The 144,179-nt window shown below is 32.2% G+C and overlaps 1 protein-coding gene across 1 annotated transcript; it reads left to right on the top strand.

The window, feature by feature from the left end:
• Positions 1-39,876: 39,876 nt before the first annotated feature.
• On the top strand, positions 39,877-134,129 carry LOC143640279 (cadherin-10-like). Its single transcript, XM_077108130.1, is given in 12 exon segments — positions 39,877-40,032; positions 44,561-44,855; positions 47,137-47,256; positions 47,645-47,812; positions 65,988-66,175; positions 68,024-68,277; positions 71,920-72,056; positions 83,925-84,046; positions 88,952-89,060; positions 91,869-92,120; positions 132,118-132,230; positions 133,935-134,129. Coding segments are annotated over 12 exon segments (2,109 nt in total).
• Positions 134,130-144,179: the final 10,050 nt, after the last annotated feature.

The raw sequence follows: 144,179 nt of genomic DNA, 5'->3' as shown, positions 1-144,179 counted from the left end.
GAATTTCTCAACCTTCATTTTCCCATGTTTTGCTTCTGTTTGAAATTTCCTTCTTAACAGATACATCTTATTTTTTTGTGCACTCTCCTTTAGTTGTCTAGAGCTGGTAAAATTAAGCATCTACAAATATGCTGTTAAAGAGTTTTTTAAACATATGAATTATACATTTTATTTTTGTTACTAAGGCATGTTTTTACTCTGTAAGTTAGAATGTACAACTAGCATAAAAAGAAATCTGTCTTTATTGGCCCAAAATTTGTTACCCTAAGCTATAAATCCTATTTATGAAGCTTACTTTATAAGGCCATTGTTACTTCTTTTCAACTTTTAGAAATCATAAGGGCCTGAAATATAGTTTGACATGTGTCTATTAAGGGCTGATGTGTATTAAACTGGATAAGAATACGTACATAATAAACATTTTAAAAATATAAACTTTTGGGCTGGGGATGTGCCTTAGCAGTAGCGCGTTCACCTCAGCACCACATACAAATAAAATAAAGATGTTGTGTCCACTGAAAACTAAAAAATAAATATTAAAAGATTTTCTCTCTCTCTCTTTAAAAAAGTATGTAAACTTTTAAAAATGTCAAGCCACAGGTGAATTTGTTCATTGATTTTTGTATTGAAATCACTGCAAAATAATAAATAGTGGCTTATTTTGAGCATCTCCACTCAATTTTTCTCTCACCCTTTGTGTACTGCATCAAAAACCTAATTATTCATTATGTATCAGAGACCACTATATCATCTAGAAGAAATGTTTAGTTGTGAATCAACTTACCAAGAAGCTAATTTTCAATACTTATTATCTTAATATATGAATAGAACTCAGAACACACACATTAAAGAGAACTATGCAAAATTTGTGCTAACAAATATGTTTTCATATTTGCTTTAAGTAAAATCATAATCAATAATCCTCATTATTTATATAATACTATTATTTACTTAATCTAATCATGCTTGTAATCTGTATACAGCCTACTCTCTCCATTATAATTTAAATACATATGCAAAAATGACAATAATTCATTGCTGAATGAGAGATACATTAGATCATATTGCTTTTCACTCTTTTTTTCTCTAGTAGCTATAAAAATGGCTAGAGTAGCTAAATGCCATGTTTCTTAACATGCAATTGGCCATGTCTCATATAATATTATTGTTCCTGGTGGACACTTTAAACTTAATTAAAATCTGCACTTTTTCTGCAACTTAGAAAATAAAACTGACATGCTGTAATTCAAATGTAAGCACCCTCCTGGTGGTTGTCAATAATTGGAGAAGCAGATTTTTTTTCTTTTTCTTTTTTCAATTGTACTGCTAAAGGATTGTTTTATGGTTAAAATCCATGCTTCACTAAATTTAGCTGCTATATCGTTTTATCTTCAATGGACAAGTACTTAAAACTGATACTCGAATATCTGAACATATACCAATGTATCTGGTTATTGTCCTGGGGTGAATTAAACTTATAACCACTTTTTTTTTTGAACACTATTCAATTTACCATATCAGGACTTGAATGATTTAAAAATTAATCGACTGACTTAATAGGTACATGACAGGGCAAGTTACCTAATTTTTAACACCTCATTTGCTAATCTGTAAGAGGGAATGATAGTAAGACCTTTTCCTTACAGTGTTGTGAATGTTAAAAGATGGATTTGTGAAAAAAGGCATATTTAACAATTTTTTTTGTATACATTGATAATATTGAATTCAATTCACTGTGTTTATTTACATCAAGTAGTGAGTAGAAGACAGTGTCATCTGGTATTGATTATAACAGATAAAGGTTTTAATAAGTTTGTCTAGCAATGAACAGTCAGAGACCTTGAATCTCAGAACCCAATTAAGAACTTTTAAGACTGCAGTTAACATAGGGAAAACTCTGACAGACAGACCTGTTATTGCTTTCCTGTGGATTAATTTATTGTTGGATTCTTGAGGGTGCTGTCCTTCTGGGACTTCATAGACTAAGGGGCTAAGTGAGATTGTCAAACAGTGAACCTCTGATTCTGGGAGAAAGATCAGAGAGTCCTGAGAGCAAAGGATGTTCTGTCCAGATTTTGGACTATGGTAGCAGGAAAGAGCAGAAACTGAAATAGAATGTAAGTGAACAGAAAAGGAGAAATAGTAATTGAGTTTTGGAATAGGAAGTTTGACCATAGTTTGCTGCTAATTTTGTTGAGTAAATCACACATTTTTTTCTTGAAAACCAGTAAGAAATCACTTGCATGTATAGGTGTGCATCATGAATATGGCCATGGGTGTATGGTAATTTGATTACCATAAAAAATGTGGTCACATTCCCTTGATGTCAGAGAGAGTGCAAGCAGCTCATTTAAACTCCCAGTGGTGGCACTCCTCAAAGCGCTGTTGCCAAAATAATCAGGAAGGACGCCTGGCAGGCAAGACAGATGTCATTCCGTAGTCTACACTCCAGCATATGTTAGCAACCATTCCTTTTACCTATTATCAGTGAGTTAGTGCCTCATTCTTCTAGAGACCAGCCCCTCCAACTGTAGGCTTAATCTCTTCTCCTCCTACCTTTATCAAGCCCTCTCCAGGAAAGAGTAGGTAGCTGTTTCAAAAGCTGCTGAGACTTTAAGAAAATATGTGATAAGAAGAAATAATGTCTCATTCTATGAAATCACCCCTCCCTGGTTTTCATTCAGATTTGCATTCATATTCTTTGGTCCTTTCTCTTCCTTAAATCTTTCTATCTCTTCCTTACAAGCTTGCAGGTCTTTCCTGTTCAATTCTGAGTCCCTTACTACACATCTTCAACCCCTAAACTTCAAACATTGCACATCTGATCTCCCTTTGAGTGCCAAGTCCTTGTACCTTGCAACCTTCTAAATATTTATATATTATTTTCTTGTATTCTAAAATGAAAGTCTCAATAATAGGGAGAAATAACAGTGATTAATCTTCAACTTCCCCTGCTGCAAGCTGCCTTTCCTTCTTTTTTCTCAATTACCATAATTGGCAAAAAAAAAGAACAGGTGCCTTCTCCAGCTAGAAAGTCAAAAGTCATCTTCATGATTTTCTCTCTTCCAGAACTAACCCAGCTGGGATTCCATCAGAAATTATCTCCTAATTTCACCCACTTCTCTCTGACAATACTGCTAGTAAATAGTAAAAGCAGCCATCATCTCAGATATGGGTAAATTGTGCAGTCCTGAGGAGGCTTCCCAACCTTCACTGTGGCTCCCATTAAATTCATACTGCAACTAGAAGTAGCAGTGAACATACAATTTTCCTGTTCAAAGTCCCTAGATGGATTCTAATATTTTGGGAAAAATCCAACGATGTCCATGGCTATCAAGATAGTCATGAACTGACATCTACTGTTTCCCAAGTTTCAATGTATGCCCCTTGTACCCTCCCACTCAATAATATTTACCTTTACTTCATCATTTCCACTCAAGGGCATATTCTGAGAGCCCACCAAAGAAGTTATCTTCGATCCTTTTCTTTCATACTACCTGGTATCACAGGAGAGTGGGGAGCTGAAGCTACAAACTTCAGTTCTGTGTTCCAATGAAAGAAAATTTAAAGTTAGATATAAAAACCAAGCAGGAGAACTTCATTATAAGTGAAAGTAATATAAGGGTCAAACAGAGGTTACTCTCAAAAAAGAGAGTAGGTCATCTTTGAGCAGAGGATAACAAGGAACCAATGCTGCTTCCAAATTTATTACTGTTTTTTCACTTACAGGAAGAACTGGGTTCCATCTTTCGCAGTCTTTACCAATCAGATGTTTATCTTCTCCTTCACATGGGGCAGAAGAGTATTTGACCCTAGTTGGTCCTCTATGGAACTGTCTTGTTGGTCATCTTATTCCAGGAGAGTTCATGCTGAAGTCAATATTATGTCAATGCAAGTGCTTGGGTGAGTGACTAGGCAACATTCATCTTAGCATGCCTGTGCTATTCATGAAATTTCCCTTCTGAAACACACTGAGAAACCCATGGCCATAAATCCTAACTTTACAATGACCTCAGTAGACCTTGTCAAAAGTTAGCCTCATTGATCTTTCTTTCTTGTCACATTTCTTAATTGGCTCCCTTTGTTTCCGCCTGTTTATTTTCAGAGTTAGTACACTTATTGTTGTTCAACAAGTTACTTGATTGTTCACTAAAGGTAATTTCAAAGAAACTCTGTGTCCCTGCTATGTTATTGGTTTACATTTCACCGCCCATTGCTAACTACTACTTAGCAAGGGCACTTTGTTTTATATTTTATATTGTAATCATAGTTTGTTACTGTGTGTTTGAGTAATTATCTGATTTATTTCAAATCTCTTAAATGTATATTGTACAGACAGGCCCAAAACTTATGATGGTTCAACTTACCTAATTTTTTAACTTTTTGATGGTGTGAAAGTTTGGGTGTATTTAATCCATCTTCAACATATATTTTCAAACTGAAATGCCTTTATCAGGATAAATCCTATGGTAAATCAAGAAGCATCTGTATTCAATTCTAAAAAATACAGGACTTCTCCACTCCTAGCCATGTAATAAAAAGCTGGACAATTTTTTTTTGGTGGATCATCTTGACCATCTATATGGCATTTTCTTAATGGTAGTGATGCCAGTGGTGGGGACTTTTGACTAGGTGTCAATTAAAACAAACATCAAGTCAAGTATACAGGCAAAGCTTTAATCCACACAAGAAAAGAGGCAGAATGGGGGCTGGTGAGGGTACTTCTCCAGGTGAAGGGGATATCCATAGCTTAGAGATGGTCAAAATGAATTTACCCTCCCCCCATTGAACCCCTGTCTCATAGCATTTGGTTTGGTTTTAATTTTGAACATAGTGAACATTCATAAATATTTATTGAACAATTGATTAAATAAAACTGAAATCTCAAAGGAAAAACACATGACGCTACTCAACCATCTAATTCTATAGTTTCTCGGATCTTAAAATTTCTTTTGATATCTCTTTATGGTTCTCGTAATCCCCTTGCCTGTGTCTTATCATTGATTGCTTCAAGCTTTCATTCTTAAATCATAGGACATTTTAATAGCAATACCTATATCATACTTAGTTTCAGAGTCTGGGATTTATCAATATCTGAGTCTGGAATTTGTCAATATCTGCATCAAACAATACATAATAGAAATAAATCTTTATCAATTAAGTTAGGCCAAAATTTGTTTCCTTCTATTAATTCTGTAAAATGTTTTCTATATTTTACTCACTAATGACACTTCTCTCTCATTGAAGTACTTTATTCTTTCCATTACAAGACACCATAGAAATGCAGAAGGCATTTGAACTAATGACTTGAGTCAAATGACTCTCTCCACTATGGAACAAAATATGGGTACAATATAACACCCTTACACTAAAACACATTAGAAGAAAATGTTTTGTGCTAATTACTATGATAGTACAAGAATAATGATAATACTTTTTAAAATGGCATCTCAATTACTGTTTTCAGTTGATAATCTCTTTGATATGCTTTTATATCTGTCTTAGTTTATTTTCTGCTTCTATAAAAAATACCACAAATTTATTCCTCACAGTTCTGATGATCAAGGTTTTGATATCTGGTGAGTGCATGGTCTCTGCTTCCAAGATGGCACTTTGTTGCTGAGCCCAGGGCAGGAGGTGAAGGGCAAAAGTGAAACAAAAAATCAAATGCTATGTGAAGCCCATTTGATTAAAAATCTAATCTTTCATGACAGAAGAGCCCTCATTAACCTAACAACCTCCCAAATGCTCTACTTTGAATATTATTATGTCAGGAATTAAGTTTCAAGATGAATTTTGGAGGAACATCATTCATATCACAGCAACATCCATGTCTAACCTGTGTAAAATGCCTGAATTTAGGTTTCAGTATGCCTTTGGTGTCAAGATTCATATACTCCTAGGAATACAGATGGATGAAATGACATGAGCTTCCAGAATGACATTGGAAGTTCAGCAGTTAGTTTTTAAGTGGAGTATTTAACCTTTATCTTAACCTATTATCTTGATACCATTTTTGCTTCTAATTGTTTCTATTTCTGTAAAATAAATATTAATATTTATTTAATTCACTTTTTATTATCTTGATTACAAATACTATACAATTGCATTTTAGAATTTTCTAAATAATTTAAGTATAATATTTTATAATTGTATAAGAAATATAATTTGGTCACAGATCATAACTAATGTACCTATCTTAGTGTCTGTTACAAAGTAAACATTGATTGAATAAACAAACAAGCCAATTTTAAACAGTTCTAAGAAAATTTTCCTTATTTTCTCCAAACCACTTTTAGTTTCATATATATATTTTGACAATGGAAATTGTCTCTTTCTGCTTTCTTGGTAAAATGTAATGCACTTATAATTATCATACACATATTAATTCTTATATCATTTCTGATAAACATTCTTCACAGTATCAAATAACTGAAGGAAAATGATGACAATTTAGTGTTCCCAAAGCATATGCATTTGGCAAACATTTCTTTTTTCCTTCATTTTAGCTATCTATTCAAAGTGCATCATGGATTGAATAAAATAAGACGTTCTTTTATTTTGTCCTATTTTACTACCTATATTCTGAAAGAAAAAATTTCTAACTCCTAAACACCCTTGATATTTGAGCGATCTTTTAATTTTTAAGCTTATATTATTTCTATAATGAATACTGTGCTTTCAATAAAGAATGACTATTTTTATGCACCTGGCTCATTTACAGGAGTTTTCTTGTGTTCTTTGGTTTTATTTACAGTGAAGTTAAAAAAAAGGTTAATGTTAAACCAAAACACAAAGAAAAGACGACCAACTCAAATTTTAAATCAAATTAAATCAAGATTGTATTGTGGGCTGGCTGGGGATGTGGCTCAATCGGTAGTGCGCTCGCCTGGCATGCGTGCAGCCCGGGCTCGATCCTCAGCACCACAGACAAAGAAAAGATGTTGTATCTGCTGAAAACTAAATATATATATATTTAAAAATTTTCTCTCTCTCTCTCTCTCTCTCTGACTGTCTCTTACATAATTCCATGCTAGAGATCATTACCCTGATCTTCAGGAAAAAGTTTTTATAGCACAAAAAGTTACTAAGGAGGTGGGTGTCTAAGGTACTTAAAGCTAACAAGATTTTGACAATCATAATACAAAGACAAAGAGCAGATTAAGGATCTACATGGCTAACATTTCAAGGTAGAAAATAAATTCAGCTCCAGACATTAGAATTTATGAGCTGCCACTGAGATTTAGAGAGAATTGTTATTTGGTCAGCAGGAGCCAGAATTTATGAGGCACCAGTAAGGTTTTAGAGAGGGTTGTTATTTGGTAAGGGATAGCCAGGCATAGGTGAATTCAAAACACAGGTAGAAATTGCAAGCAAGTTTAAAACATCAAAATATTTTCAGGCCAAAGAGAAATTTTAGTTTTCTTACAAAATACAAAAATAAACTTTTTACCTCTAAAAGCTCTAAGAGAAGATATTATTTATGTATGTATGTATGTATGTATGTATGTATGTATATTTTCATATCTAATGGCTTCTGGCATTCCTTTGTTTGTGACCATAAATGCTTCTCTTCTGTGTTTATGGGGCTTCCAAAACAAAAAATATAGATAAGCCCTTCTCATAGGGAAGATTTATCAGGTATTTTCCCACAGTAAAGGAAAGCTGACTACCAGATCATCTTCATCCAATATAATGTGTGAGACCACAGAAAAGGGAGCAAAAGACCAAAAATATAACAAGTCTAGAGGCTATGAGTACATAGAATAAGGCAATGTATGTAGGTATAGATTGATATCAGTTCAAGTTATGTAGCTCCAATATATCAATTGCTCTTTCATACATTACTTAATTTTAATATTATCTAGGGTTCTTTTCTCAATGAAAGGAATCGGAGTTTGGATAAGTTATATGTAAGTAATATTTTCATGTTTCCTGAATTTTAAAAATAATTTAGGCACTTAAATGTTTTACTTATGTAAATTAAAAAAAAAACTTAAATCATTAGTAAATCACATCGTCAGACACAAATACATGAACCTTAACCTCAGATCAAAATCAAAGCTGGTATCAGCTAAATACATTATAGGCAATAGGTCATAAATAAAAACATATTTATTTAATTTAAATCTAACTTGGAGTAAATTTTTGCTGAATATTTCTATATTTTATTTCCCAAAACTGTGTTGCGTATGAGGCAGAGAAAACTAGTATATTAAGATTTTTCTCTTACATGATATATGTATAAAGTGTTATCTAATAAATCACATGTTAATGTACTAAAGAGGATAGTTACAGTTTTCCCTTAAACATCATTTTGATTTTAATGGTATAGCTTAATATTTTATTCTGAAAATACAATATATATTTATAATGCTACAACTTAACCAATTCCTAGAATTATGACAAATGATTCATTATATAGAAAGGTTTACATTAATGTGAATGAACGTTGGCTGTCTTCCTAATTTGTGTCTCTCAGAAGATTGGCTCGCTACCTCTAGCTGGAGATAAAATAAAATTCAATCTTGAGAAATTCAGATTCCTTGTTTGGCAAGAATTTGCATTGCTACGAATTAACTAAAATAGACATTAAGAAATGTTGGGGGAGGTTCTAATTGAACAACTTAGCTTGGAATCAGTCTGAAACTCTTTCTCAGAAAAGAAATGGTACACCATTTCAGGAAGGCATGGGGCTAAACGGCTGAAGGAAAATCAATGGGAGATTTTGTCTTCAATACACTTAAGAAGAATAAAGCTTTATAAAGCACCATTTCACTACTTATGTTCAATTAATTATAACATTTCTCTGGAGAGACATATATACATATTCCACTAAAATTTTAAGCAAGTGCAAGTTCACCAAGTGAGACTTCAGATAAATGCTGGGTAAGAAAATAGCACTACCATCAACCACAGCTTTGTAAGTCAGAAGACTATTTTTTGAAACAGATCCTTTTTAATATAAATCTTTTATATATGCTTAGAGGTGAAGTCCCAGTAAATATTACCTTATCAAAGGCAATTTTTGGTTGGGGTTAAAGTGTGGGCATTAGACCAATATTTCTTACCTGTAGGTTCAATCTACTTAAGCAACATGTATACCCAGAGAGCAGATAGTTAATATTTTCTCATAAGAAGATCCATGTGTAACTTTTGATTAACCCAAAAGTTAACAACTATTAGCCTGTTGTTATGGGGAAGCATTACTGATAATATAAAGTCATTCACCACATATTTTATGATATATACATTCTATAATAAGGTGAAAAATATAAGACAAATATGAGAGATCACTTTTTACTCTGATACACATGAACTGAACTGTTCATGCAGATGATTAGCATCACAAGGCATTTTAAGGGAATGCTTGCAATGTGAACTCACAAAGGTATTATAGGTAGCTACCACATTATTGTAATAGTACATTGTAAGAGTCATGATTTAATCTGCATCTGTACATTTGTTTGTTATTATCTAAACTATCAATGGCCCATCTACAGAATATCTTTGCATGCATAAATTTTGATAAATTAAAATTTATATAGTAGACTCGTGTTTTATGATAGGAATGATAGACTATTTTCTACATGTAACTTATACATTCATGTTACATCTAATTTTATCTTATTTTTTTTCAATATTTCTAGGTTGCATAGTGTTTGTGTTGGTTCTTTCAAGTTGTTGCAACTCTCCCAAAGAAAAATCCACATGCATGTAGTCCTGCTCATTTAAAACCCATATTGTTCAATGGTCAACTATATTTGGTCTAATTGAACTCTGCCAGCTTTTTGTTAGTTTCTCAGCTCTATTTATCCATCTTTCTCCTTTTTCTCCCTGATAATTAAAAATTCACATCATGTGCATAACCTTAGGGTATCACATAGTTTCTTTAATAAGGGAACTGATATTACTTCTGCTTAATCTCTCAAATTTATTCAAGGTGTTTTAAAGAAGATAAAGTGGGAAACTCACTACATATCATTATTTTAAAATTTTATTTCAATTATTTATATGTATTAATTATATTTTTTAAATCTATTCATTTAATTTATTTATTTTTATGTGGTGCTAAGGATTGAACCCAGAGCTTCACACATACTAGGCAAGCACTCTACCACTCATCTATAACCCTAGCCCTAATTACACATTTTAATGGAGTTCAGTGTGATATTTCAACACATGCACATAATATACACTAGCCAAATCTAGACTCCCTTTATCTACCATGCTCAGTCTTCCAGTCCTCTAGTAAACACTGTTAAACTCAGGTCAATTTATTTTTAGCTTCCATATATAAAACAATATATTGCATTTGTCTTTGTGTGTCTGACTTATTTCAACTAACATAATATCCTCCAGTTTCATTCATTTTTTATCAAATGACAGGATTTCATTATTGTTTCTGCATGTATCATATTCTATTGCACATATATCACATTTTTTATACCCCTTTATCTCTTGAAAGGCACTTAGGTTTATTTCACATCTAACGTATTGCAAATAGTGCTACAACGAACATAGGCATGCAGAAATCTTTTTGGTGTCCTGATTTTAATTTGTTAGAGAATAAGGAATGATGGTTTAATTTGTAGTTTGTGGGGAAACTTTGGACATTCTCCATATAGGAACTAATAACGAATGTTTCAAAGGTACCATAGAGGACACCTAGAGAATGGTTGACTTCATTACACATACCTGGTCTTTCAGTTTCTCAAACCCTTTGAAGCTTCATCTGTTATTTCATGTCCAGTGTGAATTTGAATATAATATTGATTTTTACCATAGCCATAAAGACAAGTTTTTTTCAGGGGCATCTTCTGGTTTTGTCATGAAGACTATGATTGTATAAAATTATGGATCTTTGAATAATAAAGTATTTTAAATGTATAAATGTATCCAAGTGTTAACCAGTAATGAGGTTGGATTCTTATGATCCATTATCTCTCAAATCCCCAGCTGAACATTGGTACATTGGGGACTAAGCCTTCAACACATGAGCTTTTGGGGGACATTCCAGATCTAAAATGAAATAGATGAGAATAGCAATGTTTGAAATTGAGTTCACCTTTTGTGGCTTTATGATCTATAAGAATGATCACTTGTGAAATATACATAGCAATGCTCTGCTTGAGTCAGCTCATGAGAATACTTTGTTAATTTTTCAGAATGTTTTTATGTTAGCTAATGCCATAGGGTACTTTTATATCACAGAAATTGGAGGACACTACAGGCCTTCTGTCTCCAGATCGTTATTTGTCAAAGACTTGTAGCCCAGCACCATATAATATCATCTTTAATTTATTTTATAGAACTAATGTTAGAATTGAATCTACTTTGGGGCCTATGTTACATTTTTCCTGGCATATTAAAAATACTCAGTAAACCTTCTATATATACTTCCTGACTTGTTGCTGCTCTGGTATAACCAGTATCTTTTGTACAGATCTTAAGGCCACATTGGAACCTCTTCTGAATTCACTCATTGTTCTTACACTGACCTTGACTCAAGATGAGTAATGCTTTCTTGGCTTCTGATATAAACTAATTTATTTTCCTGTCATATGACTCATCAACTATTCCTTTCTCTGAGGCATTTTCTTACTCCTGACCCCTGTGGCTTTTAGTATTAATCAGTCTCTACTTGGCTTAATTGAAGCTGTTCCTATTATTTATATCCTGTTTTTCTGCCAAAATTCTTAAAAATTATTTCCCTTCATCTTTACAATATTCAGGACTCATTGTGAATCTAATGGTTAGAATTCACTGCAGCCTATCAATTATTAATATATTTACTTCATGTGTATACAGTTCACAACTAACTGCAAATATGCCAATTATGATGAATTCCATAATAATGTGAAAGAGAATTGTTTGGCCTAAATCTCTTCAACTGCATTTTTACTGATACAAAACTCCATTTTAAGTAATTTGAAACCTTCAAGCAAAGTGATGAGTTAATGCACACCATTTTTCTTCTTCATTTGGATTAAATCTTAAGACATCAGAGACAAGTCTTATTAAAATAATAAGCCAATAAGATTTGAAATTCAGAGGCAATAAAACTTTCACACTACATATGATCATCAGTTTAGCCATCATGTAAATTCCTTTGAAAAAAGGAAAAAACGATTTCAAATCATTCACAAAAAAACCTTACTACTAAGTGCAAAAATGTAAATGAGGTTGAGCAAAGTAGGTTAAAAGTAGGAAACAACAAATTATCATAAGCATTTTTTTATATATTCTACAGAGACTTTTTAAAAATGACATCTGACTAGACAGAAAGGTAGAGAACATTTTACTAGTACACATTCTTTGCAGTAATCAAATAACAATTACATTGTATACATGTTGCATCTTAAAATGAAGCCTTTTGGAATATCCATTAAGAAGTGTCTTGCTATAGACACCTATGGAAGGGAGAGGTAAAGAACAGAATCAGGCACAGAGCGAAGCAATTGAAGGCAGTCCTTCACAATTCCACATCTGTCAGACTCTGAATGTAGGTGCCATCTGAGATGGTTACCTATTTTCTGAAACCAACAGAATATTTTAAAGTGATTTTACACAGCCAGAGCAAGATTCAATCCTTCAAGGCAAAAGTGGAACTATCAACTCTGCATAAATTCCCAATGCATATATTGGCCTATAGTTTTCAATTAATAGAAATAATTCATTAGTATTAAAAATTTATGTAAAAGCTTCTAAAAATTAATATTGCTAAGAGAATATTCCCAGATGGGACAGGAAACTGTAACAATTTTAGACGAAAATAAATCTTATATAAAACATTCATTTGTTCATTTAAATATGCACAGTGATGACAATGAATGTCCTAATAAATAATAAAAATTTAAAGAAAAATATGTATATGTTTGATATAAGTATATCAAGCCTTCTAAAATTTTGAGAAGCATAAATTATTTGAGTGAAAAGAATGAAGCAATTTTAAATAACAATTTTGCACAAATTAATGATTTTGTGGGCAACATATTTTTTGACAAAAGTTATTTTTGATATATCTTAATGAGGAATACATATATAGTATGTATTTTATTAATCAGAAAAAAGCCATCACATTTGAAATTTACTGAAATTAGTACACTGATAAAATTCCTACAATTCTTTTATTTTTATTGTAAAATATAATGTTCCACCATTTTAACCATTTATAAGTATGCAATTTAGTGAGATCAATTAGATTCACAGACTTGTACAAATATCAATGTCCATCTCCATAACATTTTCACCCTTCTCAGAGGAAGTTTTTCCCATTAAACCATAATTCCAAATATTGCCCTGCCCATCTTCTTGCAATCAGTATGCTATTTTTAGTCTATTAATTTGGCTCTTCTGGTTACCTCTATATGAAGTATAAAGGAATGATACAATATTTGTTCTTTTATGTAAAGGAATGATACATTATTTGTCTTATTATGTCTCTACTGTTTTACTTACTGTATTTCTCTCATGGATTTTTCACCTTGTATCAGGTCTCAGAATTCTATTCTTTTTAAAGATTGAATAATATCAATTTTGCATGTACACTAATTTTGTTTATTCATTCCTGTGAAGATGAACATTTGGATGATTTCTTCCCTTTGTCAAATCTGAAATATGCTGCTCTGAACATTGGAATACAAATAACTGTTGAAGTCCCTGCTTTCATGTCTCTGTATACACACCTGAAAATGGAAGTGCTAGGTTATAAGTCCGTTCCACTTAGAATTTCCTGCAGAACAATCATGCTCTTTAGGACAGTATTTGTACTATTCTTCATTTCCAGCAGCAGTGTACATGGGATTCCGTTTCACTACATCCTCACCAACACTAGTTTTGTTTTTGTTTTTCTCCACTGTTGAAAACCACCATCCTAACTGGGCATGAAGGAAGACCTCTTTGTGGTTCAATTGTGCATTTTTCTAATGACTAGTGATGCTTTCTATTTTTTCATGTATTTATTTGTCTTGGAATGTATTCTTTGGAGAAACATGTGTTGAAGTGCTTAGATCAGTTTTTAATTGAGTCCTTATTTAAAATTCCATTATTTTGATCTTTTTAAAATAATGTGATTTAAGAACGTTCTTTATGCCCAACATTTCTTTTTGGAGGCAATATAACACTATATTAATAATTGCCCTCTGATTTCTGTTATATGTTTTTTCTTATCTTTGAAACGACCTTACCTTGAAACAGTTTCAAAGCTGCTTGTCTTAAAATATAAAAGTAAAAATTTAGTTATGGCAATATCTCCTAGATATTTTTCTGGAGTGTAGATCATGAGGTTTTGTTCAACTGACTGCCCTGCTGCTCTTGAACTGATTACGGGAAAACAATTTAACTTTGAAAGGTTTTTGGGTGAGATTAAAATTGAGACACACAAATTGAGACCACCCCATAAAATTGAGACACCACAAAAATACATTATATACCTATGATACTTTGACATCTTTTGTAATAAATTAATAGATTATATATTATCAATCTATATAGGTATGTTAACATATATACCATTTCTGCAACACAATACAGAAAGAAATATAAGAATATAAAATAATAAACATTGAAATAAAAATACATTATTTAATTATATATGAACACTACTAAAAAAAGAAAGAAAAAAAGTCTGCACACAATAACAGGACAGGGCTATGACTTGTTGGCTTATTTAAACTTTACCTATAATCCTCATGAGCAGTTTGGTTTTCTGTAGCAAAATACAGTGATTTTGAGTATAGCTGCATATAAGTTTTGAAAAATGCATATACTGTTGTTATCATATGAAGATATAGAACATTTGAATTTGAATTACATTGTAATTTCCCTGCACTTGTCCTATCTCCATGATAATTTCTCTGATTTCTCTTGACATAAATCAATATTCTAATAGGAATTGCATTAAATCTATAAAACAATTTTGGCAGTATGGTCATTTTCACAATATTAATTCTGTCTATCCAAGAGAATGAGGAATCTTTCCATTTTCTAAGATCTTCTTCAATTTCTTTCTTTAGTGTTCTGTAGTTAGAATTGTAGAGGTCTTTCCACCTCTTTTGTTAGATTGATTCCCAACTATTTTAATTTTTTTGAGGCTGTTTTCAATGGGTAGTTTTCCTAATTTCTCTGGCAGTGGCTTCATAACTTATGTATAGAAATGCATTTGATATGTGGGTGTTGATTTTATAACCTGCTACTTGGATGAATTCATTTATTCTAGAGGTTTTCTGGTGGAATTTTTTTGAATCTTCTAAATATAGAATATTGTTGTCGGCAAATAGTGGTAGTTTGAGTTCTTCTTTTCCTTTTTGTATCCTTTTAATTTCTTTCATCTGTCTGATTGCTCTGGCTAGAGTTTCAAGGAATATGTTGAATACAAGTGATGAAAGAGGGCATCCCTGACTTGTTCCAGTTTTTACAGGGAATGCTTTCAATTTTTCTGCATTTAGAACGTTGTTGGCCTTGAGTTTAGCATAAAAAGCTTCTACAATGTAGAGGTACATTTGTACTATCTTTAGATTTTCTAGTGGTTTGAACACGAAGTCATGGTGTAGTTTGTCAAAATCTTTTTCTGCGTCTATTGAAATGATCATATGTTTGTTATCTTTAAGTTTACTGATATGATGAATTATGTTTATTGATTTCCATATGTTGAATCAATCTTGCATCTCTGGGATAAACCCCACTTGACCATGGTTCACTATCTTTTAATATGTTTTTGTGTGCAATTAGCCAGAATTTTATTGAGAATTTTTGTATCTGTTTTCATCAAGGGTACAGTTTAATGCAATTCTTATTAAAATCCCAATGACATTCTTCCTAGAACTAGAAAAAGCAATCATGAAATTGATTTGGAAAAATGAGAGACCCAGAATAGCCAAAGTAATTCTTAGCAAAAAGAGTGAAGCAGGAAGCATTACAATACCAGACCTTAAATTATACTACATAGTATAGTAGTATGGTAACAAAAGTGGCATGGTATTGGCACCAAAATAGATCTGTAGACCAGTGGTACAAAATAGAAGATGCAGAGACAAACACATAAATATAGTTATCTGATACTGGACAAAGGTGCCAAAAACATACATTCTAGAAAAGAGCCTATTTAACCAATAGTGGTGGTAAAACTGGGAATCTGAAAATACAAAAATGAAATTAAACCTCTATCTCTCACGCTGCACAAAAATCAACTCAGAGTGGATCAAAGACGTAGGCACTGTAACAAAGACTCTGTGCCCAATAGAAGAAGAAGTAAGCCCAAATCTGCACTATTTTGGCTTATGACCTGACTTCCTTAACAATACTTCTAATGCACAAGAAGTAAAATTAAGAATCAATAAATGGGATTGATTCAGAAAGTTACTTCTCAGAATAATTTGAAGAGAAAGCCTACAGAATGGGAGCAAATTTTTACCAAAAGAACATCAGAGAGATCAGTAATATCCAGGATATATAAAGAACTCAAAAATTTAACACCAAAAAAGAAAAACAATCAATAAATGGGCTAAGAAAATGAACAGACACTTCAAATAAGAAGACATACAATTTATCAACAAACACATGAAAAAAATGTTTATTATCTCTAGTGATTAAAGAAGTGCAAATCAAAACTGCTCTAGAATTTCATCTCACTACAATCAGAATGACAATTATCAAGTATACAAGCAATAATAAGAATTAGTGAGGATGTCAGGAAAAAAGGTACATTCATACATTGCTGGTGGTAGTGCAAATTGGTGCAACCACTCTGGAAAGCAGTATGGAGATTCCTCAGAAAACTGGGAAGGAGGGAACCACCATTTGACCCAGCTATTCCAATCATTCCTTTATACACTAAGGACTTTAAATCAGTACAATACAGTGACATAGCCATATCAATGTTTATAGCAGCCCAGTTCACAATAGCTAAACTGTGGAACCAACCTAGATGCCCTTCAACAGGTAAATGGATAAAGAAAAGTACAATAAAGTACTCAGCCTTAAAGAAGAATGAAATTATGGCATTTGCAAGTAAATGTATAGAGCTAGGGAATGTGATGCTATGTGAAATAAGCCAATCCCCAAACACCAAAGGTGAAATTTTTTCTCTGATGAGTGGATACTGATCCATAGTTGGGGGGGATAGGAAGAATTAAAAAACTTTGGATTATGCAGAGGGGAGTGAGAGAAAGGGTGGAGTGTTAGGGATGGGAAGGATGGTTGATGAGGCAGACATTATTACCCTACATACATGTATATTTACACTACTGGCGTGACTTCTTCCATGTACAGCTAGAGGAATGAGAAGTATTGCTCTCAAAAATTGCACTCCACTATCATGTATAGATAATTAGAACAAATTTTAAAAGTTATAGTTGTTCCAAATTTGCATATACATTACCAGTGTATACAGTAAAATTTTATCAAATCAAAATTAAAAAGTCAAAAAATTAATATAATTTCTTTATAATTTTCTATCAAAGGACTTAAGAAGCACCTACTATTTCTTATATGGCTTCTTCTTCTCATCATCATATTTTGAGGATATCTATTACATTTGTCAGTGGTCATTTCTATTTATTGTGGAGAGCAACTGTACTGTATTATCCCAACTCCATTGATGTGAATTTTATGTCCTTTTGTGTCTATTTATTTTCCTTTATCCCCAAATTACTAGAAGTCAAATTTTGCATCTTGGACAAGGTATATAATTACCTTAATGAGAACATTCTAATTTTCTGAAATAGATGAATATAAAATTTTACATGATCTTTATTAATGTATGAGAATGCCTATGGCTTAATGCAATGAATTTCACTGACTTTTAAAATTCTTAAATGCTTTTAATTTTTAATTGACATATAATAATTGTACAAACTTATCGGTTTCAATATAGAGCATCTGAACATGTATCCATTATATATTGATGAAATCAGGGGCTTCAGCGTATCTGTAAGCTTGTACACTTATCATTTCTTTGTGAGAAAACATTTGAAATCCTCTCTCCTACTTGTATTACATAACCTCTTATTGTTAAGTACAGCCACTGTACTCTGCAATAGAGTATCAGAAATTATTTCTGCACTTGTAACTTTGTATCTCTTGATCAAACTCTTCCCTTTCTCATTTGCCTCCAGCCTTCCTCTACCTCTAGTGACTACTATTCTACTCTCTTTTTCTTTTTCTTTTTTTATTGGTTGTCCAAAACATTGCAATGCTCTTGACATATCATATTTCATACATTTGATTCAAGTGGGTTATTAACTCCCATTTTTACCACGTATGCAGATTGCAGATTCACATTGGTTACACATCCACGTTTATACTCTCTTTTTCTACGAGATGTGCTTTTTGAAAATCTTCCACATGAGTGGGATAGTGTAGTATTTAGTCTTCCTGTCCCTGACTTCTTTCACTAAACTTGAAATTTTCTATTTTCACCCATGTTATCACAAATGACAGTATTTTGTCTTTTTTAAGTCTATATAATAATCCATTGTCCATATGTACATTTCCTTCATCTGCTCATCCAATGATGGACACTTAGATGATTTCATAATGTGGACACTGAACAGTTGCAACAATGAACTCAGGAATGAAGGTATGTCTGCAGCAGGATTTCCTCTCCTGAGCATGTGCTCTTGCCTTGATCCAAAAGAAGAGACAGGACATAGGAAGACACTATTGCTGAAATCTCAGCTTCAGAGGTCTCAATCTATAGACAACTGACTTATTGTTGGCCTGAGATGAGGCAGAATATCATGGTGGAAGCGCATGGTAGAGGAAAGTAGCTCAGGACATGGCCATCAGGAAGCAGAGAATTCACGGGTGTTTTTTTGGATTTCAGATTGAGTTGATCCAAGAGGTGTGTATTGATATTTCAATGTTGTTTAATTTTCATTTCCCTTATAACTAAAGATGTTAAAAATACCAAATATGGCCCAAGAAAATGGCTTAATGACCAATTGTATATATTATTTTGTACAATGTATTTCTAAGGTCAGGGCAAATATTGTGCTATGTTGCAGGAAATTTACCATGGAGTCAGAGAAATTTGCTTATTCTGTGTCAGATGTAAAGTTATTGTTAGTGGCTTTTCCTTTAATCTTTCACTGGCATATTCATTTTCTTTATGTTCGAGGAAAAGGTTTACATTTCAATGAAGTCCAGTGTATAATTTTTGTACTTTTTATGATTGGTGCATTTTTGTCTTTTGGGGGGTTATCTTACAAATCTTTAATTACCTATATTTGCTTCTAAGCAAATTTACAGTTTTACATATCCCAAATAAATATTTGAATATTTTTGTGTATAATATATGAATATTTTTTCTATATAGTTAGCTGTTCTAGCATAATTTGTGAAAAAAAATCTTTTCTGTTCATATTGAGATGTTGTCATGCATCAGTCACAAATCCATTGACCATGTACACTGGGGTCTAATTATGAGTGATAAATTCTGGTTCATTGATTTATTTATAGATTGTTATGCCAATATAACATTACCCTGATTACTATAGCTTCAAACCAAGTTTTAAAATCCAGTAAGTACACCAAATGTAATTTTCCCCTAAGTTTTTTTTTTTTTAATTCTATGTTCTTTGCAATTTCATAAAAATTTTAAATATATATAAAAAACATTCAGGGATATTATTTTTATATTATTGAGGTTTTATTTGTAAGTGAGGTTGGAGAGAACTAGCATATTCAGGTACCGTGCTTGGACTCCTAAAATGAAACTATCATGGATTAAGTTGTTTAAAAAAACAGAAATTTATTTTCTCATTGTTCTGAAGGCTAGAAGTCTTAGACATAGGTATGCAAGGTTGGTTTCTATTGAAGGCTGTCTTCCTGACTTCCAAACAAATACTTAACGTGTCTTTTCTTTCTTGTGAGTGAATGGATAAAATGGTGTGGAACTGAAAAAAAGAGAGAAAAATAAAAGTGTCTCTGCTTATAATGACATAAATCCTTAGGGTCAGGGTCTCACTCTTATGGTCTCATTTGACCTTCATCATTTCCTCAGAGGGCCCATCTCCAAATGCAGCTAGGGTGTCAACATAAACTTTTGCCGGGTGAATACAAGTTAAGTCCACACCATATCTTAACATCGAGTTTTCAAATCACTGAACAGATTATATGTTTCCATCTATTTAGAATTTCATTTAACAATATTTTTTAGATTTTAGTGTAAGGATCTTATATGTATCTCAATACAGTTTCCCAAAGTATTTTGTGGTATTAGTGCTATGGTAAAAGGTTCTATAGTTTAGAGACAATTTTCAAGTATATGATACTAGTTCATGGGAATATATAATTATTTTTTGTTTCACCTTGCAAAATGTGACCTTGATTCAATTATCTATAATCTTTAAAATTTTATACATACATATTTTTTTCTACATAGGTAATCGTGTTGTCTGAATAATTCCAGAATCCCTTCTTTCCTCTTCTCCTTTCTTTCCTGAGTGTTACATTTTTAAGTATATTAAGGGCAAATTAAGCTAGACAATTTCAGGGCTCAAAGAACCTCCATTCTATAGAATAAGTTTTCAGAACCAAATCTGAGTAAGTAGTCATTTTTAGAGATGGCAGTCAGATGTGGCATCTCAGAGATGGATGAAGTTATAGTTTAGGGAGTCGGATTGCTATAGGCACAGTAAGATGAGGAAGAAGATGGTCATATGCACAGTGCAGTGGCAGTGTGAGAGTAAGAGTTAGCAGAATGAGGAGGGAATTCATGCACAGGGGGCTCAGTATGAGGTACTGAAGCAGGGAGGTAGATGCGGTCACCTGAGAGATGATGGTGGCAGAGAGGGGAGATTTGTTATAGAAAGAAGGACTAATTAAAAAGTAAATACACTATGTAAGGATCATTTCAGCAAATATTCTTTCTGTCACAGAAGTAAGGAAATGAATAAAACTGTGTTATTGAACAACAATTAGAGGCACTAGAATGAATTCATTTTAACATATGTACATATATATACAAACATATATATAATACCCATGTATGGTATATGTACACAAAAATAAACCTTAGTTCTATTTAATGAGAGTGTCCCTAGTAGCTTGATTTTTGAGGATGAGTTCACAAGAAGATCAGGGTTTATACAAATCTCATTCATGTTTTATCAGAAAGCAAATAGATTGTCAAAAGAATGAAGGCAACTTGTACTTAAAAGCAACTCTCTAATGTTTGAACATCAAAATAAATAATATTAGTCATGAATCATAACCCATTGAAGAAGATAAGAAACAACTCATGAAGATATAAATTATTGATTCATTGATGGAATAAAAAAATAAGAAGTACAATGCTTACATTGTTGTTTCTTATGAAAATATGTATTAATTACAAGGGGAAGGCACAAAACTTTCCAGTAGAGAAGATTTATGTTAAACAAAATGAATACAATATGTAAAAACAGAAAATGATATTTAGTGCTCATTATCAAGGTGAAAAAAGAACATAGTACCACTTTTGTGATAATCCCACCAAAATGCCTACCCCATATTTAAATATAAGGAAACACAAAAACTAAATCGAGGCAGATCTTGAAGTTCAGCTCATCTGTAATTACTATGATTGTCTAAATCTTCATTAAGGAATACTGACAAACAGTTCCAGACTCAAATATCCTAAACAAACATACCAACTAAATGGGCAGGTTATTTGAGAGTCAAATCGTTTAGGATAAAATGTGTTCTTACTTCATTCCAACATCCTATTATTTTGACTTTCAAATATCTTTTAAAAGATTTTCTTTTTTTTTTTTTCCTTTTCAGTTAGTACGCTTGATAATATATTTGTATGTACTCATTGAAAGTATGAGTATTTGGGGAACTGTGTTAAAGAAAATGGTGAGATGGATGAGTCTGTCGTTTGGCTTTGATTTTGAGTGTGGAGGAAACCCCTTTTGTCTTCCAAAATCATATATGATGTTAACTACAGAAATCTTTATAGAATAAATGCAAACTCATGTTTTAAAATTGCTCATAAATATACAAATTCAACACCCTTGCAGATACTTTTTTTTTGTGAGTTATATAATGACACTCTTGAATGCCATTCTCTGCCACCAATTATATGTATGGAAATGGGAAAATCATTTAATTTCTTGGTTTTCTGGTTTGGTCATGAATCAAATGGAGCATTCGGATAAGATTAAATTAAAAACATCATTACTTCTGCCATTTTTTTCTTTTTTATTTGTTCTTTTTTAGATACATACATAGAGTGTATTTTAATATATACACATGGAGTGTAACTTATTCTAATTAGGATCCCATTTTTACAGTTGTACATAACATGGAGTTTCACTGTAGTATATTTATATATGTACATAAGAAAGTTATATCAGATACATTGTACCGTCTTTCTTATTCCTATCTTTTTCCTTTCCCTTCCTTCCCCTTTGTCTAATCCCCTTTACTTCTATTCTTCCCCTTCCTGACCTTGTTGGGTTTAGCATCCACATATCAGAGAGAACATTCAGCCTTTAGTTTTTTGAGACTGGCTTATTTCATTAGCATGACAGTTTCCAGATCTATCCATTTACTGAAAAATATCACAAAGTCATTCTTTTTTTAATGGATGAGTACTATTTCATTTTTTATATATAACGTAATTTATTTATCCATTCATCATTTGAATGACACTTACGATGGTTCCATAGCTTAGCAATTGTGAATTGTGCTGTTATAAAACTTGATGTGGCTGTTTCACTATTGTATACTAATTTCAAATCCATTGGGTATATAACAAGGAGTGGGATAACTGGGACAAATGGTGGTCCTCTTCCAAAATGATATTAACATAGATGACAAAAATAAAGAATGAAAAACATAAGCTATATAGAAGTTAATTACCATCAGACTGAATGATTATGTATCTCTATTTAAATTTTGTAAATCAGTATCTAAAGAGCAGTGTTTTCAAATTATGAAATGATAATTTGCATTTATCATGGTTATATAAAATTTGTGAATATAGTTTGGTAAGCATATTTTTTTAACTTCTATGTATTGTATTTTCTTGTTTTTTTTTCTCTTTTTTTCTAAGTTTTCATTAATCTTGCTCTTCTTTTTATCAACTATAATATCCTAGTTTCTTTTAGTTTTTTTTCAAATTTTTATTGGTATATTATGGTTTTATACAACATTAAAATTCATTGTTACATTTTAAAAATTAGTTGTAGATGGACACAATACCTTTATTTAATTTACTTATTTATACGTGGTGCTGAGGATCAAACCCAGCACCTCACACTTGCAAGTGTTCTACCCCAGCCCCATTGTTACATATTCATATGTGCAAATGTATTGTCTGTGAGATTCATTCAAATTTTTGGGGAGCACTGATTATTTAGTTACAGTTCCAGGAGTGACCCATAGTAATAACTGATTTATAGCACATGGATTTACTGGTGGCATTCCTTTATTCAGTATACATTTACAAATATCATATACTGGGGGCTCTGCAAAGGCAAATTTGCAGTTCAAATATGAGTACAAATCCTGGTATCAGAACATTATAGTCTAATGAAGGAGACAGACGCTTTTGTAAATAATTACAGCATTGCGAGCCAGTCAACATTAGGGGTGAAAATGTTTTTCAAAATACTTCATGGAGGAGGTAAAGCTTCTTTTGATTTTCAAATGATTATTAGAAGTTTTACAGATGATCAGAAGGTGATTGCTTTCATGCATCACCTTCTGATCATCTGTAAAACTTCTAAGCTTCATGGTGTCTTCAGAGACCTACAGTAGTGAAACTTTGACTTTAGATTGATCATAATTATAAGAATACCAAAAAGGGGCTGGGGCTAGGCCTGGGGCTCAGCAGTAGCTCTGTTGTCTGGCATGAGGCACTGAATTCGACTCTCAGCACTGCATATAAATAAATAAAATAAAAGTCTATCAACAACTAAAAAAAAAAAATCAAAAATGAATGCCAAAATATCACTTTGTGAAGAAATTTTGAGGAAAGCACTGGTATTTTAAGTTTTCCATCTACACCGGAGCCCCAGGATATGGTTTGTAGCATATGGTCCTGGAAATATTAAAGTTGAAATGACAGAGAATGGCACCAGATCTTGATGATTTCTCTAGCAAAGGAAAATGTGTTTAAGAGTGCATTATGATTGGTATTATGGAGGAGTTCGGATTGGATAAAACTATAGATGCATATTATGAATGCATTTTTTTCAGTAACTGAGATGAGATGACTTGAGATAGACAAAGCCATCAAAAATTCCCTAAGGTTGTATTTGCATGTAGCATCTTTCCTGGGTCAGAGCATTTTATAGAGAATTGTGTTCTCATTGTGTGAGTTTTCTAGGGCTGCCATAACAAAATACAACAGATGGGGAGGCTTAAAGAACAGAACTTTGTTTCTCCCAGTTTTGATGGCCACAAGTCCAAGATCAGGATGTCTGTCAGAAGGATTGCTTTTTTTCTGTGATCTCTCATTGGCGTACAGGTAGCTAGTTTTTGTCATGTACTCACATGATCTCTTCTGGGTTTCTGTTTCCCATTTCCTCTTCTTATAACATTGGATTAGTACTGGTGCTAATGTGTGTGTGTGTGTGTATATATATATATATCATTGGCTCTACTTAGAAAGATTCTGATATGTTAGACCAGGACCATTTGATTTTTGCTTTATAATTTTAGTTTCTTTGCATGATCCACATTGGAATAGAAATAGGGGATGGCCTTATCTAACATTACGAATTGCTATCTCTAATTAATTACTGGAATCATTGTCTCATGGCTCCTTTATAAAATTATGGTTTTTCTCCAAGCTTTAGCTTTTTCAGAATGTCTTGGAAATGATCTGATTTTACGATTGCTTTATGCTGTCTTTTTGTGTTTATTTTAATTCTCATGATTCCAAATAATATACATTTAATCTTAAAATGTGGTATTTTTTAATCATTTTATGGCATCTGTTCTTATACACTACAGGGACATTTTCTTTAAGAGCATAGGCATAGTCTTTAATGTTCACCTAACTGTGGAAAATTGAGTACTTCTGAAGTTTGGAGGAGACTTGTGGAGTTACTACAGAGAGTAATAAGAAAATGGATTAATGCAAATGGGTCACAAATGATGGCTCATTTTGAGCTAATCACAAGGAAAATGACCTTTGAATTAAGTCCAGAGTAGTTTAACCGTAACACAGTTAGAAATATGTATAGTCATATCCTCATAGGATTGTTTTTAATTTTTTAATTTATCTTGATTATGAAATAATTTAAAATTCATACCAAGCATGTTTCTGCAGTAATTAATACATTATATGAAATTTCTGTTAATCTCCTAGATATTACTGCTTTCAAACCTCATACATATGCTGTACCATTCACATTTTTTTCTATGTATAATACACATTGATATTTGAGCATTATACTTAAAAATAAAATATGTGATATTTTATAACATAATTAAAATAATACCAGGGACCACATTCTGTTCCCTTCATCTGTGCCAGTTACTATTTAGGTGCTGTGTTTAAATCTTCTCAACACTATTGCAAGATAGATATGGTCATTCCACAGGAGGAAACTAACTTATTAAAGTCAGTTATCATATCTAGCCATTTAGTTAATAAACAACACAGCTAGGAATCAAATCAAAAACTACATAATTTAGAAACCTGGATTATATATGCCTCTATAGTGTAAGAGCATATTAATACTTATATGCAAAGCATCACAGAGTTACTGCATTATTTTGTTTTGTTTTATGGGCAGGGTTCTGATTGAGTACAAAAATCTATCAGCAACAATTTCTCAGACTGAAATTGTTTTACTCAAAAAATGTACAGACAGACATTCATAGGGGGAAAAAAACCCTGGAGTTTTAACTTCAGCATGGAATTTCTTGAAAACATGACCTAATCTTTCAGAGTCTCAGTTTCCATGTTTATAAATGAAATAATGGTATCCATTTATGCAAATCATAATTCCAGAAATCAAAATTAGGTGATCAATATACAAACTCTTTAGAATTTATCAAGCCCTACCCAAATGTGCAGCCCTATTAAAACTTCCATGAGAAAATACAATAATTATTATCAAACAGAATATTTAATTAAATGCAATTTTAGTTATATAAATAAAAAAAGAATCTAAAAACATAGTCAGAATTGGAAGTGGCAGCATTAGTGATAATTATATGTTGGGCATGTACTATGTTGGTGGTTGATTTTCTTCCCAAGCATATTTTTCCTGCCAGCATCTTTAATATGCCAGAAATATGCAAACTGAAGGAAATGGATAGAATATTGAAAAACATACACACATGCAAGGAACTGGAAATATTTCTGAACAAAATATCATTAGTTCATTTTGATTTAATCAAAAAAGCTAAAGACATGTTACCTAAAGTTTTTAAAGTTAAAGGCAAGACAAAAATATTGAGATATTCACAGATTTAGAGATGAAATACTGAAAACTGATGTTACTCAAAAGCAGTGGTATAAAAGTAGCAAATATTAAAGAGTACCACATTGAAGTACAGAAAGTATGACCACACATTTAATTTTTTTCTAGCCAGTAGAAATACATAGCAACTGGAATCTGGCCTGTGTAATAAACTGATTTTATTTGGAACTTTAATCAGTTAAACATTTCCAAATAAAAATGCTCATTTACCATTTATTGAATAGGGTAACTATCTTTCTTATGATAACTAGACTTAGATTTTAAAGTATAAATTCGGAAAGCACTTTTTTTTTATAACACAGTTATCAGTTACTAATACCACTTTTTATTGCCTTGCAAAATGCATGTTTTGGGTAATTATTCATTTATTTTTTGGGGGGGTGGTACTATTGATTGAACCAGGGGGTACTTTACTACTGAGCTATGTCCCGTGCTCTTTTGTTTTATTTGAGACAGGGTCTCACTAAGTTACACAGGCTAGCTTCAACCTAGGAAATCTCCTTCTTCAGCCTCCCCAATCCATGTGATCATAGGCATGGGCTGAGCCTGACTACTTTGGATAATAATATTTTAACCAAAACTTCACTGTATTGGAATAGCCTTTTTTTCTCTTTCCTGAAATATTTTCAAGTGGTCAGAAAACTTTTGAATTTTCTTTTCAAATAAAGATTTCTCAAGATGAAATGGGTCCTTCCATGTGAATGAGTGCAATAATACACTGTCTGAACAAAGTGCTGTTGATGAATATTCATCTAAGTTCAACTTACACATATTGTAACTACATTTTTATTTTATAGAAACAAAGATAATTAATTTAGAATGTTTCTCCGTGTGTCTAGATATACATTGCTTGCACAGATTTAATGTCAGAAATAAGTATTAAATTTTAACATGCTAAAATTTCAACATGGATAAAATTGGCTGTGGCATGTTGTCTAAAAACGAAAGGTGGGATGATTCATTTGCTAGAAGAGTAAAATGTTAGCATCGTATTAATTCCTATGGTACTTATTTTTGAACAGCATATTTATCTGTGTGTGCTAATTTAAAATACACAAAATATAGTGCATATTTTGATAAGAATTATATACTACTGAAAAGATACATTAAAATAAATAATTCAAACTACACATCCACCCACCACCATTACATTACTCAAGGAAAATGTTTGAGTTTAAGAATAAGATTTTTAAAGTCACTGAATATATAAAAAAATTAAAAGTAGTATGCTGAATGAGATTGGATAAGACTCTTGTGAAAATAATCTGGCTTATGAAGCACATTTAAGTCTTTTTTTAATTGTTGTTTTTTTAGTTGTTGTTAAACCTTTATTTTATTCATTTATTTATATGTGTTGCTGAGAATTGAACCCAGTGCTTCACACATGGGAGGCAAACGTTCTACTACTGAGCCACAACCCCATCCCACATTAAAGTTTTGACTTTAGATGCAAGAATTCATAGTGGCAGTCAATGTGAAATGACAGTAAGACTTCACAAGGTGAAATATGCTGATTCTTACCTAGCGTATGTTTCAGTTGATCAAGACTTAATATACGTTGTAATAATCTAGATAGATGTTATTCTTTATTATTATATACATATGGGTGTGTGTGTTTACCTGACCTTCTGTGTTTCTTTTTATCTTTGATTTTTAGTCATACATCTCCTTTTCTTAACTCCTACATTTTTAATTTGCATTAGGTGGGTAATGAAATTTTTGCCTTTCCAGTATATACATACATCCTTGTCCTTTGTCAGTTTAACAGAGTGTAGTAAAAAAAGTATGGTCATCTAAATAAATCTTGTTTTCTAAAATAACTAATTCTAGTAACTAATGTAATAATTATCTTTAACAATTTTTATCCTGATAGATATTATTATTTTAATATCTTATAAATCCTTTTTATTCATGGGATTGCTTCTTATCCTAAATGAGAGATTGAAAATATTTAAGTTTATGAATATCCTAGAAAATTGAGAATCTTGATTGTAGTTTGTAATAATGGACTATTAATTTTTTATAGACAAACATCCTGAAATGAGAAATATAGTGATTGCATTAAATGCCCTTAATTACAGAAAGTTTGCCCAGAAATATAAATAAATTTTAACACTACTTAGAGTTTTACAAGTTTTCAGCATTTAAATGATCTTTGGTGCACACTGTACTTACTCTGTTAAACTCAATTTAAAAATAGAGTTCATCTTTTTCATTTTTCCTATTCCTATTTTACTTACTGTCACATAAATTTATAACAGACACAAAAAACATTTTACGTTTTTCCCTTTTCTCTAATTTCAAAAAACTTTAATTCTGGGGGCTGTTAAAAGTTTTATGCAGAATATAAAATTGTTGGGATGTTAACTCAAAGGGGCTAAAACAATTAAATTTAATTCTTGCTTGAGAGAACTGATATATATGCACCATTACTTCCATCTTTAATCCATTCCATTCATCTTATTTTGTTAAGTGACTATACCAATTTTTAAATAATTGTTAAATTCATCAGGGAAGATTTCATTGGAACAGCATTGATTGTCACAGATGCTAAAGGAATTATTTGTTCTCATATTAGACAGAGATACTTATTGTTAACCTCAGGCCTTTTTTTCAATGACTAGAAATAAGCACTATGAATTCATATCATTTTTGTTCCCTTGACTATGACTAAAGGATACAAGCAAACAATTGAGCTGAAAATGAAATTAAGCTATGGAATTTTAATGGTGTGTGTTGTCTTTATTTTTATGTGCAAGGGGCTGGGAATCGCCAATCAAATTATACATGAAATTATATGGAAATGCATTGAACTCTTTTTTTAGCTAGCAATTGGTTCTGTTTTACTAAAAACATAGGAAAATGTAATCAGTAGGAAAGAACGATGATTATTTAAATTAAGAGCGTGACAATAAAGAAAAACAATACAACTTTCTTAACTGGCAAAAAAAGTAAACTATAAGTAATGGAAATAAAACCCAGAAAATTTCAACTAGAAAATTTTATAGTAATGTCAGATGTAAATAAAAAAAGTCTAAAGAATTGGAAGTAAATGCAAAATAAAAAACAATGAATTTTAATAATCTTTTTACTTTTGATCAAAGTTGCAGAATATGGTATAAAAATAGAAAGCCATCTTTCATAGAATTTAGGCAGATGAAGTGATATTGTTTAGGAAATCTTGAAAAGAAGAATATCTTCAAATTCATTTTCTCATTATTTTTTAAATAAAAACTATGAAAATAATCTTCAGAACATAATTTAATTATTTGGTTTGAATTATTTCAATTGATTGGTAGTATATGTAAAAATATTTCTGAACAACTCTAGTGTCTAAGTGAATATGTGTTACCACAGTGTTATAAATAAATTATGCTCAATTAATTTTTCTTTCTTACATAATGGCAGTATTAATAAAGACAGGGGCTAATTTTTAATGGTTATATTAAATATTTAATTAAATTGTATTAATTCTTGTAATTTTCTAGTCACTAAATTTTTTTCAAAAACTTCCAAGAAATTACACATAATGGTTAGTTCAATCAAAAATTTTGTCTGATCATTAGTGGTAAAAGGACATGTAATGAATTTTTCAGGAAGGATGGAACTTAGACTATAATGTTGATTTAATTAATTCTTATAAAAAGACCTTGTGGGACTAATATGTAGAATAACTATATTTTATAGGTTTTGGAGTTTCAACAGTGAAATATAAAAATGAACATACAGTTATATATTATTTATTACTGTAAATCAAATCACAATTATTTTTTGGGTAATTATACACTACAATTCAATTTAACTTAGAACAATTGCATTATTTTTTCTCAAAAGGGTATGTTTTAACATGGTTGCCTAATTACTCTTAACTCTTTCTTTCTTATTTACAAAAGAAGAAAATAATATAAGTATACATTAGAAGCACAAGGAACATATGATACTAGACAAAAAAAATTATGAAGAATTTATTGGGAATTAATACAGGGTCACCATGCTAGTCACCCCCATCACTTCAGCAGAAATGCACTACAGAAGAATGCTGAGGCTGAAGTGGCATTATTTTCACCTTTAATTTGAACTCAATGAATTTACTTTCTCCACAGTCATCAACTGTATTGATTGGGTTTGCATCCCTATCTCCCCAGCTTTCCAAATCTACTAATGACATAAATAAAATAGGCAATCATATATTTCCCTGGAGGTGATATAGTAAGTGTGACTACCTACTGTTGAACCTAATCTTTAAAAAATATACAACAACAATAGAATGTTTAAAAAATGTGTAATACTTAAAAAAAAGAAGTAAAATACTCAGTACACAAAATGAGAAGAAAGAAAAGAATAAATTGGAATAATTTCTAAAATTTTATAAGATAAAATTTTGAACATTGCTTTGTTTACCTTAGTGAAACTATCAACCAAAATTTTTAAAGAAAAACCATTCCAAAAAACCAAAGAAAGTAAACAAATGGGGAAAAAATAATTTGAAGGAATTAGAGAATATGCAAAAAAAATTAAAAGGTCAATTCCACATGTATGAAAATATTCAATGTAAGTACTATATATATTTGTTGACTAACCCCACTAAATTTAATGATTTAGCACAACAATAGTAATTTAAGTAGCTGTTATGATGCCTATGATTCAGGACAAAAGTAAGAACTTGACTGGACGATTCAACCTGAGTTTTTCATGAAGGTGCACTCCGTGAGTGGCCTAGCAGCTAGAGTGTCTGACAGATAACTGGGTACCTAACTCTTTTTCTTTTTCTCCCCTTCATTCTTGCTTTTGCTCCCTGTACTTATATGGATTAAGTAAGAGCTAGTTGGTGCTCCTCATAGCATGCTGACATCAGAGCAACTCAAATAATCACATAATAACTGCTCAGTGCAATAGTGCAAGAAACCCAGTTCACAAGGCAAAAGGTTCTCCATCTTTTCTCATCCAGCATGAGAATTCTTGAAGCTTCCCCTTAGGTATATTCTGTTCATTACAAGAGATTCAGGGGGAGAGGAATTGTGTTCTTGATGTGGAAACCATAGAAAGGATATAAAATTCTTTCTCTTGATTAGGGAGTGATAAGTTACTAAAAGAGGTTATATGATGAAAAGATTGTTGGATACCCCTATGGAAATTACTGTGCATTATATATGTAATTAAAAATGAAGTATCATAGGTGAAGAATATGCCTTTGGAAATAATATTCTCAATATATGACTTGGAGAGAAATGTAACAAACACAGTCAAGGGAATAAAACATGAAGACAAAGAAAAAAATAGAAGCTAAGGGATAATGGAATTAAAGGAAAAATGATGAGGATTGATGTCTGAATAAATAGGATGTCCAAAAATGTTGAATGTTAAAATGGAGGAGAGGGGCACTAATAAAATTTTTTATTAGGATGTCCCATAACTGAATGGTATGAGGCTGCTGACTGAAAGGACTTGGTGAGTGTGTTGCAGTTTTAATACTATAAACTTTCGGAAATCTGGATAAACAAAAATTTCTGCAAACTTTTAGAAGGAAATAAACCCATGAGTTTTATACAAAAGATCAGAAGTGAGAATAAGTATAACTTTTTTTTTTGGTACAGGGGATTAATCTCAGGGGCACTCAACCACTGAACCACATCCCCAGCCCTATTTTGTATTTTGTTTAGAGACAGGTTCTCACTCAGTTGCTTAGTGCCTTGCTTTTGTTGAGGCTGGCTTTGAACTTGTGATCTTTCCATCTCAGCCTCCTGAGCCACTGGGAGTACAGGCATGCGCCTATGCGCCTGGTAACTATAGCTTATTTTTTTTACTGTAATGTGAAAATGAAGATAAAGAAGTTGTCCATTCAAGAAAAACAATATCCAGGCTTCTCTTTCTGCCCAAGAGAATAAGTGCACATAAACTCAGTATTTATCACATCGAAATGAAAAAAAAAATAAGGGTATAACATACTGGAGTTGGAAAGACACAGGGCACTGATGAAGAACTATCACAGGGTGACAGAGATAAACACAGTTTGAATCTCACAAATTCCCTTTTGGATTATATCAGCAGACTCTGGGGGATGTGTCTTGAAAAAGATGAAACCTGGTTGACCTCACTGTCTAGGCAAAAACATAGGCAGTTATAGAAAAGCCTGTGGTTGAGTGTAATTGTAAGCAATAATTCTATTATTCTATAGTGATTGTTTTGCTATTATATCAGAATGTTGCATACTAATTAAAAAATCTATATGGTATAAACCAAGAATGCCAAGACATTTTTAAAAAATAGATAGAAATTATTATTTATTTGAACAGATATCAATAATTATTACAACAAATTGAGAGTGTTTTTAATGAAATAATCATGCCTGTCATAATTTAGTTTGTTTTGTGCTGCTTTATCAAAATACCAGAAACTGAGTAAGGAAAAAAAAAATATTTCTCACGTATCTGGAGAATGCCAAGGTCAGTGACAAACAGTTGGCATCTGACAAGAACAATTTTGCTGCATTATCTCATAGTGGAAGATGAGAGGATGAGAAAGCAACAGAGGACCAAACTTGTCATTTTATTTAAACCTATTTCCATGATAAGGAAGCCACTCTTGTAACAACAGCATTAACTTTCTCATTAAGGCAGAGCTCTAATGGCCTAACCTTCCCTCATTGTCCTCATATGCCAAGACTGCTGCACTGGTGATTCAGCTCTCACCAAATGCTTATTGGAGTGTAAGGGGAGACACATTCAAACCACAGCAGTGCCAATGGACAAATGGAGCAAAATGGAAGGATCTAAAACAGACAAAAATACATTGATGATCTAGTTACAGTTAAGAATTAATGGCTTAAGAACAATCTTTTTTGAATGCTGATTAGAAATACAAATAGGCCTTTGTGATATGTATAGCATCATAGACATACATCCACACACACATTCAGATGGCAAAAGTGAATCCAATGTCAAAAGGAAAACTTATAAAATATTAAAAGAGAGAATTTTATGGCTCAAAATATATGATTTTGAGTTAGAAAAATATTTCTTTAAAGAGATACAGAGAATAATAATCATATAATGAATGATTGATAAATTTGACTATATTAAAATTAAACATTTCCCTAGGACAAAGGAAACTATTATCAATGATAAAATAAAAATCTCAAACTTAAAGAAGTCATTTCTAATGACATAACTATAAATTGTCATATCAGAATGTATAAAGAAACCCTTAAAATTGAGAATATGTCAAGCAGATCAAGAAGAACAGAGAGGGAAGAAAGATATGAATTCACAACAGAGGAAAATTGAATAGTGTACAAAAAAATAAGTGAAGGGGTGATCTCATTCATAAAAATAGCAAGGGTATATTCAAGAAACAGGCCAGTTTGAGTATAGTTGGTTGAAAGGAGTATGAAGTCAAAGTGACAGGCAGAGGCTACATCATTATGAATTAATTATAAATAATTTTAAGTTACTTATAATTAATTATAAATTAAGTTATGGGCTTTAGATAAAGTTCTAAGTACATGGGGAATCCACTGATGGATTTTGAGCAAAGTAGTGGCATGCACTGTTTTACACTGAAAGATGATCTCTTTGGCTAGAAGGTAGAGAGTAATCCTGGAAGGACAAAAATAGAAGTGGAGTGACCAGCTTCAAGAGCTTCAGTGGCAAACTATGGAGACTGGCATTCAAATAGCAACAGTAGAGATTATGAGAAGCAACTGAAGATATATCTTGAAGCCAGAAGGGTTTTACTTATGGAATAAAAGGGTAGAGCAAGGGGGAAGAGTCAGTGACTCCTAGGATTTCACTTTGCTTAGACTTTTTTTGGGGGGAGAAGGGGGCGATGCTGGGATGGAACCCACCCAAGGCTTTGTGCATGTGAGACAAGTGCTCTACCAACTGGTCTAGGTCCCCAGCCTAGGTTTTTGGTTGAATGAGTAGTTTGATAATCACAGTTAACTGAATTGGAGAGCCATGATTTGTTCAGAGGATGAAAATGATGCACTTGTTTTAGGACAAGTGTTAGTACTATTACTGGGAAGGTTTTCTCATATTATTTGCTTATCACCTGTGATCATCATGATAAAGATAGGGTGCCCAATTGTGTGGTCAAATATTTGTCTTACTATTGCTGTTAAGATATTTTTAAATAGGATTAACAATTTTAATCAGTAAATATTACATATATAGATTAACCTCCACAATGTGTCTGGGAATCATCCAATTAGTTAAAGGGCTTAAAATCAAAGACAGAGGGATCCTAAAGAAGACTTCTCAAGATTCTAACAGAAATGCAGCTTGAGTTTTCATCTTGCTACTCTGTCATATGGGTTTTTGACTTGAGATTTCAACATCAAGTCTTACTGGAATTTTAAAAATTCCATCCTTCCTTACAGATCTCAAAATTGCCTGTCCCCACAATTGCATGAACCAATTTCTCTTTCTCTCTCTCTCTCTCTCTCTCTCTCTCTCTCTCTCTCTCTCTCTCTCTCACATTTTCATCAATGATTGACAAATTCTCCAAAAGTAGATCTGCTGTCTGTTTTGCCATTTCAGCTTTGCATGAAGAATGTATCTCCTGCTTTCTCTTCCTGGCAGTGCACGTTCGCCAAGGGACCAGGTCTGTATTTTTAAACTTTAAGAAGCACTGAGATTGAATGCCTTTAGAGAAAAACATATAAATCGTCAGTTCAATTTACCATTCCTTGGAGGACTCTCCACTCTCACCTATTTCCTACTTTTATATGATTTTTTTGTTTTGAACCTAATAGCCATTAGTCTCTAGTAATATGGACAGTTGTGTTCTGCTTTCTGAAGCTTTCAGCCTTATTCTTAAGCCTCCCTCCAGACTCATAATTCAACACATCTTAAGTCTTTTGCTGAAGAATGATAATGTGCTTGAAGTCCCTTGCTTCAACAGTGTTTGCCCTTTGATGCTATGTGAGCTCTGGGTCTCTAATTCCCAGAAATACCCTCTTCTTTGGTCAACCACAGGTCTTCACTTCAAACCTATAGCAAGAATGGCCAGTTTTTCAGGGGAGAAAACTGTTTCTGGTCATTAGTTACCTCTGCACACATTTCTCCTCTCACGTTCTGGTTCTTGTTGTATATACAGTGATGGGGCCATAGCAATAGGATTGTTTCTTAATCAATCTGGTTATTGTACATGCCACCAATGGAAAAGTGAGCCTGCTATTACTAACCTGAGTAATGCTGTTCCTAAGATAAATTAGAGAGGTGTATGATACCCTGACAATTTCAGAGAAAATTTAAATTTGCATCCTTTTGGGGTGGGGAGTGGCATCTGAGGATTGAACTCAGGGGCAATCAATCACTGATCAACATCCAGAACCCTATTTTTGTATTTTGTTTAGAGACAGGGTTTCTCTCAGTTGCTTTGCACCTTGTTTTTGTTGAGGCTGGCTTTGAACTCTGAATCTTTCTGCCTCAGCCTCACAAGCTACTGGGATTACTACAGTTGTGAACCACTACACCTGGCTAGATTTGCATTCTTTTTTTTTTTTTTTTTTTTTTTTTTTTTTTTTTTGGTGGTGCTGGGGATCGAACCAAGGGCCTTATTCATTCAAGGTAAGCACTCTATCAACTGAGCAACTGAGCTATATTCCCAACCCTATATTTGCATTCTTATTCCTACAAAAATTAAATATGTTTCTTGGTAATCCATGTATGCATCATATTCCCATTGATTAATATTCATAGTTGATTTGAGCTCCTGTCTTAACTTATAACCTCAATATTCTTCAATATGAATAATAAGATTTTCTTAAGCAGTTGTTGATCCCCAGTTTTCATCATCTAACTTTAACTTTTCCACTCATCCAAAATATTGAGGATTTTTAAGAAATGGGCTAGGTGTATTTGTGCACACCTCTAATCCCAGTGGCACCTGAAGCTGAGGCAGGAGAAGTCAAGGCCAGCCTCAGACATTTAGCATGATCCTAACTAAGCAACCTAGTAAGATGCTGCTTCCAAATAAAATTTAAAAGGACTGATGATGTAGCTCAAGGGTAAAGCACCTTGGAGTTCAAGTCACAGTACAAAAAACAAACTAACGAATGAACCCTACACAAAATGGGCCCTTATAGTGGCATTTGACTGCAATGTTCATTTCCTTCTAGTAATAGTTAATGACGTACTATATACTGTATTTATTATTAAGAGTCCAAAAGAATAGAAGGCTTGGTTCCTGTCCTAAAAATAAATACATATTTTCTTTCAGGATGACTTACAGAAATAATATTTCAAAATTGTCACATGTGTTTTGAAAGTTTATACACGTATTTATATACATATATGTATACACATAATTTATATACGTAGTTATGAATAAAATATAGAGAATTTATATATTCATATACTAAAATTATAATTCAGGCAGAAGGAAAGAGACACAAGTTTTAAATGTACTTTAGAAATCAATTTATGTAGGATCACAGTTATGACCTTGAAGGCGGAGTAAGAATTTTGCACAATGGATAAGGGGAGAAGTTATGGACACATGACATCTAGTAGTTCTGGGGAACTTGTCTTTCTATCTGATAAAGGTGCAGATGTCTCAGCCAGAGAAGCAGCCTGCTTTATTGATGGCAGCCTCATATCTTGATCTCTCTATTCTTTTGATTAGGAAAACACAGAAAGTTAACCTAGAATAAGTTTTTCCATTTTAACCTAATGCCCTATATTTCAGAGGATCTGTGCATCTATCAGATACTGCATTCAGTATTGTTTTTGTATTTTTCACACATACATACCACATACATATAATTAAGTTTTTTATACAATAACATTTATTGCATCTTAAAACAATTCTCATTTTAATAATTATTTTAAACGTATGAATATAAACATCCAAACTCCTCTTTCTAGTTCTCCTCCCTACACAAAGGACCTCTATGGGCTTAGCAACCCCTTCAAATCACCCTTTGTAGCCTAGTCTTAAATTCTCTTGAAATCATAAAACACCATGTGCAGAATTTTCACCATTATCTTCAATTTGGTGTAGTACATTTCAGTTCAAGAAATATTTAAATAAACTCCTTCCATTGGTATTTATTCCTAGCCCTCACTTTCCTTTCATAGCATCTGTTATCACACATTTTTTTGGTGAAGAGGTGGACAGAAATATTCTCAGTTGCTTTCACAGTTTATAGAATTGACATGATCTTCCTTTACTAATTATTCTTCAATCTCTTTTCACATAATTAATAAAAAATGAAGTCAGGCATGGTGACACACATCTGTAATCCCAGTGTCTTGGGAGGCTGAGACAGGAGGATTGCAGGTTTGAGGACAGCCTCAGCAACTTAACAAGGCCTTGGATAACTTAGTGAGCTCCTGTCTCAAAAAAAAAAAAAAAAATCTGGGCTTGCAGCTCAGTTGTAAAGTGCCTCTGGGTTAATTTCCCAGTATCCCCCACACACAAAAAAAATTCATATATATTTGAATATATACATATTTTATGTATGTATTGTAAATCCACAATTGTTAAGACTTTTCTAAACTGTGGGAAAATAAGGTATCAATGTCCACCATTTTTTTTTTGGACCACAAAGGAATAGTTTGCAGAATTTACTCATTTTCAAAACTATAAGAAGGAAGATACTAACTTATTAAATAATATAACTCTATTAAATAATGTAACTCTATTTACAAAGGATAATCTCCCAAGTTAGAAATAATATGTCTACTGTATATTATACATGACACTGATGTTCTTGCCATATAGAATGGTGGTTTTTTTTTTCTTTTTTAATTGTGGGCCTCTGAAGTAGATAATGCCTATAAAAGTATGTCTATGAAAAAAAATCAATGCTTTTGATGTTTTCTCGCTGTTTTTCTGTACTAGAAAAAAAACCCTAATTGATATGCTTCAAGATGTAAGTTTACTAAACTTTCTCTTCTTTGGTACTGGGGATTTACCTCAGTTTTATTTAACCACTGAGCCACATCTCAGCCCTTTCATTTTTTTTATTTTGAGACAAGGTCTTGCTAAGTTGCTTAGAGCCTCCCTAAGTTGCTAAGGCTGACTTTGAACTTGTGATAACTCCTTCTTCAGAAAGAACTCCCAAACTTCCTTGACAATCCAGATTAGGGTCACCAGTCAGGGGCTCATAATTGCAAGGCCAACCACCCTGTCCATATTTTACTTCCCCAGCCCCCAAAAAAGATTAACTATTTATTTATTTCTGACCAGATTGTGTTTGCTGGCATTAATGTGCTCTCAGCTGATTTCTGATGCTAGGCTACCTTCACTGGTATATTTTATTGAATTTGGTTATTTGAGTCATTGCCTTACTTTTCATAAGATATAATTCACTGAACCAGTAAGAGCAGTATGTTAATGTTGATACCACCAGAATCGCAAAGGATATCTGTTATATTCTAGATTTCTTTTCAGCAACAATAAAATATCTAAGCTATTTGAAAGAAAATCAATCATAAAATGCTCGTTGTATGTCAGAAACTATTCAACAATATCTGATATTTTTACAACAATGAACATGAAAATGAACTGAAATTGTTAAATTCAGAGAATGTATGTTATAGTTCTCTTGATTCTTTTATCAAAATTCATCTTTCAGAGAACTATAAACACTACAAATGTGATTCTACTTATCTATACAATTATTTCTCAGATTTTGGACTGGAGTCAAATACTAACAATTACCAATATCTAAAATGGTCTTAATATTCTGAATAAGAAAGAATCTCACAATAAAAACAATAGAAGAAATTTCTCAGAACTAGTCATCTGACTTTTACAGGAAGTACTAGTATTTTTTTCTTTTCCTTTCCTTATCCCTCTCCCTCTCTTCCTCCCCCACCGCCCCCACCTCTCTCTCTCTCTCTCTCTCTCTCTCTCTCTCTCTCTCTCTCTCTTTCTCTCTCTCTCTCTCTTCTTTTCTTTTCTTTTCTTTAGTTTCTTTCCTACCAAGAATTGAACCCAAAGGCACTTAATTACTGTGCCATATCCTCATCCCCTTTTATTTTTGATACAGGGTTTAACCAGGTTGCTTACAGCATCTCTAAACTGATTAGGCTGGCTTTGAACCTGTGATCCTCCTGCCACAGCCTCCTAAACCCCTGGCATGTGCCACTATGACTGGCTTGATATTTATTTTCACTTTTAAATTTTTTCAATATTTTTTTCTAGCCAAAAGTGGAAAAATGAGGTAAAAGCCTTTATGGATTCTTTCAGTAACATGTTAAACGTCTATGTACTCTGAAGATAGATTCTTTTATTGTTTTAGTGATATTTTCTTATTTTATGAATGAACAGAAAAAAAATGAACTGCTATCAAGAGGTAAAAGATTTGCTATGGTCTGAATATATTTTTCACCCTAAATTCACATTTTGAATCCCTATCCTCCAAGGTGATGGTATTAGATGGGCCTTTGGGTGGTGGTTAGAATGTGCAGGTTAAAAAGCCTTCAGGAATAAGATGGGTACAGTGCCCTTATATAAGAAGCCTCAGGCAGACCCCTGGTTCCTTCTGCCATGGAGGGCACAGCCAGAAGGTACGGAAGAGAAGGTGTCAGCAGACCCTGAATCTGCTGACACATTGTTATTGGACTTTCCAGCCTCCAGAACTGTGAATGTAAATTTCTGTTGTATAGAAATTATGTGTCTGTGGAGCTGATTATAGCAGACTGAACACTGTGAAACAAGGATCCTCCAACATGAACCCATCCTGGAGTTTACTCTTGATTTAACTTCCATGTAATAAACAATTGACTCTCTAGTTCCTAAGCTGGGTAATCCAGAGTTCCTTTTAGCTTATAAGCTTTATTTTATGTAAATATCTCAAATAACTGCTTTATTAGAAATTCTATAAAAATATCAGATATGTGCTACATTTCAAATTACCAGGCATTTATTAATCATTTATATTTCAAATAATTCTTTAATATAAATGGATTGCTTAGTTTTAAATATTACAACTAGTCAATATAAACAAACATAATGATGTTATAATTAAACATATCTGAATAAAGTTAAGGCATAGGAAGATGACTTTTAAATGTGCAGTGCAGTACCAGTTGTTCTATTTTCATTAGTTGTCATGTATCTTGCCATGTCCTTTATCTGCTTGTGAATTTACAAGTAACACAGCAGGTTGTGAATTTTTAATAGGCTTTCCTCAAGGAAAGAAAAGGTCAGTATTATCATAAATTTCTTCTTAAAGATTTGTGGCACAAATGTTTCACACCGCAAAACAGGTGTTAGTGAGAAACTAAAGCCATAATAATCTAATATTTTTTCCCTGTTTAAAGAAAACTTAGTCTCATATAATAAAATAGCACAAGACAAGTTCTTATGAAAGTTATTTCTCTGTAAATAGATGCGATAAGTTTTTTAACACATGTTCCATTGATGCCTCTTCTCTGCAACAAAAATAAGTGATCTTATTCAATTAAATGTTTAACAAATTCAAGCACTGACGCCTCATATCCAAATAAAAAAGGAAGAGTAATTAGAGGGTTGCAATCATAATAATTAATTATTGTCTGAACTTAGTAAATGAGGCAGAACAAGAAATAAAATGTATCACACATACACAGAATGACGGAAGGAAACAATGCCAGTGCACATGTGAATAGAGTATGCTCAGAAAAGATGATTGGAAAACTAAGGAGATATGTAAAAATAGAGGAGAAGGATTGCCCATTTGTCTCTTCCTATATCTGCTAGGAAAGCATCAGCATTCAGTGTCCCTGCAAGGAGCTGCCTTTAACAACCATGGGTTTTATCTTCGGGAAGAGGCATTTTCTTCAATCTCAAGAGTATAGGAATTCATTTCTCTGACTCATTTAATATGACAGATATCAATTTTAGTTTTTTACTTATACATTTCTCAATTTTTTAAAAACCCTTCTATCATTAAACAGAGGTTAATATCAAGACAGTAAATAAGGTCATTTTAATCTTTGTTTTCTTTTTGTTTGTTTTTAGTTGTAAATGGACACAATACATTTATTTTATTTATTTATTTTTAGGTGGTGCTGATATTTGAACCCAGTGCCTCACACATGACATGCTAGCCAAAAGCTCTACCACTGAGCTACGTGCTCAGTTCCAACATTTGTTTTTCTTTTTCTTTTCTTTGTTTCTTTTTTTTTTTTAATTCCTTTGCTTACTGTCTTTTTTTTTTTTTTTTTTTTTGCAGTACTTGAAATTTAATGCAGGGACACTCTTCAGTGATTTACATCCCCAGCCCTTTTTAATTTTTATTTTGAGACAGTGTCTGACTAAGTTGTTAAAGGTGGTCTCAAATTGCAAATCTTCCTGCCTTAACTTCCCTGGTAGCTGGGATTACAGCCGTGCATCACAACATCCAGCTTCATGTCTTACTCTTTTTAAAAAAAATATATTTATTTATTTATTACTCTTAACTAATATAATAGAGTTTACTTGTGGCCCTCTGTAAGTAAAGTTTTCTTTAAATACAAATTATCATTACTTCAATATTGTATAGTTCAAAAAATTATTGTCTATAGTTTCTTAACAATAAAACACAAATACATAGAGAAAACTAATGCGATGGTTAGAATTATAACTATTTTATTCTCTTAGTTATATTTCTGTTGGAGAAAGTAGACATCCTTCATTTTCCAATTTTTAATGTCACAGTCTGACTTACAATTCTCATCTCTTTGATTCCCTGCTACATGTACAATTTTCTAATCCAATGGAAACTCCCACAGTATGTGATCCAATTATAGGATCTAATTTTTACTCTCTGTAGTATAATATAAGTATAGGTAAAAATCCTGCTGTGATTTATATTTTAAAATTCAGCATTATAGAAATTAATATCTCACCATATGAGCAGCTTTATAAATATGTTTTATTGATTAGAATAGTTGAACTGATTTTAATCAGTTTCATATCTTGCTTTATATCCTTGACCAAAATTCATGTTCTATATTCATCCTCTTTTCTAAGATGTAAAATTTGTAAAATGGAAAACTTTTCCTAGTTCAAATGTCTTCTTATTCTTAATTGGGTAGTTTGGTTGTGTATACTTAACAAACCCTCCATTATTCCTGTAGGCTAGTTTGGTAGCTGTCCTGTGAATATCCATCCACACTTTGTTTGAATCTTTCATTGAACTAGAATGAAATTTTTGATTTCACTTAGTTGTACCTGACTCTTCTGATAATAAACAAATATTTATCCATTCAAATTACTGAATGAATAAAAAAAATCAGAACTGTCTATTGCAAACCATAAAGTCATCTGTTCAAATGATGGATATTGATATTATCAATGCTCTTTTCTTGAATTATTTTGATTCCCAGGCAGAAAGAAATGTGCAATGCCTAGATCTGCCATATGGAAAATTGCCACTGTGTGGTACATGCATATAATTGGAAAGTTTCCCAGCAACTATGTGCATTTTCATTTACTAAAAAGCATCAATCTTGTGACTTTTTGAGAATGGTTCCCTGGACAACACAATCATATGTTACTTCTAAGAGCTTTTCAGTTAAAAGTAGATATTTCCTGAGTTTTCCACCCCTACCTTACTGTTTATGAATAGCTAAAAATGTATTTAAAATTTTGTTCTCTAATTTCTTTATCTTTGTCTCTAAAGTGAATATGCCTTTTGGGTTTTCTGTCTTGCATTATATTTGTAATAATGAGTTATCAATCCTGAAATAAGAGAAATAAAAATATTTTTCAAGAGTTGATAGGTAAATACAAATTACTGATAATCATTAAAAATCAAACTACTTTTGTTGATAGTGCTAATATTAGAAATTAAGAAAAATCTACAATTTATTAAATATATCTTAAGGCAAATAATAAAAATTTGAAGTGTAATATTTTGTTTCAAATAATAAAACTGTAATCCTAACATAAAAATGTTTACTGGTTGTGTGCTACAAGTGAAGAAAACCTTACAATCCTTGTGGTTTTCAAAGCCAAACTTCGTGCTTCCTATGGCCAACCTCATTCCTTAAGGACACAAATCCAGTGGAAGGCAAGAGATACACTCACTAGAATCCATATCCATTTTTATAATCCACAATGCATGAGGGACACATTACTACCTGCTCAAACATCCTTGGGCTTCCTTTAGGTTCTATGGGTATCTCTTCTCCAAGTCTTCTTAAGACCAAATTCACTCACTGATACCTGTATCCATAAGTCTGGGGGCTGACCTTATAGGTGGGTATCTGGTGAAAGGCAGAATATATGGAACTTTCCCATGACACACAGATTCCTGGGTTTGCATTTGTACTCACTCTGATGGTACTGGAATGGGATGTCCATGTGGATGCATGCAAAGCTCTTTGATGTGAATTAATTTTGAAAGATTGAGTGTGGTTTTCTTTGGACACAAGCAAGGAAGAAAGAAAAAGACTTGCCCTGCATTGTCTTGCCATTTAAGGATTTTAAGAAGATAGATGTGATAAGGCAAGAAGCCAGAACATTTTTTATTTTATAGTTTCCTATTTTTTTTAGTAATAAGTATCAAATAATTTTTAATTTGACTTACGACATATATATTGTGTGTTTTTTTGTAGATTTCTATCTGAACTTGTGCTATGAGACCTACAAACATTTATGAGGTAGTCTCTGTCTTTTGTTTGAACCAAAAATGGTGTATATTTTTCCTAAAGTATACACTATGCTTTTCAGCTTTGTCTATCTTACAAATCCTAAAATATTTCTAATTCCCCGATAGAAATACAATGACTAATAATAAGTTTGTAGAAGGTGAAATTCCTGCAAAATATGAGAGTTAAAGACTTTTCCATACAGCAAAAGATTGAGAGAACTGTTTACAACAACACATCAAGACTGATGGTTGCTGTCTCAATCAGATTTATTTGCCCATGAAAATGGTTATTTACCAAGTAAAGGGAAGAAGGGATTTGGTTCATTTTATTACTTTTTCCCATTTATAAAAAAAATCACAATGATACATAAAAGACTATTCCTGGTGCTTAAAGCATATAAATGAGCGTTATCAAACCTATTCAACTCTCATTTCCAGAAGTAAGATTACTGACCCCATTATTCTGTGATGGGATTTGAAGGACCTTCTTTGAATTCTTTCAGCATTATTCGCCTTTAAACGTTATCATGGATATGCTCACTTTTATTTCCCATAGCTTCATTCAGACCAAGATAAAGGAGATGGATCACTCAAATATATTTTATCTGGAGATGGAGCTGGAACTCTTTTTATTATTGATAAAAAAACAGGTGATATTTATGCCACAATAAGAATTGATAGGGAGGAAATGGCCTTTTACACTCTACGTGCGCAAGCAATTAACAGAAGAACTCTGCGGCCAGTGGAGCCAGAATCTGAATTTATGATAAAAATCCATGATATCAATGACAGTGAACCAACATTTCCAGAAGAAATTTACACAGCTAGTGTTCCTGAAATGTCTGTTGTAGGTAAGTTTATTTACAGCATTATGAAGATATTTAAAACATGAAAAATTTCAAGAAATACTTAAAATATTAGGATAAATTAACTGAAAACATTTTTTATATTCCTTATCAAGACTACATGTTTAACATTATTTTAGTTAGGAAATAAGGAAAAAAGAAATTAATTCATTTCACAGTGCTTGTGAATTTGTAAATCATATATATATATATATATATATATATATATATATATATATGATAGATCTTCTTTTAAAAATTAATTAAAAATTGACTTTCAATAAAAAATGTGAGAATATTAATTTTATGTCACATGGATTTGTTTAACAGTTGTGTAAAATTCTGTCCTAGGATATAATTATAGTCATCTCTTTCTTTCCACAAAGGCTGGTTCAGGGCTGCCCACAGATACTGAAATTCTTGGATGCTCAATTTCCTCATATAAAATCGCACAGTATTTGCATACAATGAATACCCATCCACACATGTATTTTAAATCATTTCTAGATTATTTATAATACCTACTGCAATGAAAATGCTATAGAAATAGTAGCTATGCTACATTGGATAGAGACTATTACAGGAAAAACTTCTACTCATATTCAGTAGATATACATTTTTAAAAAATATTTTTGAACCTAGGAAAATTGAGTCCTAAAATAAAGAACCTGCAGATATAGGTGGCCAATGATTTTAAGAATAGTATTGCCTGTTGCAGTGGTTCACACATGTAAAGCCAGTCACTGGAGAGATGGAGGCAAGAGAATTCTAATCCTGAGGCCAGCCTGAGTAGCTTACTGAGAACCTGTCTCAAATAAATAGAAAGATTGGGGTTTATGGCACAGTGGAAGACCATTTGGCTAGCATTCACGAGGCCTTGGGTTTAATTACAGTACCACATACACACAAGAAAAATATTACTATTAATGCAATATAGAATTTTATCTATGTGTATTAGTTACAAATTACCAAAAGAGTTTATTTAGCTTATCTATATATACCAAATAATGGAATTCAATTACTGATTTATTTCTTATTATGTATTAAGATACTCATTTATTATAACACATATATGTATACATACACATACATATATGTATTTGTATACATAAAATATACATGTATATAAAAATATACAATATATTTAAACCTGCTGATATGAATCTCAAATTGAAATAAACCTCCAGTTGAAAACACACAATTAATCATTTGCTGGTAGAGAATTACAAGGTTGAATTTTGAAACTTATAAAACAGAAGTCATGAAAAGGGTAAAATTCAAGAAAGTGGAGTTTACTTTTTCAATTTAAATAAAAATAAACATATTTGTAGGAGAATAATGCTAATACTGTCATTTTTAATTAGATAGAGGATGACAAAGAATTAAATGCACCAAGAAATTCAGATAATATTTTTAGAGAGACACACATTTGAATTTAATACAAATACACACATTTCAAATGTATGTACATTTTTTAAACTGATGTGACCGCTATGATGACTTTTTTTTTTACATGTAACAATTTAAATAGTAATGTTTTAAACTGCAATTCTCAAAAGATTTGGTCTGGATTGTTATTTAATGTTTACTTACTAAATTCCAAGGGCTTGGGACAATCACCTAACTCTAAAGCCCTTATAAATATCATGAACTTTATTAGATTTTAGTAGTTCATAAAAATTAGGATCATCTTAGATTGTTTCTAAGTTTAGAATTTAATATATTCATAAAGATGTATTCTAGATCAGATGTTAATTATTTTTAGAGTTAATTAGTGCAGGGGTGAGGAAGAGAACAGACTTATTACTTTGTGCTTAGATATGCCTTTAAAAAAACAAATCTATTATATAAAAATAAATTTAAATATCAAAACTGAGAATTTGAAAAATGATCATATTTGTTAACATTTGAAAAACTGCAGCATTATCTATTTTATACATAAAATACTGTTGATTAAATATAGATTATGCAGTTGAACTTAAAGTTGAACTGCAGTAACACTATATAAATATAAAAATCAAATATTTATACTTTATCATCTTACTATAAAGCCCTTATAAATATGAACTTTATTTTAGTAGTTCATGAAATACACACACACACACACACACACACACACACACACACACACACACATATATAATTGATTATCATCCAAATTATATGTAAAAGTTTTATTAAGTGGTCATTATTAAAGACAAACATCAATGAAGTCTTCAATGAAAACGAGTGCTTTTGCTCCTCCTTCTGGTACTGTGCAGAACTAAGCTGAGTTTGGATACTTCAGGTACTTCTGTGGTACAAGTCACAGCTACAGATGCCGATGACCCTTCCTATGGGAACAGCGCCAGAGTCATTTACAGCATACTTCAAGGGCAGCCCTATTTCTCTGTGGAGCCGGAAACAGGTCAGGAATAATGAATCGGTGTTCATTCATTTAACCATCTTTGTCATCTTTATTAGTACAGAGAGGGGAGAATGAGAACAAAGCATTAATACTCAGGAAAGTCTGAGGATGCCACAATTAAAGATGACAAAACTCAATGTTAAAATATCAAATATGCTAATGGAAATGTAATTGTTTTCGTGTTTTTATACATGGATTCAGATGACTCTAGAATACACTGGGAACTGCCAGAAAATATTTATATGGAATTATTTTTACAATTAATAGAAATCAATATCAAAAGAATATCTTTTAAAAATTCACTAGTCTAAAAATACTACTTGTGAGCTGAATCAAATAATAACTGAAAATCCAGTTAGAATAATGAAAGTATTTGTATTTTCTTCAGGTATCATCAGAACTGCTTTACCAAATATGAACAGAGAAAACAGAGAACAATACCAGGTGGTCATCCAAGCCAAAGACATGGGTGGCTAGATGGGAGGTTTGTCTGGGACCACCACAGTGAACATCACACTGACAGACATCAATGACAATCCACCTCGCTTCCCACAGAGTAAGTGGCCTTTAATGGTAATTTATGCTCATTCTGAAGAAAGTTTTAGAAATTTTTTTTTAAGTTTTAGAAAAATAAAACAAAATAGAGTTAAAAGAAGAAATAAAAAAGGAACTATCAATTTTATTTGAAACACTTGAAAATGTGCTAAACAAATGAACTAAAACTATATGTTGATGAGTTCACTGTTATTCAAAATAAAATGAAATATTTCAGGCATATTTTATTCAGACAGGAGCTGTGATTAACAAACATCTTTATATTTATACATTTAGTTTAATATTTTACTGAAAATGCACTGTTATAATTAACAATTCACTCCTCTCTGTTTAGAACTTAATAAAAGGATGCTAGATTAAAGGTAGATTTTTATGATGCAAAATATAATTTGACAAATTATAAATACTTCATCAGAAAGGGCTATATAGAAAAATCTTCTAAAACCTGAGAAATATTTCCAATCACTGTGTATTTAATGTCAACTGTTAACACTTCAAATCCTCAAAATAAATTCAGGATATATTAAGACCCCCTAGCTCTGCCCTTATAATTCATACATTTATTCTTTTTTTTCTTGTACAAATTTGTGTGACTACATGCCTAATTGTACATACAGAGAATGATAATGAGTCTCAGTGGACACACCCAAGACCAAATCAATTTTTTTCTATTCTAAAAGAGCCTATACTTCAAGATGGAATTTAATGTTGTTAGAAATGAGACATAAAAATCAAATTCTAGTGATAATCTAATTTCTCATCACTTGCTGAATATTTACTTCTAAATATATCTCCATTTCAGTTAGTGTTTTGGTTTAAATATTTTCCTAATAAAATATTAAAATATAAAATGCAATGGCTTTTTGTGATATTTGTATCTTTGAAGACTATTACTCAGAATGAATGGTAGTGTAAGAATTCACTGTGGGTTTCTTTTTTTCTTTCTTTTTTTTGCTATTTATTTATTTACTTTTGTAGTTCTAGATGGACAGCATGCCTTTATTTTATTTATTTACTGAGCTATAGCCCCAGCACTGTTGGATGATTTGAAAGCATTTTATTCTTTTCTCTGTTTTTTTAATCAAAATGTGATTATTAGTAGTGTATTTTTTTAATTATATTGCCTACAATTACTTATGTGAAGGAATGTTAAGTTCAGATAGAACCTTCTTCAGAAGACCAATGGCCTGCCTCTGTACCCATGGCGACTGCTTGCTGGGTGTTTGATGCAAGTGCCCATCACACATAAGGTTGATCCCAGGACAATGAGGAAGGATGGCATCCATGTACTCTATTTTCAAGAAATCAGGTTTCATCTTCACATTATCTTTGTCAATTTACAATAAAAAGCAAACTGATAATAAATACACATAATTCCATAAAACAGGTTTAAAGATATAAACAATTTAAAAGAAATTTCATAACAGGAAAAAAAAAGAACACTGTAAATATACAAGATCATTAAGATGGAGAAAGAAGGACTGAGGTAGGGAGGAGGGTAGGGCGAGTAAGGTATTGGGGAGTTAAATTGATCATATTTTGTTTTAAAGTATGTATGAACATATCATATTAAAACCCACAATTCTGTATAATAAATATGCACCAATTAAAAATTAAATAAAACAAATTTTAGATTACAAATGTATTCCTGGCCACCTCTTATCTTGAGCCTTTTACCAGGAGAATGAACATGCAAATTGAAGAGAATAAGCCATAACTAATTAATTTCACAATGTACAATGAGCAAAGTATTTTGGAAAAAAAATGTATTTTATCAGTAGTTAATAATCATTTGGATTAGTACTATATTCTTAAATTCTCAGTAGTCTAAAATGCAGTCCATTCACTAATAGCACATTTGATAAGCAAATATATCGATTCTAATTAAATTAAGAAAATTAGACATTTTATAGGCAGTAATGATCAATGAAAATACACTTGATTATGTTTTCAATTGCTGTGAGTCCTTTATTCATTCATTTAATAAATATTTCTTTTTATTTTATTAACTTGAAATTTTTGATTGCCATCTCTTAGGCACAGTATATAAACCCTGCTGTAGTAACAGTGACAATAATAATCATTAAGATGCTAATAATAATGAAAGGAAAAAACTGCAATAATTTTTGCATTTTCTAAATGGCATTTTTATAGGTCACTGTGCCATATTATTTATTGACCTACCTTATTTAATCAGAACAACTCATTCAGATCAGTGTTATGATCTCAATTATATAAATGAGAAGAAAATGAGTGGTTAAAGATGTTAAGGCCAAAGTGATAGTTATGACAGAGATGTGTTGACATCAATGTTCAATTCTAAATGTGAAGCACAATATATTTAAAGGGATTTTAGCACATCCTGCTTCCTGACTCATTATTTTAAAATATGGATGGAAACATAATTTAGTGATTTTTATTTGCTAAATTATCTTTTATATTACGAACATTTGCAACTGTATCTGACTGTTGGGAACACTCAGTCATGGCAATTAGAATGTCATTTGATAGCCTAAATCATCTAACATTCAAGAAACTTGATTTTAATTTCTAATATCATTTTATTAGATACACAAAGTTAGTTCTGTTTATTTAATCTTTCATGTGCAATGTATCATAGAAATCTCATACTAACTTTGAAACTAAGAGTGGGTATAATAAAGAGAAAACCAATGCTGTCTACTAACAATATAATGTAAATTTAGAATGTTTGCTACATGTGTAAGTGTAAATTTTCTATCAGCCATGTTAAAAAAAATAAGGGAGACAGGAGGAATTTATTTTAATTATATACATGTATTTTTTTTTTTAAATTTATTTTTGGTGTGTATGGACACAACACATTTTATTTGTATGTGGTGCTGAGGATCAAGCCTGGGTCCCACCTGTGCTAGGCGAGCATTCTCCTGCTGAGCCACAATCCCAGCCCTAATTATATATTTTTTAACCCAGTATTGTCCTTTATATATGTCATCAGTATAGGACACAGTTAGATAGTTTTCCATTCTTTTTCCCCTCCAAGTCTTATACTTGGGTCAAATATATTCCACTGTCATCAAATTTTAATTCAGATGAACTGCATTTTAAATGCATAGCACAAGAGTTTGAGTGATTTGATTGTAACCTGCCATATTTGCAGTTCAGGAGCAGATCCTGCGATCAACCTGCATGAGACTCAGTGATCTCGTACTTCTAAGAGCATTTTCACCTTGATGAACTAAACTGCACTTTCTATTTTCCAGTGTCATTAGTTAAACTGGACACTAGTATATACTTTGTGGCCTGATGTAAGACTAAATAAATAACTCTCTGAGGCATTGACTCACTGTCTAGCACTTAGTTTATTTATTTAGTGTCCAATAATGTTGATCTGTGCAAGTGCTGCTCTTTTAGCATCTTCATCTTTAAATATTATAAAAGTAGAGTCAAAACTTAAGCTTTCAATAAAGTTGAATCATCCAAATTTAATATTTCTCAATATGCTGCATAAATACTTCTGTCATTTGGAAGGGACAGGGACCCATGCAAGCTAAGATGTCCTGACTCATTTGTTTATTTTATTGTGTGAATTTATAACAGTGGTTCTCAGTTTAGGGCAATTTTGCCTGCAAGATGTCAATTGTCAATATCTTGACATATTTTTTTGTGTTACCTGGTGGGTCCTACTGACATCTAGTGGATGGATGCTGGGGAGGCTGCTAAGAATCCTTATAATAAAAAAGACAATTATTTAAGCCAACATATCAATAATATTTAGGTTGACATTTTAAAATATGTTAAATGAATAACAATTAATTCATGTGACTCAAAATATTTTTTCTAAGGTTGCCTCAATAAGTTTAAAAACTGAAAGTGCATAAAATTAGGCAATTTGATTTTCCTGAACCTCAATCCCTGTATATAAATCACTTGTTACTCATAATAATGTTGCAAATAATCAATAAGGTCAGATAAATAAAATGGCTTCAGTAATTCTCATAGCATATAATAGTATTTCAATACATGGATTTCCTCTTGAGAAGGAAAAGGGTAAATATCAAGGATTATATCTCAGTTTTCAAATTTTAGTGTTTTTCTTGTTCTGATGCCAAGCTGCCATTTATTAATGGTCAAATATTAAATAAAAACACCTCAAACCTGGAAAGATATATAATCATGAGTTTCACAATAAACTAAATGTGCTTGTCTCATAAATAACTGCTTAACACTATCTTTAATGAGGGCTACAGGGCAAATTAGTCAAATATTCAATGTTCCATGAGATTTGCTATTTCATGTTGCAAAAGTTAGAAAGATATTATATGTCCATACCTTAAATATATCTGTAATGCATCCCAATTTGAATATTTTAGGCCTATCCATCTACTTTTGTTCACTTCCTGTATGAATTTCCTAAAATCATAATAAAACCAAATAGGCTTTATGGAAATAATCTAAGCAAATATTAAATTACTGTAACTAGATTATAGTATTTTGGCAAAAGCAACTGGACAACAGGATTTTTTTCAAAATTACATTTTATTTATTTATTTTTAATAAAAACATCCCTGGAAAAATAATTCAATTTTGAGTCGAGAGTCTTGAGAAGGAAAAGGGTAAATATCAAGGCTTATATGAGAGATATCTCATCTATAGTGAGCATGTTAGGCCCAGTATCCTTACTTAAATGTTGCAGAGAACAGCTGCAGAACTCTACTCTCAATTTCTTTCAAGCAAAACAAAACAAAAACACCAGAAAGGAAGCCCCTCTTCTAGAGAAAAAGAGTTTGCAAAAGAAGTTAAACCGGTGGTCAGGTTTTCATTCACCTAGTTAGTGTTTAAGATTTGGCTCCAGTTTTTGAAGGAACTCCAAGTGTCAAGAAAGCAATAGGACTCAAGAAACTTGATTTGGTATACAAGACTGAGACTCAGGCAAAACATACAGACCTGACCCACAAATGGGATGCAAACCCTTGCAAAATTTTCAGAGGCTACAGCTATCTACACAACACTGAAACAAAATACAAAGGGAACAGATTACTTTACATTCTAGCTAAGGATGTGTCTGCTGTCCTAGCATTTACTCACAGAACTTATTTCGTACAACTGAGGTTGAGAAATCATAAACCAATAGCAAGTAAATTTATGTAACGTCAGGTTAGCTGAGATTTTACGAAGGGAAAACTTTTAAATTATAAACCAAAGATCATGCAATGAATGAAAAACCCTCATTTGTGGTATATTAGATATATGTCAAATTAATATGATATATTATATATTATTTATATATATATATATATATATATATATATACATATATATATGTATATATATAAGATACATCTCAAATTAATGAGAATCTGATATGGTATTTATTATATAGCATCCAGATTTATCCAAAGTGTACTCAGAATAGTGAATTTATTACTGTCTGTTATATTTTTTTTCCCATGAACTATTGAGAATAGTAACAAAAATCAGTTGTTGTCCACCATTTATTAATGACCTGAGAACTAATGCAAAATTTCTCACAGGAAAGTTTTTGTTAAAATAAATTATAGGTGATGGATGAGCTTTGTGATTGAACATTAATTTAACAAGACTCATCTTCTGCATATTTCAAAACCATCCCTTAGCTGGGCACGGTAGCATGTGCCTATAATCAGCTTTTCAGGCTGAGGCAGGAGGAGTGCAAGTTCAAAGCCTGCCTCTGCAACTTAGTGAGGTCCTGAGCAACTTTAGCGAGACCCTGTCTCAAAATAAAATACAAAATAAGGTTGGGGAGTTGGCTCAGTGGTCAAAGTGCCTCTGAGTTCAATCCCTGGTACCCAATAAAACAACAACAAAAAAAGAAAATGCTGTCTCTTCATATTTCCCTTCGATTATCACTAAAGATTATACACAACTATAACTATTTAAAAGAAAAAGTAAAAAACAATTCAGAATCACTGAGGTCTGGAAACAATTTCATATTTATATATGCTTTTTGTTCTTTTTATTTGGATGTTCTTTTTTATTACAGCTTTATAGTTATACATAGCAGTTGGGGTTATCCTGACAAACTTATCAATGCATGGAAATCAATTTCAGTTATGATCCCCCACTTTTTTCCTCCTCTTTTGCCCTCCCATTTTCTCTCCCCGCTCTGACTCATCTTTCTCTGCTTGACTTCCTTTTGTTTGTGTATAAATTTGTATTTGATTGGTTCTATATAATATCCTGTCCTTCCTTCCCTCTTTCCTTTATTTTACTCTAGCTTTCACATATGAGAGAGAACATTCAATTTTCAGTTTCTGATTTTGGCTTATTTCACTTTGCCTGATAGTCTCCATTTCCATCCATTTAGCAGCAAATGACATAATTTCATTATTTTCTATGCTGGAAAAAAAACCGTGTGTGTGTGTGTGTGTGTGTGTGTGTGTGTGTGTGTGTAATAATTTCTTATTCCATTCATCTATTGATGGGCATCTGGGTTGATTTCATAAATTAGCGATTGTGAATTGTGCTGCTATGAATATTGAGGTGGCTGATTTGCTACAGTATATCAATGTTAGACCTTTGGGGGCAATACAAAGGAGTGGGATAGCTGGGTCCCACATAGTGGCTCCATCCCTAATTTTTTAAGGATCGTCCATACTACTTTCCAGAATGGTTGTACTAGTCTGCAGTCCCACCCACAATGTATAAGTGTATCTTTTCCCCCACAATCTTATCAGCATTTTTTATTATCTGTAGTCTTGATTATTGCCATTCTGACTGGAATGATGCAAAATATTAATGCACTTTTAATTTGCATTTCCCTGATTGCTACAGATCTTAAACATTTTTTCATGTATTTGTTGGCTATTTGTGTTTCTTCTTTTGAGAAGTTTCTGTTTAGTTTTGGGTTTTTTTTGCACATTTATTGATTGGGTCATTTTTTTAGTTCATTGTATATGCTGGATATTAATCCCCTACTGGAGGAGGAGTAGCTGGCCAAGATTTTCTCCCACTCTATAGTCTCCCTCTTCATACTATTAATCATTTCCTTTGCTGTGGAAAAGCTTTTCAGTTTAATGACATCCCACTTATTGATTCTTGGTTTTATTTCTTACACTTTGGGGATAGGTGTCAGCACTGATATGGTGGAGTGTTGACCCTTATATTTTCTTCTAGTAGTTTTAAAGCTTCCAGACTATTTTCTTAATCTAATACATTTCAATCTGAGTTTTTTGCAGTGTCTAGTTTTATTTTTCTACATATAACTTTCCAGTTTTCCCAGCACCATTTGTTAAAAAAGCTATCTTTTCTCCAAGATATATTTTTGGCACCTTGGTCAAATATTAGATGACCTATTGGTATGTAGATTTGTCTCTGTGTCTTCTATTCTATTCTATTGGTCTTTATGTTTATTTTGATGCCAATACCATGCTGTTTTTGTTACTACCTCTTTGTAGTATGTTTCAGATTAGAAACTGATCAGATATTGTGATTCCTCTTGCTTCTCTTTTCCTGTTTAGTATTGCTTTGGCTATTCTGGATCTCTTATTCTTCCAAATGAATTTAAGAATTGTCTCTTCTAATTCTTTGAAGAATATCAGTGGTATATTGATGGGGATTGAATTAAAGCTATACAATGCTTTTGGCAGAATGTCCACTTTGACAATAATGCTTCTGCCTATTCAAAAATATGGGATGTCTTTATCTTCTAAAATTGTCTCCATTTTCTTTCTTCAGTGTTCTATACTTTTCACTGTAGAGCTATTTTTTCTCCTTGGTTAGGTTAATTCCCAAGTATTAATTTTTTTTTTTTGGTCATTGTGAATGAGATGGTTTTTCTGATGTCTTATTCAACTCAATCAGTATTGGAGTATAGGGGAGCTATTGACTTATGGGTATTGATCTTATATCCTGCTATGTTGCTAACCTCATTTATAAACTGTAAAAGTCTTCTGGTACAGTTTTTTGAATCTTATAGAATCATATCATTGGCAAACATAGATCGTTTGACTTCTTATTTAGTTTTATCCCTAAGATTTCCTTTTCTTTTTTGCATGCTCTGGCTAATGTTTCAAGAACTATATTGAATAGGAATGGTGAGAGTGGACAGCATTGTCTTGTTCTTGATTTTAGAGGAAATGCTTTTAGTTTTTCCATTTAGTATGATGTTGATGTTCTTGATTGATGACTTATATTATCCCATTAATTTCTTGTAAGTATAGATTATATGTTTTGCTCAAAATAAACAAGATAGAACAATATTATAAAATAATAGGTATTTTTATAGCATGTGCTAAATAGTATAAAATATAACACAAACATTCTCATTTAATCTTCACAACATGTGTATGAGGAAGACTATTATAATTTTCTCCCTCCTTTTATTAGTTAAAACAATAGAAATTTATAAACTGAAGTCACTATTCATAATTATGCAGTTGGAATAGAAGGAACAGCCTGAAGACTGACATAATTTGGCTGTCAATTCTGTACTTCTAAGCAGTATAAAAAGAAAATAGTACATTAAAAAATTGTTCCTCCATCTTGCATTCCACTTTTAGTTAATTATATGATTCACTTTACACATCTGGATTATAGGGTCAGCTTCAAGGAGGACACACTGAATTCTTCAACATCTAAGCATTTTGGTACAAGAGCATGAAATCATACCTTCATAGGTGGGTGCTTTTGTGATACTTAAAGACCAAACATGACTGGTCCTTTTCGTGAGTTCTCTATACTGCTTGGGCAGATGCATAATCAAGTTTTCACTAGACAAGGTCTTTCAAGGAAATTTTATATGATATGCATAGGAATTTAAGGCATGTATATTCAGGGAGCTCTGAGACTACCATAATCCCTGCCTGGTACCAAAGAGATTTGATTTAATAACTGCTGGTTTTCTCTTTGTAAATAGAGTCAACCTCCCCTCAACTGGGGATCCAAAGATAATGTAGGCCCCAGGCTGATCTGCATATTTTAAAGTTAGCAAGCACTTTTCAACTAGAGTAACTGTCAGGTATGTCCCAAGGAAGATGCTTCAGCTTGAAAAGAAAATAAAATTTAAAATGTCTCTTTTCACCTTCTTATTTTCTAGAAAAAAATAAATATACTCATGTTTCACAGAACTGTTCTATAATTTATTTAGTTAGATATAGTGTGATTTTTACTGCAACCATGAAAATAATGTCAAATAATTGTTGGATTTTTTCCCTCTTCGCCCCAATGCCTACAGTTTGCAAGAATTACACAGAAATAATATTATTAAGAATTTGTCAATTTAATAAATATTGATTAAATTCCTAGTGTGTGTCAAGAACTATGCTGGGAAATAATAATAGTTTATAATAATCATAAAGCAAGTATTAAGAAGCAGGGTAGACCCACAATAATCTGCATTTGGATAAAGTATAGAGATTGATTCTCTCTCTCTCTCTCTCTCTCTCTCTCTCACACACACACACACACAGAGTTTATGATGTCACTTTGTAATTTATCTTACAATCTTGATGCTTTTGCATGCATATATTGTGTTTATAAATATATATCATGTGTATAAGTGAAAATACAAATGTATACACCACATATATATACAAAACATGAATGAACATGTAAGTAGAGATTATCTATGAAGATCAGTGCTACAGCTATCAAAGACTGCTGTAACACAAATGATGTGCCCTCTCACATGTAAAACCATCAGTAAAGAGAAAATTATCTAAAACTCCCTCTAAAATAAACAACAACAACAACAAAAATATTGGCACTGAGGCAAAGAGCATTTTTTTGTTTTGTTTTGTTTTGTTGCTAGAACAGAGTGAACACCATTGGTATTCAGTGAAAGGTGTATGATTTAGAATGGTGGGGCCCCAGTGTTCAAAGCAGGGAATGTGAAAGAAATGAAGTGCAAGCAGTGTTAGTATCAGGAGAAGGGCTGAATATAAAGCACTGCATGTATTATCTAAGAGATCCTTACTATTTTCAAAGCATCAGGCATAGCTCTTCTTTTTGACTAATTGTTTTGATATCAGTGAAGCATGCTACTTGGACAGGAAAGGCAAGAATTGATGAGAGTCTGAACTAATGCTGAGGAGAGGAGGGATTTGAGATTATAGTGTATTTAAGGAGGTGATCCACAGGACTTAGAAACCAGGTCGATAAAAGATTTGTGGGATAAAAGGTAAAATATCAATACAAAGATACTTTCACGCTTTCTACCAGACAAGTCTCTTTGAAGAGAAAGAGATTTCAATTCAATTTGAACATTTTGAATTGAGAGAGCTAAAGAAAGACAGTGGGTTATAAATATCTATAACCAGTAAAAAATGACTATCGGAGCTATGTATGTGACACACAAGTGAACACAGATGTGACCAATCTTGGCTAAAGGTTTAGGGTGACCGCAAGTGGGAAAATATACTATTTCCCACATGTGATAAAATCATATGAGTTCAAGAGAAATCAGAAATACAGAAATATGTAAAAACTCACTTGCAATATTCCAGTTATTCTAAAGGAAACTTGACCTACACCAATCAACTTGGCATTTTGTGTAATGGGATTCAAAGTCCTTCTGTATCATGATACTCTCTAGAACAAACTTGTGTATGTGTGTGTGTGTGTGTGTTTGTGTGTGGTGTGTGTGTCTGTGTGTGTTTTTGTGTGTTCGTGTGTGGTGTGTCTGTGTGTTTAAATAAGTGAGGTATGGAAAATTAGGCTGTTGTTTAAGAATTTTTAATGCACTTAAAATTTCAGGTGAGACATATTGTCTGTCAGAAGACTGAATAGTACTATATCTAAGAATGATTAACTTAAGGTTTATCATAACCTTCCCCAAACCTATATACTTTTTATGTTTGTACACATTGCAATTCTGCATAACTGTTGATGCCAATTAACTCAGAGACAATTTCAAAGAAATGTATAAAGATAAATTCTAAAAACTATGGGGATCACTGGCAGCCTATCTGAAAGCTTTGTCATGCTACTTTCCTCAATGGTATAAACAGGAAACTAATATATTATGAAGAATCTCTGTTTGCTCCAATTTAACTTAAATGCCCAAAGCTAAGTTTGTGATAAGGTCTCCAGGGTTCACAAATATAGGTTTCTCTCTTTCCTCTGATGAGTATCTTCAATTCCAAAGGCTTAGCACTTCCTCAGTCTCTAGTGTGACTTTCAATTCTCCTCTGCTTTCTCCTAAATGCCCATTTAGCATTGCATAATTTCCTTAACTACTCTGCAGTTGCCTCCAAGGAGCTTTATCTAGTTTTTAATTTCTTCCTGTTAAGCTCAATAAAAAACATCTTTTAAACATTATACAATGGAATGGTTTATAAACATGCATAATTGTGTCATTTTTCTTGAAGCAAGTATTGTTTGAGATTATTATGCAGCATAGAGATGTTACCATAAGATTGCACAGAAAGCAAATAAAAAATTAAACTAATGTTAAATTATTTTGTTGATTCACATGTGTGGTGCTTTTTTTATCTCAACTCTGGAAAATCAGAGCACTCTTATATAAATGTGAATAGCAACAAGGGCAGGGAACAAAGGATAAAGACAAATTACAGCTCTTTGAACCTCATTGTTTTTGAATCAACAAAACAAAACAGTAGCTATTTGGGGCTAAATTCAAAAACTGAAGGTGAAAAATTTGCCTGTCTTCCCCTCTCGCTGATTTCTGCCACTTCTTGTGTGGCTCTTAGGGAAGTCTGTGTCACATTTCTTACTTTGCCTGTCTTATGTCTGTCCTCCAATGTTTCTTACCCACATTGAGCTATCGATGATTTCAATTCTGGTGCACCAATCTGTAATGTTTTTAATATTCCAGTGAAAAGTCCTATTGATCAAATGTATGGTAGAACAAGTGACTTGAAATATCAGTCTCAAATGTCAGAAGCAGAAAACAACAACAACAACACAGAAATAACTCAAAATCTTTTGAAATCTTTAATAATGACAATTCAGGTGCTGTGCAAAAGCATGTTTATTAAAGTAACCATATATTTTGTTCAGTTTTCAGGGAACCTTCTCTGCAACATCACTGTCTAGATTTTTACTTGCTTATTACAATTCTTTGTATGCTTTACAGAAATGGCAATTACCTGTCTCCTCACATTCTTGCCTTGGCCAGAGCATACTTACCAGGAAGAATTATTTATCTGCCCTCAACTTTAAAAGAGAAGCAGATGATTCAATCTGACACCTGAGAATGAATTTAAAACAACTATAAATTGGAATTGATAGGGAAGCATACCACATAATTAAAGATCCATCAACTGTAAGATAAAAAATAAGAAGCATGCAAATAGATGTCTTTAAGGAGAAATTAAACTTAAGATGGGTGACAGGTGCTCCTTTGCCTTAGTCACTGTGTAAGTAACAATCTTTGCACCTTTTCCAGCTCTCCTCTGCTGCATGCCCTATGTGGTAAATGCTCTTGTAGGGAGAACAGACTGGCTCTCAATTAAATCAATTTCAGTGAACTTGACAAACTGAAATACTTGTATTCAACACACAGGACATGCAAATAAATAAAGTATGAATAAATCATTCTTCCATGTGTTTAAAATGTAGAGAAACACTTTTTAATTTTGAAAAATACTCAATAAATCTTGCCCTAAGAATGGTTTTCGAGTAATTCTGAAAAAGAAGCATTATTAAAGTATACATGTAGGACCCTGAATAAAAGTATTTTGAATGAATTAACTACTGAAATTGACGTGCCATGAAACCAACTGTGTGTACAACATTTTTTTTTCCTTTTTGGTACTGGGAATTGAACCCATGAGTACTTAACCACTGTGCTACATCTGGAGCCCTTTTATTATTTATTATTTATTTTCAGACAGGGTCTCATTAAGTTGCTTATGGCCTTGTTAAATTGCTGAGGCTGGCTTGGGATCCTTCTGCCTCAAACTCCTGAGCTACTGAGATTATAGGCTTGTGCCACTGTGCTCAGCAACATATGTATTTTTAATAAATCTATTTAGATTATTTGACAGAAGACCAAAGTTTATATTTTGATGAAGGCTCCATCTCAATTGTAGTTTTTCAGAAAATTACAGAACACCTTGAAAATATTTTAATTAATATCTTAGGAAAAAACAAATATATGTATTTGCAAATATGCATACACCTTTATCCACATATATACTTTCCAACAAATTACTGAGGAAAAATACTGAGAGATAATCATTGCAATTATAACAATACAGTTCTAAAACTAGGGTTCCCCTTGGTGTGAACCAATGGAGCATGAACAATATCCTATTTAAGTCTCAGAATGTACTAGAAATTAACAGGAATATCACTAATTATAATCAAAATGAAATATACACCTTGTAATGGATATTGTCCTGTACAAATCAAGAAATTAAATAAAATGATAAATAATTTTTGTTACTTCACCAGAGCTATAATAGCAAGTTCACAGCAGACCAACTTTCAGAATCTAAGGTTGTGTCTAAGAATACAAAGAAGTCCAAGCTAACATGAAAAAGTAAAAGAAAACATAGAGGCTAGAGTAAGTAGTCATGGTTAAAAATAATTTTATCATCAATTTTGATGACATTAATTACCTGGCAGAAACACTTTAGCCAGGTGACCAAGGTTAACTTCATCAGTCCTAAGAAAAATTGACAGCATGTACTCCCTGATAAGTTATGACATACGGACAACACATCCCTTTTGGATATATCTCACAAAGGTGCATAGCTTTAATCTACTCATGAGAAAATATCAGACAAACCCAATTTGAAGATACTCTGAAAGAACTGACTAGTGTTCCTGTAAAGTATCAATGGAGTGAAAACAAAGCCTGAACTCACACACTGGAAGTCAGTAAGAAGATATGATAACCAAAAGCAAAATGAGATCTCCTAAAGACTAATGGAAAAGATGATGAAATTCAAAGAGTAAGAAATTTGATAGTGAGAAACTAATGTGACTCCATTTTTGAGAAACCGGACTCTACCTCAGAACAAAGCCTGTCCAAGGAGGGGGCATGATCCTTGTCCTTGGAAAAACCCACAGAGCACTCCTAGGCACTTACCCACCCTGCTGAGTTGTTTGTCTGTAAATAACAGGAGAGGTCGCTGGTGCCAGGTGTCCCTGATTCAGTTAGGCTAGGTGAGGACCCATAGCAACCCCCCTAGCAACCTCCAATCAGCATGAGACAGGGAAAATACTTGGAATGCCAGATGACCCCCAAGTAGTTTATGGTGGTTGATAACATGTTGGGGAACCAGGTAGTTTAGCACATATACCCCTCACGGCCTAAACCAATCAGTTCAAATGAATCCCCCTATTGTACTAACCAGTCACCCCTACCCAATTTGTTCCCGCCATTGAATGTGCTAATCAATGTTAAGAGTTGTTGTTTGATTTTCCCACAGTATGGAATGATTTGCTGTGTGATGTTGTGACACATAGAGTATCCCCCCAAAATCTATAAAATCTCACTGAACAAAGGACCAGGACTCACTCCCTAAAACACTGCATCGGGAACAGTTGTGAGTCCAGGCTTGAGATAAAGACTTTTGTGTGATTGCATTGGATTCAGCTCCTGGAGGTCTATTGGGGTCCCACAAATCTGGCATAACAATAGAAAAGTGATTAGAAAAAATATTTGGCATAAACTGAACTTTACAATTGAGATTATGAAATATAAAAAAATGGACTGAGTATTTACATGTGGTAGACTTGAAATTTTGACCATACTATATTACCCACCAAACACTTATCATTTGCTTTCTTTACCAGGGTTATACTGATCTCATATAGTGAGTTAGAAAACAGTCTTTCCTTTCTGTTCTCTGGAAGACTTTGCATAAAACTAGAATTTTCTGGTCCATGAATTTTCTGTTCTTTGAAAAATGAGCTATTTGTGTCTGAATGGTAGATGATTTTAAAATCATCCTTTACTTCTTCATTAGTAGGGTTTGGTATAGTTTAAATTATTTGTATTCATTTTTCAACATACAATATTTCTAATATTTTCTAATTTTTCAATCTTCTGCAGTTGTAGTCTTTTTCTGTAAAATTTTTAATAATAGGTTTTTCTTTTTCTTCCTTTTCCATAAGAAACGTTTCCAGACATTTGATTGTTTTGTAAGGTCTTTAATATAAGAAACAATGTTTTATATTTTTTTTAAAGAGAGAGTGAGAGAGGGAGAGCGAGAGAGAGAGAGAGAGAGAGAGAGAGAGAGAGAGAGAGAGAGAATTTTTTAATATTTATTTTTTAGTTTTCGGCGGACACAACATCTTTGTTTGTATGTGGTGTTGAGGATCGAACCCGGGCCCCACCACACGCATGCCAGGCGAGTGAGCTACCACCTGAGCCACATCCCCAGCCCAATGTTTTATATTTTTAATCTCTTCCTTTTATATGTATCAACTTTATTAGTTTCTATATTTTTTTACTATCTCCTATTTCTTTAGCTTTGTGTTTATGTCATTTTCCTGTTTCAGGCTTGAACTATTAATTTAATTTTATCTTGTCTTTATTTTTTTATAAGTATACAAATTGATAAATTATCTTCTTTTGGTAGTATTTTCTGTGCACCACATTTTACTTCATTACTTCTTCAATTGTAGGATTTTCCCCTCAACTTTATTTTCTTCTTAATTTGAACATTTATAAGTTAATTTTGATATTTTTCTTTCAAGTTTTTTTCAAAAATATAAAGATTTTAATTTACCATTTTATGCTAATGTTTAGCTTGTGGCATAGTCAAAGAGTTTAATAAATACTGTTTTAAAAATTTTACTCAAACTTGCCTCATAAAATAGTCCTTGATCATATTGCAATAAATGCTATCTGCTTAAAAAAATATGTAATCTCAAAATGGATATCATTAAGTTTTATGTACATATAAATCAAATCATTCATATTATTTATATTTGTTTTCCAAACATATCATATATTTGTAATTTTGTGGATGGTTAACTGATACTTAGTTGAGAACACATTAGCTTGGCTGCATTTCTTATGTACTGTAGATTTGAAAATAGATAATAAAAATACTAAGGTTTTTAGCAGAGATCAGATTTTAGGCTTTCTAAAACAAATGAAGTTAAACCGTTGACCTTCATAATGAGTTCTTTCTGTATTGTAGTGATCATTTTTGTATTCTTTCTGTATTGTGATGATTTTTGCATTTCACAAAGGACATTTTTCTGTATTTTAATAGATTGATTTGTTGACTGTATGACATTTAATTTTTTAAAGAAAGTTCTTGAAGTAAGAAGGCTAGAGTTCTAGTTGTGCACTAGAAGATTGATGATACAGGCATATATCAAACAAATAATAAGCAGTTCTATAGATTTAAATGGGTAATTTTTTATGAGGAGGAAAAATGTATTAAACTGAAATAAGAAAAACATGTAGGAAAACCTCAAGGAGAAAGATGTTACTCCTAAGTATAAATTAAGGGAGAGAATGAAAGAGCAAAATTAGGAAAAGTCAGCCTATGGATCTTTTGTTGTACCTTAAGTAAAATGGGAGCAATCATCATATAGTGCTTATAATATTCAGAGGGAAAACATTGGTGAAAAAATTCAACCAGCCTATGTTTTATGTCCTTGTGGCACACATAAATAGGTATGTAGATAGTATAGTGCCTGGCAATGGAAAGAGGTAAGAAGCACGACTGGTATTACTGTTTCTGACCAGTCTATTTGCAATTAGGTTACTGATGGAATGTTTCTGAGAAGGTCAGAGTTGGGCAAGTACTTGAAGGAGGTGATCAAGAGAACCATCCAAATACCCAGGGCTCAGGTGTTCCAAAGTGAAGTGATGAAAAAGGCCAGGAGAGGCAGTAGGAGAGTAGTCACGAAATGAGTTAACTGACTTTCCATAGTGTGATACCAGAAACAGAGAAAAAGGTAAGAAAATACCCTCTGAGACCAACTGGAATGTGATGAAAACTGAGTTTTCACAATGTTCTCCTAGAAAATTACTTTTAAAACTGAGTGAATGTATATGCCTGTATTAGGTTGTTACATCTGCCACAGAAATTCCATAGGCTTGGTAGCCTAAAGAAAAGGAAATTTATCATCTCACAGTTCTAGAGGCTAGATTTCTAAAATCATGCTGTCAGCAGGTTTATTTCTTCTGAGCTGCCCCCTGCCCCCGACCCCTTGGCATAACACCATTCCTGAAGTGCTTCACCCATGAAAGTGCTATTTCCTTCTGACAAACTGCATTTTAAATATATTTGTATAATTGGGAGAGGATTTTACTTGAGGGAAATAGCATGAGAAAAATACATAGAATGATGTTAGAAAGAAAGTAGGGGTCAGAAAAAACTAAATGGTCTAGTTCGATGCAAATCTTTCATGAAAGTGAACAAAAGCCAAATATGTTAGGAAAGATATATGTAGGCAATAACATGGCTAGACAAGAGGTCTGAACTTTATTATGTATATTAAGGTGAATTACTTAAGGTTTATGAGCAAGAAGGCGCAATAATCAGAACTGTGCTTCCAGTCGATTAACCTGTCAGAAATATGTAGTTTATGACCAGGTGCTAAACATAAATCTCATTAGCAGTAGAGGTTGTTCAAGCTGGAAGCACATCCAGGTACACCAAGGGCTTAGATAAATTCTTGTTTTGCTCTGGAAGGAAGGTGAGTTTGTCAGATTTTAGTGTTGTTTTTTTTTTTCTCTGACTCTGAGAAGGGCATCTTGATATTTCTGCCATAAACTTTCCTTTGTTTTTTGTTGTCACAAATAGAAATTAGATTCCTACCTGTTACAGCTGATTTCACTGGAATTTTGGAACGTTCTGTCTTGCAGCTAAAGGAAGAGAAGAAAATTACCAAATACAGCATAGCAAAATTAATTAAATAGAAATAGTCACTGTGTATCCTGTGATTTATTGTGATTGTATAAACACACATAGATATATAACTGCACTCAAAGCAAAAGAAAAAAAAGACAACATGCTTATTTTCAAAACCAGAACTCCTGATACTATTAGAGGTTGGTTCTCAGTATTCATTTTAACACACACACACACACACACACACAAGTCAAAGCCCTCATGCTCCTAGACTTTAATAGAATGTTAACCATAATTGGTATACTCAAAGAATGAATCAATCAACATCTAATGTAGAGTTTAAGATTTACAGGATTCTCAGATACATTTTACTTCTGAAAATTCTGTTCAGAAATCTCTGTATTCATCTCTTCTTATTCTCTGCAGACACCATTCATGTTCGGGTTCTTGAATCTTCCCCAGTCGGCACAGCTGTTGGAAGTGTGAAAGCAACCGATGCCGACACTGGGAAAAATGCTGAAGTAGAATACCGAATTATTGATGGTGATGGGACTGATATGTTTGACATTATAACTGAGAAGGACACCCAGGAAGGCATCATAACCATGAAAAAGGTGCTCTGCATCAGCAGAAAAAAGCATCATGTGTTTAGAGAGTTGAGGTTTCATTATGTACTTTTCACTCATGCATTATCCATTAAAAGATATATCACTGCCATGCTTGAATGTAATTCATAGTTTACTTAAGAAGGATATAAAGCCAAAAAGCTTCTTAGACATGTTCACTGTGTTTCTATTGATTGAAACATGAGTCTTGAGATTTTACAAAATTTAAAAAGTTAATGTATGTGTGATTATTTTTTCAAGTCATATTAATAAAAGGCCACAATAATAACATTATTTTCTTAAGAAAATGCTTAATAGCTAATAAGATCAATATATCATTATAGTTGGAAGCATAAAATGTAGTACACCATCCAGATTCATGAAGCAATAACTAGAGATGCTAATAAAAACAGAATGGATTGGAACATAATTCAATTGTTCACATTTCCCCTTATGCTATGTAATTTAAACTTTTCTGCTAACATATGTTCAGTGATACAATTTTAAGGTAACCAGTAATGTTATTGTAGGATCAGTGCCATCTTATGAGAAAATGCAGGGAAAATTTAAAAAAACAATAATTTCTAATGAAATGCCAACCATCAAGTAACCACTGAGGCACTGGTTAATAAGAAAACTCTCCTGAGAGTGCATGGCAAGGCAGGAGGTACTCAACCTTCATTAAACAGTGACCAGCAAAGGGCAAAGCAGCTTTATTATTTTCCATGACCAGAATGTAGCACTCATGCAAACAGAATCTTGTGCATCTAAAAATGAAAAAGAAAATGGAGGAAGTCTGATTCAGCAATGTCTTCTCTGTTAATAAAACTTATCTTTCAGAGTGAATGTGAGGTGAGAGACATAGTTCTTTATTTGTGACAGTTAAACTATATTGATATTTAAAGCCCCTTTTTTGTTTATTAATGCATCCTCATGCCAACTTGCTATTAAATCTTTGCTCTCTTTTTTATGTGTTATTTTTACTTATACGTGACAGTAGAATGTATTTTGGCATGTTATATATACATGAAGTATAACTTCTCATTCTTGTGGTTGTACAGGATATTGTCCTTTCTTATTCCTGAGATTTTCTTTATTTTGACAATTTCAAGCAAGTATGGAAATTTATCACCAAGATTTTGTAAATTTAAAATTTAAAAAAAAATTTGGTACCAGGGATTGAACTCAGGAGTACTCAGCCACTGAGAAAAAACCCTAGCGCTATTTTTTTTTTTTTTTTTGATGCTGGGGATTAAACCCAGGGCCTTACACATGCAAAGTAAGCACTCCACTAACTGAGCTATATCCACAGCCCCTCCCAGGCTTATTTGGTATTTTATTTAGAGATAAGGTATCACTGAGTTGCTTAGCACCTCACTTTTGCTGAGGCTGACTTTGAACTCACAGTCCTCCTGCCTCAGCCTCCTAAGCTGCTGGGATTAGAGGTGTATGTCACCAAACCCAGCTTCACTTTTTTTTGCTTAGAAAAATTTAGCAGTACCCAATACCTCAAAACACACATGTGTGCATGCCAACATATACATAATCTGCCAGTCCATTTTTTTTGTAGGGAATCACCACCTATGAGATAGGTTTGAACATATAGCCCAATTTTTTGCAAGGTTTAAAATCTCATTTTCTTAAGTTCCAAAGTGTTACATTTTGAATATATAAAAAGTAAAAATTGAATCCTAAACAATATTTAAGGATTATATAATTATCTGTGCTACTTTCTAAACTTATTAATAAGCAAATCAAATACATTCAACCTGGATTTTAAAAATCATTCTCTAACTTGAAATGAGCATGTCATACAATTCCCCTCACTTTAATTGAATGACATTTGTCTTTTTACAGCCACTTGACTATGAGAGCCGGAGACTTTACACGCTGAAGGTTGAAGCAGAAAATACCCATGTGGACCCACGTTTTTATTATCTAGGACCATTCAAAGACACCACAATTGTGAAAATCTCTATGGAAGATATAGATGAACCTCCTGTTTTCAGCAGGTCCTCCTACCTCTTTGAGGTTCATGAAGATATTGAAGTGGGCACAATAATCGGGACTGTAATGGCAAGGGATCCAGACTCTGCTTCCAGCCCCATTAGGTAATTATGCCTGTGTTTGAGATGAAACAGAAGAAATTGAAATTCACATAGAGATTATGAAATTCTATTTGAAACATTTAATGCAATTAAATACTACAGGAGTTTTTCTGTAAGTTATACATAAATTTGGTGAGCCCAGTGTTTAAGGTAAATTGGCTTTAAATATCTGGGAGCAGGTGTGCACAAGGGTTATAGCTTATTCTTATCACATTCTATAGACTGAAGTCTGGCTTGTATCATCTGTTTGTCTCCTTAAAGTGTTTGTTGTTTTCTGGGGGAAACGAGGTACTGGGGATTGTACTCAGAGGCACTCAACCACTGCCATATCCCCAGCCTATTTTGTATTTTATTTAGAGACAGGGTCTCAATGAGTTGCTGAAACTGGCTTTGAACTCTTCCTGTGTCAACCTCCCACTAGGATTACAAATGTACATCACTGTGCCTGGGCTCAAGAATACTTTTTTAGATGTACATTCATGTTGCAACCAAGCCATGATATTTGTATGTGAGATAAATATAAATGGTTAAAAATAATGTGATTGTGTTATAATTCAGTTTTCTCATAATTTTTACAAATTGTACTTATACTCTAGTCATCAAAGAAGGGAATTTTTGCATTGTTCTCGGTTTTTGGCTTTGTTGTTGTTGTTGTTGTTTAGCTGTCTCAAAAAATGCAAGGACATTCCGGAAATATCAGTCACTCAACATTTTTCTTTATTATGGCAATCAAAACATGTGAGATGTGATAGACACATAAAAATGAGAAAGACTCAAAGTTTGCATTGACATTTGCACTGACATAGCAAGGAAACACAGATATACCTAATATTCATCATCAAAGTGAGCGCTTACTTTAGTCTGTTTTTCCATCATGTGTTCTGGATTTCATTTGTTTCCTTAATTCTCAGCAGGTTGATTTTGCTTCCACATGAGCTAGTAAAGTATGAGTTTAAAGGTTTGCTGTACAATTTCTGTATGTACTCATGAATCATTCACCTGACTCTGGTCAGACTTACTTTGAAAATTGTATAAATTCTGCCAACTTTCAAGTGAAGTCATACTATATACAGTGACAAATGTATGTATGGTTTTATTTAATTATATAATTATGCATAAATACTATTTCTTGGATTGATGTGCAGCATCACAGTTTACATGCTGCAGAAGAAAACTGTACATAATATTCACATATTTCTCCCAACTGCCAGCAGGACTTCCCTATGAATATCACCCCTCCAGTCCACTTGTCTTCATCTAAGTAGCTGCATTCCCTGAATTTTTCTTTAAGCTTTAAAATAACTAATATACATGTTTAATTTTACCCCTTAAATACTTACCAAGCATTTTCTTGGCAGAAATTCTAACTAACATCAGCCGTCTCTGTTCTGGGTCCCTGATTTCAAAATGATCCTTTTAAAAAATGATACATCAGAGTTTTGATGATACAAAATTAAGTTGACTAGTATTAAGTCCTGATATAAAGATATATCTCCACAAAGTGAAATATACATTCCATCCTCACATAGATTGATGGCTATTTTATATTAAAATCTATATATAGGTACTTAAAAACACAATAAATATAATGTTTAATGAAAACACAAATCAAAGGACCAGGAAGAGTCCATTCATGCATAGAATATACAATGCCAATAGGTATGGCTTTGTATCACCTTGTTGTAGAAAGTAGGAAGGCATACTCTTATATCTTATTATTTTTGTAGAACAAGCAGATACAATGTATACATGTGATATACTATACTATGTATATAATCAAATAAATATAAATATTGTGGATAAGTATGCACATATATGTAGTAAATTTATATATTCTACAGGTTCTGCATCTACCAATTCAAACAAAATCAATGGAAAGTTTTTGGAATAATTTTGTTTGTACTGAATGTATGAAGACATTTTTCTTGTCATTATTTCCTAAATAGTATAGCACAATAATTACTTGTGTAGGATATGGCATTTATCTTATAATAGGTATTATAAACAATCTAGAAATGATTTAAAGGAGAATGTGCATTGGTTCTAATTTCCAGTAGATATAAAAGGACAATTTTATATATTCAAAGAAATAAAATAGCCTTGCAAGTCTAATGTATTTATGTCATCATTCTGGACATGTTACAAATTATGTCATATATCCTAAATGGTAATGCAGTAAACAAAAAGTTTTACTGAAAACATGTATCTTGGAAATGATTTTAAAAGAAAAATGAAAGTTAACATATAATTTGTTGATTAAGAATCAGAAAATAAAATTATATTTTGAATAATATTTGAAAAAGAAGGGCTGTAGTTTCTCTACATCTTCAAGATAATATCACATAATACTCTAAATCTTATTATTGCTTCTTTAAACTGAACTGCAAAAAACTAAGAAAAACACAAAAACTGTGTTTGGCAAAATCATGATACATGATAACAAAAGCTTTCTATTAATGTACATATTTCAACTTCACATCACATTTCTATATAAATAAGGGAACTTCTATTTGCCAAAATTCCTAATAATTCTGTCATTCTTTCTTACATTGAATAAATATTTTTAGATAACCATATCAGATATTAACATATTATTCAAGGAGTTTTCATTCCATTGGAGAAGAATATGAGAATCAAATAATATTCACTAACTGCCTACTAAAGTTACAGTAGTAGATATATTATGATAGTGGTCAGTAGGCACATTGTTTTCAAGTTTAAATTCCTGTTTTAGATTTGGAATGAAACAAATTCCAAATACATGAGATAAATGACAGATATAGTTGTACAGTTACTTTAGGTAGGAAGCAGATAGATTCTTGAAATTTAGGTGATCATGGAAGACTATAAGGAGGAGATAAAATGTATCTTGGGTCTTTCAGTAGTAAACTAATTTTGTCAATCTGGGGTGGAATTTGGGAATTATTCTAGATATAGGGATAAAATTATTTGCTTTATTTGTGAAGGCTAAAACATGTAGTGTGTTTTTTTTTAAAAAATGGGATTTATCCCAATGACATCATTAAGATTGAAAAACCTGGTATTAGATTTCAGAATGATATACAATACAATGCCACAATAACCAATTGCTGCCTATTTTAATACAGATGTATGAAGATTTCTCATCTGGAATTATACTATTTTAAAGTTATACATTTTATAATACATGTGGTTAGAAACTGAAGCTATGTATATATCATACTCTGAAGCTCCCAAACACCATTAGTTGATGCCCAACCAGTTTGATGAACCTACTGTTATCTCCAATTTTGTTATTAAGAAAAATCTGAGCTTCTGGGATTGATCTGTTGCAATGGATTACTGCAGTAATTCTCCACTACTAAATAAAGCAATGTAACCACATTAATGCATACTATGTTATGGTCAAATATATCAATATTAGTTCACATGAAAATAGACAATGATTTTAAGAGCAGAGATTTTAGAACACTAGCATTTCTATACAGAACCAAGTACTTGGAGAGAGTGTATTTCTGTGATTAACTCATGAAACTCTACATTCTAGATCAGTACTGTGTTTCTTCTGATAATTATTAGTAATATGTGTGTCTTTTAATTTTACCATTTTCTCCTGTAACACTTCAATAACATTGCCATGTGCTTTTCTTTGGCCTCTACGTTCAGATTTTCTTTGGATCGCCATACTGACCTTGATCGGATCTTTAATATATATTCTGGAAATGGATCGCTTTACACATCAAAACCACTTGACCGTGAACTATCTCAATGGCACAATCTTACTGTCATAGCTGCTGAAATCAGTAAGATGACTTTATGTCTATAATACATATTTATGTTTATAATTCTGTATATTTTAGTTTTGTATATTTAACATATATTTATAGATTTAATTATATACTAAAATAATTCATTCATTGCTTATACAAATTATACAAATTATAGTTTTTGTTCTAAGAAATTTATATTTATTTTATTTATCTTTAAAATTTATTTATATATGACAGCAGAATGCATTCTAATTCTTATTAAACATATAGAGTACAATTTTTCATATCTCTGGTTGTATACAAAGTATATTCACAACAATTCATGTCTTCATACATGTTACTTTGGATAATAATGATCATCACATTGCACCATCATTTATAACCCCATGCCCCCTCCCTTCCCTTTCAACCCCTCTGCCCTATCTAGAGTTCGTCTGTACCTCCCATGCTCCCTCTTCCTACCCCACTATGAATCAACCTCCTTATATCAAATAAAACTTTCAGTGTTTGATGGTTTGGGATTGGCAAATTTCACTTAGCATTATCTTCTCTAATTTCATCAATTTACCTGAAAATGCCATGATTTTATTCACTTTTATTGATGAATAATATTCCATTTTTATCCATTCATCAATTAAAGGGCATCTAGTTGATTTCACAGTTTAGCTATTGTGAATTGTGCTGCTATAAACATTGATGTGGCTGTGTCCCTATAGTATGCTGTTTTTAAGTCCTTTGGATACAGACCAAGGAGAGGGATAGCTGGGTCAAATAGAGGGTACATTTCCAATTGTCCAAAGATTCTCCATACTGCTTTCCATGTTGGCTGTCCCAATTTGCAGTCTCACCAGCAGTGTATGAGTGTACATTTTTTCCCACATCCTCGCCAGAACTTATTGTTGTGTGTCTTCATAATAGCTGCCATTCTGACTGGAGTGAGATGAAATCTTAAAGTGGTTTTGATTTGCATTTCTCTAATTGCTAGAGATAATGAACATTTTTCATATATTTGTTGATTGATTGTATATCTTCTTCTGAGAAGTGTCTGTTCAGGTCCTTGGCCCATTTATTGATAGGGTTATTTGGGTTTTTTTTGATGTTTCACTTTTTGAGTTCTTTATATACCCTAGAGATTAGTGATCTGATGTGTGAGAGATAAAGATTTGCTCTCAGGATGTAGGCTCTGTATTCACCTCACAGATTGTTTCTTTTGCTGAGAAGAAACTTTTTAGTTTGAGTCCATCCCATTTATTGATTCTTGATTTTAATTCTTGTGCCACCAGAGTATTATTAAGGAAGTTGGGGCCTAATCCCACATCATGGAGATTAGGGCCTACTTTTTCTTATATTATATGCAGAGTCTCTGGTTGTATTCCTAAGTCCTTGATCCATTTTGACTTGAGTTTTGTGCATGGTGTGAGATAGGGGTTTAATTTCATTTTGTTGCATATGGATTTTCAGTTTTCCTAGTACCATTTGTTCAACCGGCTATCTTTTCTCCAATGCATGTTGTTGGCACCTTTGTCTAATATAAGATAATTGTAATTTTGTGGGTTAATCTCTGTGTCCTCTATTCTGTACCATTGGTCTACCAGTCTGTTTTGGTGCCAATACCATGCTGTTTTTGTTACTATTTCTCTATCCTATATAGTTTAAGGTCTGGTATAGTTATGCTACCTGCTTCACTCTTCCTGTTAAGGATTGCTTTAGCTATTTTGGGCTTTTTATTTTTCCAGATGAATTGTTAAACTGCTTTTTATATTTCTATGAAGAATGTCTTGGGGATTTTGATCAGAATTGCATTAAATCTGTAGAGTGCTTTTGGAAGTATGGTCATCTTGATAATATTAAGTCTGTCTATCTAAGAGCAAGGTAGATCTTTTCATCTTCTAAGGTCTTCTTTGACTTCATTCTTTAGGGTTCTGTAATTTTCATTATATGGGTCTTTTACCTCCTTCATTAAATTCATTCCAAATTTTTTGAGGCTACTGAGAATGGGGTAGTTTTCTTCATTTCCCTTTCTGAGGATTTGTCACTGATATACAGAAATGTCTTTGATTTATGGGCATTGATTTTATATCCTGATACTTTGTTGAATTCATTTACTGATTGTAGAAGTTTTCTGGTGGAACTTTTAGGGTCTTCTAGGTACAGAATCACATCATCAGCAAATAGTGCCAGTTTGAGTTCTTCTTTTCCTATGTGTATCCTTTAATTTCTTTCATCTGTTTAATTGCTCTGCCAGTGTTTCAAGAACTATGTTAAATAGAAGGGATGAAAGTGGGCATCCCTGTCTTGTTCCAGTTTTTAGAGGGAATGACTTCAATTTCTCTTCATTTAGAATGATGTTGGCCTGGGGCTTAGCATAGATAGCCTTTAGGATATAGAGATATGTTCTTGTTATACCTAGTTTTTCCACTGTTTTGAACATAAATGTGTGCTATATTTTTTCAAATGCTTTTTCTGAGTCTATTGAGATGATCATATGATTCTTATCTTTCATTCTATTGATGTGATGAATTATATTTATTGATATTCATGTGTTGAATTAACCTTGCATTCCTGGATGAATCCTACTTGACCATCGTGCATGATCTTTTTGATATGTTTTTCAATTTGATTTGCCAGAATTTTATTTAGAATTTTTGCATCTGTATTCATTAGAGATATTGGTCTGAAGTTTTCTTTTGTTGATGTGTCTTTGCCTGGTTTTGGAATCAGAGTGATATTGGCATCATACAATGAGTTTTGAAGTGCTACCTCTTTTTCTATTTCCTGAAATGAATTGAAGAGTATTGGTATTAGTTTTTCTTTAAAGGTCTTATGTAGAACTTGGCTGTGTATCTGTCCAGTCTTGGGCTTTACTTGATTGGTAGACTTGTGATGATGTCTGCTATTTCATCACTGGAAATTGAGCTGTTTAAATTCTGTGTATCATCCTGATTCAATTTGGGCAAATTATATAACTCTAGAAATTTGTCAATGCCTTCAATATTTTCTATTTTATTGGAGTGCAAGTTTTCAAAATAATTTCTAATTGTCTTCTATATTTCTGTAGTGTCTGTTGTGATATTTTCTTTTTCATCATGTATGTTATTGATTTGGGTTTTCTGTCTTCTTCTCTTTGTTAGCATGGCTAAGGGTCTATCAGTATTTTTTTATTTTTTCAAACAACCAACTTTTTGTTCTTGTCAATTTTTTCATTTGTTTATTTTGTTTCAATTTCATTCATTTCAGCTCTGATTTTAATTATTTCCTATCTTCTGCTGCTTTTGGTATTGATTTGTTTTTCTTTTTCTAGGGCTTTGAGATGTATGTTAAGTCATTTATTTGTTGACGTTTTCTTATTTTAAGAAACGAACTCCATGCAATGAACTTTCCTCTTAGAACTGCTTTCATAGTGTCCCAGAGATTTTGATATGTTATATCTGTGTTCTCATTCACCTCTAAAATTTTTTAAATCTTCTCCTTGGTGTCTTCTGTAGTCCACTGTTCATTCAGTAGCATGTTATTTAGTCACCAGGTGTTGGAGTGGATTTTATTTCTTATTATATCATTGATTTCTAATTTAATTCCATTATGATCTGATGAAATGCAGGGTAGTAGCTCTACTTTTATATATTTGTTAAGAATTACTTTGTAGCATAGTATATGGTCTATTTTAGAGAATGATCCATGTGCTGCTGGGAAGAAGTGTATTCTCTCTTTGAAGGATGAAATATTCTATATATGTCAGTTAAGTCTAAGTTACTGATTGTATTATTGAGTTCCATAGTTTCTTTGTTCAGCTTTTGTTTGGAAGATCTATCTAGTGATGAAAGAGGTGTGTTAAAGTCACCCAAAATTATTGTCTCGTGGTCTAGTTGACTTTTAAACTTGAGAAAATTTTCTTTGATGAATGTAGATGCTACATTGTTTGGGGCATATATATTTATAATTGTTAATTCTTGTTGGTGTATGGTTCCTGTGAGCAGTATATAGTGTCCTTCTTTATCCTTTTTGATTGACTTTAGTTTGAAGTCTACTTTATTTGATATAAGGATGAAAACCGCTGCTTGCTTCCGCAGTCCATGTAAGTGTTATGATTTTTCCCAACCATTTAATTTCAGTCTGTGGATGTCTTTTTCTTGGAGATGAGTGTCTTGGAGGCAGCATATTGTTGGGTCTTTCTTTTTCTTTTTTTAATCCAATCTGCTAATCTATGTCTTTTGATTGGTGAGTTTAGGCCATTAACATTCAGTATTATTATTGAGACATGATTTGTATTCCCAAACATTTTTGTTTATTTTTGGTATTTAATGTGACTCGGAATCTCCTCTGATTAGATTTTCCTTTAGTGTAATCCCTCTCTCTGCTGATTTTCAACATTGTTTTTCATTTCCTTTTCTTGGAATATTTTGCTGTGGATGTTCTGTAGTTCAGGCTTTCTAGTTGTAAACTCTTTTAACTTTTAGTTTATCATGGAAGATTTTTATTTCATCATCAAATCTAAAGCTTAGTTTTGTTGGATATAAGATTCTTGGTTGGCATCCATTTTCTTTTGGAGCTTGGTATATGTTGTTCCATGATCTCCTGGCCTTGAGGGTCTGGGTTCAAAAATCTGCTGATATTTGAATTTGTCTCCCACTATGTGTGATCTGATTCCTCTCTCTTGCAGCTTTTAAGATTCTATCCTTATTCTGTATCCTAGGTATTTTCATTATAATGTATCTTGGTGTAGATTGATTGTGATTTTGTACATTTGGTGTCCTGTAAGGATCTTGTATTTGTTTTTATCAACTCACTCTTCATGCTTGGAAAATTTTCTGATATTATCTCATTGACGAGATTGTGCATTCCTTTGGTTTGAAACTCTGTGCCTTCCTCTATCCCAATAACTCTTAGATTTGGTCTTTTCATGCTGTCCCATAATTATTGGATGTTCTGTTTATGGTTTCTAACTATCTTTACTGAGTGATCAACTTTATTTTCTGGATTGTATAATTTGTCTCCATTGTCTGTATTCTTTCTTCCAAGTGATCTAGTCTGTTGGCTATGCTTTCTACTGAGTTTTTTATTTGATTTATTATATCCTTCATTTCAAGGATTTTTGACTATTTTTTTCCCAGAATCTTTCTCTTGAAATAATCTTTTGCTACCTGTATTTGCTCTCTTATCTCATTGTTGGAGTGATCAACTTTTTTCCTGTATTTGCTCATTTAAGTTATTCTTTAATTCACAGATATTTTAACTATGAATCTTCTGAACTCCTTCTCTGACATTTCATCAACTTTGCTGTCCATTGGTTCTGTTATTATAGTGTCCTGGTTTGTTCAGGGCACTTTCCTCACTTGTTTTTTCATGTTGTCTGTGTGTTTTCCTTTCTTGCAGTGTGCATCTGAGATATTACAATTTCTTTCCTATATTCTTTTAGTACCTATGCAGATTGTCTGTACCTCACCTTGATGTTGGGCTTCCAGACCCTGCTGGTGTCCCTAAATGCATATTACTGCATCCTGGATCTGTGCAAGTTAGAGTGGTTGAATCTGGGCCTCTGGGCTTAACCTCCCTAGTAGTCTACTTGTCAGAAGGGGAGTTCCTGCGTCACAGGCTAGTCTCTGGCAGGTGTCTGGCCCCGCCTGGAAGGTGGGGGTGGGGGGGGGAGTTACCAGGCCGGCTGTGAGCCTGGGTCTCTCAAAGACTGGTGTGGGTGGATCTGGGCCACTAGGCTTGGCCTGCCATGGTAGTCAGCTGGTTGGAAGGGGTGGTCCTGTGCCTGAGGCACACTAGTCTGCTGGTGGGAAGAGTCAGTCCTGAGTCAGAGGCTAGGCTCTGGTGAGTGTCTGCCTTGCAAGGGAGGCGTAGACTGGCTCCCCTGTGAGCCTGAGTTCCACACAGGCAGGTCTACGAATTATAGTTTTAGTTGAAATCTTAAATTGATTCATCAAAAACCTATTTTTTTCAGTATTTCTTTTAGATATATGCTGAGAGATGACTATAGGTATTGTAAAAGAAGCAAAATTGCATTTATGCTATCTTAGAATTTTTTACCACGTCTGAAAATTAAATTGATATTATGGCAGATTAAGAGGAGAAAGGCACACACATTTATTTAAGATTTATGTAATAAGGAGCATTCTTAAGGAAATGAGGAACCAAAAAATGTTGCAAAGCCTGAATACTTTTGAACTAAGATGAACAAAAAGAGGCAATAGTGAAAAAATAACTAAATATTTACAGAATGTTAATTTTTGTTTGTTTTTGTACAGAATTATCTCTGTTTCAATTGCCTGTCCTCCTCAATATTAAGAATGTCACTGTCTTCATAATATGTAAGAATACTTTTCATATAAGAGTTTTTTCTTCTGCTTTCAGGAAAAAAAAAGGAAAGGTTCAGAGTATCCTTCTTGTACATTCTATTTATACTATTGTATTTTATGTAATCTTATATGACAGTCCTGGGGATTGAATCCAGGGCCTTTCACATGCTAGGCAAGTGCTCTACCCCTGAGCTATATCCTCAACCTTGATTTTCTCTTTTTCTTTCTTTCTTACTTTTTTTTCTTTTTTTTTTCTTAATGTCTTTGGGTCAACGTAATCCTTATAGCAAAATGATATATTTTGTGTTAGCATATTCTGCAACTCTAAAGTATCTCTAAATCTAACATTTATTATTAACTAATAACATTCAAGTAGAATGGATACTGCAAATTTTCTCTTTTGAGGAAACAACTGAGATGTTAAATTTTTACATCAACACTATTATTGTGAATCTATGATAAACCAGGTATGGGTTATGATTCTAAGAATTTTAAATTACATTTCATCTTGCTAATATATTAAATTAGCCTCATTTAAATGAGAAGAAACTAAAACTAAAAATCTGGAGATTTTTGAAACTTTCTGAAATAATGCTAGAGGTAGTAAATTGGGACTTAAAACAGGTTATTCCAGTTCTAGCTCTAATAATTCTACACATAATTTACAAAATTTCTTCAAACTCTAAACAGAGATCAAGGATTCAAACCCCCTCTTTCTTTAGTTGCAAAATGTGTTGCCTGAACACAGGATGGCCAGCATCATTTATGGAACTCATTTTCAAGTTGAAATGACAGATGGCCTTTTCAAAAAGTATTAAGAAATTCAACAGTAGCTTCTTCAGTCTAGTGTGGGGTTCTTTAAGATGGGCGGTTCTGGTCAACAGGTGAAATCACATGTTCAGGTCTCACAAACCTGCTCCATTTCTGATTACATACTGAGACAAACATGAAGCAGTGCAGTTCAAACTGCTTTAAAAATAAATATTCATCAGGAGTTAAGTCATGGTCAGATAGCAAGCTGGTAATTTCCACATCTGAAATACTAAGCTGAATCCTCAAATAGGTATCAAGGTCAAGTTATTTGAAGTTACCATTACAGACTTTGGAAGGCAAAACATCAGGTCTGAATCACCAAGTGCCTCTGAAGAATGTAACTAGGCTAGGCAGATCATCAGCAATCATTCAAAGCTTCAAGCTAAAGTAATAGATTTAGTTTATCTTTCTAATTTGGCTCTGAAATACAGACCAACCCTAAAAAAATCCAGTTTCATCACAATGAGATATAAACAGTGGTACCTGTTAATACTAACAATTGTTGGAGTTTTCCTTTATGAAAGCTGTCACTTCTCTGTCTTCATCCTAAGAGTTGATTGTGTCCAACATGATTCTCCTCATTCCAAAAGTAAGGTTGTTTGTGCTCTGCTCATTTCAAGATACTTTCTCAAGTCCAATGAGCTTGGAATTGCACTTTCCATTTCAGATACTGTGAGAAATTTAACTTCTAAAGCTAGTTGAAGTAATTATGATTCAGTAAAAAGCTAATCCAATTACCTCTTCTAAGAACTGAACCTATTTTTTGCCACTAACTGAATTCAATCTGTGGCACAACTGTTGGAATTACCTACCTGCCAAACCAACACCAGTCAGGGTCCCATTATGCTATTCTGGGAATTAAATTAAGCAATGAGAGTGAAAGGGAAACTGCATATAGGGAATTGTTTTTACGAGACTTTAAACACTGGTTTTATGCTAAGCGTGTCACATACCTCGCCTGGAGCAGGACAGAATGACATACAAATGTACTTCTTACCAATGTGTTTCCAGGCCCTGCCTCAAACAGTTTAATTCTACATTCCAATGCAATGTATCACATCATGTGGCAAGTGCTATCTACTGCAAGTAATTATTTAGTGCATTATTCCATGGCATAATTCCCCTTTTCGTCTTTAAAAAATATTTTAAAATGCCATGCAGAGAATAAAAAAAATCTAAAATTAAGGACATAATCAGGGTCTTAATAATAAACTTGAAGTTTCGGAACACATTTATTGTAGCGGCCAAAGAGTTCCTTCAAGAAAATTTAGCTATAATCATTTCAATACACTCTGAGGACAATGGAGCTTGGTATAGGAAGAAAGGACTCCATTACATATTAGTAAAAAAAGTTGTGTCCTAAGCATGTGCAACATACAGTTCTATTTTTTGAAAATCTGGGGTATCTAGACAATAATTGAAGACTTCTATTTAGAGATTTGCAAAAGCTTTTGGAATTCTAGACATAGTCTCACCTCAGCACACACATTTTAAGATCCTTTGTTGCTGGTACATTGTGCTACTCTCCTGCTTTCCTGAAGGACTCTGAGGGAGACTCAAGTGGTAAATAAATGCCAGCAGCTCTTCTGTATGATTCTGCATTCTCAGAATGCTTGTTTGTTTATTTATACATAAGCCATGGCATTTGCCAACAAATGTGTATATATATATATATATATATATATATATATATATATATATATATATATATATATATATACACACACACACACACATACATATATCACACACACACATTGCTTTTTTTATAGGTGATGCAGACCCAATGCTTTACAAAGACATTCATCCCTGTGGCTTTAGCTTTTGAAGATCCTTGGGCTATTTGGAAAGAGGCTAAAGAATCTACATATTGTGTTAGGGCAAAATCTAACAAAGCCATTTTTGAGGCTTGAAACTTTCCTTTTTCTTCTTGTTTTCTGTGACATAGCTTGTGATTGAATTGCTACCAACAAAAGTTACTTTTATGTCCCACTTTATATTGAAAATACACATTTTGTTTATGTCCACTTACTATAGCAGTAGATTAAAGAGCAAGTTCTAGAGAAATGGAAGAAGTGTGCATTTCCACTCTTCTTCATAGCAACAGGTAACTAGAGAGTCAGGGGTCCATTTTTGGTGAGTACTCTACCTCTGGGTCTTATGAATAGAATGAGACAGATAAAGGTGAAGATACAATGGTAAATATTTTTCTGTTTATTTTCCTTTTCTCTCTTCTTCTTCCCAATGGGTACCTCTTCAGACCAACGTGAATTGTGAGAAAGCTTGTTAACAGGTTTTTAATGTGTGAATGCATTACATGGAAAAAGATTGCACAAACACTTATAAAATAGCCATGAATACATGATATTGGTAATAAAGATGATGTTCATAACATTTAACATGTTTGAAGTACTAGTCATCAAACTGATGCTCTGACAAGAACTTTTCCTGATTTATCACACCTAATTTTCCAAATAACTATGTGAAATCAGAAGCCCTGTGTTTTTACACATACTGAGTAATAAGGCATTGGGCAAAGTCACAATGCATGAACATGAGTGGACTTAGATATAAAAGAAGCTCACTTTACCTCCAGGGTATGAACTCTCAGCCACCTGATGCAGGAAAAGGTGGAGGGCATGCAGCCATACATTGCAAACAGGAAATTAGAACCTGTCAACAGAATATATGTGGATTAAGAAGTCAGAGCTAAGACTTAAGAGGAGTGTCAATTGATCCATTTTAAATTCCCTCTTGGAAAGAGGAACAGAAGTTGAATATACTTCAGATAGATTTAGAATCCTATTTGCCTTCCTTTTTACTACTTCAGACTTTAAATATGCCTGCTAAGAAATCAGTTCTTACACATTATTTTTAAAAAGCTGAAATTATTATATTAATAACAATACAATTACACATAGCTGGAAGAAGAATTCTTTTCAGCAGTAATATATACTCTATTTGCATAGGACAGTATTTTTTTGTATCTGAAAATTATTTAGTTAAAATTAGGAAGTCAGATAAATTTTATAAGGGCAAATGATAATATCCATAGCACTTTTTGGTTTATATCACTTAATAAGATTGTTAAATATACTCTTTGGGCTTTTATAAAGTTAAACTTCCCTTTTATTCTTTTAAATTTAGTTTTAACTTATACATTAAAAACAAAAAATGTACATATTAGTGGGATTCCACTTACTGTTTTATATTAAAATATATATATATTCTTATACACACACATATGGCATGGTGATTAATCAGGTTAAACATAAGCTTCTCCTCAAATATTTATAATTTCTTTATGATGGAAACTCCCAAAATCCTTTCTTCTGAGTTTTAAAATATATAGCACATTGTTGTTATCTGTATTTCCCCTCCTGAGCATAAGCACACCAGAATTTCTTACTACTTTGTAACTATAACTTTGTATCCATTGATCAACCTTTTCTTATTTTTTCTCACTTCTCTACTTTTTACAGCCTCTGGTAACCAGCATTCTACTCTCAACTTTTATGCATTCCACTTTTTGAGATTTAACATATGAGTGAAATCATGAAGTACTTGTCTTTTTGTGTCTGGCTTATTTCACTTAATACAACAATCTCCAGTTACTTCCAGATTGTTGCCAAAGACAGCAATTGATTCTTTTTCAGAATCAAATAATATTCCATTGTGTATATGGACCACATTTTCTTTATCCATTAATCAGTTGACAGACACTTAGGTTGTATCCATTTCTTTACTGTTTTCAGTGGTGCTGGAAGGGATATGGAATTGCAGATGTTTCTTCAACATTTCTATCTATTTTCTAATATTGTTCCTCTACTTTGTCAAAGTTTTCAAAGAAGCTGGATTTTATCTAAAGATTGTGATATTTGTATTTAATTCTGAATAACTATAACATGATTTTAAAATGTTAAAACACTCAGATATCAATAAAACTGCTTAGAAAAATATTCAATGAAGATGATGCAATTGTGACTATTATAGGTTTGTTACTCAAGCTAAGGTAAATAAGGAACATTTTTTATTTCCTTTACAAATCAGAATATTTTAACTGTATCACTTTATTTGAAAATTTTGATGCTCTTTATTTTAGCATTTGTAGTAAAGACATCATTATTAGCTTTCCATTTGTTTGTAGAGATAATTTAGAACCAATAAATTGTCATGCAAAATCAAGTCATGGCTGTTGAAATGGTATCATTCATGACTATATAAATAAAATGTCTGAAACTTTATATCTCAGGGTAAATATTCTATCACATTGTAGAATTAGTAGCCATATATTATAATTTCCAAGAAGCAATTTGAATGTTACTAGTAGAATACATTTTAATTATCATAGTCAAAAAATAGGTTTTTAGTAGAACAAAGATTTATTGATCTTGGATAAGTAACTAATTTATTTAAAAATAGTTCTTCATCTCAAAAATATGTTAAAGATTAAATAAGTTATATGTAAAAATTATGTAATAAACATGTATTCACATCTTGTATATTTGGACAGGAAAGACACAGATATGAGCTCAATTATACTAGGTTTTACTGTTAATTTTTTTACAAAGTAAAAATAATCCCCTTGTGCTCAATATTAACAGAATTCATGACTACTTAATTAGGCCCTGCAGTAAATTATTTCATTGCATTTGCTCATTATGTTAGGAGAATGAATGAAATGTTTATTAGTATGTGAGCACTTAAATATCCATAAGATGCCTATATAAATTAAATCTGGTGCACAAACATGCATTCCTAAAAAAAATTTCTCCTTTATTTTTTCTAGACAATCCCAAAGAGACAACTGGTGTAGCTGTTTCTGTGAGAATTTTGGATGTTAATGACAATGCCCCACAATTTGCTGTGTTCTATGATACTTTTGTATGTGAAAATGCCAGACCAGGACAGGTGAGCAACTGGAAGATAGAAAACACAGGGCAGTTCTGTATTAAATGTTTTATTTTCACAAACTTGACAGGAATGAATGAAAAAGGGATAGGAACACTCACATATACTCCCTGCAATATTTTCAAAACGGTGACATGTTTTTATAATTGAGAGTATCTAAAATAGCAGTGTACCAGGTTTCTTAATTCCTTCCTAAAGTTCTGGTGTAAAAGAAAAGACATTATCATTTGCACACAAATGTATAGAAACAACTTCAGCGCCCTGCACCTGCCAGGCGAGCGCACTACCGCTTGAGCCACATCCCCAGCCCCAAAACTTCAACATTTAAAGCCCTCGAAAACATGAGCAAACTAGAATCCTCTGCTGTACCATTAGGTAAATATTGAAATTGCTAGAAAAATGGGAATGAAAGTTGGTGAAAACCCAGCAACAAATGCATGGAATCTTTGAAACATTCCATCAATATTCAGATAAATGTGCAAATACATTTTGAAGTAGGGCAGCAGAATTTGCTTATACATTGGTTTTCATCATTACACCAACATGTAAAGTGTTTAATGACTCAGTTTTAGTCCTTTAAAGCATTCTCCCTACATCAGCTTTGTTTATAATTATTTAAATCTTTTCCTCAGTGGACTCATTTTGTTGTTTAAAAAGCTCCAGAATATATGGCTGAAAAGACTGTTCTTAATTGCTTTGAGTGCTGTCTTCACAGAAGGAAGCTGCATGTTATAAATAATAATTGGGAATCCAATGTATTTTATTAGAGACAGAGAAGCCATCATGAAGCTGTATTGTGTTTTGACATCATTTGATGCTTTTATAAACATCAATGTCCTTGTTACATTTTTATGCAAATTATATTGTGGAATAACTCGAATACTTCCTTTTGAATATACTAACAGGAATTCAATAGCCTGTCTACTGTGAGAAATGGTAAAATGGCTGCAATTGGATTCCTTTTTTTTTTAACTTGAAAATATTATAGAAGTGTTTAATTGGGAATATTTAAATGACTTAGCTACTTCCAACTTCTTAACGAAACAGTGTCCACCCTAAAATACCATTCAAAATAGTCCTCTGCTTGGCAGGCTCAGCATGAGATAAGTTAAAATATTTTCTCTAAGAGATAAATTACCCATTTTGCTACTAATGCATTCATTGCTCCCTCTATGATTATTCTATTTGATTTTCAAGAGATATCTATTCAAAGCATTTCAATTATTATATAATGCAGACTTACAAATGTATTCAAAATATACAGAATAAAGAATTGTGTTTATTTTCCAGTGCCTTTTCTCTTTTTAACTATAGTTGGTTCAGTAATGCTCCAGAATTTCTGTACGTGTAAAACCTAGTTGGCATAATGAAGAAAAATAATCCAATGAAAGATGATTTTAATAAAAAGCAGTTAGCCTACCTTGACTATCCTGATAGAAAGGACATGATTAATAATTCTTGTTTAATTGACTGCATGGACAAGTCTTCCACACTAGTTATTGTTAATATGACCAGTTTGTGAAATGCCACCGTGTTCTCATTTGCTGAAAACTAGTTCTGCTTATACAAAAATGTTATAATAAATGATAGAATTCTAGGTTCTGACATCCAAGCTTGCAAACTTAAAGTGATTATTTGATAAACTTCTTCTCTGTGCCTTTTATGATAATCACTCATTAGTTTGGCCTCCCCTCCTCCTAGGAAAGGAAGATTAGGATGTCTGGGAATGCTGCAGTTATTTATTGAAATCTCAGTTCACCCAATACTCCTGCAAATTAAGTGCTCTTTAAGTAGCACTTAGAAAGCAACATGGGGAATAATTCCATTCATTTGGCGTGCAGACAAATTGATAAGTCAGAAATAAAACTAATTGCTACTCCCTCCTCCTCCTTATTTCCTGGCCTTAGCTCTTTCTTTATCTAAGCATACAAGACTTTCTTAGATAGGATGCAGTTTGCAACTGATGAAGTATTAGAAGTCAGTCCTCTCCTGCCTAACAGGGTTACTTAAATTCTCACCTTTCTACTTCAGAGAGACAGGACCTTGAAGGAAGGAACAATAGGTCTTTTACTTCCCTTCGGTTTCCCTCACTTACCTTCACTCCTGCGGTCGGTAAAATGTATTTAATAATTTTCCAAGTCTAGATGAAGAAAATACCATGTTAATCACAAAGAACCTTTCCCAAGGAATCTCTCTAGGGAGGGTTGCTGTTTATATTTACTGTTCACTAAGCACCTTATTAAAGCTAATACCACTGACAGCAAATATCAAACCAGATAGCAACCAAGACTTTATCAAACCAAAAATTGTTTCACGTAGTTTTCATAGGACAAAATTTAGTTACTTCCTAACAGCTAAAAGATTGAAGTTTTCCAGAATAAAAGAAAGTTTTTTTTTTATCAACAAAAACTCCTAGCTAAAACATTACAGCATAATAACTATTTGTTTAATTTTAAATACATTAAAATCCACTCATTATTCCACAATTGGTTGTAGTATGATCACTGAAACATTCTTAATGCTTATATCAAATGTAAAAATACAATGATAATATAAACAATTATATTATTGCCAAGAAGAAAAGCTAAGAAAGAGTTACCTATATCTCTTTTCCATAGCTCAAAATGAATATTGGATATCACCAGCTTGTGTTCATTTGTTTCCTAAGTGTGATAAATTCTTTCAATGCAATCAGATTAAAATGATTTGTCTCCAGTAGAAATAAAATATTGAGTGTTCATATAGAGAGCCAGCAGAAAACTTTTATCTACTTCTTGTTGTGAACTTCTGGTATTGATTGCAAGTCTTTATGGCACACTTACCCAAACAATAGTTTTGTGATTTTGAATGTATGATTGGAATAGAAAGTAAGGTTAAATTGAAAGGTAAATTTTCAAAATAAAGGGGTTAAACACTAAAGCCAAGTATGCCCTCCCCCTAAAAAAAAATCTTATGAAGCAGTACCTCTATTTGTAACAGAGAAGTCTTAGAGTCATAAAATTTATTTTAAAATGATAGGGATTCTGCAAAATGTGATTCTGTTTTTTGTAACTTTAATATGAATTGGAATTACTCCTTTCATAACAAAGTATATCAATTAACCACTGACATTTAAATCAATGAATCGACTTTTCTATTAAAATATCATTGAGCATTTTATATAAAACTTTATCGTTTACATATATATAAAGATGTGGATATATGAATACAGAATATATATTATACAGATATATATTATACAGAATATACAGATATATGAATACAGAAATGTATTATTGTATTATTTTGAGGATAAAAATGAACTGCAATTGTTATTTGTAATAACAGTTACAATCATATGTTTATTTTGAGACGTTGTAGTTTTTATTCTAAAGAAATTAGCTCTTTCTTGTGTTTATAGGTATATTCATATAGAAATCTTTGTGACTAGGAATTTGAACTACTCTACTGTCTTTCAGGATATGTTACTTCATTTATTTCTCTTCAATATACTCTTATGAATCAAAATTTTAAAAATAAATCTTTTAAGTATATTTGATAGATACAAATCAGTTAAGAAATTCTTTGGTAAATGAATTAATAATTCCTGAGTAGTTTAAATACCTTTTTTATGTTTTTATCTTTAACTCCTATACCATTTTTATATTTTATATGTCTGGCTTCTACTTAATCTTATTATAAATAAGATTTAGTCAAATATATTTTTAAATTGTTTTAAACTAAGTTAGTTTTAAATAATTTTTGATGCTTATTTCTAGATAAAAACATATTTTTGCACGTCTTAATTAAATTCTTGTGTCATTTTTGATAAATGAGTAAAATTATAATTTTAAAAGTTAATACTTGAAATTTTTCACATTTCTGTTGGTGTAGCAAACTTTGAAAGAAAATAAGAATGGTTATAATGATCTCTTCATTTATTTCTTGTTTTGTTTAATGTTTTAAACTTGAAATCCCTAATTAAATCAAGAAAACCTCAGCAACAAATATTTCCACCAACTATCCACACAAAGTTAAATTGAACTGATGCATTAAAAAGCATATTCCCTTTAATTAAGCATATTTGATGATTTTTACAGGCATAAATAGACATCAATATGCATAAAAAGCAACTTTTGAAGCCCTGATAATAATTTAAATATTTTTTAAAAACAAAAAAATTATTTCATATGTAACTTAAAGAATAAAGAAATCATATACCGACCCAAATACATAACTGTTACATATATTATATATTTATATAGTATCAATCATATACTGTATCAAAAACAATGATATGATTATGTATAAACCGTTAAATTTTCCACTGTTATCAGACAGTTTTTTATTAACTCTTGTATTAAAACCAATTACCATTTCCCTATATAATACATATCTTGAATTTAAAAATATATACTTGTATTTAAAGTGCAAATGAAGCAAACTATTGCTATTACAGTAGAAAATAATATATAAATGTTTCTTTATAAAATTTATATTCAACATTATGTATGAAGTATCTATTTTATTTTATTATGTTTCACCTAACTTTGGGGAGGAGCAAAGCAATATTTTTATTTCCACAATTTTTCCTACATCAGATCAACTCTTCCCAATCAATGTTTAGATTTATGTGAAATAACATACTGGTTCTACATTTAAATATAGAAACCCTCAAAAAATATAATATCTTACAATTTACCATTTTGAAGGAAAAGACAATATTTATGAGAGAGAAATAAGTGGGACTGAGTGGTAGAAGAGAAATATCATTAAAAAGAAAATGATCATTAGGATTTATTCACCATGAACAAAATAAATTCTTTTAAATTCTTCTATAAAGCAAAATTTTTTAAATTATGTATTACAAAAGCAGATTATACATGTATATGTTTGATGACTATATAATATTTCTCTCTCCTACAGCTAATACAGACTATAAGTGCAGTAGACAAAGATGACCCTTTAGGTGGTGAGAAATTTTTCTTCAGTTTAGCTGCTGTCAATCCAAACTTCACAGTACAGTATAATGAAGGTAAGTTTTAGAATTTGTTCATTATGATATAACATGACATAAACTGGAAATTTCTTCTAAAGTAACTATTATAATATACATGATCTGTCAATTTATTGATCTGCATTATGAAATTTTGTTTTTGTCTGATAGTTAATGATATTTTATGATAATGTCTTGTTTGAAAATGTTAGCTCTGTTTCATTTAATAAACTATATGAGAGAAGTGTCTGTGTAGATATGAACAATGAAATTGATATTGAAATGATTAGAAAGGCTAGAAATAATCACTTTGCCTAAGAAAAGGTATAGAAAATATGAATGGAGAAATAAGTAACTCAGTGAAAGTGTTATGCAAACTCTGATGAGATTGAATAGCAGCAGGTTTATTGAAGCCAAGTAGGCATAAAGGAAGAATAAGAATGTGATGTAGCCTCACTAGCCCCTTAGAAAATATGGTGCAAAGGCATTGCAAGATATGCTGTTGTCCTTATAGTATACAAATTTTATTTTTCAGAAATTAATTTTTCTCATAGTCTCATAAAAATAAAACACATTTTACAGAATAGTTATGATTGTTTAAAAGTTGAACAGCTCTGTTCCCTGATAAATATGTCATTGGAGTCATTCTAGTTAAACAAAATTATGTTGTCAGATCTCTACTCGACTTATTGTATGTTATGTTCAGCTAACTATGCAAGCTTCTGTTTGCAAAAAGACATGAGTTTTTTTCTGATAGAATCTTAGCAAAAACCAACTGAAAGGGGAGTATCTATTGTAAACATCTGTTTTTTATTAAATATGAATTTATTAAAATGCTCATGTTTTCTATCACTCCAAACACCTAAAGTTATCAAGTTGAAAAAAATTAACATGAAGGTGGCAGTAAAAATGCAGAATGAATATTTAATTTCTAAACATGAATTGTAGACATTCATATGAAATATGAATTAGAGATTAAGTCTGAATTAGAGATAAACAACATCCTACTTTTTAATTTGCTGAACCTGGCAACAGATGCATTGAGTTTTGTTGTTGTTGTTGTTATACATGACAGTAATCAAACATTGAATTTAGACTGGAGCTGTCCCTAGTACTGAATTTACAGTATTGAATTGACAGTACCTGCTTCTAGTTGTATTTTAATTTTCTCCCTGCTCCAGTGAAACTGAGCACTGGTTATTAAAAAGTGATATAGACATGAAATAGTATTGTCTTAGCATGGCATTTCAAAGTTATTGGGGAAATCACTCAAGACCAGCCTTAATTAATTTTTGACAAATATTACCAAGAGTTCTTTAATCTATATATGGTACTCAAAGCAGGAAATAAGCCCACAGAATATAAACCAGAATATTTAACCTAATCATATAAAATTAATGATGCTGTGATACTGGGTGAAGTTTTTTTTAAAAAATTGAAATAGCATATATACTACCTTAGTGTTAATTTTCTAGCCTTGTATTAATTAATATTTGCCTTAAACTCCCTTATTTCTAGGTTATTCCTGTTTAAAATTAATTTTGTTTATTCTATCATAGGTCAAAAATTATATCATGAATTTCTAAATATTCCATAAAATAATTTGAAATGAGTCAGACTTTATTTGGTCCCTCAACCTGTCAAAACTATTACAAAACTAAGGTTCAAACATTTGTTAAAAAAATTAAAAATTAGACAAGCAAGATTCTAAAAGTACCATATATATATATGCTCATATTATCTTAGGATATTTCAGGGGAAAAAATAGTTATTGAAAGATAAATTTTAAAATTTGTTTATGTGCATGTTATTTTGTTAGTCTGCTTTCCCAGCTTATGTAGTTAACTGGTATCATTAATCCAACTCATAATTAAGGAATAAATTATTTTGTATTCAAACACTGTACCTGCAACAGATTACCTCTATTTTTTTCTCTCCTGTTTGTTTGATTTAGCAGCTCACTGACTCCCTCCCTATATTGGCATTTTAAACAACTCTGCAGGGCTGACTAAACAAAACTAACTTCTCTGGGCAAATAACCGGGATAGAAACTATCATACCAATTATTTTTTAAATACTACTTGTTTGGGGATAGAAGTCTTTTTTCATTTTAACCCAACAAATTCCATGTGAGAATACTAGGTCAATTAACATGTAAAGAAAAAGTCAGTAGTATAATATGCTAGGTAGTGGGATATTTGTCTTTATTAAATCTTTACTTCAGTCTGGAACTTTATTAGGCACTTCTAAGAGTTAGCCCAGGCTTTCTGTTATTACTTTCAGTTAAATACATCCTTTAAGTTATGTGTTTGTTTGAATGAGTGGAAATCAATGCTCAGAAATGTTAAATAATTTGCATGCTGCTGGGTATATATTAAGATTCTTCATGGATTTTGACTATTTTATTGCTTTAAACAATGTAACAATGCTTACAATGTATCCAATCCTATTTTCTTCATGAATATTGGATTGACATATGCTGTGTGTGTGTAAATGAATAAATGACAGAAAATAATATTTTCTTTTGGTCTACAAAGCAGATTTTCAGAAAACAGTAAAAAAAACCTTCTCATCTATGTAAACTTGATATTTACTTATACAAACTCACCATTTTGAAAATACTATGGGATAATTTTTGAAGTTAGTACTCAATCCATAATGTTAGATTCTTTGAACTATCTTGTTTGTCTTGTTTAATGGCATTGTACATATGTAATAGAAAACTTTATAATGTTTTATATTTTTTATGAAGAGAGTTTTATTTATATATACAATCCTGGTTATCACCATGAGTTATCAGTTTACTATATGAAACAAACATTTGTAATGTTTTAAAATTTATTTTAGATAACACTGCCAGAATTTTAACTCGAAAAAATGGCTTCAATAGACATGAAATAAGTACCTATCTCTTGCCTGTGGTGATCTCAGACAATGATTACCCAATTCAGAGCAGCACAGGCACGCTGACCATCAGAGTATGTGCCTGTGACAGCCAAGGCAACATGCAGTCCTGCAATGCTGAAGCCCCGCTCCTCCCTGCTGGTCTCAGCACTGGGGCCTTGTTCGCCATTCTCCTCTGCATCATTATTATGCTGGGTAAGAAACTTTATAGAAAATTGAATCATGTTCTAGGACACCTACTGTTGTATGATTTTAAACAAGGAATATTGCTATCAGAATAGTCCCTTGCCCAAACTTACACAAAAGTTTTAGGATATCCAGCCAGAATATAGAAGCAATGAGACTTTTCATCATTCAGATGTGAATCAAAATGTAAAAAAGCAGCTTTCATACTGTCATTACAATATATGAAATAAGTAATGAGAAAGCAAGAAGGGTTGAGGGCAGAATGGCTGTGTTAGATTTTAGAAAGTTGAGAGGTAAGTGATTGCAATTCTTGAAAAAAACATCAATGATTGGTACCTCCAATTAGTTTATAGCTGGCCCATCACTGCTCTCCTGAGCCCTGTAGTAACTCTATGGCGTTGTTTCATTTTAGATGATCTGCCAAACTCTACTTCAGGAGGAGGGTAGAAGCTGGAAGAGTATGATAAGATTTTAACCTCAACTCTAAAAGTTAGATATCAGCAAATCTCAGTAAGGGTAAAACAACATTGATAAGGTTTAAGATACATTCTGTTAGAAACACAATTCACAAATTTGATCTAGTATAGGACTTCTCACCAGCATAACTATACTCACTATCAATTTTTCATACTTACATTAAAGTTAATTTAATAATTAAGCCTTCATTTCAAATTCTAAAATAATCTTTACAATAATTTATTTTAACAATTTTTACTGTTATAAAAAGACAGCACCTTTTTATGTGAAGTTAGGACCAATAACAAAGACATTGCCAAAGGTAAATTATACATATGAAATAAATCACTAAATTAATGGAATGATCAATTCTACATAACTTTCTTTCTTTCCTTTTTTAGTTTTGTTTTTTACTGGCAATTGATGCCAGGAGTTTTCTAACAATGAGATCCATCCCCCGCATCCCCCGCTTCTCCCCACCTTCCCAGACAGGTTCTCACTAAGTCTCGAGTCTCTTACTGGGTTTATTGGTGTGTACCACCACATTAGACTTTACATTCAATTTACATGTTGTTTAGGAAATGAAAATGTGCACCTTTAAAAATATGTATTATTGACTGGAATGGTGGTGCATTCCTATAATTCCAACAATTAAGAAGGTTGAGCATAAAATCACAATTCCAGGACAGTCTAAGCAATTTAAGGAGAAGCTTGGCATCTTAGTGAAAGCCTGTCTCAAAATAGAAAAGGAAAAGGATTGGGGATTTATCTCAGTGATAAAAAAGATCCTTAGGTCCAATCCCCAATGCCAAAATAATAATAATAATAATAATAATAATAATAATAATAAGTCTTTTTAAAATATATTTAGTTATGAGGTATTTTCATATATAACAAAAATAATAAATGATTTCACTTAACAGAATATGGGAGAATTGATAAAAGTTTATTTTTATAATTTGACTTTTCTGTATTACTAAACATATTAAGAGAAGTCAAGAAACAGACTTTATACTAATTAAATCAAAAAGTTCAAATATGAATAATCTATTTATTTGAGGACTTTATAATTTATATCTAAATTATATTCAGTCATTCTGCTGAAATATGTATTAAATATAAAATCTCCAATAAGAATAACATCAAGAGTAGCAAGCTTTTATTAAGTTGATTTGGTCAAACAGTGTAAACAATAATATAATGAAAAACACTTTTATCTTTCATTTGATGAAACAATGTATGCAGTACGTATGGTTATCTTCACTTTATACACAATAAAGATGAATGTTCAAAATATTTAAAGCATTCTCTAAGGCCATCAATTTGTGAGAGGTTGAACCAAAGCACCTTGCTTCTTGGTGATTGTGTGTACAATTTTCCAGTGAAATTTGGAGTTTTTGTCCATGTTTTTTTTTTTCCTCATAATGGCTGGGTTGAGACCTCACTGTCTTATGTGTTCACTGAAAAAATGTTAAAACTCTCCCTTTTTTTGATTTACTTGTCTCTAAAATAATGATTCTTGATTTTATAACCTAGAGTAAATTGCATTTTAACTGCTTTTGAGTTAAGAATGAGATTAAATTTACTCTCCAGATGCATTAATTCTTTCCTGTAGGATGTCTCATGGAATATATGCGACATTTTATTTAATCACTTCCAAGAGCCAAAGCTATGGAAATTCAGTGTTGTCCATCTTAGTAAAAAAAAAAAATAAATAAAAAAAAAATTCAAAAACATGAACAGGATAGCTCTCCCTTAAGCAACCTCAGAAATGAGCTGCTTCTGTTAGATACATGTTCTGCCCTTGCAAATGAAGTTTTTGAAAAGGTGCAGACAAATTTTAAGATATGTCCTGTTCTGTACATTAAATTTAAAAAGAAAAAATGTACATGTGGTGTTAGTAGGTGTGATATGCAACCTGGTATACAAACATTTGTGCAATTTCATTTCATCAAATTCTATCTGCTAATGTTTTATATTTATATTTTTGTTTTTATTTTTAAAAAAATAAACCAGTTTTTACAACTACTTTGTCTCCAGCTTCCCCCCTGCCAGGAAGAAAACAAGTTCTCCATGAACTAAATATCTTGTTAGAAAATTATATTAAATACAGGTAAGAAGACAAAGTCACTTTAATATTGAAAAAGGTAACCAATTTAATATAACTTAGTCAAGACTTATCCTTCCTAGTGAGTCTTGTTGTGTTATAATATGTGAAAAAAAATCTTAATATTAAAATTTTAATTTATATATCATTTAAATGTACCATTCAAACAACTTTAAAATATTGTCATCCTTGTACTAAAGACACCAAGCAATGCAATAATTTCATTTTGTTCATATTTCCTGAAATAATTGAGAAAGGAATAAAACATTTTTCTCATTTTTGTATGACATCTATGCTATTGAGGTTTATAGGCAATAATAGTTCAGACAGATCTCAGACTGAAATCATGTTTTAATGGAAAATATATTTACCTCCCATGGTGACTTTGAAAATGGATAGTAATGACAGTAATAATGCTGAATGTTCCATTAAGATACATTGTTGCAATTATGTCAACTTTCCAAAAATGCATTACACATTTATGTGTAACAAAGTCTGTTTTTCTGTCAATGAATGATTCAATAGCAAAGAAAAGGGAGGGAGGATTTTTTAGTTAAATACACTGGCAGTTAGTGCCAGTCCAAATTTCTGAGAATCATGGAGTTTAGCTGCCACTAACTGATTCTTTGTTTCTCAAACTCCACAACATAATTTATTTATAAGTGGAATACTTTATTGGGTCTAAGAAAAGTTATGTGCCCTGTTGAGTATACTGTAAACAATACCAAAGATTTGTGTGTTAATTAGTGAAAATGCTATGGTTTTGGAGTAAGTCAAGGTATGATATTGACATGTCCTTAGTGCAGAATTAGTTATTTCACTCTTTTTGAACACTAATGTTTTCTAACTCCCAGGTTGCCCCACATCACTCTGACCACAGATACTTAGGTTTGCATAGTAATAATGAAAGATAATGAAAAGATAATGAAAGATAAACAAGCCAGGTGGTCTAATTAAAATTACAGCCACATTTAAGACCAAATACACATCACACTGTATAATAAGATCTAATTTGGCACACTCCCTCAAGTTCAAGAGCCCATTAATAATATACTGAAGTCTGGCTACCAAAAATATAAAGTTTAAGAAACAACAACAACAACAAAAAATGTTTTATATGTTGAACTGAAAGGAAGAAAAATTCTCCAAAACCCCTAGAAAAAGAGTTCATTAAAAATAAAATTGGGGCTGGGGATATGGCACGGTGGTAGAGCACTTTCCTAGCATACATGAGGCACTGGGTTCCACCCTCAGCACCAGATAAAAAATAAAATAAAACAAAATAAAAGTATTATGTTCACTAACAACTAAAAATATATATTTTAAAAAGAATACTTCATAATAAGGTACTTGCACTACTTGTAAAGCAGTAAAATATTAGAGGTGGATCCATTTTTAAAAATTTGGTTAACAATGGAAAAGATAATAGGATATGTATCTTATGAGCATTTTATATTATGGTTCAAAATATAATTTTGTTTAAACATTAGTTTTAATGTTTCCAGCATTAGTTGTTTTTATTAATATTAGATGTTGGTAATTGACATTCTTAATTAAAGGATTTAATTATCTATGCTCAAATAATTTAAAAGCGACATTAACTTGTTGTCATTTATTTTGACATACATTTTTTTTAAGAATTCAAGGATTGTGACAATGATCCAAACCAATTTTCCAAAAATACTCTCCGAACTAATATTTGTTGGCAATGAAGGTGGTATGGTAAAGGTGTGAGATTTCTTGGTAACCCTGAAATTCAAAATGTATGCCTATATTAACCTGTTTAATTTTTCGTAATTGTTCTTCTAGAATTAGTGTTCTTCTAGAATTATTTGTTCTTCTTGAATTATTTACTACCAAAGGAACACACAAGGTATAGCTTATTCTATGTCCAAATTTTGTTTTGTGTAGGGATTAAGGCAACTGTCTTCAGTATCACAGACTATTGATTTCATGGAACCAATGTGGGATACTTATTTATTTATCCATGTATATGCTCATTTGTCAAATAATTATTGAGCATCTATTAAAATCAACAAATATTTTAACTCCTAGATATGTAAAAACAACTCATATAAACATTCTTCTACAAATGAAAATATGGTAAAATTGTTATTGAAAAACTCTGATTTTATGACAAAACACCTAGATTTTCCTATAATCAAAATTTCTAAACACATAATAATAAATCATTCGTTTCTTTTTCATGATTAAATATTCAGATAAGTAAAAAAATATTGGCTTATAAATCTTTTGATCATTAGTAATGATAACTGAGTTCTCATTTTTTTTACTTTCAACAAATTACCAAAGACTTATATATAATTTTATATTCAGTCTTAGATTGAGTTATCTCTTTCTCTCTATATATATATACAGATATATCTATTTGCTATATATTCTAAAATAAAATAATTTTAGATTTAGGATTGAGGATTAAGGATGTCTTCTTATCTAGTTCAGGTATCAATGTATGTACTTAACTGTCTATAATTTATATCAATAGTGTATTCATAGATATGTACATACAAACTATGAAAACAATAAAATTAATTCCATAAAATGTTCAATGATTTCATTCACATTTTGAAGTTTACAAATACATATAGACAAACACATAAACTCAGATATTTATTAAATAATTTTCACTAGACATATTTATAAGAAAATGAATCACTTCTCATTTATTACAGGTCTTTTGATCCAATGAATACATAAAGGGATGGAAGGATAGACTGATGCCTGAAATCATTCAGAACTCCTTTATTAATCATGATCAACACTTACCTCTGAAGTTTATTTGAAGAATAAAATCATACAAAGCTAATAAATTTTCAAAACGTTTTGATAGAACAAATGGCTGAATTGTGGACCTTGCCTCTAGGCAAGTAAGTATAACCAATGTTACATATGTTCAACAATAACAAAACAATATGCAGAATGACAAGTAAGAAATAAAATGAATAAATGTGTGGCGAGGACCTCTAATATAAGGGTGCTATCTGTCTTCCCCTCAATGGTTCTCTCAGTAGATAGTGCTGAGTATGTAGCACATGATAGTTATTCACTAAATATATATCTAGTCACTATCAAAGCATCTCATCCATTATGGTTATTCAAGGTAGAATTGGGGCCTTATTTATTAATCCAATCAACTTCCTTACATGTGTCAATGATTCTTTTACTGGAGACTCTTAAAATGTAAATGGACTTTATTTAGTCTGTTACCTTTTTTTTCAATTTTCCTAAGCACTAAGCAGCACTCTTGTTAGTTTTTGCCACACACTTAAAAGAGTTTAATCATTACAATAGGTTATATAGTGTTAATATATCCATATTATCCCTTTTAAATAAATTAATAGATTGGCTAAGTACTGCTATGCCCTCCTTTCAGTCGGGACTTGAAATTGTACACTTCGACAATTGCCAAGGTAACACATGCCAAATTTCTTTCCTTCCTCCAAATATAGTTTTGCCTAGTAATCCATCCAGTCTTGTAAAAAAAGAAATCATTGATTGTTCTGAAGAAATTTTTTTTAAAAAATGTTTGTATTGTTCTGTTTCTCAAGATTTCACTGAAGCCTCCTTACCTATACATTTAATTCTGAATTCCTATAAAAGATTAATAAATTTGCCCAACTGAAACACTTTTGTTTTTAACAAACAGTTTGAACTCAACTTAAAATTACCTGTGGGTTTTTTCCTCGTTGCTATGTTTATAAACATCATTTTAATGCTCAAGATTACCTAGTTTACAAGCCTAAAATTTTTTGGAAACTTCGAATACTATTACTACTTATTAGTAGCATCAATTACTTCACATACTCAGAGATGAGCCATCTAATTCCCACCAAATCCATATCGAACCTTCTCTACCTGCTGTCTGCTTCACCTGTGATTGGCAATGTTGTTTTTCCAGTGAAATGCTCAATCAAGTTATTGGAGTAATTCTCCATCCTACCTATTCTTACAAATCTCATATTCATGTGGTTGGATTTGTTTTATTTTTAAAATACACTGTTAATAGTTCAGATATGTGGTGGCACCCAAAGTTCATGTGTAAGACAATGTGAAATTATTAGATTTCAGAGGTTGAATGATTGTATTATGACAGGCATGATTTAAACAGTGGGTTAATCCAGTTATATGGATTAACTGGATGGTAACTATAGACTGGTAGGGTGTGGTCAGAAGGTTGTGCCCTTGGAGTATATATTTTGTCCTTGGTGAAGGAAGCTCAGCACTCTCTCTGCTTCCTGGTTGCCATGTTCTGAGCTGCTTTCCTTTGCTTGCCCTTCTGCTGTGATGTTCTGCCTCACTTCCTTGGGCATATGGACTGAACCTCTGAAACTGTGGCCCAACTTTTCCTCCCCTGCATTGTCCTTGTCAGAATTTTTGGTCACATTGACAGTAAAACTGATTAGAATATGTAAAGAATCTTGCAACTTCCTGGTGTGAGGCAACAACTTCCTTGTCTGATATTCAAATCAAATATCTTGCTAGGTGGACTCTCATTTCATTTTGATGCAGGTACACACTACTGTCAGAAATGAGGTCAGAAGACTTTTTCACAGTGAATTTACTCAGTGGCTGTTGCTTTCTCATAAACTCTTTTAGTCAAAGTTGAGTACAAAATTCTAACAATGGCCTCAATTCTTCCCTGTGACTCTTTTTCTTTTTTTTCTTTTTTTCCTCACATTTGCTCCACTCCAGCAGCTCTATTATTATTTCCTACCTCTGTGTGTTTACAGTGACAGCTTCTTCTTCCTCCTTTCATTTCCTTGCCTTTTTTAAGTTCTTGATCAAAAAGTTTGATCATTGTACTGTCATGTGTAACTAATAATAATAATAAAAATGTTTGTTTCCAATTGAGGTCACCTGATCCAGTTTATTTCAAATTAAATGTATAGTATTTCCCCAGCCTGTCTCAACCATGTATTTGTTTTCTTCCTAACACTTCAACATTCTTAACATTTTAATGAATTATTGTATACTATGATATTTTCTGTCTCTCCCAAACAGAATGGTAAAATTCATGATAGCATGGTTGTCTAACTTTTCTTCATTATTATGTCCCACTTACATCTGACTAGGTGCTCAATAAACATATTTTGGACAAATTAAAACATATTTACTATTAGATTCATTACCCATTTTATTTAATTTCACTCATTCATTTACTATATTTATTTTTAAATATGTGCATATATGTATTATGTGCTTATAATATTTTGATCCTCAGGTAGTGAACTGCTAAAAGTTGTAGGAAGTGTTTTAAGGATTTCTTTGTTTATTTTTTGGCAACAATTTTTCTCCTAGAATCCAGCTGTGCTGGATCACCATTGAATAATATTCAGGAAATAAGAATTTTGATTAATTAGTTTAGGAAGTTATAAATAAATATTTAAGGGCATTAAAATCTGAGAAAGGCAAAATACTATTTTCACTGAAATTTTATTACAAATAGGTTTGGGATATTTGTGAAAAGCCACTGACTATGGTAATAGGAATCAAAATAAGCTAAAATATGTGTTAGCAATTAGAGAATGATAGTATTTTCAGATTCTGTTCTGATAAGTTTGAGTCTGGGTCACAGTTTGTGGGAACTTCATAGTCTAATACTGTGGAAAGACTGAGTTGAAGGGGGAACTATTCCTTACAGAAAGTTTTGAAAAAGACTATAATGCCATGATGTTAGATCACAAGAAAAACTTTTCTAGAAAAAGCTTCACTATTTGAGATTATTTTCTTTTTGTATTGTTTTTTTTTTTTTTTTTTGCTTATTATTTCCAGGTCATAAGGGTTAAATTTGCATTTTTAATAAGTTTCACTTTTTGATATTATCAAGATATACCAAGTATTAATATCCAATGACAGTTCTCAAACTCATGATCCACAAACTTTGGAGACTAACTTCATGAATCTACAGCAAAACCAAGGAAGTGAGGTGAGATAATTGATAAGAATGAGCATGAAGCCAAAAGACATGGTGTTGATTTAAAAATAAAGTAAAATGAAAGAATATATTTTAAATTCCAGCTCCTATAAAGTAAGTAAAATTTTATGTAAATTAGGTAAATTCTGAAATATTGCATTTATTTTATACTTTTCAGACTCTTTTTATGCATATTACAATTTGCACATGGGCCTCCTGAAAAATCTCATTAATTCTTTAAGTCTTAATATATAGTACTTACCTCCTTGCCATATTTTCTACTTATTTACAGATTTTGTTACTGATAAATGAAACAAAGATGGAAAACATTACTTTTCACAAATATAAGAAATAATAATAACAATGACAACAACAACAAATAGTAAAAGGGGCAAACAAAAATCATTCATACCATCATATTTTTCCATTCATTATAAAGAGAACCAATCTAAAGCATCCATGAGTTAATTCAATGGATAGTTTTTAATTAAAGGATTTATATAGGAAAGGATTAAAGATTAACAAGAGCACAAAAGAAGTGGTAGACCATTTGTGAAAATTTTTCCAGCTGTGGAATTATCCTCAATTTGGAACATGACATTTACAACTCCACAGGAAGGATAACACAGCTACTTCATTCCCAAATTTATCTGAGCAAACCTCCCACACAATGTAAAATAATTAGAAACAGACCTAAGACTCTTGCTATGTTATATTCTTTGTCTCTATTTTACAATCAAAAGGATTTTAAATGAGTTTTGTTCACAATATGTACAATCTGTGCCACTGTTACAATTTGCCTTTATTTTGATAAATAATGATTCATTTTAAATGAATTTCTCCTTAGTGATTTTGTTAACATCAGTGCATCTTAAAAAAACAAAAACAAACAAACAAACAAAAGCCAAAGTCAATGATTGTTTCTACTTTTGGAATGTTCTACTTTTCTTTTAGAAAAGTAAGATTTTAGCACAGTAAATTCATGAGTGAGAAATTATCATCACTTGAAAACATAATTAAATTTCATATTTCTATTTCCTCAAGGTGCTACATTTCTTTTAGTCATAACTTGGCTTCATTTGCAGTTACTGTGAGCATTCAAAGGCTTTATTGACATCAGTAGTTCCGATGTATGAGTGTTACACTCTGTTGATGGGTCTATATAATTTAGATTAAGAAAATTCTTAGATTTTTTAGGTTACATTTGGTTAAGTGCTTAAATTTGATAAAACTATAGTTCCCATAGTGCCTTGGGCATCTAAATAGGTATTACATAAATTCTTGTTGAGTGATTGATTAATGTTGGCATTCCAAAAAAATTTTTTTTCTAATTTTGGCACTGTGGAAAATGTCAGGTTCCATACCTTCCCCACCTTCAACCAAAAAGGCAGCATGTTTCATCCATATTTGAAAAAGCATATTTTAGAAATGTCACAGTAACCTTTTAAGATGACAGTCTCTGACTAGGAATTCTTGACAGCATCTATGCACAATTATGCCAGCTATATATCGAAACTTTCTTACATCATCTTCCCAAAAGTGATAGCCTGAACAGAAAGCATGAAGATGATTGCATGAAAGAAAACACAAACTTGATGTACTCTTTAATAAGTTTTATTTTTTAGATAGGAATAGAAAAGTTAACTTTAATTTAGGAGTATCTTTAGTGTAAAACTGGATGACTTAAGTTATTTTAAGAAAAATATTTTATACCTTCACTCTCCTATCACATTGAAATCCTTGTCCATTTCTAATATAGAATATTTAGCACAATCAATTTTGATATGTTTTTTAATATAAATATTTCAATTTTGTTAAAAATGCAAGAAAAATACACACAAACTCAAGGATATTCTCCAAATCATTTAGAACAAAACAAGGCATCTTTGTATTGGTAGAGTAAAATATTTAAAACATCAATAAAAAAAATGATATTTTTTGTGCTTACATGGAAAACTGATATATAGAGTTTTATGACTATCTTTTGTAAGATACTAGAAAAGAATAAGATTATATAGATTATGATGTTAATGACTTTTATTTGCCTCCTGTATGCCAGGATTACTAATTATTTTAAAACATTAATACATTTAATTGTCATAAATGACTCTGAGGTAATCACTATTGTTCTCTCCCTTTTATCTGTGGGGAAAATCCAAGAACAGTCAGGTTAAATAAAATTACACAAAATTCTACTCCTAGTTCGAAATAAAAGTCTTAGTTTTAAGGTTAAAACTCTTACACTCATAATATCTAGTAGGAAGACTAAAATATATATCTCTCTATATAGCTATAGATAAATAATAGATATATATTTATAGATATCCAGGGTAGTAATGATAGTAAAAACATTTATGTCAGCAGTGCTGATAAAGCAAATGAAGTTTTTGTGTAAAAAAGAATGTTAACCATACATAGAGCCAACACCCCTATAATATAACCATCATAAAGAGGCTTTAAAAAATCTATTAGACAATTTCTTTTCTCTCAGAAATATATGATGAGTATAATTAGAATAAATGTAATTTTCCAAATATAGTTTTAATTGCATCTCATTGGAAAAAGTAAAAACAAAAATGAGTCTGGATAAATTTAGAAACTTTTGCAAGTTGAAGTAAAAGTAATTATGTATTAATGAGAAAAATACTGACAAATAATGCTTTTGTTTCCATTATTTGTTTTATTAAGCAGTTAACATTTGCCCCTCACCAATTAAGCATCCGTTTACCAGAGTGTATCTTAGAATTTTAATATCACAATAATATAATAATTTCAATGTAGTCAATTTTATTCTTAGACTAGACAATGTGATGAGGAGTTTTAAGTTTATTATTTAAAATAGTATTCAAACTTCTCCGGGCTCATATCTCATCAGGATGGTGATTGATTTTATGTCCATGCTTAGTGTTTCAAGATACCTCTCAACAGTGTATATCAAGACTTAGGGGAAAGTATTAGTCATGTTTTGCCAATAATAATGCTGCATAACAACCAATGCCCATTTTAATAGCTTATAAGTATTAAAATTGTTCTTATGAATCTACAGTTCTGCTTTTGACCTATAGTTTTTTTATTTATAGTTTTATATTAAAATGAGTAAAATTTACAATGCTAGAATAACAATATTTATTTCCTGCATATTTCGTATAATTAGACACTGAAGTTAAGATTTTTATAAATTGTGTTATTTTCTATGATTTAAATCCTTATTTTTAGAATATTTGTACTGTATTATCATTAAGACTTGTATATTATTGGCATATTAAAGTCTTCTATCAGTATTATGTTTGTATTTTTCTTTTCATTTCCTATATTTTTTGAATTGAGCAATTACTCTTTTCTATATAGATAATCATAGCTGATATATCTTCATTATAAATCCGTTTAGTATTATATTACTTCTTTGTTTCACTTAATTTTTAACTCAGATTTGCCTATTATCAAGTTGTCAACTTCTTTCTTATCATTTTCATGTACAGGACTATTTTTCCTATGACATTGTTGGCAGCCTTAATCACCTTGATTTAGTGTGTCTTTGATATACAGAATTGCTAGTGTGGGTTACTGTTAGCAAGTCTGAATTGATGATATGCTCATTCCTAAAGCTAACAGGTAGTGACCAATACTTGGGCTTTATTAATTAAAAATAGTATTTTTTAACCATGCTTTGGCAGTTGTTTCATAGAAGGATGTATCACTGTGTTAGCATTTTTTTTAAAGAAAAATAATTAGATTCTTGATTTGTATCAAGTTTCAAGAGAGACTATGCAGTTTGGGGGGTGATGGATGTAATTATCAACGTCATATGTAGAATTAGATTGTGTCCATGACCAGCTCACCATTGGAGACTTCCATCATGAGAAAGTAGTCTGTCCCCTGCTAAGGAACTTTGTATGATGTCAGCAGTTGTTTCAGGTATAAATGTTATGAGTTTCTCAAGGATTTGTAAACTAAAATATCTTACACCTGAGATTTAGGTTGTTACAGGAGGGCATCCTTTGCTTGTAATAAAATGGCTTTATGACAGTAAACTCTTTGAGTTTTATAAATTATTCTGCAGTGAATAAAAAAATATAAAACTTTGTTAATGAAACAAAAGCATTATGAATTCATTTGAACCAAATACATCCATTCACATTTATTGATATGAAACATTTCTTTAGTCTCTGATCATATTATGTTATAATTAATGTATACAATTATACATGTATTTCTATAAATATCACAGCATATACATGTATATATATATATATATATATATATATATATATATATATATATATACATATATATGAATGTATGTGTTACATATATTATGTTACTGTGATTATAGTAAGCGTTGGTTTAATTCTTCATATGCAGTGTATTGTTTTCCATTTAAATTATACTTAGCAGCTAGAAATGTTTATCATTTTGTTATACTGAATACCTTTGTTTGTTTTATAGAACACTTTACTTGCTGGAATATTGACTTTAGTAGTATCTTTGGGCCCTCACCTACTACATATACAAAATTTATTGACTTCCTCTTTTGTTTCACTTCTCCCATAATTTACTTCCAACTTTTCTATGTTGTCAAAAAAATATAATGTGTATGTGCTGTGGTTTAATTTTATGCGTCAACCCGACTGGGCTAAGGCATACACAGACCTGGTAAAGTCTGTGTCTAGATGCCTCTTTGAAGGAGTTTTTAAAAGAGGTAAGCATTTTAATGGGTAAGATGAGTGAAGATCACTCTCTCCAGTGTGGGTGAGCATTATGCAACTCACTGAGGGCCTAAAGAGAAAAAGCCAGAGAAAAAATGATTTGTTCTTATTTCAGCTGGTATATCCATCTTTCCCTTATCCTCAAACATTGTTTCTCTTATTTCTTAGGCCTTCAGATTCAAGGTAAATTACATAAATAGCATCCTGGAGGTAACATTTTGCATTATGTAGATGGTGGGAATTCCCAGCCTATGTAATTAAATGAAGCTGTGTAATAAATCTCAGAGACTCTGCCTCTTTTTATATTTTTGTCTGTCCACTATCTAGATAGAGAGAGAAAGAGAGAGACAGAGACAGGGATAGAAAATTACGGGCAGTGGACTCTTGTTTTATTCCCAGTTACACTATTAAATATACTGATTCATATTCTTTTAAATTTTTTTCAGCTTTTGCCAGTTATCTCATGTTTGGATGAAGCTTCTATTCTACTAAAATAATAAAGACACACTCACAAGAAGTCTTTGGGTTTTTCCATTTTCAAAATGTATTTTTTTAAGAGAGAGAGAAGAGAGAAAGAGAGAGAGAGAGAGAGAGAGAGAGAGAGAGAGAGAGAGAGAGAGAGAAAGAGAGAGAGAGAATTTTAATATTTTTTAGTTCTTGGCGGACACAACATCTCTGTTTGTATGTGGTACTGAGGAGAGAATCTGGGCTGCACGCATGCCAGGCAAGCGCACTACCGCTTGAGCCACATCCCCAGCCCCAAAATGTATTTTTGAAACTTTCAGAATTAAATGAAAATATTGCTAAATAGAAAACTATGGTTTGAATATGATATGTCCCCCGAATTTCCAGAATTTTTAAAAATTTCTATTGCCTGATTTCTTTTTTTTTTTTTGGTAGATACTATTTGAATAATCTTAAGCTGGCCTAATTTTACAAACTTTTAAGTAATATGATTTTTGCTTAGAGTTTCCAGAATTTTTTTTCATTGTCTCAAATTCTATAACTTTAATTAAATTATATCTCACATAGCCTAAGTTTCTCAAGGAACATGGTGGGAAATAACTTATTTAATATTTGGAAATCATTTCTAAAAAACTCTAGCATAAGAGTTTTACATATTCTTTCTATTTCTTTGCATTTTTAAAATTCTCCTTATTTATATAAATTTTGTGTATTTTTTTGTTGTAGTTTAGTCTTTCTTAGTAAATCTGTTATCAGATTTAATTCTAATTTCTTTTCACTTAGCAATTTTATTTTATACTTTTTTTCCTGATTTACCAGTGTATAATCATATCTATTAGCATTTATTCCTATTTTGGATATTTATTCCTATTTTCTGGATATCTGACAATATGGATTTTTTTATTACTTTTTAAAATCTTCAACTATTTATCTTCAATATTCACTTCAAGTAATACCAATAAAATATACTTTTTTGTTTATGGGTTTGTGTATTTTCTATATAATAATTATCTGCTATAATACTTTGCTTTTCATTTCTTTTATATCAGAGGTCTATTTAAATTTTGTATATTTCTAACTTTAGGCATAACAGGTGAATAATTTTATTAGTTTTTTGTGCCTCCTGCTGAATTTTACCACAAATTCCTTAGCTTAAAACAGTAAAAGCTTATTTTCTTACAGTTCAGTAATTCAGAAGTCTGATACAGTTCTCACTGGGTAAAATCAGGGTGAACACCAGCTAAATTACTTTTTGGCAGCTTCAGGGGAGAATCTGTTGCCATTCTTTGTTCTGTTTCTATATTCCATTTGCATTTCTTAGTCATTACTCCCTTCTATACCATCAAATCCATCTGTGGTGCACTTAGTCTGGCTTATATCATACCTGATACTTCCTCTCCATTTGCATTGCAATCTTAAGTCATTACTCCATACTATCCCTTCAAATTCGTCTGCATGCTAGGCAAGTCCCCACCACAAGTAATCCCTACTCATTTTTTAAAAAAAAAATATTTAAGACAGTGTCTCTCTAAAGTGGAACTTAGGATCCTCCTGCTTCAGCCTCCAGAGTAGCTGGGATTACAGGTGTGTACCTGTCTGTTTCTGTCATTTATAGGCCACTCAGTTTGTGTTTCTTTTAGCAGCTTCAAAGAATAAGCTATGGTCAATACAAATATTGAAAGCAATTCTTGAGCACTGAAAGTGTCACCACCTAAGATTAGTGTCTGCCTTACTGAAACGTAAAGATGCAGGAAGCTTGTTTGTTCTTTGTAGACCCTCCTCTTTTCCCCACTTCCATAAACAGTGCTCCTTCATTCAGTTTGGAATTATTGCTAACAATATTTGCCAACACTGATAATAAAGGAGAGGAGTGAAGAACAGCCGTCTGAGTATCCTCAAATGGATTCAGGTATTTGCTCTTGAGTAAAGCTGCTGAGGCTTTGGTCGGAGTTTCTACTATCTCATTCAAGTTTGCCTACAGATATCACCCAACATATAATAAGCACCTTGTACATATGGTCAAATACATATTATTTTAACAATAATTGGAAAGAGAACTCCCAATCCTCTTTTTCAGACTTTCAGAAATCTTTTTAGTTTGCAAGATGTGGTCATTCCTGCTATTGCAGTTGCTGCTGATACCTCAGTGAGGACTAACATTGTTCATAGAACCAATAATAAAGAATTACATTGTAGTTTTGCTTAGCACAGTAAGAACTCCAAAATGGAGAGCAACACAATAGCAGTATTTGATGGACAATAACATAAAATGAAGGAGTTAGTCATAAAAAAATATAGGAATTCTTTCTTTTTATCCTCCCATGCACACAAAAATAATACAACCTTTGATGAATAGTGTTTGTGAGAGTTCTAATAATGTAATGGCAGTTTTAGATTTTTCCTGTATTCTTGGTCCTTACACAAATCTGGAAAAAAATGCCATATATTTGAACTATGATTTTTGGGGGGGCTTTTTTTTTGTTGTTGCCATTATATGTTTTTTCTCTTCCATGATTTTGAATAAGGGTAAAATGTATAAATAAAGTTTACTTTAAAATGTTTTTTCTCTGCCATGATTTTGAATAAGGGTAAAATATATAAATAAAGTTCACTTTAAATGAATTTTGCTCGTTGATAAACTAAAATAAATACAGATTTTCTTCTCATCTATATTGTGTGCATGTGTGTGTGCGCCATAAGCTCAAAGGTCAAACAAAGAAAGGAAGGTTTCTCCCCTTACTTAAAATTTTCTTTTTTTTTACTACCTGTCTGGGAATATTTTCATCTCTAACATCTTTTATGTTTTATTTCCTATCAAAACAGAACTCAGTAAAAAAAGTATCTGTTAGTCTTTTATGCTTCCAAGTGAATTAAAGGCAATAAGTATGCTCCCCAAGGAATTGCATTTTGAGTCTTGAAAAAAAAGTGAATTAACTGGTCCAATTAGCATGATTCTGTTGAGCAACAGCATTGGAAGAGGGAGGTGCTTATTATATTCTGGGTGATATCTTTAGGCAAGGGTAATGCAAACTTGAATAAGATTGTAGAAATTTATAAAGAGATACGAGATTTTCCATCAGGAAGTAGAAAAACATTGTTCTGGTGAAAGTTTAAAAAAGTGTGGTACTAGCCTACTATAAAGTGTTTGTAAGAAATGTTAATTCACACATATAATTTATGTTTTTTCTTTTCTATTTGTCTCTGGCCTTTCATTCATGCTATCCAATGTAATTTCTTTTCATGTGAGACTCTCATAATTGTGCACATATCAGAAAAGCCCTTGATATATATTATATATATATATTTTTTTTTCTTTTTTTGGGGGGCTATCTCTCTGTTTATAATATTTGTCTTCTTGAGAATCTTGAAGAAGGAATGTGAGCTTTCAAAACTAAAATCTTTCATGTTGTTTCTTCATTAACTCCTGAGACCTATCAAATTCTTCCTTCATGAGAGATCTTTAATACATATATTTAGATATTTATTATTTAATATATTAAATATTTAATGTGTACGAATATATACATAAATGTATATTTAGATAAGTATACAAATATGTACATATATGCACACATTTATATATATAAAATTTGTAATTAATATACACATATATTTTTTGGGGGGGTACTGGGATTTTACCCAGGGGTGCTTAATCACTGAACTACATCCCCAGTCCTTTTTTATATTTTACTTAGAGACAGGATCTTGCTGATTTGCTAAGTAACTCACTAATCTTCTAAGGCTGGCTTTGAATTTGATTCCCCTGCCTCAGCCCCCCAAATTGCTGGGATTATAGGCGTGCACCACCATGCCCATTAAGTAGCCCTCTATCTTAACATTTACCAAAATCATTGTGATTTATTGTAATTTTTTATTTAATTATTTTATTTTCTTTCACATGAATTAGAGACAACTGAAAACTAGGAGTCACATATTCTTTACCTTTTTTAAATCAAGGATCAAGAAACAAGTTGTATGAAACTTTTTCAAGTTATAATTAATATTTTATAATGTTTTCTGTCTCTTTTGTGGGTTCCTTTACAGTTTGTCAACATTATTACAATATATTATATTATTTTAGGATTTTTCAACCTTTTTTTTGGAAAATGTACTCAATGCATATTTATTAATCTTTAAAATTAGAGTAAGATTCTATTGTATTCTACATTCTTTGATAATTTTAATATTTTATATAAATGATATCTCAATTAAAATTAAGTTGAAAATGGGAGCAGGTATCAATCAGATATCCCAACTTGGGTGAATTTGTTTGAATGCCTTGAGTCAAAGCAGAAACTTTGTGTTTGCTAAATAATCTTGATAATTCTCAAAGTTTGCTTTCCTTGTTTACTATCACTTTTCTTAGCTTCTCTGTTTTCCTCCAGGACCTCATAGAAATAAGTATAAACCACAAAGTTATTCATAGCTATTATTTCTGTCTTTGCATGTTACAAAATTCAATAAAGGTTATGAACTCAAACCACACACACACACACACACACACACACACACACACACACACACACACATTGATTAAAGAATATTTGTGCTGTCATCATATACATCTTGTCTTTAATCCAACTGTGACAAAAGAAACTGCCTATTGTGCAAAAAGAAGAGATTAAAGTTCAGATATATGTGGTTTTTGGTTTGTTTGTTTTTCAGTTTAAAAGAGAGAGACAAACTTATTTAAGCATTGGGGTTCATTATATAATAGGAAAAATGTGTTCCTTAAGCTCAATTAAGTATTTAATTTTATATCCTCCCTTATCCTTGCATCAATATATATGTCCCTTTCCTTTAAACCAAAACACAACTTTTAGTATATCTTGTCCTCTGAATAATTGCAGTGATGTCAAATCCTTTCCATGTGTTCCTGTGTACTGGCTATATTTTCAGTATTCTGAGTGCCAAGACGACTTTACTCATTCCTCACAGGACACCTGGAAGTAGATAATTCCTTCACAGACAGAGAAACTGAGATCAGAAAAAGAAAGTATCTTGCTGGAGGTAACATATCTGGATAGTGGTACAGCTAATTTAAACCAAGAGCATCAAAATACAGAGCTCTGTCTTAAATCAAGTGCTAGGCTTCCTCCAGTGCTGTGCATGCAATCATGTGATCATTGTTTGATCCTGAACCCACTATTCATTGTTTTTCTGTGATTTTCTTTGAAATCTGGAGCACTGCACCACTGAGCTACATCCACAGTTTGTTTTATATCTTGAGACAGGGTCTCACTAAATTGCCCAGGCTGGCTTCAAACCTGTGGTACTCCTACCTCAGTCTCCCAAGTAGCTGGGATTACAGGCATGCGCCACCATGTGCAGCTCTGGGCCCACATTTTTCTGGTATTAATATAGGTTAATATTTGGATGCTAATAACATCAAATAAAATGCTTCCTTATATGCAATTAATGATTCACTTGATGGTCTTGATAAGTGAACTTAACAGATGGTTCATAAATGAGATTTGACTGTCAAAATTTCTTAATTGGTGCTTCCTTTGTGACTGATTTAACTGCTGTAACAATTAAAAGAGATTTTCCTTTCCCATCTCACAGATACTATCAAATGATTTATTGCTACACACAGTTTTTTTAGTGTGAAAACTTTTCTAATATATTTGATGAATTGGACCTAGGAAAAAGCATCTCTCTTAAACTATCTTTTTTTTTTTAATCAATGGTGTATAGTATAAAGCTCAGAGAGAAGTTTAGGCTCCACTGGGACTACTCAGCTCTTTGCATTGAGTAGTCTTCCTTACTACACTGCCAGTTCATCTCTGGATGATTTAAGAGATTAAAAAGCTTGTATCAGGAGAAAGAAACCGAAAGCAAAACAAGATAAATAGCAATTCACTTTTAAGCCAAGAGTATCCATCCCCTGCTTTTTTTTCCATTTGTTTGTCCACTGCTATATTATGTATTTGTTTGAAATGAGAGAGAAAACTCTGTTATCTCCTGCTATTTTTAATAGGGAGTCATTTGGAAATAGAATGCAATTTCAGATTCACATTTATGAGGGTGGAGAAGCAGCTCCTCAATTTCCCATGGTGGTTAACAGTACAGGCACTATTATAACTCAAGAACATCAACTCCAAAGCTCAAGTTTGAGGCTATTTTCTAAATTGCCCATATTCTTGAGTTCTTTCAAACTTGTTTTCTGCTATAATACTTAAGCTTGATATTTTAAAATAAATTCAAATATTTGTCCTAAAATAACAACTCATTCTAAAACATGGTGGGTAAAATAAACACAAGCAAAACATATATAAATAAAGATATTCTTTTTGATTTTGGTTTTCATGCCCTAAATTTCAGCATTTAATCGATAGAATATTTTTTTTTCAGGTAGGGTCTTGCTATGTTGTTCAGTCTGGCCTTAGGCCCCTCGAGTTCAATCGATCCTACTGTTTCAGCTTCACAAGTCATTAGGGTATGGGTCCAGCTCAAATGATCTTTTTAAAATATAAATCTGACTATGTTGTTCTTCTTTAATAGACTAAAATCATTCCCCATTAGACCTAAATATATTTAAGATGTTTATCAATATGTCCAAGGAACAATTTGAAAAAAAAAATTAAAACACTTACCTGTAACACGACTACATTTAGTAAGATTCAAAAGACAGATATTGTGAAATCCAAGGGATGTTACCACACAACCAAGATTTGACCTGCATGTTCATATTTTGTCAATGTCTGGTCTACCCCAACATCACATTAGATTTAAAGGAAAGTTACTTTCCAATTTCTAGGTAGAAAAAAATTAGACAAATCAATTAAGTTAGGGCTGTGTTATCCTCCTAACTATGGCAGGTGTTGTTCACAATTTGAACAACTGCGTTGCCAACAGTAAAAGTGTCAGTGAAGTCGGGTTGCAAAATCAGGCAAAAGCTATACCTGCAAGCTTCAGTAATTCAATACATAAGGGCAAGCACCTGTCTGCTTTGTTAGGTCATATAGTATAGCTTTACCTTTGTATTAAAATATATCATTTGAGAAGCTCCAGTCATGTTATCTCCATCATATTTCTTGAAGACTCTGTAATGTTCTCCTACCTTATATCTTTATAGCTGTTGCTTTCTCTACCCAGAAAGATAATTTCCTAAATATTTGTCTAACTCATTTGCAGTTTTCTTCAGAGTTATGCTCCAGGTCATCTCTTTAGAGAGAACATCTTTGTTAGAACTTCTTTTTTCAATAAACAGCAATTTCCACTATTTTTGTTCTTTCTGATTCGCATTCACTCATTGCACTTTTTATCACCCTATAATATGGTATACATTTGATGGCTCCTTGATTGTTTTTTATCTATTTTGTTTTTATTAGATAAAAGCTAATTAAAACCTAGGTTTTTGATCTATGTTATTTTGCATATATATCTGAGGAATCTGAGGGCAAGGCTGGCTAATAACAATTGGACCAAGGAATAAATGAGTCCAGGCAGTTTCCAATGCCCTGCACTGAAGAGACACATCCTTCTGAGGTGTAGAGATCAGAGGGAAAAGAGTGGGGTTTAGGAAGAGGTTGCCATCTTGGGAGTGGTGCTTAGTCTGACTTATATAGAGAGGTTACAAAAATTCCTTTGTAGTATCTCTGTGTTTTTCAAGTTATCATATGTTTTGTATGTGTCTGAAAAAAAATATTATCAGTTCTCATTAATTATATATAAAATTTTGATTGAGTTTGACATGATTATAAAACATGCAGCAGAACTGTCTCTAATTCACTCCCCAGTGCTTCTCCTTTTCCTCCCCTCCTCCTTCCCTGTTTCCTTTCCTCTACACGACTGAACTGTCTTCTATTAACTTACAGTTATCTTTTTAAAATTAGTGTCTTGTAGACTTCAGTAAAGATGAGATTCCCTATGGTATATTCTTTTACTTAGTTAGGAGAGTTAAGTCAGAATCATTCCACTGTTGTTCCTTTGTCCCATTTCTCCTCCCTCCTCCTCAATCCCCTTTCTCTACACCACTGATTTTTCTTCCATTTTGATGTAATTCTCTCTCTTTATTTTCTGCCTTCCCCACTCTCGCTATTTTGGACTAGCTTTCACATATCATAGAAAATACTTGATCTTTGACTTTCTGGGTCTGGTTTATTTTACTTATCGTGATGGTCTCCAGTTCCATCCATTTTTACCATTAATGCCATAATTTGGTTCTTCTTTAAGGTTGACTAAGTAATACTCCACCTTATATGTGCATTTATCCATTCATCTGTTGAGAAAGAGATTTATCCCAGAAAAATATATTTATAAGTCATTAGGATCTTGCAGCATTTCAAGTGATAGAATCTTAGCAAGAGATACAAAAGAGGAAAGAGCAGAGGTGGAACTTCACCCTATGACACAGTGCTTCAGGCTGGGTAGAAGGGGGATGGTATTCCAACAGCCCAAATGATGCTGCAGAAAGGTGAGAGGAAACTGACCTGACATCAGAAGACACACAGGAAGCAGAGGCTGGGGTGATGATTCCAAGAATGTTCAATGAGACCAATGAAAGGGACAAAGTGCACATGGCTCAATAGCTTAGTTTTCTTAGCTTACTGATGGTAGTGAAGCAATAGAGAAAATAGCCAATGGGATGACAATCAAATAACAAATAAAATATAGTAAAACATGGAATATGTATACATATATACATGTACATATGTATATATACATATTCCTTTTAAAAACTTTGTTATATACATATATTCTTAATCTTCTTTTATTTAAGAGGTACAATGTAATAGTGGTGTAAAAGAAAACAGGAATAAAAAGACAAATTTGGGATTAATATTTCAAAGTGTTTTAGGGACACAATAGATTTATACCTGGTATAGAGGACAAAGATGGAGAATAAATGTGATTCAAAATATCATCTGAACAAATGCTTAATCAGCAAAGTCTTTGAAGCACAAATTACAAGGTCAGTAAAGTGCTTTGGGTAAAGATGCTGATAGAGATGTTTTAATGGTTCTATAGAAAAACAAGGTGACATTACTTTTATTGAAAGGAAATATAGTAGCCTCCAGTATTTTAAAAAATGCAAACCAATTATAGGATTTGGAGCTTAAAATCTATCACTTTTCTTTATGTTGAGTGACTGTTGTGAAATATGAATTTTCTTGAAATGATATTAAATACCCAGAGATTGAACTTGTGTACAGAACATGTAAAAAAGATAATAGGGAAAAGGTATAAGTCTTGATGTAAAATTAAGGATTAGGAAGGTAGCATATCAGAGACCATATACACAAATGTTAGTAATTGATGAATTGTTTTAACACTTGTAATCCATACAAATTATTGGAAATGGTCTTTGTTCCTTTTGAGAGAATGTGCCTGATATTTACAATACATGGCCATATCAAGAAGGGAGATGTTGGAAAACACATGTATTCTGGGAATTCTGAATTCTTCTGAGATTCCTCAATGGGGACCACTTTCTTGCCATTTTTCTAGCCAAGGCATATTAACCTATACCTTAAATAATCACTGGTCATAGTTTCCTGAGCCAAGTAATACACTTTGACTTTCTTACTACTGAGTTCCCTCCACAATTCCATGTGGCAATATATATGTGCACTGTGCATGCAATTATGAAACACCCAAGGGGTGTAGGTCCATCCCAAATCACACACACTCATCTAAGAATAATACTGCATTCTTTTTTCTTGTACAAGAATTATGAATTGGGAGTCATGTCCCAATCTGCTTTGCCTCACCAATGATGGAATCACAAGTTGACCTCTACAAATACCTCTGAGAGATTTCTGAGCCCAAAAGAGCACTGGAGAGCAGGCATCAGTGCCTTCCCTTGGAGAGGGAAGGGAGAAAATGGATATCAAATCATATTTTTACTCCAAAATATCTTCTCCCTAGAATCAGATTCCTTTTGCTCTTATTTCTAATAAAACTGAAGTTAGAGAATTCAAAACCTGAGATCAATTTATTAATAATATTTCATATTTTGTTTGTAGACTCTTCGCAAGGTGATTTGCTCCTTGAATTTCACATAGGCCACACACTGACGTCATGTATGATGTCTCAAAATTATATTTACAAAATCTTAATTCCATAAAAATGAAATTACACTGGATTGTAAGGAATCGTGTTCAATTAAATATATCCAGATACACTTTAGAAGAAGCATTTGAGCAGGAACCCGCAAGGGGATTAAAGAAAACATAAAAGAATCAGGAACATACCATAAGAAACTTTCCATTTCTAACACTTAGGAACCAGGAATGGGTCTTCATTTGAAAGAAATCACTATCTCAGGAATAAAACAGATTCCTCAAAGATTCATTCCTTATTTCCTTCATTCATTCATAAAATAAATATGAATGTCTTGTATGAATAGACCTTCCTGCAGTGAGCTTGAGTGTTGGGTAAGAATAACCAACAGTCAGATTTTCAAGAATGGTTAGAATTACTTTCTAATAAAAGCTATATAGTATCTTCCAACTCTCCTAAAAAAAATTGAAGAGTCATTATAAAGTGCTCAATGTAGGATTGTAATCATGGTTGCCATCTTACCTACTACATAATACTATTGATTTAATTTATTTTCAGCAGTCATAATCATAAGTAGAGATGTTAACTTGTTTTATTCAATTAATTATGACACCCTCAGATTTTAAAATGAGAATTCAAGTCAACAGAAATGCATCACTCTGAAAGCTATATGAGAATTTTAATGCACAATCTGGTTATTTGAGATATGTTTAGTCATAGTCTTTAAGAGAAAAATAAATTAGCTGTCTCTCAGTGGTATCAAATTATTTATCACAAAGTTAATTAAATATTCATAAAATTATAAATCATCTTCATTGTTATTTATGCAATTATACAACTAAATATTACAAATCAAATAATACTATTATATCTATGAATTAGGAAGTTATTATGATGTTTCAAGTTAATTTTGTGATTTGATGAAACTAAATAACCACTTTAAGTATAAAGACATCATTGTCACAAAAATATGATTTTCTTGAGTTCTGTATACTTTCTCTAGTGTCTAATACATTTTGATCCTTTTCCTGTATCAGTTTTAATTGCCTTGTTCTAACTACCCTAAAATATGAATTTATGTAATATGCCATAAAGTTACATCCATGATCTTGGTTAAACACAAATACATTATTTACTTATTTGTTGACCTCTATTCTTTTCTCATTAACCTGAACCCATTAAAACGTAAAATAATATGTTGACTCAATAAAACATAAACATAAAAGTAAATTCTTTTACTGAGTTTGGTAAGTAATGTTGCCATTATAGTTATAATTAACTATGTAGTTCTAAGGTAGACATTGAATTGTTTGAACTTATAATTAAAGTAAATGCATATATATAAACATTTGTGAAGGTAACTGCTAAGGAAAAGAAAGAGGAAGGGAGAAATAAGTACATCAAAAAGAGAAGGGGAATGGGAAGGAAACTTTCAGAGCCTTCAGGAATATGTGGTTCTATGAGAGAAATAGATTTAGACCTGTTTATCTTTGTACTCTAATGCCTGCTTACAAAATAATATTTAATTTCATATTAGGGAAAAGAGCTAATGCAATACTTTTTAGTTGTATTCTTATTTTAAAATAGTTCATATATGTAATATATATGACATGTATGTAATTTATGACACATAAAAGAATACCTGAGAATCTTACAGAACTTAAGAATCGCAACATTGTCATCACTTTTCCATCTAGCATTTTCCACACTCACTTCCAAATTCTTGATACCTCTTATTCTTCCATTCATAGATAATAATATTTTGATTTTTGAATTTATCATCCTGTTCCTTTTGATTCATAGTTGCACTAATTATTTATCTTTACATACCATATTGTTTAGTTTACTTTCTTTTCAATTTTTTAAAAATATTGTTATAACATACATACAACTTTGCTTTTTCTCACTTATTGTTGCCCACTCATTTTTGATATTTTACCATTTATCTCATGTGTAGTTCAATGTAAATCAATTTATATTAATGTCTTTAAACTTCAACATTGAAGTGCTTGGTAATCTAAATTTGCTTTTGCCTTTTTACCCCCACAAATTTTTACTTCTGATATATGTGTGTGTGTTGGGGTGGTAGTGGTGATATTTCACTCTTAGTTCATTATTGGATAATTTTTAGTTTGTAGAAATCTGAATCCTAAATTAATGATGTTTCCTTCTCTGCAGAACTTTCACCTCCCTGTGCTATGGTCGTAATGACCTATTGACATGGGGCACTCCAGGTTCCCCAGTCTTATGTTCCAATTACATCACTGACACCAGTTCTTGTTTCAGAGATTCCTGCCATTCTTTAAGGCCCAGTGTTCTGTTTGTTCACTCAGAGTTTTCCATATCATGCTGGAATCAACCAATTTTCATAAGATTTATGTTTGCTTGTTTTTGCAAAATTTAGTTATCATATAATTAATAAGCTTCTTTCCAAAAGCATCTTATCTGGAAATGTGTTAAAAGCAGCTTGCATAGCTGACCTGCTCAAACTTAACCTTTTGTTTTATTTTGTTTTTAATTATATACATGAAACACTGGAATATAGCTACTTAAACAATTAAGAATTTTTATATAAAAATGAACATAGAATCACAGATTACAATGAGAGGACTGTTGTTTCACACTTAGTGATGCTAATTTCAAATTAATAATAAAAATATTTATCAATCACATAATTATGCCATTTTGAAATAATTATTTTCTTACATTTTAAGTTGCCCTGTGCTTAATTCTTTTTAGGAGGCAGACAGTTTGGAATCAAGAAATAACTTCTCATTTTAGTTTTGATATTCATTTCTTTAGTCACATAGTTTACATAACAGGAGATAATCAGCCTCTCACTGATGCTGTCACATGATACCAAAAATTGTGTTTCCTAGTCACTCGTTCCACTTCTTTTATTTGAAAACCAAGTTGCAAACAGTGGCACTATTTTGATGTAGGTGGTTAATTAGACTTAATCAAACCAATCTAATACTCCAGTATTAGAATGCATAATTTGGAGGATGCCTACATGATCTGGACATAAAAAGAAACATAGTGGGCCATGAGAGCTCTGTTGTGTCTGCTATCAACTGGGAAGAATGCAAAACAGATAAGACTAGTTTACAAAGAAGATCAAGAAGAGCAAGATTGGAGTAAAATGATGGATATGTGATTCTAGATGTTTTTATTGCGTGGTTCAAACCCCAGGCTTCCTGTCATTATTTTCCATGAGAACCTACTCTTACATTCCTTATTTAATCTGTTGAGGGTCTTATTTCTTGAAGTTATTCTGTTATTTGCAACCAAAGAACCTAAATTAATGTTAATCTAACTTTTGAATGGACAGAGAAAAAATATTACTACAATATTTTAAGTTGTATATGGACACAATACCTTTATTTTATTTATTCTTATTTTTATATGGTACTGAGGATCAAACCCAGTGCCTCATGTGTGCTAGGCAAGCACTCAACTACTGAGCCACAACTCTGGCCCTGATTATTCTTTCTATTAGATCCAATGTGTGTTTCTAGGCAAATTACTTAACCTTGTGTAAAATGCAAGTAATAATGTTCCTACTTTTTGTGCCAACAAAATGAGTTTATGGAGGTAAAATATTTGGAATAGTGTCTTGCTCTTAGTAAGTATAAACATCAACTCTTGCTTGTGTCCTCTGATATAGCAAGAATTTTAAATTTGTTTTACCAATCCATATTATATGCCACTTTCTAATGTAAAATAGTCCATTTGATGGTATGAGTTTTGCATTTAACAGAATTGGTTAATAGGATTTATTTATAAAAGAAGAAAGAGGAAAAGGAAGAAATAAAAATAATTACTCAAAATTAGTGCTTTATCTCAGAGATGAATGATTTAAAATAATTTTTTTTAAATGTTTACATGTACATCTGCTTTTTATATCTATTTTTGCTATATATTAGGACATGACTTGACTTCACTACATTGTCACCCTGAAATAAAACAATACCTTTCAATACTCATATTTTTGAGAATAACCAATCTACAAATGTGTCACAATTCTCTCTATAAATTTAAATTTGACACAAATTACTGCTTTAATAGAAAAGGGAATTTGAAATGAAAAGAGTTCACTATTAATGAAACAGGGAGCAAAGTCACAGTACTTTAACACAGCTTGTGTTAAAGTATTACCTTTAGATTCTTAGCCTTCTCACAAAGAACTGAAAGTTCAGCTTTAAATAATAAGCTACAATGTTCTGTCTTGTGTCTCTTCTGGCCAGGTGGCCAGAATGATAACATGACAACATTAGGGAGGAATTTCCTGCTCCTTCATACCTTATAAAGTAATTTTTTCATTCCTCTTCAAATGTTGACAAGCAAAGCAAGAATATTCTCACAAACAGCTAAAGAGGAAAAAAGCACATTTCAATTTATTATGGCAAATTCATAAGTGACTACAGTCTTATATTTCCAAAACCAAATCAAAGGCTTGTCTTTATAGTCATTTATCAAATGCCAAAGAATTTGTGTGTACGAGTGTGTGTGCATAACTTTTAAACTTTTTTGTTCCCTGAAGCAATATGAACAGTAGATCTAGGTGTTCTATCTCTAAGCTGTTAAGTGGAATATAAGCAATATGTTTTTATCATCATTGGAATAAAATACAAAAATTATTGGGAAAACCACTAACGTATGTATACAAAATATATTTGTGCAATCTATTAAGGTAATATTTTTTTTCTCCAAAGAAAGTTACTTTTGTGAATCTGTCATCTGTTGCCATACACCATCTTGCTGGTGGGCGCATAGGCATCTTCTAAGTTTCTCCAGTGGCACCCCATGAACTCTTCCTCCTTGGGAGAATACACTGGGAGAAAACTGAATGTGTCTGTGGTCATATCTGTTCATTTTGCAACCACTCTGCTTGGACTATGAATCAATGATAAGGTACTCTCCAGAAGTTGATGACTGTATTTGCTTTGGGTTATTATCATAACAAATCACTGTACACAATGTAGTGCCTCAAAACAACAGCAAACAAATTCAGTATCTCACAGTTCTGTGGATCAGAAACATGAAACAGGTCTCGCTGGACTAAAATCAAGAGATAAGTTTGACTGTGCTTTGTTTTGGAAGCTCTATGGAGAATCTGTTTCTTTGTATTTTCCAGCCTCCAGAGGCTTCCCTGAAGTCTTTGCTCCTGGTGCCCTTCCTCCATTTCAAAAGGGCAGCTTGAATCCTCAAGTGTACCTTCTGAATTCCTCCTCTGAACTTTTCTCCCACTTTTAAGTGATAACATTGTTCCCTCCCCTTAGATAATCTGTAGTAATCTCCTTATGTAAAACTCAACTATTTAGCAATCTTAATTCCATCTGCAACCTTAATTTCCTTTCATCATGTAACATAACACATTAACAGGTTTTTTGGGATTGGGACATAAATATCTTTAGGATCTGAATATCGTTAGGACAGCTCAGTGCATTATTCTGCCTAACAAAGGGACTATATTTGCTTTCTATATTCTTTTACCTCACGTTGTTTAATTTTATGTTTTATAGAAATATATTTTTTTGTCTATGTGGCACAGAGTGTGCTTGTTAATATATAAAAACCCAAAGAGCCATTAGTAGATTTTCTTCTTTTTTTTTTTTAATAGTGGGGATGAGCCTAGGGGAGCTTAACCACTAAGATTCATCCCTAGTCCTACTTTATGTTTGATTTAGAGATAGTCTTCAGGGTCTTTCTGAATTGCTTAGGGCCTCACTAAGTTGCTGAGGCTGGATTTGAACATGGTTCCTCTTGCCTCAGCCTCCTGAGTCCCTGGAATTACGGACATAAGCCACTGTACCCAGCTACTTGATATTCTTGTAAGAGACTGGTTGTTGTTGATATAAAGAGAGAATAATTATTGGGAAAATGATCTGTATCATTTCAAAGTGAAATTAGTAATAAGATGTAGATGCAATTCACCTATTTATTGAAAATCAAAATAACAAATGTAATATGTAGTATTCATTATTCCTTTGATGAACTAACTTTGACAATTTTGTAAACAACCAAGCAAACTGAGAATATGGTCATATAGTAAAATTAAACAGGGTGATTTAAAGACATGCAGATAAGGTAACCTGAAGGAGAAATTGGAAGATGAAATACAATGTCAAATAGAGTAAACAAAACAAAGAAGTTGCTAACTTTAAAAAACATTATCTTCTTTAAAGACCTTATCATATCATGCATCTGAAAAAGCAATACATGAATTAAGTAGAGCAGGCATGAAATATAACTTTATTTTTTGAATTTCATTCTTGAGAGAAATTATTTCAACTGGGTATTGTTTTTCTATGAATAACAAAAATTTTAGACATAATAATATTACATAAGCAGGACTTATAGGTTTTCATGTTTGAAAAAAGAACGAAAGCCAGTTAAAGTTTTCTTCATATTATGGACTTGGATATGTATGCTTCCTAACATTTTCAGTAATTTTAGTTCTTTGGAGAGAGTGACTACAAGCTCAATATGACAATGTAATAGCTTTCTATTTCTGTGTAACAATTTACTACAAACTTCCTAGTGTACGTATTCATTACTTATAATTTCATTGGGTCAGGAATCTGGATGTGGTTAAGGAAGGGCCTTTGCTGAGGGTCTTTCTATGCTGAGAGTCTTCATACAGAGATATGAAATCTCATTTTAGGCCTGGGGTTGTTTCTCTATCACTAAATTGGCTTCTGACAGAACTTATTTTCTTGTAGTAACAAGAAAAGAAGTCCTCAACTCCAAGATGCCACCCACTGTTTTTGTTCCTGGTGGCCTTTTCCACAGCCTAAGTTCACTTCCTCAAGGCCAACATAGGAAGGTATTTCTGAGGCTTCACTTCTTTTTAAACATTCATCTCACTAAAACAAGTCCACCCATGACAATCTCCCCTTTGATCAACCCAAAGTAAATTTTTGGTAATCGAAGCATAGAAATGACAGCCCATCATATTACAGATTCACCTACACTCAAGAGGAAAAGACATGAATGTACATACATGTGAAATAGATACAGAGAGATCTATCTATCTGTATATACCAGGAGACAGGAAGCTTGAGGAATCTTAGAATTCTCCCACAGATTTTTTTCCCCAAAATTTAATAGGGGCTGGGGTTCAGTGGCAGAGTGCTTGCCTAGCATGTGTAAGGCACTGGGTTCAATCCTCAGCATCACATAAAATTAAATAAAATAAGTATATTGTGTCTATCTACAACTAAAAAACAAACAAAAAAACAAACAAAAAATCCTAGTCTCCTATTTCCCAGTTAAAAAAAAAAAACAAAAAGAAAGAAAGAAACATTACTAACCACCCTTCATGTAGGTGACTAGGAAAGATTTAACTCTTAAAAATCAGAGATACATTGGATGTCATGTCATATCTAGATACATAATTTTTATGTACATTTCCACATATAAAATACTACTGTTTAATATTTACTATATTTTTTTCTATTTTGACCCTGATTGCTTTTGTGCTGATATTCTCACATTTAAATTTTACCACTCCTGTTCTAGGCCACATTGTCATTTGAGTATTTGAATGTCAACAATAATTACTTGTATTTATTTTAAAATTACATACTATGTGTTTTAATGCTGAAGATTTTTATGTACTGGACATCGTGAATCTTTTTAATTTTTTTTTTGGGGGGGGGTACCAGGGATTGAACTCAGGGACACTGGACCATTGAGCCACATCCCCAGTCCTGTCTTGTATTTTATTTAGAGATAGGATCTCACGGAATTGCTTAGCTCCTTACTTTTTGCTGAGGCTAGCTTTGAAATCACAATCCTCCTGTCTCAGCCTCCTGAGCCACTGGAATTACAGGTGTGCACCACCGTGCCTGGCATCATGTATCTTAATTTATTGAAAAATTGAGATGTCATTGTGGTTAAAAAGCAAATAAAGTGATCCACAGTAGTGAAAGATGGACATAACAGCTTAAGTATGATATAAAACTACAACAAATTTTAAGGTATTGGAAATATCTTACTAAATCTAGAATGTCTATATTTTATGGAAAGTAAGGTAGCTAGACTACATGGCTACTTCAAAGCAGAAAAAAATCTAATCACTGAGTGTTTCTGAGAGTGAGAGATTTAAGTTCAGGCAAACTAAGTAAGATTTACAGATTTTTTTTCTTGTCCTCAAAAATATTTCCTCATGGGGATTATTTTTTTTTCTGATGTTTAATCTTATGTTTACTTTCTTGGAACCAGTGGGAGATTCTAAAAAGCAAACAATGTTTCCAGCTTCATGGTAGAATTCAAAATAATATTAGCTGAAATATGGAATCATTTCCCCTATTTGGACTGAAAGGTCATGTAGGGGAACATCTTGTGTATTATGGCATCTACTGTGATCGTTTTAAGAATCTGAGTTTGTTATATTACAAATTTCACTTGATGGCATGCTACTGAGATGACATATGGCCACAGCAGATGCATGGCCACAATTTGACCTCGAACAGAGTACCTATAGCGAAGATGGGCAACATTAACACTCCTCTAGGTACCAAGCAATCTGACTAAAATTGCTCCTACTTGTTATTCATGGAAGGTAATCAGAGACTTTTTCAAAACACATGTTGTTTTTAGCAAAGAAGCTTAAATGATTTATATAGTTCACATAAGGTAATTAATCCTCATGAAATGAAATTAATTCTCATATTTAATTATTTATTACTTGGTTTTTTACTACTCAGAATATTATTTCTCCAGAAACAATGTAATAAATAAGGCTTATTTTCTTAACCTATAGTTATCTTCAATCAAATTATAATTTATCTAATACAATGCCAGTTAATAACAATATAGTTAAATATGTAATAGCTGCTATCATTGCTGAGATAATGGCTATAAAACAAACAGTCTAGCCATAAATGCACTCAAAGTTTTCTAATCTTCGTAATTAAGGAAAACAGTTTAATTAGATTCTTATGAAAAAATACTTGGTTACACACTTGACTTTTAAATAATAATGATAGTAAGTTCTATGAAATAAAATTTCACTTTACATCATCCAATTTGCATTCTTACAAAATCTCACTCTTTGCAATACAATACATATAAATCTCAGTTCTGATTAGGATACAATGGGATCTCACAAGTAAAATATAGATAGCTTTCTAATTTTTCTCCTCTTTTTAATTGGATTGAATAACCTACCTATTCCATTTTCCTTTTTTTGGATTTATTAAGTTGAACTCATTTTTAATAATTGCAGTAGAGAAAACAACTTGCTTCTTATTCTGTTCATTGATCAATATCATAAAACACCAGGTAAAATATAAATCTTATCATATCATGTCTCGTTTTAGCCCCGTCTCATGACTTCACTGTTCATCATACAAGTTGCTATTAATTATACCATAGACTTTTAAATCACTGTTATTTTGTATAAATGGACATTCATTTTTAAAAATGTACAGATGAAAATATTCTTTATATTTACCTATATTCACTTTTCTGCTATCTTTAAAAATTTATGTCAGATGAAGTTTCAATTTGCTATGAATTTTCCTTGGCCTTCATGATGTATTTAAGCATATTTTGCGATACATGTCTCCAGATGTTGAATTTTTTTCAGTGCTGATTTATCTCAAATATTTTTATTTCCCCCATTTCAGAAAGATATTATCAATATTTATGAAATGTAAAAATTGAATTTTGAAAGTTTTTCAATATCTATAATACACATAGTTTCCAAAGAGAAACAATTATAATTTTATTATTCCCCACATTCATGAATTTTTTTAGTATTTTTTTCATATACACTTTTTACATTTATCTTTTTAGTTTTTGTATTTAGCAATTTACATCTTTGTATAGTCTCTTTTATCTCTGCTAGGCCTTAGAAAATTTGATGTCACTGAAACTCATTTTAACTTTTCAGTATTCCTCTGTTATTTAATTTGAATAATTTATTTTAAATTCTTTGATACTAATTTCAACAGCTTGGTATCTCTGGTTGCCTTTGTGTTGACTACTTTTTCTTTGGTTATCTTTCACAGTCTTCTTATCTTAGTATGCTTAGGAAACTTTCACTGTTTGCTGGACATTATTAATACTCCATAGTTGACACTGAATTGTATTATCTATCTTTCAAGAAAATTTATTGAGTTTTATTAACTTTTTTAGGGTGGAGGTAATGATAAGATAGATAATTTGATACTGTGTCAGCTTTATCTTTTAGATATTTACTTTTATATTAATTAGGGTAATCCAAGAAGATCATTCAGGAAAGTCACCCTAATGATTGCACAAGGCTTTCATGGGGTCTATCAAGAGTCTAGTGTTAGGTAATTTTTCTTTTTCAAACTAATAAACACTGCAAATTCACCACATATTTCATGGTCAAAAACTTAAGAATAACTTGTGCAAATTTCTAGACCTTCTTTTTTGTAAAACTGTCTTCTTCAGAACCTCAAATTGCAGCCATCTAAGTGTCCAAGAACTCTAATCTCTACCTTCTTAATTCTCAAAACATTTGTCTTGGCTTCAGCATCATTTTTGTTCATCAAAATCTAGAAATTCTCTCTAAGCAAAGTGGTAGAATGATCTTAGTGACTTCTCTTTCTCAGAGAAAATTGAATACTGCTCTGTCCAACACCTAAAAATGGTCTTTTGTTTAGTTTACTTATTTATTAACTCATTCATTCATTATTTCATTTAGATGCTGAGTTAGACTTGTGTTATGGGTGGCACTCTATTATTGACAGAGTGGAAATCCCACAGTATCGGTTTAAGACAAATTTTGTGATTTCTATTTAAGAGAACTGAGCTTAAAAATTTAAGTATCTTGCCCAAGGTCATATCATAACTCACTCTTGGAGCAGCGTTACATACTCTGGTGTCTATTTCTTATGTTTGCCACTACCAGAGAATGCAACTAAATGTGTTTACATCATCTTCTTAGAGTCTTACAAGAAAGCTTGGTGACAAAAGTTATGACCTTGAAAGTACAGCTTTATATAACAGTGAATTGGTGTGAAAGATCAGCTAGACATGGTCCTTTAGTGACATATTGTTTAAAGTTAACTTCTCTAAAACATTTTAGATACTTATGTACAATGAAAGAAGACATTTTTGGTTTCTAATAAATTCAAATAGCTTTCAATTTTAGCATCACATCTACATTTATAATTTAATAAACAGTATAATAATGAGATAAAAGAGGGAAAGTATTTAATACTAGAGTTTTGATGACATGAGATTAAGCCTGCGAGATTACAAATCAACATCTTTGCCTATATTGCAGAAATTACTAAATCTTCTAGATGGGAGAGAATTGAAAAATAAAGTAGTACAAAGAAGGCATTCTATAATTAAACAGTGATCCATGTAGGCACAGAGTAAGTAGATTACTACACAGAGAAGCTGACAAATATCAATAAGACAACAGATGAAAGATGTCTGACTAGCACGTCGATCCCAGTTCTAGATGAAGAAACAACGGAAGTAGACAAAGCACGATCCTAATGATGTGGGTTTTAATCTTTCCGTATGTATCATTTCCAGGCACATCACGTGGCACATACATTTAACAAATTCTGAAAGAAGCTAAATTCTGAAAGGAAAGTCAATTCATTTCATTTATTCTTATAAGTGTGCTCCATTAGGAAAAAGCCTGATATTGGTTCAAGGCATGGAGAAAGATACGTGAGTGAATAAGAGCAAAACTTTTTCCTCACTTTTAATTTAATGTCTACAACTTTTTGGCTGTTGATCCTCAAACCCAGTCACTTAAATTTCTAAGTCTGTCATTAATAAATGGGTGTTAATAACATAAATGAGTATTAATATGTGGTTTCAAATGAAATATTATATAAGACAAGATTATATAATAAATCACATCTAAAACACTTGGAGAGATCAGAATATGTAATAATAAATTCCTTAGACTATTTTCTGAACAAGTTGCTTTTTGCAATGTTGTTTCCAATATATGTCAAAATATATGCCATTTTTATATACTCTCTAGTGTATAGACTGCCCAAGAATTACATTGTATGTTTCTATACCTTTTTATTTATACAAGAAAATAAAATAACAGTTTTCTTTTGCTTTATTTTCTTGTCTTTGATAGTTTGAGAAATGAACCCATGGAATGAACCCAACTTTTCACTGAGCTACATCTCTGACCCTTTCTTAATTTTTCTATTTTGATACAGGATCTCTGTTCCCAAGCTGGGTTCAAACTTATGATCCTCCTACTTTAGCCTTCCCAGTAGCTGTAACAATGCTTTTAGTTTTTATGATGATATATGAAATTATTTTCCACCTTTAAATAGCCCTGTAGTGTTTTTTAACCTTTAAAACCTGATATTTGAAAATATTTTTAATATAACATATAAATTTCCATTTGTCCCAAGATCGGCCTGTGAAGAACAGAGCAGAAGTGAACATCTCTTGCCAGTCTCTAAGCTGTTGCTATTACAGAGAACTCTATGAGTTTCTAAAACACTGAGGTTGCCAGAGGGGAGCAGAGGATAAGAAGAGGTATATGATCTATCTCCTAGACTTGAGCAAGAGTAGAAAGAATAATGGATGTATTTCTTATGGATACATGTGGAAAGTCCTCACTGGGTCTGAAATCACAGTAAGCTGAAATGACTCAGCCTTGGGAGACAAGGAACAACCACACTTGTCAAACTAATGTTGCTGTGATAAAGAAAGAAGATGCCTGATGTGAGCAAAATGCCAGTGTTGTGATTTCTAAAAGAAAATCTGATTTTCATCAAGACAAGAAACATGACTTTATTAAAGTGCATAAAGTAAATTTCAAAAATGGGCAGGCTCATCCAGTATCCCATATGGTGTGAATACTAAAAAAAATAAAGTTTCAATTTGCTTGACTTGGGCCTAAAGAAAGAATATACAACACTGTGTAAACTCTGAAGATGTTTGTGTTGAAGCTGAAATGAACAAAATGACCTTATTCACTTATGCCAACTCCTTGCTATACCCTCACAGGTCAGACAGCAGGGAGAGAACAGTCAAGTCTCATCTTGCAAGGTCACTAATCCCCTTTCTGGAGGTCCCACCTTATGACCTAAGTACCTTGAAAAGCTAGCATGGCCTCACATGGAAGGTTAGGATTTCAATGTAGAAATTCAGAGCTGAGTAAAACAGTTAGTTCATAATCAATGGCATAGACTTTCTAACTCCATAAGCACCTTTACTTTATTGTCTTAAACACATGTCACTGTAGAGAGATTTAATCAGGAGATTCTTGCGTCTCATTTTTTACTTCTTGTTCTCATGTCTTTGCTTTCTCACTTTCTTTACTTTGTGGTAATATTTAAAAAGTCTTTTAAAATGAAGGCAATGCTGTGGCTACATAACTTCTTTCTCATTTTTTCCCTTAGGATAATGCATCTTTTCCCTACCTAGTTGATACCTTCTCACATTAGTAGATGCCTGAATGGTATGGACTAGCGGGAGAAACGTTAAAAATGAAAATACTTAACTTGGGAAGCCAGCCTTGGTGACTTAGAGAGACCCTGTATCAAAATAAAAAACAAAGGTTTGAGGATATAGCACAGTGGTACAGCACCCCTGGGTTCAATCCTCAGAACCAAAAAGAAATACAGAGAGAAATCCAGTTATATTCAGGATTAATATACTTTTAATACATTTTAAAATATAATTTTAGTGAAAATTCCCTGAGTATAAGTCATAAAAATCCATTGGATCGATTCCATTACCTATGTTAATGTAGGTAGTTGTTTTTAATAATGTTTTAGCTTTTTAATATTCTTCTCACTCATACCAAAGAAAGGATGTGGAATATTTTTCAAGATATCTGAACATACACTTCTAATACCTGATGATTTTTTTAGATTTTTTGCTAAGTTTTCACATAACTAAACAGCAAATATGCCCATTCAAGTGTCTGAGAGCCATTCAGCATCTATTTTTCAACCCCAAAGTTAAATTGGTTTTGGAGATTGAATAAACTGTGAATTCCCTTTTGCAAATGGGGGTGGAATAGGGGGTGACAAGTAGATCAGGAGAGACATTAAGAATTACTGGACTGCTGTAGTTGCAAAAATCTCAAATCCTGCCTGTGCAACTTTTAATGACAACACATGACTTCTCTCTATGGCTCTTGGCAAGCTGATAACATAAATGACCACTTAATGGTATGTATAAAAGAACTAGGTGTTTCAGAAGAGACAACTGACAACAGCTCAGAAAATATAGAGGAGGTGGAGAACAGGGGCTGCTTGGAGTCAGCTGTACTGTGGAATCCTTATTTCTTTAAAAGTTAAGACGAGTTACAGAGAGCTGAAGCATTTCTTTACAGTCCTTCTAAGGCACAGAGCGAATAGTTAGATGTTGTTTACCTAAGCACACTGAGAAGATGATAAAAAAAAAATCCATAGGCTTTAAGACCAAAGTGGTTTCTTCTTCAAATATAAAGCCTCTGGTGATGGGCAGTGCTGTTTGTTTTGTGAGAATTGCAGGCTAAATGAATCAGGCAGAGAATAGGATCTAATTTCTCTAGAGGCAGGTACTTCCAGAGACATCCTCCAAAGATGAAAAAAAAAATTCCATTTCCAGAATCCATTAAAATAGTTTAATCTAAATCATTATCTTTCAAACTTTGTAAAATAGTTTTGCACAAAATAAGAAAATGTTAAGCCATTCAGTAAATTTAGATTGTATCCTTGAAGAAAAGTTCCTTCACCTGCCTAAAGTCAGAATTTGACACTGGGTCCACAATGAGCTTGGGAATCAATAGTGCATTAAATGCACCCATAAATGATTGTTTATTTATAAAGCATACCTAGAGCCTGTGTAATTAAACCTTAACTTTCCCAATAGTACAGCTAACCTAATTATAGTACAACAACAAAATGAGGTGTCATATAATGCCATGGCTAAAGTATTGTCATTCATGGAATAGTGCTGGGAGCCATCAGCCAAGTAGGTATGACAAATTCCTTGCCAGCTTACTCCCATGCTGTCTAGTGGAAGGACTTCTGAAAGGTGACCTTGCTCAAGGACCAGGGCAGGATCCGTGTTTAGGGTGTTCCCCCTTTAGAATAGGGCAGTTTAGCATAATAGGAGATTAGGGTGTTCCCCTTTAGAATAGGGCGTATCCTGCTGCTGAGTTCCTCTTGAGTTCTTAGGGTCAGACAGTATATTTTGGGAGACAGAAGCCCATGCGGAGTGGATTTGGGTGGAGAGTGGATTTGGGAGAAGTGGATTTGGGCAGAGAACGTGGATTTCCCAGAACGTGTTTGTAGACGGCCGGTGTGAGTTCGGGAATAAAGAATTGCTGTTTGAATCTACAAGCTGTGTGGAGACTGGTGATTTGTGCCCAGCCAGAGACTGCGGCAGAATAGAATTTTCCAATCAATGTTGTATATTGAAATTATATTTTACTTCTATGTCTAACATAGATTAAGAATTTAATGACCTCCTTAAAAGTTTTACAATAATTTTGTCACTCTAGATAGATATTCTTAAGTAAAATTATTCTCATAGATTATTAGAATTAATCAAGTTGCTTAATATTTGCCAATGTTTAGTAAAAGCAAATATCTACTTCCTTCTTATTTAAGTGAGAATATTTCAAAGGTAACAAATATTGTTAGAAACTATTTCTTTAGATTGTACGATAATAAACTATCATCTAATTGAAATTTCTAAGCATTCTGTTTCACAGCCATTAATAGATAATATCTATGCCAGTCTTGAAGACTAGATCTGCTTCTTGTTCTTTTATGACATACATACTTTAATAAAAATCAAGAGGTTAAGGTACAAAAGAGCTTAGCAGGATCTTATGATACAAATTAGTTACAATTAGTTCCAGGATAATGTTTTTGTTTTGTTTTTAGGAAGAGATGATTATGTATCATAGGTGATTTGTTAAAAACATTAAAAATTGGTGGGCTGGGGATGTGGCTCAGTGGTAGCATTCTGTCCTAGGTTGCATGACCTGAGGTTGATCTCTAGCACAGAAAAAAAAAACTAATATAACAATAATAATAAAAATAATATTTAAATAAGTTAACCATTTTGAGCTTCTCTAATCTCATTCTAAATCTGGAAATAAAATCATCATTACCACTGTAAGGCTTTGGGGGAACAAGTGAGTCTTATTTAACTTTGCATATTTGAGAGAGAGAAGATTTGATAAACAATTTTTTTAAAAGTCAAAGACTTAGAAATAAGTATATATAGATTCTGACTTACAATAATTCAGCTTACGAATTTTTTTTTTTTTTACTTTACTATGGGGTGACAGCAACATTCATTCATTAGAACCCATACTTTAATTTGGAATGCTGCTCTTTTCCTCAGTTTGTGAAAGGGGACATGATTATCTTTCATGGCTGAACAGCAGCACCAGGTGCAGTTCCCTCACTATCATGAAGGGAAGCAAATGGTTCTCTCTCATGTACTGTGCTGCTAAGGTAGGATGTTCAGTAGCTTAGATGTTTTAAATATGTTTTTGGCATAATATTTTCAGTTTGTGGTGATGTTATCAGTACATAACCCCAGTCATAAGTGCAGGAGCTTCTCTAAGTCTTCAGAACTAACTCTCATAACCTGGAGGTGATGCCAGTATCCCCTGAATGCTGCAATGAGGCCAAATGGAATCAAGGCTGGAAGCTATTCCTGAAATGCCTAAAGACACTATTTAAATGTAATCCTGTGTATTACATTGCCCCCATAATGTTCAGTAAAAAATATTTTATTACATGAAAATATTTTATTAATTTGAAAATATAAGGGAACATCGTATTTCAGAACTATGCCATAACAAAATGATAAAGATCAGTGGCTTCAGCAACTGAAATTTGTTTTTCATTGGTCTGGAGTTTGGAAGTATGAGATCATGTTACCAAGCATGGATGTTTCTGGTGGAACTTCTTTTTGTGACTTATAGACCACTTTCCTCTCATTGTTTTCTCACCTTCTTTGTGTCTTCTTTGAAAAAGATATGTGATATGTCTTCTTTTAAGCACAGATCAATGGTAGATAGCATTAGATGTTCACAATTATGTTACAAATGATAATTATTTCCACCACCACCACAACAATCATAAACATCATCACAAATTAAGCACATGATTTCATCTCAATGCTTGCTATTGGACACTGCATAGCCTCTCTGAACATAATGACATCTGTTGAGAAGATAAGAGAGTAAAAATTAATACAAAATGATTCTATGTCATGTGGAAGCCAAATGGTATCACACATGATTCATTACAGCAAGAACTAGAGAAGTCTTGGAGAGTTCTGAGTCATCCCTTGGCATATGATGGTACTGAAGATTAATTCCTACTTCTTTAATAGTGGAGGAAAATATGAAGCATACAAAACTTATGTCTAGTCTTTGGTCAGTCTGTATTTAACTAATTTTAATAATAAGAGTAGAAATATTTGACCCTAAAAATTCAAAGAGAAATTTTTAAATAAAGGAAGAGAATATTTACCAGTTAAGTATGAGAAATAGTTCAATTATAAGAGTTTTTTTTTTTTTTTGCATAGAACAAGGGTTTCTTTTCCTCACTCTTAACCCTACAAAAAATAATACTTTCTCTATAAATATGTGACCTTATCATTAAAAACTTCCCTTCAAGGGATGTTTTCCTCAATCAAAACAAATAATTTAGAGACATCATTTTAATCAAACACTTTAAAGAACACTATAAATTTAATATGAAAAAAATGATAGAAAAGTTCTACAAAAGAGTTCAGAGTCATTTGCAGCTACTTAGGATAGTGACTTTTATTTGAAGTTTATAAGGTCTATTTTTTTCTAGCTAAATATATAGCTTTATAACTTAACTTCTGAATGGTGTATATGTGTCCTCATCATTGACACATTGGTATAAACCTTATATTGTCAAAGAAAACACCTAAGGTCCAATTATGCCCATTGAGTCTCACTTAAAAAGTCTCATCTAGGACACAAGCTCTTTGCTGGCAAAGCTAATGAATATATCTCAGAGTCTCATGATGTTCCTACAGTTGGTGATTCAATGTATTAATGAAAATGATGGGCAGATGCTGCTGTTATGCCCAGAGGTCTCTTCTTTGGGCACAGCTTTGGTTACCTTGGTTGAGAATTCCAACACACTAATCTCCTCGATTGCTGCCATTGAAAGGAAATCTCCTCGATTGCTGCCATTGAAAGGAAATCTCTTGTCAATCAACCACCACCTGCACCACTGCTGCCATTGCCTCTGATACTGCTGTTGCCAGCTTTAGATCACCTGGAGGCCTTCTTTCTGGGTGCTGCTGCCACAGAAGAAACCGTTGCCCTAGATGTAACTGAAGCCAACCCTGCTGCTGATCCCTAGTGAAGCTGCCCTCACAGCTGCAGTTGCAGCTGACTTTGAAGCCACAGCTAATGCTGACTCTGGGGCCAAGGACCACTGCCACTACTGCTGCTACCACAGCCTAGAGGACTGCTTTCAGGGAGACTCTAGGTTTGGTTTAATGTGGCTGCATCCATTTTGGGACACCAGCCAGGGACTAGGTGTGGGTAGGTTTACCACCATAAGGACCTCTGTCTGGGGATTACAGCTGGGACCTGCAGGTCTCCTGTGGGGTTGCCTGCAGGTTTGGAGGAGCCTGGAGTCTTCCTACTGAGAGTGTTGGTTGCCATTCTCTTTCTGCTGAATCTCGGGGTTGCTTCTTTATGTGAGTGTATCCCTTGTGGTCTCTCTGCAAGTTGGAACATCATTGAGATTGTGGGACTACAGCAAGGCTGATCCTGAGGTATCTGAAGCACAGATCCGTTGGATAGAGACTGGGTTTGCCAGGGCTAACCTGGGTTTGGTGATCACAAGAGATGTCAGAGACAGGGCTGTGAAACTGTTGAACACTGACAGAGACAGTCTGACTTTCCAGCAAGACTTGTTTTATTTTATTTTTTTGATTCACTATTTATTTTTTTGATCACTCTACCATATTTGGAACAGGATGCTTTTAATGCATCAGTGTGTGGAGGACAATGATATATAATTAGTTTTTTGCATTTTTGTTTTATTCTTATATATTTAAGTTTTTCTCTTTGTTTCTATTTTTCCTCTCTCTTGTCTATTTACTTGGATTTTATTTTCAACTTTTCTCCAATCAACAGCCAATATTTGTTGGCTACTCTTCCACTCCTCCTGTGAATTTTTACTTCTAGCTTCTAATTTCCTCCCTCGAAAATATTGCATACTACACTGCCTCAGTCCTCCCATCCACCATTTGAAATTGTAAATCGTTTTAACAAACATTATATTTATATTACAGATAGTTATTGAACTCATCATTTTGGTTCAATGCAAGAAAACAGGAAATACCTTAGTGGGAGCTATTAGGTTTAAGGCAATATATTGTGTTCATTGGGTGCTGTTGATATTGGTCTTACCAGTAAAGGCAAAGCACTAGAAACCTTCAGGAATACTATAGGTCTACAGGATAGAATTTATTCTGCCTTAGATCCATATTTTTAGATGGAAAAACAAACTAACAATATTTTAAAAAACAAACAAAAAAACAAGAGAATAAAGCACCCCAAACCAACTGAGATTCTTCAACAATAGAAGCCACTAATAACATAGTGTAACTTAAGATTGTATATAGGTAAACTGATATGTGAAGTAAAGGATAGTATAAAGAGTGAAATCAAAGAAAAAATACAGGAAGTGAAAGGGCACTTCAATAAAAAGTTAGAGATCATGAAACATACAATACAATAAGCAGAAATCCTTGAAAAAAATGAATCAGTAAATCAAATTTTAAATTCAATAAAAATCATCACCAATAGATTAAACCACTTGGAAGACAGAATCTCAGACAATGAAGACAAAATATATAACCTTGAAAGTAGATTTTAACATGTGGAGAAGTTGATAAGAAACCATGAATAGAACATCCAAGAATTATGGGATAACATGAAAAGACCAAATTAACGAGTTACCAGAATAGATGAAGGAGCAGAGATACAAACCAAATAAATGCTAAATCTTTTCAATGATATAATAGCAGAAAATTTCCCAAACCTAAAGAATAAAATGGAAAATCAAATACCAGTATCTTACAGGACCTCAAAAGCACAAAATTCCAGCAGACCCATACCAAGACATATTATAATGAGAATGACTAACACAGAGAATAAAGATAAAATCTTAAAGGCTATGAGAGGAAAAAACTAAGTTATGTATGAGGACAAACCAATTTGGATTTCAACAGATTTCTCAGCCCAGACCCTCAAAGCTAGGAAGTCCTAGAATAACATATTCCAAGCTCTGAAAAAAAAAAAAAAAAAACGAATGCCAATAGAACTTTATATCCAGCAAAATTAAATTTCAGATTTTAATATGAAATTAAAACATTTCATGATAAACAAAAATTAAAAGATTTCACAACTAGAAAGCCTACACTACACAGCATTTTTTAAAAAAATATTCCATGAGGATGAAGTAGCAAAAAAAATAAGTAAAAGCCAACAAAGGGAAGATCTACAGTAAAGTAACATTCAACCAAATAAGAAACTAAGACAAATCAAAAATCAGAAATAAGTCAAAATGACAGGAAATACTAATCATATCTCAATAATAACCTTGAATGTTAATGGCCTAAATTCATCAATTAAAAAAAACAGACTGGCTTATTAGATTAAAAAGAAAGGCCCAAAAATATGCTGTCTTCAAGAGACTCACCTCATGGGCAAAGACATCCACAGGCTGAAGGTGAAAAGATGGAAAAAAACTTATCATACATATGAATTGCATAAACAAGCAGGGGTTTCTGTTCTCATTTCAGATAAAGAAGACTTCAAACCAAAGTTAATCAGAAGAGGCAAACAAGGACACTTAATACTTCTGAATGGAAGTATATATAAGCAGGACATAAAAATTATAAATATTTATGCCACAAACAATGAAGCATCTATGAGCATCAGACAAACCCCTATCAATTTCAAGAGTCAAATAGAACACAATACAATAATACTAGGTGACTTTAACACACCTCTCTCACTACTGACAGATTTTCCAAACAAAATCTATATAAATAAATATTAGAACTGAATAATAAAATTAATAATTTAGATTTAACAGATATATAGAAAATTTCATCCATTAACAAGCAAATACACTTTCTTCTCAGTAGCACATGACTCCTTCTCTTAAACAGAATATATCTTACCACAAAGCAATTCTTATTAAATTAAAAATAAGAGATGGAATGAAACTAGAAATCAATGATAAAATTAAAAATAGAAGCTACTGTGACAGAGACTAAATAATACACAATTGAATGATGAATGAATAGTAGAAGAAATCAAGAATGAAATAAAATAATTTTAGAAGTAAATGAGAATACTGACACAACATATTAAATTCTCTGGGACACTGTGAAGGCAATACTAAGAGGAAAGTTTATTGCATTGAGTGCATTCATTAAAAGAATAATGAGTCAATGAATAAATGAACTAACACTACATCTCAAAGCCCTAAAAATAATGAATAAACACCAAAAGCAGAAGACAGGAAATAATTAAAATTGGAGCTGTAATTAATGAAATTGAAACAAAAAAATGAAAAAATTAACAAAACAAAAAGTTGGTTCTTTGTAAAAATAGATAAAATAGATAAAACCCTGGCCATGCCAATAAAGAGAAAAAGAGAAGACTCAAATTACTAAAATACAAATGAAGAAGGAAATATCACAATGGACACATCTGAAATACAGAAGATAATTAAAAACTATTTTGAAAATTTATACACTAATAAAATAGAAAATATTGAAGACATAGACAAATTTCTAAAAACATATGACCTACCCAAACTGAATGAGAAGGTCTTACATGATTTAAATAGATGGAGTTTCAAGTAATGAAATGGAAAATGCCTCAAAAGCCTACCAACCAAGAAAAGCCCAGGACCAGATGGATTCTCAGCTGAATTCTACAAGACTTTCAAAGAAGAATTAACACCAATACTCCTGAAAGTATTCCATGTAATTATAAAGTAGGGAACCCTTCCAAACACATTTTATGAGCTAATATCATCCTGATACCAAAACCAGACAAAGGCACATCAAGAAAAGAAAATTTCAGATCAATATCGCTGAAAAACACAGATGCAAAAATTGTTAATAAAATTCTGACAAATTTCATACAAAACATATTAAAACATATTAAATATATTAAAAAGATAGTGCACCACACTCAAGTGAGATTCATTCCAAGGATTCAGGGTTGATTCAATAATTGGAAATCAATAAATGTAATACATGAAAACAAGAATAATATGATCATATCAATAGATGCAGAAAAGACATTTGTCAAAATACAGCATATCTTCATCTTCAAAACACAAGAAAAACTAGGGATAGTAGGAACATACCTCAATATTGTAAAAGCTATATATGCTAAACCCAAGGCAAGCATCATTCTAAATGGAGAAAACATGAAAGCATTCCTGCTAAAAACAGGAACAACACAAGGATGTCCTCTTTCACCAATTATCTTCAACATCAGCAACCCTAGCCAGAGCAATTGGACAAAAGAAAGAAATTAAAGAGATATGAATAGGTAAAGAAGAACTCAAAACTATCACTATTTGATGATGACATTCTATATCTAGAAGACCAAAAAAATTCCACAAGAAAACTTCTAGAACTAATAAATGAATTCACCAAAGTAGCAGGATATAAAATCAACACCCATAAATCAAACATGTTCCTATACATCAGCAATGAATCTACTGAAAGAGAAATTAGGAAAACTACTCCACCCAAAATAGCCTCAGAAACATACAAGCCTGAAAATCAATCTAACAAAAGAGGTGAAAGACCTCTACAATGAAAACTACAGAACACTGAATAAAGAAATTGAAGAAAACTTCAAAAGATGGTAAGGTCTCCCATGATCCTGGATAGACAGAATTAATATTTTCAAAATGGCCATACTACCAAAAGCATTGCACATATTTAATGCAATTCCGATCTCCAATCAAAAACAAATGGTATTCTTCATAGAAATAGAAAAAGCAATCATGAAATTCATTTGAAAAAATAAGAGACCAAAAATAGCTAAAGCAATCCTTAGTAAGAAAAGTGAAGCAGAAGCATTACAATACCAGATTTTAAACTATACTACAGAGCTATAGTAATAAAAATGGCATGGTATTGGCAGCAATATAGACTTATAGACCAATGGAACACAATAGAGGACCCAGAGACAAACCCACATAAATATGATTATGTCATACCAGACCAAGGTTCCAGAAACATTCATTGGAGAAAAGATAGCCTATTCAACAAATGGTACAGGCAAAACTGGAAATCCATACATAGCAAAATAAAATTAAAACTCTATCTCTCACCATGCATAAAAATCAACTCAAAGTGGATCAAAGATTAAGGCAGCAGAACAGAGACCCTGTGCCTAATAGAATAAAAAACAGGCAAATCTTCACCATGTTGGCCTAGGATCTGACTTCCTTAATGAGACTTCTAAAGTGCAAGAAGAAAAGTCAAGAATTAATAAATGGGTATGTTCAAATTAAAAAGATTTTTCTCATCAAAGGTAACAATTAAAAATGTGAGGAGAAAGCCTACAGATTTGGAGAAAAACTTCACCACATGCACCTCCAATAAAGCATTAATCTCTAGGATATATAAAGAACTCAAAAAACTTAGCACCAAAAAATCAAATAACCCAATCAATAAATAGGCTAAGGAACTGAACAGACACTTCACAGAAGAATAAATACAATTGATCAACAAATATATGAAAAAGTGTTGAACATCTCTAGCAATTAGAGAAATGCAAATAAAAAGTACTCTAAATTTTCATCTCACTCCTGTCCAAATGGCCATCATCAAGAATTCACGCATCAATAAATGTTGCCAAGGATGTGGTGAAAATGTTTCACTCATACATTGATGATGGGACTGCAACTTGGTGCAACCACTATGGAAAGCAGTATGGAGAAAATTGGGAATGGAACCACAATTTGACCAAGCTATCCCACTCCTTGATTTATACCCAAAGGAGTTAAAACCAGCATACTAAAGTGACACAACCACATCAATATTTATAGCAGCTCAATTCACAACATCTATACTATTGAACCAACCTAGGTGTCCCTCAATAGATGAATGGATAAAGAAAATGTGGCATATATACTCAATGGAATATTACTCAGCTTTAAAGAAGAATAAAATTGTGGCATTTGCCAGTAAATGATTGGAGTTGGAGAATATCATGCTAAGTGAAATAAGCCAATCCAACAAAACCAAGACTGAATGTTTTCTCTAATATGCAGATACTAATTCACAATAAATTGGGGAGCACTAGGGAAGAATAGCATTACCCTAGATTAGGTAGAGGAAAGTGATGGAAGGGGAGGAGAGGGGATGTGGGGATAGAAAAGATAATAGAATGATACAGACATTATTACTGTATGTATGTATGTGACTGTATGACCAATACGATTCTGTAACATGTACACTCAGAAAAATGAAAAATTATATCCCATCTATGTATGATATATAAAAGTACATAAATGCAAACTACTGTCATGTATAACTAATTAAAAGAAATAAAAAGTTAAAGAAAATGACCATGTTGTAATATAAGTAGATTATACTTTTTTTGATCATTCTGGATACCATCATTGTCTAGAACAATGTATCTGTTTTTACTTTAAGAAGCTGATTATAAGAGGCTAAGGGAAAATTTTCTTGTTTTTTTATAATTCTGTAAAAATTAGCAAATGAACACAGACCTAAGTTATGGAATCTGAATCCTAGCTATATTTAAGAAGTTCATAAACATAAATGTGTGTACTCTCCATGTCTCCATTAAGAGTCTTCTGAAAGTAGGTTAATTAAACAGTTCTAAGTGTACTGTTGAATGTTAATAAATATTTAATAATATTAAGAACCAATACAGTGACAAAGTCATTTTTCTTTCTAGATACAGCTTTTTTTTCAATCATCATCCTTAATAAACAGATTTTAACTTATATACACTTTATTGTGATTATCATTTCTTTGTATCTGTCCTTTCCTGCCTTTGGATTAATCTTGACCTTATTTTTCATTACTTTAAGTTTTTTTTTATTTTTTTATTGGTTGTTCAAAACATTACATAGCTCTTGACATATCATATTTCATACTTTAGATTCAAGTGGGTTATGAACTCCCATTTTTACCCTGTATACAGATTGCAGAATTACATATGAAAGGTAGCAGAATACAACAGTTACTAATATGGCATTATGTAAAAATGTGGATGTGTAACTGATGTAATAGTTACAGCTTTTTAACTTAAGTAAAGCAATTATATCTATGAAGGCCACCTGTTCTATAACTAAGCATTTAGAACCTATAGTCTTTGAGAGAACTCCATAGCAGTATCTGCATTACTATTTAAATGGAGCAGTGTTTTATGAAAACCAGCATTCTTGTTGAAATAATATGGTAGATTAGCACAAAACAATCTGTTGGGATATGATGTGACACTTTTCAATATTATACATAAATTGATTTGAAAACTTCCTAGAATAGATTAAATTCATTTCTATTGTTTAATTTTAATTCCAACAAAACTTTCTATTTGTAATTCCAGAAAGATTCTTTCAAAGCTCTTTTCCAAAAGAACCAGTAAAATTGACATGTATATATGCTTCTATATAAGAACCCATATGTATGTAGCTATTCATAAACAAGTACATTCTTTTAACTAAAATTTATAGTATGAAGAAGGAGGAAAGAAGGCTAAAATTAGATATGCTTTTGACATGAGCTTCATGTTCTCGATGGAAAATTGAAGAGATGGTTTTACTTAATGTTTCATTTATATTTTTTACTTTAAGTGCTTTATAAATCTTTTATCACATTTATCTCTCCATTTGCTGTTCTTGTTAACCAGAATAACATTTCATTTAAGGTACAAACCTGGGATTGGATTACCTTTTGAATAAAATGTGTACTTTGAAGAAAAAAGTTTCCTTCATTGATCCAGAGATTTCAGGTATTGGGGGGGGGAAGAAACAGCATTTTTTTCCTTAGTCCTGAGACCTGTGAATTTTTCTTCTGCCTACTATGTGATTTTTGTTTCCAGAAACTTAAATATTTTGCCTAAGTAATTTATAACACTAAAATTTCTAATGACTGAATAAATTAAATATTTGGTATATTGAATGAGTACAAGTCTTATTAATTTCAACTAAAAATAAAACACTCTAAAGTAGAAAGCATATAAATATAAATATCTATTTTTAATGGATGTTCGTCTCAAAGCCAGACAATATAATTGTCTATCAATTTTTTATCATATTCCTAGAATTATATATGTTCAGAATAAGATAAATTCAGAGTTGGTTGAGGCTTTCTGTTCAGCACTACATGAAAATTTCAGTGCTCAGATACTAAATACAAATAAAGAAGTAGGTTCATTTTTTTTATCTTATTTTTATATCATTTACCTATCTAAATAAAATACTATTTAAAAATCGATTTTTAGTTCAGTGGTTTGAAAATGCAGAAGTGTTGGATTTCAATGTACTTATGAGAATGTTGGCGTAGCATGGAGACTTATTGTGCTTCTGTGTTCAAATTATGAAAACAAAACATTTCAACCTGGTAGTCTTTATGACACAATCTCAAATAGGTATAACATATCTTGCTTTTTGTTTTGCTTCTTATAAGCAATCAATAATCTTAACACCCTTCAAAGATAGAACACCTGTTTAATTCAAAAGAGTTTGTGATAGACAATGTGTATAATTGAATGAATCAAATAAAGATCCCTGTCCTGTTGCTTAGGGATAGAGTTATTTTGGTTAAGTAGTTTCCCTTATTCAGTTTTACATTTAACACAGAAGAGTATGTGTATTGCCAGGTACTGTGGTTATTTAAATACTTCAAGAACTAAACCTTGATACATGATAAATAAGTGCACATTTAAGAGTATTAAGGGCTCACCTTATTGTTTTTTAAATATTGTTCCTAGATTCCTGTAAGAAAATATTTAAAGGGAAGAATTGTTTCATTCCAAATTGTAGCACAAGTATCTCACAAAAAGTTCATACAATCCTGGGGGAGGATAACACATATGGAATAGAAGAAGTATATTTATCAAACCTAAAAGAACAAACTAGCTTCAAATTTAAATATTGTTCTAAATAAATTAAACTCATGCTAATAAAATTCAGGTTAAAAAATGTCTATTTTGTTCTACTGTTTTCTAGATGATGGTAAGGAAAATTCAAACTGCAGAATCACCTTTACCACTTTAAGCAGAGAAGAAAATGCTAAAGAAAATGTATCAGGGTTCCTATGTAATTGCCCAAGGCAAGATTAATTTAAAACTCAGTATCAATCAGGAACTTAATATTCCTTAAGTAATAAATTATATTAAGATATCACTCTCATTTTAATGAAGAAAGAAGAATATAGATTGAGTAACATGATGAGTTCAGATCAGAAAGAGGCAGAGCAGAATTGTTGTGTCCTAGGAGAAGCTAAGCTTATATAATTTTATTTTCCTAAAATCAATTTGCTTTTCCTGTAGTCATACAGGATTATATTTCCAGGCATCTTTTGCTTCTAAGGGTGACTTGTTTTGGCTAAAGCAATAGAAAGTTTTAAACCTTCTCTTTGAAATGTCCAGCATTTTCCTGAATAATATATTATTATCAGACCTCAGATTAGTTCCAATAATGATGATATGACAAAGCCCTCCAAGGAAAGAACACTGAGATCTTTCCCATTACTTAGATTTTGTAGATACAAAGAATCAGATGGTGGGGGATCCAAGATGGCAGGCCAGAGAGAGGCAGCATTCTGTGTCACTCTGTGACCTGGGTCTCAACTAGTGGAAATACTGCTTCTCTGAGAGTGATAGAGGACCCCTCCACAGCTGCTCCCACGTAGTAATCACAGCCTCCCTGAATGTGCAGAGCTCCAGGCCTCAATATTACAGCAGGACTACTTGCCCACGCTGTCTCAAGGGTCCCTTAGTGGGACCACCAGCATCAGGACTGGCAGAGAATTCCCAGACACCGCTCCCATGAAGGACACTCAGCAGCTACCCATGTGCAGGAACTCCAGCTACACTCCAGTGTGGATTCCCATCTACCAACATGGGCTCCCCCTGGTAGGCTCCATCTTGGGACTTGCAGCTTCTGCTATAGTCCCTTATGCCCACCTGGTAGCCTACCTGCACCTGGGGACCTTGCATAGTCTCTAAAGACAGCTAACAGCCACAACACTGCACATCACAGAGCTCATCTCTGAACATATCACACAACACTATTGCCTGGCTCCCCCCACCCAACCTACCACCCCCTAGCTGAAAGCAGCAGCCTCCATCTAGGGTCACCTCCATCGCAATCATT

Source organism: Callospermophilus lateralis, unplaced genomic scaffold, assembly GCF_048772815.1.
Source record: "Callospermophilus lateralis isolate mCalLat2 unplaced genomic scaffold, mCalLat2.hap1 Scaffold_161, whole genome shotgun sequence".
In the NCBI taxonomy this organism is placed as follows: domain Eukaryota; kingdom Metazoa; phylum Chordata; class Mammalia; order Rodentia; family Sciuridae; genus Callospermophilus; species Callospermophilus lateralis.
This window is presented reverse-complemented; position numbering and strand designations above follow the sequence as displayed.